This window comes from Phyllopteryx taeniolatus, chromosome 1 (genome assembly GCF_024500385.1).
Source record: "Phyllopteryx taeniolatus isolate TA_2022b chromosome 1, UOR_Ptae_1.2, whole genome shotgun sequence".
NCBI lineage: Eukaryota > Metazoa > Chordata > Actinopteri > Syngnathiformes > Syngnathidae > Phyllopteryx > Phyllopteryx taeniolatus.
Genome location: NC_084502.1, coordinates 33,791,855 through 33,913,750, shown reverse-complemented (window position 1 = coordinate 33,913,750; position 121,896 = coordinate 33,791,855). Strand labels below are relative to the sequence as shown.

General features: G+C 40.7%; 3 protein-coding genes and 1 long non-coding RNA gene across 17 annotated transcripts; 2 read left to right on the top strand and 2 right to left on the bottom strand.

Moving 5' to 3' along the window:
• Window positions 1-257: 257 nt before the first annotated feature.
• On the bottom strand, window positions 258-8,894 carry pfdn4 (prefoldin subunit 4). The gene is made up of 4 exons (XM_061790585.1): window positions 8,752-8,894; window positions 4,042-4,149; window positions 2,112-2,252; window positions 258-555 (listed from the first exon to the last, which is right to left on the bottom strand). Exons 1-4 carry the CDS (start codon window positions 8,776-8,778, stop codon window positions 424-426), a joined length of 408 nt encoding a protein of 135 aa, XP_061646569.1. The 5' UTR covers window positions 8,779-8,894; the 3' UTR covers window positions 258-423.
• Window positions 8,895-17,014: 8,120 nt separating this feature from the next.
• Window positions 17,015-40,512, top strand: bcas1 (brain enriched myelin associated protein 1). Of its 9 annotated transcripts, none has more exons than XM_061790548.1 (15): window positions 17,015-17,261; window positions 17,370-17,417; window positions 17,562-17,637; window positions 19,585-19,892; window positions 27,238-27,363; window positions 28,092-28,145; window positions 29,881-29,916; window positions 30,294-30,515; window positions 31,540-31,602; window positions 31,715-31,756; window positions 31,875-31,931; window positions 33,362-33,400; window positions 34,930-35,052; window positions 38,711-38,929; window positions 40,275-40,512. In XM_061790548.1, the coding sequence occupies exons 2-15, from the start codon at window positions 17,379-17,381 to the stop codon at window positions 40,344-40,346; spliced, it is 1,476 nt and encodes a 491-aa protein (XP_061646532.1). In that variant the 5' UTR covers window positions 17,015-17,261; window positions 17,370-17,378; the 3' UTR covers window positions 40,347-40,512. The 9 variants fall into 9 exon arrangements, with proteins under 9 accessions (XP_061646532.1, XP_061646524.1, XP_061646506.1 ...); XM_061790540.1 differs by having other exon boundaries at window positions 28,056-28,145; window positions 31,715-31,750; window positions 33,362-33,388; XM_061790522.1 differs by having other exon boundaries at window positions 28,056-28,145; window positions 31,715-31,750.
• Window positions 40,513-42,074: 1,562 nt separating this feature from the next.
• LOC133486021 (uncharacterized) lies at window positions 42,075-46,124 on the bottom strand. The gene is made up of 3 exons (XR_009790887.1): window positions 45,259-46,124; window positions 44,519-44,626; window positions 42,075-43,575 (listed from the first exon to the last, which is right to left on the bottom strand). It is a non-coding gene; the product is annotated as an uncharacterized LOC133486021 (long non-coding RNA).
• Window positions 46,125-46,996: 872 nt separating this feature from the next.
• znf217 (zinc finger protein 217) lies at window positions 46,997-64,388 on the top strand. 6 transcript variants are annotated; one of them, XM_061790475.1, is made up of 6 exons: window positions 46,997-47,147; window positions 47,371-47,541; window positions 51,851-53,196; window positions 54,669-54,779; window positions 61,502-62,815; window positions 63,398-64,388. In XM_061790475.1, exons 3-6 carry the CDS (start codon window positions 51,891-51,893, stop codon window positions 63,508-63,510), a joined length of 2,844 nt encoding a protein of 947 aa, XP_061646459.1. In that variant the 5' UTR covers window positions 46,997-47,147; window positions 47,371-47,541; window positions 51,851-51,890; the 3' UTR covers window positions 63,511-64,388. The 6 variants fall into 6 exon arrangements, with proteins under 6 accessions (XP_061646459.1, XP_061646450.1, XP_061646435.1 ...); XM_061790451.1 differs by lacking the exon at window positions 47,371-47,541 and having other exon boundaries at window positions 47,004-47,147; XM_061790483.1 differs by lacking the exons at window positions 46,997-47,147; window positions 47,371-47,541 and adding an exon at window positions 47,648-48,240.
• The last annotated feature ends 57,508 nt before the right edge of the window (window positions 64,389-121,896 follow it).

Below are 121,896 nucleotides of genomic sequence, written 5' to 3'. Positions count from 1 at the left end.
TACGCTTCAATTAACACAATATGCATGTCTTTGGAATTTGGGAGGAAGCCAGACTATCTGGAGTAAACCCTTGAGAGCACGGGGAGAACATGCAAAATCCACACAGGAAGGCCGAAGCCAAGATTCAAACACCAAAACTCAGAATTGTGACATGTACCGGTACATGCTGTCCCTAACCATTCAGAACCATTCAAGTTAAAATGCAATAAATCATGATTACCACAAATAAGCATTGAAAAATAAGAGACAACATAAAATACACTTGAAGGGAATTTATTTATTCAGTTTTGGGTTTTTTTCCCCCCATTGTTGTCCCTGCGGTTCTTTGCGATAACATCGCAGGTCAGGTCCAACTGGACCTCCTGTTTGTCTGTCAAATGTTCTGTCAAAGTCCTTACTGGGTCAACTGACAAAAGTCCCGCCTCAGCTTTCGTCCGCCTCCAAGTTGATGTTGTTACCAAACTTGGCGTAGAGCTGCACCTTCAGATCCGACAACAGCTGTTGGATGGCCGACACTCGCTCGTCAAGCCCTTTGACCTCCTGCTCCAGTGCTTCCTGCTCACAGAACCACGGCATTTGGAATTACCCACGGCGGCTTTCAAACGTGTGTTCCAAGGTATAACTCAAGAGCTTTCAAGATACATTTTTCATGTTTTCCAGTACTGTAGAGCTACAGTAAATTAAATTGCTGCCAAATTGTAAAGCAAGAATATATTGTATCTGCCAAAATTTATGGAAAGAACTGAAACTCAAGGTCCATAAAAGAAGCCCACAGAGACTTCAAGACTTGGAAGACTGCTTGTGTGGAGGAATGGGCTAAAATCACACCAGAGCAATGCATGAGACTAGTTTCTCCATACAGGAGGCATCTTGAAACTGTCATTGCAAACAAAGGCTTTTGTACAAAGTATTAAATAAATACCAGTTGGCGTGTTCAATACTTTTTCTCTGTGTCATTTCACATTATTACACACAACTTAACTTCTGGGTTTATTTGTTCTACTGTCTTTGTATGTATGGATTGGCTGCTTTTGTTTACTGGCGCTGTGGCGCAATGCAGGCAGAGACTGGAAGACGTGTTTCCGGATCATAGATAGCCAATTTAACTACATCCAACTGAGAGATGTGCCTACATGGTGGCCATGTTGAATATGGCAACATTTCCACATGGCTGCCATGATGGCAGGAGTTCATTTATTATAGTAGCATATCTGCCATAGTACTCTGCGCCACAGAGAGAGCTCACACAGCTAGCTACGGTGTTAACACAAAAAGGAATACAACACAAAATTCTCTGGAGTCTGGAACATGCTATTTTTGCTACAGTAACAGTTTTTATTTTGTCAAGCTGTTCATCTGTGGCAAGGAGTTGGAACTCGGAAGCACCTGTTCTTCGCGGCTCATGAAAGCAATTTGGCTATGACGAGTACGTCAATAATGTCTACATAAAGCACACCAGCTAAGTAAGTTTTGATACATTTTGAAACTTTTAAAACTTTTTTTTATATTTATTTACAATAACTTTGTACTGTACTGGGTGTTTTAGGCCATGATAAAAGTACAACATTTTGTACTCTAAAGCAATACGTGTGCATATGGACTCAAAAAAAAAAGTTCTTCAATGCCACGGACAATCAGCTATATCGGACAACCCCCCCGCCCCTATTTGTCCGTTTTATCAAGGTTCCACTGTACAACCAAAGTTTTACATGTGTTGTTAAATGAATACCTCTCTGTGAAGTCAATGAAAACTGATCATGATCTTTGTAAAGGATGACTATTTGACAGCTCTTGTATTGGATGTCATTAGATTATGCAAGTGGTCACAATGTTAGGCCGGTCTGTGTATTTCAATACATATACTTTTATTTAATTATATTTATTCCTTAAAAAATATATATAAATAAAAACAAATAAAAAAAATCTTCAGCAATTGGCTGGGAAAAATCAAATGGTTACTAAATGTCATTTCTTACATAAAAAGAAATACATAAAACTAAATGCATTAAACAGCAATCACAGCTAAATCCCATCAATTGTACTGTTTTTAAATGTGCTGCATCAACTTGGTATGTGTTAATGATGTCTATAGTAGATTGCAGTAAACTTACCTTGGCAGCCTCCAGCATCTCTTGCGTCTCTTCTTGCGTGTGACTGATGAAGACGTCACCGATCTGATAAGGGACCAACAGTGAGTCGTCGTCAAACATCATTAGGTCGTCGCTGGCGTCCTGCAAGTTCTGCAGTGACTTCTGCAAGGCAGGAGAGCACATCGGTGGTAGGAATCAAAGAGTAACAGACAATTATATCACAATGTGTTGCCATCAGAGGTGGAAGTAACGAATTACTTATACTTTGTTCCTGGACTTTAAGTAGAGTTTTCATGTATCTGTACTTGAGTATTTATTTTTGTGGCGACTTTTTACTCCTTACTTTTTAAACAAGTAACCGTACTTTCTACTTATTAGGACAACTTCTAAAGAACTGCAGGCCTCCTTAGCCTCAGTAAAGGTCAGTGTTCATGACACAACAATAAAGAAGAGAGTGCGCAAAAATGGCATCCATGGCCGAGTTCCAAGGCGAAATGACCAAAAAGGACATAAAGGCTCGTCTTACTTTTGCCAAAAAAAAAATAAAAAAAAAACATCTCAAAGATCCCCAAGACTTTAGGGAGAATATTATATGGAATGACGAGATGAAAGTTGAGCTTTTTGGAATTTTTGTGTCTCGTCACATCTGGCATAAATGTAGCACAGCATTTCAGAAATAGAACATCATGTGATGGTCTTGGGCTGCTTTGTTCCATCAGGACCTGGAAAACTAGCTGTGATTGATGGAACCATGTATTCGGCTCTTTAACAGAAAATCTTGAAGGAGAATGTTTAGCCATCATTTTGTGACTTCAAGATGAAGCGCAGCTGACATCAGCAAGTCAACTTCTGAATGGCTTAAAAATAAAAAATAAAAATAAACATCGCATGACCTTAAAAGGGCCATTTATGCTCGAAAACCCTAAATCTTTTCTGAATTCAAACAATTCCGCAGGGAAGAGTGAGCCAAAATATCTCCACAAAGATGTGAAGACTCATTGCCAGTTATAGAAAAGGTTTGATTTCAGTTGTTGCTGCTGAGGATGGCCCAACCAGTTATTGTGTTTAGGGGGCCATTACTTTTTCACACAGGGCCAGGTAACTTTGAATAGTTTGTTTTTCCTTTATAAATTAAATCATTTAAAAACTGCATTTTAAGTTCCCTTGGGATATATTTGTCTGTTTTTACATTTGCTTGATCTTAAACATTAAAGTGGGGAAACTAGGCAAAATTATAATAATTCAAGACTTTTTCACGGCCCTGTATTCTTCGAGTTAATTGTTCCTAAAAAAGATGTACTGTACTTGCATTATCTTGCTCAAATATACTATATCAGTGGCAGAAAAACATCAACGATAATATCGTTTGTCATGATAGTTTTTGGGAAAGTATATCATCCTAATTAAAATTAAAAAACTAGAAATATATTGAGAGCGAGAGCAATGGATAACACAAACATATTGTACAAACAGTATAAAAAATAGATTAACAACTGTAATAAAAATTTGCTGTATAGCGGGACAGCCAATGAAGCACCGTGATACAGCGTAGGATTACTGTATTTGTATTCCATTATGATAAATTGCAGGGACTCATTGTTCCAGGGCTGTTTCCAGACATGTGCATCCTGGGATTCACATAGTTTCAAGTGCAAAATGTTCGATGTAACACATTTATTTGCCCACACAGCCATAAAAATCCCAAACAGAAAATAGCCATAATGAAAAATAAATTGGATAAATTGTTCAGGATAATCTTTCAAAGAAATCAGAGAATCAGGCCTTTGCTGGTTTTGATTGCAACGGATGGAAAATGCTAGATTGTGGGGATGTGTGTACCCCGCCTAAGCTGTTCCACTGTAAGCCTTACAAGCTCAACAGTGGACAAACCCTTGCAAAACGTGACGGCTGTAAACAATAACATGATGAAGCTTATTCGCACGCTGTTCACCTTCTTTGACTCAATTTCTTTTTTTAGCTCTGTCATTCGATTCGTGCTCCTGGCAAACTTGTTGATCTTTTGCTGGTCCTCAAAAGTGACATTGACGTCTTCGACCCCCTGCAAGCGAGAGATGAGTTTGGTCAAGTCAGAACAATACACACAGAAATGTTGAACTAGCAAAATAAAACTGGGTTTCCTTTATTAGGAAACGCCTTTTTGAAGACTCCTCCATTTTGGTAATCATGCGTATCGTCGCAAAAACGCATTTATCTTAGGGGTCTGCAACGCGACACCTCAAAGCCCATTTAATAGCGCCCCCTGGGGAAAAAAAAGCCCCAATACCAGTTTTATTGATTGACACAATATTGGTGGACTGTCATAACAGGACATAAAAAAAAGTGTCAAGGCATCATGCATGGAATTGAACGGGAAGTCGACGAGTTTGGTTCGCACTTTGACAAACTTTTACTCGGGAATTTGCCCAAATGAACCCCAGTGAGAATCAGGTATATGTGACAGACAGGGGCCGAAATTAAGTTTTTTACTAACCGCCCAATTGAAAGAAAAAAAAATCCACTGGTCAAGCATATTTTTTTACTGGCCAAAATACTATATAATTTCACATAGGGCTGCACAATTCATCGAAAAAATACCGTCATCGCAATGCTGGCGCGTGCAATGTGTGTGCTGCCCTAATTTTACACATATAATACTAGATTACGTTGCATGCAAACTGAGACAATAATTCACAGAAACAAATGACAGCAATAAGAAAAAAATAGTTTTATTTAACATCCATAAAGTCTGGCCTCACACAGTCCCCCTGCAACAGCACTAGAGCCTCCATGGGATCATACGCCCAGGCACGTGTGCGTCTGTTTAATTTTTCATTATTGAACACTTTTAAAGGACTTTTAAGCAGCTTGGAGGCTGAAACATTAGGCTGTCAATGTTTCATTTGTTTTCGTTTTAAAGAGTTTGGATTTTGCTTAGTAAAACTGCTGATTGTTCTTTTATGACTATGTTAATGTTTTTAGCTTGTACTGTCAAACCTGTTTTGTGTGTTTGTTATAGGGCTGTTCGTTCTGGCAAAAAAAAAAAAAAAAAAAAGATCACGATTAATTTTTTTTCATATCGTCCCATCTCGATTATTATCACAATGTTTTTATATCGTTTTAAACTTTTTTTTTTTTTTTTAAACAGACAGTTTTCAAGCATCTGTACTTAAAACTAAGCTAGAGGGTATAGTTCAACATTTTAAGACCTTTTAACTCCTCATAGTCAATAATTAAAACAGTAATCCCAACACGATATTAGTCAACTTACTACGCAAATGAAGTACATGTAGAAAAATATAAGAAAACTTATCACTTAACAGAGCAGCGAATGTGGAAAAATAACACTAGTTTGAATTCCTAACTATTTTTGGAGGTACAAGATGCAAAATAAACAAACTGCCCTCCTCTGGGATAATGAAGATACCTTGAATTGTAAACATTATAATTCTCCAGTCATGATGTTACATATCCTGTTAACATTATTTGCTACTTTCTATTGATGCTATTGTGCATCATCTTTTATAACAATACGGATTAACTAGTGTTGCCAATTATAAACAACCTGAAAAATAATGACACGATTTATTGTTGCTGGTGGCCTCACCGCTAGCAGTGGCTAACGGCTAATGCTACCTGTGCTAGCAACAGAGAGTGACTGTCTTGCTTTGCTTTCCACATAATCACTTGGGTCGTACTTCAAAGGAATAAACAGTGTTGTTCACTTTTGAGGGTGCCGACATACCTTACACAACGGCTAGTTATAACATCATTTCTCTATGACGCTCTAGAGACGCCGCCTCACAACCGACGTTGGCTTCTGTTTACTCCCGCTACTTTCATACGGAAGTGGACCACGGAAAGGACGTCTCCGATGGGCTGTGGTCGCGTACCTCCCGTCATGTTAGATCGAGGAATTACACACAGCCACGCCCTGGTCCAGTATGATTGGCTCCGGGACACACCGCTGCACAATGATTTGCACGTGTATGTTTGTGTACATGGGTATAAACTTTCACTTGCCACCTGGCATAGCGCTCTGGGATTCACTCGCCAAACGGATAATTGAGTCACATTTGGCGACTGGCGAGGGTTAATTTTGGACCCTGATGACAGATGGGCAACACCCATTTTTTTTTTTGCCTATGCCATCTAATGTGGGCGGAGCATGGCGTCAAAGTCTGATGAACAAAAGGGGATGTGAGGGCATGTTCATTGCTGCTTCCAGCTTTATGTATAGGGATATATCAATACCGGTTTTTCCAGACCGAGCGTCACAATATACAGTGGGTACGGAAAGTATTCAGACCCCCTTAAATTTTTATAACTTTGTTATATTGCTAAAATAATGTTTCGCATAGCACCCCATATTGACAGAAAAAAACGGAATTGTTGAAATTTTTGCAGATTTATTAAAAAAGAAAAACTGAAATATCACACAGCCATAAGTATTTAGACCCTTTGCTCAGTATTAAGTAGAAACACCCTTTTGAGCTAATACAGCCATGAGTCTTTTGGGGAATGATGTAACAAGTTTTTCACACCCGGATTTGGGGATCCTCTGCCATTCCTCCTTGCAGATCCTCTCCAGTTCTGTCAGGTTGGATGGTGAACGTTGGTGGACAGCCATTTTCAGGTCTCTCCAGAGATGCTCAATTGGGTTTAAGTCAGGGGTCTGGCTGGGCCATTCAAGAACAGTCACGGAGTTGTTCTGAAGCCACTCCTTTGTTATTTTAGCTGTGTGCTGAAGGTCATTGTCTTGTTGGAAGGTGAATCTTCGGCCCAGTCTGAGGTCCTGAACTCTCTGGAGAAGGTTTTCATCCAGGACATCCCTGTACTTGACCGCATTCATCTTTCCTTCGATTGCAACCAGTCTCCCTGTCCCTGACCAGCTGAAAAACACCCCCACAGCATGATGCTGCCACCACCATGCTTCACTGTTGGGACTGTATTGGACGACATGTGATGAGCAGTGCCTGGTTTTCTCCACACATAGCGGTTAGAATTAAGGCCAAAAAGTTATATCTTGGTCTCATCAGACCAGAGCTTTCATGTGTCTTTCACTGAGGAGAGGCTTCTGTCGGCCACTCTGCCATAAAGCCCAGACTGATGGAGGGCTGCAGTGAGGGTTGACTTTCTCGAAGTTTCTCCCATCTCAATTTAAGGGGGTCTGAATCCTTTCCGTACCTACTGTATATATCGCAGGTTTAAAAAATATTGAAGTTATTTTTTTCCAATATCGTGCAGCCCTAGTACAAATACATTATTATTATATATTTCACTACTTGCCAATAAAGAGGAGTCTACTGATACTTGATAATTCCATAATTCCATCAAAATCAGGAAAAGCCTCTTAAATATGGCATGTTTCTCAAAAATCCAACACTTTTTAGAGTAACAACTTGTCATTGCTGACATTTTAGACGTATTATTTACTTTATTTATTTTGTTGTATGTTTTTGTTGTTTGGTCTTTATTATGTACAGCACATTGTTATAGCTCCAGTTGTTCTTTAAAGTGCTCTATAAATAAAGTTGAGTTATGTGGTGTCTTTGTCAAAACACTAAGCGGCACTCTGTAAAAAGAGTACATACAGCAGATAAGGCTCAAAGAAAAACAGAGACCACAGGACGCAATAGTGGTACACAAAAAAAATGAGTAAAAATAAATACAAGACTGCTTCTACAGAATACCAAAAGTTATAAAATAAACTGTCACAGAATAACTGTAGTGATACTTTATCATACCATCGCTTACTTCTCTTTACAGCCGCAGCGCGTTCCCTATCGCCCGGGTGCCCCCGTCACTGCTGCGCGAAAAGAGCGGCCGACGAGGCTCGCAAAACTCGGTGGTTGCCACTCGAGCGGAGCTAATCATTAATTATGCAGGGCATAATTTGCAGTGGTCATCCTGACACGACTCTTACCTGGAAAGTCTATGTCAGGCTTGTCATGTGGCATCGGTGTGTAGTATTGGAGTATTTACATAAGTACAGAGTACTGTACAGAGGTACAGTATCATCACAGATACAGGGATAGGTGCATCCCTATTTATGTACAGTAATATAAATTGTTCATCTATTTGGTATGGCTTCACACAATTTATTGCCCACAAGACATTTTCTCACTCACTCAGACGAATTCCTTGGTAAGTTAAACTGCTCTCAATTTATTCTATCATCCATGAACGCAAACACAATATTACGCAAACTTTCCCCAAAGCTTACAGACACGTAAATGAAAACTTTAACCAGCCTGAATGGAGAATGACGCCAAACTGAACACAGCAATTGATAGAAAGGGGAAAGCGACGAAAAGCATTGGAGTGAAACTCGGGCGTAACGCTTTCTGTCTTTCTGTTCATTCGTCTAACTGTAAAAAAAATGGCAGGTCGGTTGAGCAATAACATTACCACCGAACTATTTAAGCGTAAGATCTCAAAAAGAGCAAATCGCTGAATAATATCACTGATATGAATGGTGATGTAGCTAGCTGACGATTAGCACATGATACTGTGATTGACGTGAAGGTGTGAACGCGACTTAAAAACATCAGAAGCTCGCTCTTGCGCACCAGTAGTTTCATGCACAAAACACGTAACACATATACCAAAGCGGCTCTAAATTTTAAACAAGACAACTAATAGTAATTTTAAATCAACTTACGACAGGCCCCTTTATGGTCGCAGCCATCTTCACTTGCTCGTCGACAATTAGCGTAAGGGTGGAGCAAACACCGCCCCTTGCGCCGCGGTGGATCAACACCCTATTTCTTTTTTTTTTTTAACCAACAGAAGAGGGCTTGCAACATTTAACACAATCTGACGAGAAAACGTTCTTTATTCTATGAATTTAAAAGGTGGCATATTAGCAGTTTCCCAACCCACAGTTTAAAACAGTTTTAAGTTGTCTTAACATGTCTGTGGAATGCTCTCGTTAAAATACCTCAAGGATCAAGAATTACAGACATATTTTTGCAGCAAATTTATCACCATCTTTTATTGTATTATATCGTTTAGGGGTGCATGACGTCACAACACAAATACATCCCACCCTCGCGTAGACAATTTAAATGAACATTGTTACATTATTACGAGGTTCTAATACTGGTAACACTGTTAGCTAACACTGCAGCTCTGCTTATCTTTTGGCTTTGAGCTGCTAGTAGTGCTTTGACCCCTGGGATTTTGGTGGCCCTAAATGTGATGTGATATGTGGTACCCCGCAAAACAAAGCACAGCCGCCAAATCACACAGACTGCTCATAACTACTTAAGTAATGTCCCTGAAAAGATTACACATTAGATTATTATATCCGAAATATAGGCTGGAAAAAATACATATACCAGGTCTACATTAACTGCACAACAAATCTTTTTTTTCCCAAACATTTTCAAATTGTCAAATAATATTAATAGATTCCGATATGTTCTAAAAAGATGCAACTGGAGGAATTTGGGGCGGTTTGGACATTTGACAGGTGTGTTATAATAGTAAAGTAAAACACCACTTTATGATGCAATATACCTTGGGTACTAGTTTACAAAAAAAGCTATTATTAACTTTAAATATGCAGTTCTACTTAAGCTTTCAAGAAAAAGCAAGAAAATCTTGAAAAACATTTCAGCTCAATTTAATAATACACTTATTTCTTTCTAGCCACTGTTTGCCATATTCGAATTACAGTGGCTATATACAATGTAACTTTGTTCACAAAAACATTTTTAAGTAGTTAACAGAAGCTATCGATACAAAGGAGAGAAAGAGGAATTGGTCATAAATTATGTTTACAATTCCTTTTAGACTGTTTAACAAGCTAACAAAAAACAACCATGTTCGAATAAAAATCTGAGCTTCAAACTCATCATTGAAATCTTATAATGTTTTTATTATGTCTAGCCGTCAGGTCAGCATAAAATTAACTGTGGATTTCGATTAAATTTGTACAAAAACCCAACTTTAAATGCTGTAGGAAACTCACCTCTCTAATTTATTCAGAGTCACTAAATAATACATAGTTTTATTAGCTCTAATTTTATCTCCAACTTTCTCTTCCTGTCCTTAACCACCACTCCTAAATGTACTTTTCGTTGCAACCATGTATGTAACAATTGGGTTATCAAAATAATCGTAGCCAATTCACCTGTGGCGTTGTTCCGAATCTTTCCCAAGCATCACAAACATGGCGTCTACGTCAGTGTTTCCCAGCCTTGGTCAGGTGATCCAAGACAAAGGTGTCATTGGCTGCTCACTTTGCAGAAATAGATCCCAAAGTGCGATCACGGTACATCTGATCATCTTTCACGCCACACTGTGTCACGGAACACCAGTTGGGAATCGTTTGTTTACAACCATACTTACACACTGCAACCAGTCCAGAGCACCTGCAGCACAGCCAATGAAAAATGGAGAATCCTTTGGTTGGAGCATCATGTAACCCCCGACAAATAACTCGCTCCACTGCCACTTTCATTCATCTGTCGTATCATAACATATGGACAGTATAGAAGAGCCACATAATTAAATGACTGTTTAATTTAGCACACGGCAAAATAAATGACATTCTACAGCAGAGTCTACATAGTTTTCACCATTAACACGTAATCTTCTTCTACCTTGTTTATACAGGTATGTAAACATCCTACAAAACAGTGTGTGGAACCATATGTGACATATGTATATAATTCATATGGTGTGGAGCAAGCAACACAGAAATGAATACGCCCCCCACCCTAAACAACGGCATATACTCTTTATGCCACGGCTGGCCCTTCCTTTGTCAAAGTGATTATTTTGCTTTGGAAGCCTAGATGCCAAGTCATTGGCTGAGAAAGATCATGTGGGGGTTGTTATTTTGTAAATTAGCACCACTGTTTTGTAACAGTGGGGTGGAACTGTGGAACAATTCGCTCACAGACACATTTTTAGTGAAAGGCAGACAACCGAAGATTTATTTGGTTGTTTAACTACACACGTGATTGGAGGGCAGCCACTCTGGAGAGCCAACACCAAAATGTCAACTTTCCATAAACTATAACAGTGGGGCAAAAAAGTCTTTAGTCAGCCACCAATTGTGCAGGTTCTCACACTTAAAAAGATGAGAGAGGCCTGTAATTTTCATCATAGCTATACCTGACCTATGAGAGACAAAATGAGGAAAAACAAATCCAGAAAATCACATTGTCTGATTTTTAAAGAATGTATTAGCAAATCATTTGGTCAATAACAAAAGTTCATCTCAATACTTAGTTATATAAACTTTGTTGGCAATGACAGAGGTCAAACATTTTCTGTAAGTCTTCACAAGGTTTTCACACACTGTTGCTGGTATTTTGGCCCATTCCTCCATGCAGCTCTCCTCTAGAGCAGTGCTGTTTTGGGGCTGTTGCTGGGCAACACAGACTTTCAACTCAGTCCAAATATTTTCTATGGGGTTGAGATCTGGAGACTGGCTAGGGCTCCCCAGGACCTGGAAATGCTTCTTACGATGCTCCAAAGTGTGCTTTTGTTCAGCAGTTTTTTTTTGGTTATATTTAAATGTGTGAAGCTGTTCATATATGCTACTGACAAGTTGTTTCTGAATGAGTGAAGGTGTTACTGAATGAGTGCACTGTCAATATTTCTCGAGCAAACAATACTGCACCCTAGCTCAAATATTTACCGAACACATCTGTAAAGCAAGAGCACCATTAATCCTTTGTAGAATATGTAGATGCCATCAAGGGAATATGCAGTAGAACACCCAAAGTCGAACACAAACCTTTCCATGTCATTTGGTTGTGTGAGTCTTGTAGCATTCTTAGTGTGTAAGCTAAATTATCGAAATCAAATCTATTTGTTCAAGGCTCAAACTGTCGCTCACATTAAACCTTTGTAAAGGTTGAAATTTACTACCCATTTTCTACAGCATTTGTCCTTATCAGGGTCACAGGTGTGCTGGAGCCTATCCCAGCTGACTCTGAGCGAGAGGCGGGCTAAACCTTGGACTGATTGCCAGTCACTCACAGGGCACAACTTGACAAATAACTACTAATATTCAAATTCACACCTATGGATGATTTAGGGTCTTAAATGAAACTAATATGTATCTTTATGGAATGTGGGAGGAAGCCAAAGAGCCCGGAGAAAACCCACGCAAGAACAGGAAGAACATTGAAACTCCACAAAGAGACGCTCCAATTGAGATTCAAACCCAGCTTTCTAGATGTACTAACCACCAGCCGACGGTGCTACAGTGAAGTGGCCATTGGAAAGCAATCTAAATTTAACTGTACCAAGATTGCAAGTAGTTGGAAATCTGGACTCTGGCCACCCTGTGTGGAGTTCTCTTTGTGCTTGCATGGGGTTTCTGCAGTATTCTGGCTTCCTCATGGGTTTTCCCCAGGTACTCTGGTTTCCTCCCACATTCAAAAGACATGTCCAGTTCATTGAAGCCTCTAAATTGTGTGCATGTGAGTGTGAGTGGTTGTTTGTCTATTTGTGCCCTGCATTTAAATGGTGACCATTCAAGGGTGTACCCCACCTCTCACCCAAAGTCAGCTGGGACAGACTCCAACACGCCCATGACCCTAATGAGGCTAAGCGGTACAGAAAATGGATGCATGAAAACCAAGATTTCTATAGCCAAACAACCATTCACACATATGGACAATATAGAAGCGGTGAGATACTTTCTTTTAGGATTATCGTAACTATAATGCAACGTAGCCATGAGGTCTTGTATAAAGAGTGCACAATCCAAACGGGGGAATCCAACTCCCACCTTCATGTGCACACCACATACCACAATTGGAGCATTGTGCTCAAGCATTCCAACATTTACCATCAATACAGCACATTTTGAGTTTATTCGTTAAAAAAACATGTCCTTTTTCTACAGAGTATATGATATGGATGTTTGCTGAGAAGAACAAAACAAACGTTAAGGAACGTTTGTCCCCCAAAATCATGACACATTTCCACATGCAAAAACAAAATAAAAATGAAAGACTGATAAAAGGAGCAAATCAGATGATGAACTGTTATCTTTCTTTGATGGTTGCAAGGTTTGCAGTATTGCTGTATTGATGCCCCCTCTCCCCTCAGATAAGCATTGTGCAATCTTTAACAAGACAATGTGGCAGATGATCTCATCACAGAGCTCTCCCTGTCTTTTCTGATGAGCTCTGATCAAAAGGAGCCGTTAGTTGCTCTTGACAAACCACAAACATCCATCCATCCGTCCATTTTCTGAACCGCATATCCACAAACAACTTTGTTTTAAAATGGAATGATGTCGTATTAGATATTTTAATCCACATGCCAGTTTTGATTAAATGGAATTGGAATCATAATAAAACAACAACATGAACGAGAATGTCAATCAGCCAAGCGCAGCACCACCAGCTGAACGGTTCATAAAACTGAAAATAATAATAATCATAATAATAAACCACAGGTCATCTTAATTTAGTTCACAGCTAAATCCTGATAAAAACAACAGAACTGTACCAGTTTTGACACTGTTTTAGGGAGAAGGGCTTTGTAGAACAAACAAACAAACAAAAAAAAACATCCCCAAAAAAGTGAAAAGAAAAAAACAAATCACAGAGCACTGCATTTTTATATGTTTCTCCTTTGTTTTCTTAACTAGCAGGCTACTTTCTGGTGTAATGGCAAATATATAAATGATGTAACTGTAACCTTTTCCTATTCTTGGCCATGGAAAAATAAAAGACAAAAAAAAGACACTAACAAAAGTGAATTAAAAAAAAGGAAAAAAGCATGGAACTCAGTTTTTGCATTTATTTGTTTGGCTGCATTTTAGCAGCCTACAACCTGAATGATGGAAGATGACATAAGAGGCCTGTAGCATTTTTTAACATCTTGGGGTGATGGGATGGCAAAAAACACAAAAGCAATGTCTCAAATTGTAGCGCACTATATTTGTGGTTATTTGTACTCTATTTGTACTCAGACCACCTCCTGGTTCAATGAGGAAGACATAAAACAATAGGACTATTTATTATTCTGGGGCAGGGGAACACTTCCATTCTGAGTTATCAACCATCAATCCATACATTTTCTATATTTTCGCTTGTCATCATTAAGGTCACAGGTGAGGTGGAGCCTATCGCAGCTGACAGTGGGTAAAATGCGGAGTACACCCTAGACTGGTCGCCAGTCTATCGCAGAGCACATATAGATAAACAGGCATTCACACGCAGATTAACACCTATAGATAATTTACAGTCTTCAATGAACCAAGTATACAATACGTTTTTGGAATGTGGGACGAAAAGAAAACCCACGTAAACATGGGAAGAACATGCAAACGCCACATAGGAAGATAATCGAACCCAGAACCTCAGAACTGTGAGGCAGACTGGCTAAAAATTAGTCCACTGTTGGCTCAAACATTTTACAGAGAAATTAGATTACGTCAAAAAAAATCATGGAGGACCTTATTTATGTTTATCGATGTGTTTGAATGTTAGCAGGCTACTTCCTGGTTCATGGCAGATGATGTAAAAGAACAGGACTGCACCATTTTGTATTCTGGCGAAGTGGGAGCACTTCCATTGTGAGTTAAACAGCAATAATAATATCCTCTAATGGGAGTGAATGACATTCGCAGATTGCCAAATTTGTGTTTGGGTTTCTCAAAGATGACAGGGTACAATTCCACCTTGATTGGATAAAAAGATAAATAACATTCCTCTGACTGCATTTTTATCTGGATGAGCACCAACATTTACTGACATCTTGCCCAACATGTACCACCCCTTCTTATAGTTTCACAGAAAGTGCTTAAGCTGTTTTTGCATAACTGACATTCAACAAACGAACAGTGATCAAAACAATACATTTTCTGTCCACCCCCTCCCCCCCCCCCCCCCCTCCCCCAACCCTCATTGAATTTTAAATAACCTGCCCCTTTTGTGTCAAATTATAGTTGTTCTGAGACAAAATGTAACTCGAGCTGTGGAAAAAGTGATTCCTAAATATTAAAAAAACAAAAAAAACAAACATAGTTCTTGAGCAACCTCTAAAAAGGCTTTTGTCTCTTGTCTCTCTTAACAACCAACTTACGTATCAAATATAACAGTGCTCTGAAGTTGTTTCTCTCAACATACACGCAACCCCGTTACTTAAACCTTTTTCATCATCTAGAGAGAGAGAAAAAAGGAGCCACTTGATTCAACAAACTTGACATCTTCAAGTTAAGTGTTCATACCATTGGTAGACCTAATGTTAAGTCCTCTCTCCTATATATCATATTTGTTCAATAATGGAGTGTGTCACTCAAACCGAGGCAAACCCTGTTTCTCACAATATCTCCAAAAGACATCTTAATATCAGTCTTCCTTTTTTTATTATTACATACTATTATTACATACTGTGTTAGCATAGTAGCTAACACAGCTAGCATGAACTTGGGCAAAAACCTTAACGTTAGCATTGATTTTCAACCCTCTTACTTGCAACCCTGCCACTGTAATTCGAGTAATAGTACTGTAAAATTAAATCAGAATTTAAAAATGATTGAAATGTCTTTATTTTAAGTTAAGGATTTAGTCAGCAATATTTTTTTTAAATATATGGGTCGTTTTCATTTAAATGTGATCAATGACAGTAAATACGTACCCCACTGAATTTCATTTTGAAAATGTTATTAATAAGTAATTAAAATATATATGTATTTGAGGTATTTGCAGGCGATATCATTCGAAACGGAATATTTTTTTATGTAAAAAAAAATTGTTAAGCGATATTTTTCCAAATTGTCATGCCAAAATGTCTAAATAACGTGTCCCCAAAGAAATTTCATGATTTACAAAACATTTTCTCAAGGAGCTAATCACATTTTTGTGTATATAGGATTTTTTCTCCTATTGCTTAATATTCCTTCTTCATGTAAACCAACACCAATGCATCTTATTGTCTTAGTTCTTTTAAAAATGGTCCTTCTATTTCACTCGAGCTGTCTTTACCGTTAATGCCACTGGAGGGAGCCTCATTATGTTGTTGCAGTGTACCAGAGGGTGCATTTAAGAGACAGGTTGTGGCAGCCATTTTGCATTCAGAAAATAGCAGAAAGCAAAATAGATGGTGTTATTTCTGAGGTATGTATGAAATGAAGAAAGGGTCAGAACAGTTGCATGTCTTTATTGTTATTACAATTGTATAAAGACAAGTGTGTAATGGGTATAATGAGTAGTTAGGATCATTTATGCACTCGTATCTGCAGAGTTTGAAATGCAACACGTAAATTGTGCAACTCACGTGGTTGCTATGAAGCTGTTTATGTCGTTACCGTTTATGACTTTTTTTCCCCATACAAGTTTCAGAACTCTTATTGTTCAGATTACATATGCATTGGACTGCCAAAAATGAGTGTATTTATCTCTTTATTGTCTTTACTATTCTGGCCTTAAATCTTTAAATAATCAATAACTTCATGAAAATGCAGCCAAATTCAGCATGGGAGACATTTACACATAAAACCAAGGCGCTCAAGCTAAATTAGCAGAAACTTGTTTTTTTTTTACAAGTTTCTTTATCATTATCATCGAATTATATGAAAATAACCCATATGATTTTCAGGTGTCTGAGTATAAGTAACAGGGTTGCACCAAATATAGCAAAATATATGATATGACAAAGAAAAAGCCCACCATTAATGGTTGAGCTGGACTAATTACATGTTGGTTTATCACCTGTTATTCTAGAAAGATGTCAAAACATTTTTAAATAATGGTCCATTTTTCAAAAATGTTGTTACCTAAAATGTCAGCCAGAATTGGAATGACCTATTTATTTTTCACACTTGGTGAATGTAATAATATAGAAAAGGCTCCAAATGATCGTGCTCAAACTGGTAAACATCCTGTGTGGTATGGCGTGCCCTGTAAACATCCTCAATACACATCCCGTTGGTTTCATTACAGTGCTCTTGATGGTGATGAAGAGGGCTCACTGAGGGATCAGCTTGAACTAATCATGTGCCGTTGCCCATCTTTTGGGCTTTACTTGGGGAAGAAATCCTACTGATTACTTAAACAACAGTCCCACCCATCTGCAAGCACACATATAATGGCCTGTCAACAATAGTTGTAAGCACAGTTGGGCAGGAGCAGCGAGTCCACCCTTTCGAGAGAGGAGAATCTTACTTACTTGACTTGAAGTGCAGCTTGGGTAAGAAAGTTGATTAATATTACATATGATCAAATGCTAGGGTCTACCATTACAAATACTTATATACTGTACTATATTTCATTGACTTCAGTAACCCTGCATCTTTAGGTCTCAAGTATGGGTAATGAGCATTCCAAGAACAAAGATCCAAGTAAGGTAAATGACAGAAACAGTCAATTCCACTTGTAGACTAGACTAGACTCTTTTTTGTATTTAACTTTTTGTATTTAACTTTCACTAAATTTTTGTGTTGGCATATTTGTTTTTAGCTTTTCATTGTTCAGTACCATTTGTTCATAGCTCAATCAGTGTGATAAAAATGGAGGACTGAATGCCCTGACAGGAAACAACACATCCAATGGATTAGAGATTGATGGTGAGTTCTTGTTATTAAGCTTGCAGTTGAACCTCAAAGATCCGTATCACTGTTTTATTGGGATTTGGGAAACTATTTTTCCAATAGGAAATAATGGAAAATAGAAACTTCTATTAAATGGTCAAACTTTTATCATTAAACCTTAATTAAGTGTACAGTGGTTTAAGTAACAGTTTACTATTTTACTTGCCGTGTTAGTGTAAAAATAAGTTTAACACTAACATATTAAAACATTATTAAAGAAGGTTTAGTGCAAAGGTGACTATCACTCATATCTACTTTATTAAACATTCTTAAATGTCAAATGTGTGACATGAAACATTCTTAATAGTAAATAGAAGATGTGAGTCTTCTTACCTCATGGTAAATTCCTGTTACGTACTGTATATTCTTCTTCACAGTCTCCTTCACACCTCTTGTTGAGGCCGATTTTTTCTTTTTGATAAAAGTGTTGTAAAAAGCCTAAAAAAAGTCAAACGAAAATGCAAACCAAGATTTTTTTGATGTTGTGCATGACTTTAGAAACATTATTTTTCCCAAAACCTTTGACTGAATTTTGAATTGTCAAGGGTTTTTAACTTTAGAGGTTCTACTGTATTTGTAATGGTAATATGGGGGAAACTGTAGTTGCCGAGTTAGATTGTATATACTGTAAACAGATTTCTCTCCTTTTCTTACCCCTTAAAACATCAAAACACATTATACTGTATATTATTTAGTGGTAGACAAAATCAGCCGTCCATTTCCAGGATGAATTGGTCCTTTGGACGTTTTGATGCAGTGTAAACACACTGACTGTTTCTTGTGCCCTCTATTGTGAACTATAGGCGTAGTCTCTAAAACAGACTATTTAATCTGTCATGGTGCAGTGAGTGTCCCTGCAGAGAGAATCATCCTGTGAGATGATATTGACATACTGGTGATCAAACTAATCTCATGTTCTTGGGTAGACCAGCCCATGTTTACTTCATGTCGCACTATCCACGTTGATCCTTTCAAAGGAACAGTACAGTATTTGTTAAGTCATAATTGATTCAATAATCTGTAAAAATCAATTTTGGACAACCCTTTTAAAAATATATACTGCCACAGTTGTCTGTTTAAAAAAAAATCAGCCCAGTTTACAATCCACAACATTTGGAGAAAGATAAAAACAGAATGAGCCTGATTAACTAAAATTCCAAATAGCGAGTGCTAAATCGCATGTTCACTCCCAAAGATTGCACGCGCTGTTGGTGGTTGTGTTGTGGGTCATCAGCTAAGATTCCAATCATTTACTAAGATCCAAAATAATTGCGTGTTCAGTCACTCGAACTAAGATTGTATGCGCTGTTGGCAACAGGTGTAAAAGTGGTGGATGATACCATGTTTAAAAGAGGGATTTGCACTTTAGATGCTTTTCCTAAGAAATATATGGAACAGCCATGCAAATGCAAAATAACGTTTGAAGTAATGGAATTGGAAGTGTTAGTCCAAGAGGCAAACATCACAGAAAGTAAATCTATTGCTCTGATAATATTAATTACATTAAGGTGGTTGTTGGCTTCCCCAAAATCATTAGAGCGAAATAGATTTTTCTCTAACTTGGTAATATGTTTGTTTGCCTCTGCCAACAACTGTTAAAGTGTCATTTCTTCAAACTTACTTTGCGCTTGCGATGCACTCCCAAATTTTCCGTGGTGAACCATCAAAGCTACCGAAAGTGCAAAACCCCTCATTTAAGTAGGCTGATCTCCACTACTTTTAAACCTGTTGCCAATTGCGATACAGTCTTAGTAAATCAGATGCAACATACCCCCAACAACGCATGCAATCTGTTACATGCAATTTAGCACCCAGTGTTTGAGATCTTAGCAAATCAGGCCCTAAGGGTCTTGTGGGATGGATTATGGGTGTTGATCAGTCATGATTTAGATGTTTTCATTTACCATTCCTTCTTATTTTTAGTTAACAGTTTGACCCAAAACCAACAAAACGGCAAGGCTGCAGCATTAAATCCTGCCACAGAATCTGAATATGTGGTGGTGCAATCGGACAGTCAGGATGCTGAATCCGAAGATGTTCCCGAAAAGCTGGCTGCCACCCCCCAGAGAGAAGAAGCTGAGAAACATGAAGGAAAGGTGCAACTTTTCGACAAAATATTCAAAAAGAAAGGAGAAACAGATGCACCGGTTGACGCAGAGAGTATCACTGAAGAAGAGACCCATAAGAATATTGCAAGAGATGCAAATCTTCCTTGCACTGACACACTTTTGGTGAGTATTTTCACTTTTAGGGCTGGTGAAGGGGGTCTGGTTTATGGAGATTTGGGTTAGTCTTTAATGTGTTGGGATTAGTTTTGGGTTAGAGTTAAGGCCAGGTTTTAGGGTTCGTTTTGAACTGGGTTGAGAAAACACTTCTGAGGGAAAGTTTTGGGCCAGTGTTATAGGTCAGGTGATCCAGTTTCTTGTGAGTTCAGACAAGGGCTCCCATAAGTTTTTATTTTTTTACTTACAAATAAGAGACTTTAATTAGTCACTGGGTGGGGTTATTTAGAAAACCTCATTCCATGGACATTTATTGTCTTAAATGTACATACAGTAAATGTAAGTAAAACAGCCAACGTTTTACCTGGTATGAGTTTTCTTCATCAACAACATGCCCACAAAATGTAAATAGGTAAATAGCAGCTAAATCTATTTCCAGTTGTGCATGTACTAATGCCAAAGTACTACAATTAAGATGTGACAGTTGTATTAAGAGAGGGTGCCAAGTTAATGACAAAATAGTCATTTGAATGTCTTTAGATTTTGAATGTCTTTAGATTTTGAATGTCTTTAGATTTTATTTATTTTAATATTGCATATAGGAAAAGAAAACATGGTGGACGTCCTCACAATTCTGAGGAAGCCCGGCCTCGCCTGTGTGGAATTTGCATGTTTTCCCAGCCTTTTTGTGGGGTTTCTCTGGGTACTCCGGCTTTATCTCACATTTCAAAAACATGCATGCTAGGTTTATTGAAGACCTCTAAATTATCGATAGATGTGACCAGTTGTTTGTCTATATGAGCACTGTGATTTACTGGTGACCAAGTTGGACCCCACCTCTCACCCAAAGTCAGCTGGAAAAGGCAGCAGTTCACCCTGAACCTAATGAGGACGCGATATAGAAAAGGATGGACGTATATCCGAAAAGACTCATCATTTATGCTTTAGCTGTAATGTCTTCTCAAATCTGCCTCCAAAATCACATACATAAAGTGTATGTAAGTCTGTGGGACCATGTTTTTGAGGTTGCAATTTATGTGTCAATATACAGTATATATTCTGCTCATACTGTACACATGGTCACTGTCTGTCCCAGAATAAAACACCAAAGTGTGAATCTAAATATTAATCTTGATTTTCATGATAAAGGCATCCAGTTCAAGCAGAGAAGACACGGTCGCCACATCTGAACTCAAAGAGGACCCGGATTATCTGCATCGGCAAACTGAATCTTACACTCAGACAGACAGAATAATTGAAGCAGATATTTCGACACAAACAGGAGATGGCGTGGAGGGGCCATTCACCACCAAGGTCCTCGTGGAAGAGATGGTTGGAAAAGAATCTGACAAAGAACTAAGTGAATCTGATCTCATCATTGCAGAGGAGGCAGTTGAAGAGAGTATAAAAGAAGAATCATCCGACAACCAGGCAGCAGGGATCATCAATGGAGAAATCACTGTGGACGTCATTATTGAGGATATTATGTTCAGAGCCAAGAGGGTGGAGGTGACTGGTGAAGGTGAAATTCAAAATCCTGAAAAAAGGAGCTTTAATGACTCTCACGAAATGTATCCAGAAATCCCAGTACAATATAATCCATCAGAAAACGTCATGGGAATAGTTGAAGAGGTCAAAGTGTCTCGACTTCAGGATGGAGAAGGACGTTCAACAGATGAAACACTTCTAAATGAAACTGCTGAGCCTGAGATTGTTATGCATGGTGTCAGGGAAATAAATGACATACCATCAGTCTATGATGAGCCACTGATCACAATGATGGAAACAATATCAGAGGAGGAAGAACATTTAATTCTTCAGAGAACAAAGCCAGTTGATGAAAAAGGTGTCAATATTGATCAATGTGATGTGCTTGAAGATTTTTTGGAAAGGTACGCTGCTTGGCACAAAGAACTGTCAACCATTGATGAAGTTCCTGAAAATCATTTTGATGAATGTTCACCCGACGCAGAAGGTGGCACAGATGAACAGATTGATGGAGCATCTGAAACAAATGCAAAATCTGGCATTCCTACAGATGGTAACAAAGCTGCAAATGAGATAAAAGAGGAAACAGTTGCTGCCCTCTCTCAGTACCCTGAATTCAGGATTACCACACCTCTGGACCCCAGCAGTGCAGTCAGGTTTGTGTCCTGCTCGTCACAGCAAGAAAAAGTACCTGCTGATTCAGAACCACCCTTTGTGGAAACCATTATCCCAACTAATGATGAGATCACCTCTGGAGAATCCACCCAGAAGGAAATCGAGGCAGTTCTTGTAAGTGTTGTTGAAGATACACCTGTCCAAGAATCATTTTCCCAATGTGAAGTCACTGAAGCATCTGTGGAAGCTCTGGCATACCGCTCGGAACTACACATGAAAATCCCAGCAGTCCCAAAACAAACTGCAGAGGAGACCATCATCCCTACTAAAGATGACATGCACTTTGAGGAATCTACACTGAAGAAAACTGAAGTACTGCGAGTAAGTGTAGATGAAGATACATTTATTCAAGAATTGCATTCTGAATGCAATCTGACGAAAGCATTTGTGGAAGCTGTGTTCTGTTCCCAACTCGTCAATGAAATTTCGGCACCAACAAAGGAGGAGACCTTTATACCTGCTCAAGATTATGCTGAGAAATCTACACAAATAAAATCAGAGGTCCTAGAAAGTGAAAATATACCTATCCATGAATTATCTTGTGAAGCAGCTTTGGAAACTTTGGCAGAAGCCAAATGTTCCCAAACACTGAACCAAATATCAGCAATTTGTAAACCAATTGTAAAGGAGTCCATCACCCTTGCTCAAGATGAGATTCACTCTGAGGACTTAACTCAGATAAAAAATGAGGTAGTCCTGTGGAATGTGGAGGAAATAATGAAATATCAAGCACAATTAGCATCTGTAGATTCTTCAGTAGAAGATGAATGTTTCAAAACCCTCACTGAAATCCTAGACAACTGCGAGCCAATGGCAGAAGAGATTATCAATCCTGCCAAAGATGATAACCTCTTTGACGGAACATCTTCTGAAGGTGTAGTCTCTGAATCATCTGAACATGCTTTAGCTAGAGATAAAAGTTATGCAGAAAACCCCGCCATATCTGATGTGCCCAAAGAGGAAAATGAAAGTCCTCACGAGGATCAAGGAGTGACCATAATAGAGCCTTTTGATGAAAGTATGTTGGAGAACCTTAATGTTTGCAAAATCAGAGATGCAAAATGGTGTTATTTGCAAGCAGAACCATTACCAGAAGAGGCGCTGGATTCATATAGCTCGGTCCAAGAGAAACCAGTAGAAGAGAACAGTGTCCAAAATGAGGAAACCCTGGAACATGATGTTGAAGCGTGTCTGTCCTGGATTGATATGGAAATGTTACAAGTTCCTCTCTTTTCTGTTGGTCACTCAGAGGAGAATGTAAGCTCTCCTGAGAACCAACCCACAAACCTCAGGACAAATAGAGTCATAAAAGAAGCAATTTTTGAAGTAGACAAATGTGATGCTTGTTTAGCAGCTTCAAAATGCCTTAAGAGAGTCATTGAGGCTGTTGTCGGGGAAATATCAGAGGATGCAGCTGAAGCTGAACCTAGCCTTGGGACGTCAGAGGATAAAGCAACAGAGATGACCTCAGGGGCTGAATCAAGTGACGACACAACAGAAATTATGCCTACTGAAGGTAGGTCAGAACAAAAGCCAGAATACCAGGACCACATGAAAGCTTTACTTGAGAGGCTGGAGTCTTCATCTACATCTGTTGTTGAAGAATCACCCTACAGACTTGAAGGTTTGAACATATCTTCATCAGGTTACAAGATCACAGTTGTCATCCAATTAGATCCATTAGAAGAGTAACAGTCAAATACTAAAGCACATTTTTTTGCTATAATAATTTTGTTTGGCTCATCATGGTTTTTGTTTACACTTATACTAAATGTACATGGAAGTGAATGCCACTTTATTTTGACAATGTCAAGGCACCTGTATTGGTAAATATTGAATTCACATCGCAATGTAGTTGTGTTGAAAATCCAATTTAAAAAAAGTGATTTTGCAGGCTATATGATTATTGTTTGGAACTGTATGTGACCGCAGCTGTTAATTTTTAAACAGTGATGCATCACAGCAAGAAGGCTCCAATTGGTATACTGGTTGCAATTGCAGGTTTGACTCTTGAGCCAGAGTTTCTGTGTGGATTTCTTCCCGTGGAAGTGTTGTCTGTCGTCTACCTCCTCCCATAGTCAAAACAAAACTATAAAAATTTAAAACGTGTTCGGGTCAACGGCACGGTGGATGACTGGTTAGCACATCTGCCTCACAGTTCTGAGGACCGGGCTTCAAAGCCCAGCCTCGCCTGTGTGGAGTTTGCATGTTTTCCTCGTGCCCGCGTGGGTTTTCTCAGGGATCTCCGGTGTCCTCCCACATCCCAAAAACATGCATTGTAGGTTAATTGAAGACTCTAAATTGCCCGTAGGTGTGATTGTGAGTGCGACTGGTTGTTTGTGTATATGTGCCCTGCGATTGGCTGGCAAACAGTTCAGGGTGTACTATCTATCTCGCCCGAAGATAGCTGGGATGTGCTCCAGCACGCCCACGACAAGTTGATTAGTTTGAACATTAAATATATTGTCTTTGTAGTCTATTCAATTTAATATAGGTTGAACATGGTTTGCAAATTATTGTATTCTGTTTTTATGTTTAGCACAATGTCCCAACTTCATTGGAATTGGGGTTGTAAAAGGCAACACCTGAGCAACTACAAACACCTGTCACGTTCCAATACTTTTGCTCACTTGAAAAGTGGGTGGCTTCAAACAAAGAGTGCTCTGTCCTGAGTTGTTTAACACATCTAGATCTAAATACCATGAAATAAAAGCTGGAATTCTGAAATTTTGTCTCATATTAATTTTTTTATCTGAAGCCCAAATGTCTTCAGTATACAACAAAAACAAAGGAATTGACCATGCCGTTCCAGTACTTTTGGAGGGGACTGTATGTTTGGTTTTACAAAAATATTTAACTATATTCATAATTTATGCTGTAACAGTGGATGAAATAATAAAGCTTGCGGACATTTTCGCCAGTGATGATCATCGTGGCAGGTTCAGTTCCAATGAATGGGAGCAGATGACGAGCATAACCTCAAAATATTCCCCTCTCTCTCTTTTAATTTTCACCCACGACTCCTTTCAGCGCACATTCTCTATTAGTGGGCCAACAATCTTATCCAACGCTTCGTTAATTGTGCCTCACAATGCCAATAACGGGGATGGGTGTCCCTCTGGTTGCCGTGGCCACTCGTCACCAGCCGCGAGGGTCACGAGGCGGAGGGGCTGGCATGGGAAGTGGAACTGTGAATTTAAAAAATGAAATCAAAGGAACCAGCTGGGGTGACCTGTTGCGCTAGCCGTGGCCGCTTACAGCACACTTTTGCCGGACGCGAGTGCACCGACGACCCATTTAAGAGGACTAAGGTGGGAGGAGCATATCAATGTTCCGCAAATGAAGCGAATGCGCATTCGGTGTGTATATGTAACCCTGCGATCAAACTCATGCAAGGAATGCGAGTCTGAATATTGCATTGAAGGATGCAATGTCTCCATGAATGCTTGGCCGCCCCAGGCTTCTACACTAGCAGACGCCATAATATGGACCAATCAGAGCCCAGCTGTTGTCCATGTTTAAATCGGGGAAGATGAGCGATCCAATCTGAGCAAAGCTCATTTACATGTCGCATAGTAACAAGAAATCCTACCGACTTAAATGCCAGACAATAAAGCTCAACCAGAATAGCTTAAAAGGGACATTTGGGCATTGCCAAACAAAATTATCATGCAAACCTGATAGGACATCAAAGATGATCAAAATTAAATTTAAACGAGTAATGGAAGGAGACCTTTAAAGACATCACATATAGATCGTTTTTGATGACGTGATCAGTATTTGTTTGTAAGCCATGATGGACATCCAGATCGCGGTAGATAGGCTTGGAACAGAAAGATTACTAGACTGCCTCATATTCATTTTCATTTGTTAGGTTTTTCTGTATTACCCTAATCAGTTAGTAACAGTTATGGTGACAGAGTACTGCATTAGCTTCTAGGCGAGATAGTGGTTAGAAAGGAGAAAGTTAGTTTAATATAACTGCAACAATCTCCTGATATCCAATGTAAGATTTTATAACTCTGTTACTTAAGAGTACTGCACTAAAATGTAAAGATTTAAAATTAAGCTATACTGTGTACTGTACTGATGTACTGTATATACAGTAAGTAGACTAACATGTTTTCGAACGTTGCTGGGCATTAAAGCTTACTTTCAGCGAAGTGTTCAGAACAAACATGGATGCATGGCAAGGTATCTGGCCAGAGAAAGATCCGCTCTGCTGATTTGTGAAAGCCACAATGTCTTTTCCTTGACGAATGTTCAGTTTTCTCGCCCTGCTTTAAAATTTAAAAAAAGTAAGCGTTGTCCTTCCCACCTGTATAGCTGCAGCCAAACACCGCAAAGTAATTCACATTTTTATGAGGTTGGCTATACAGTGTATCTATTCGAACACACCAACGGAACAAAACAATACGTAAACCTCCAGTATGGCGGTCGCAGGCATGTCCAGAGTTGCGTGATGTCATGGGAAAACTTTTCTATAAATCTATTGCAGTTTCTAATGATGCACGCCATTTACTCAGACATCCTAGTTGTTCAGTGGAATGATATTGAACCCACAAATGAGTACGGTATTTTGTGTGCACGTTGTACCTATTTTATTTTCCACGTTGTTTGGGGCTATGAGGAATTGACTATGATGTTTATAGAATATGTAGGGTCCTAGAAAAAGAGTCATTCATCGGTAACAGAAAAATGTTACCAGAGGATTAAATTATTAGATTTTTGTTGTTGTTGTTCAGCATGTAAATTCAGTTCGTGGAAGACTTTAAATTGCCTTCAATGTTCATTAAATTAGGTTAAATCAAGACTAAATTATCTTTGATGTTTGCGAAAGTGACATTTTATTTTTTGTTTATTTTTATTGACAAATTACATTTTATTTTCATTTGACTCATCTAATTGAAATCAAGGTTAGCTACTTCAAAGATTATAACCATTGGGACACAGCAATGTATCTGGATTTTCTGACAATTCTTGAGGCATGACTGTCCAACATAGTTGAATATCAATGAGTAATGGGGGTGGGACATGCACGTTTATAAAAGAGTTATTGTTTACAGTGTGCAGAGTAGGCAGAGGCATGGTTGGAATTGTGCGCCCATCTCAATGCTGTGATTAAGACGCTGCTGCACTGCTCTGCTACTGCATAACCCTCAAAAGGCTAAGTCTGTGTGATGGTGCTTAGGAGACAGCTAACCAAAAGCCAGAGGCACTGACGGAACCAGAACAAACTGACAACGCTAACAGTCCACCCACAGAAGAGGAGACTAACCTAGAAGAGAGTCCAGTTATGAACTTCTTCAAAAATTTAGTAAGTGACACATTTTAAATGTAAATAAGAAATGATATGATATTTGGGTTGTTTTCTCTTCTATAACCAGACCAAATTAATTGAAAATGTTCATAAAACTTTGGTTCAATTTGATCTTTATCTCTCAGCTCGACCAAATAATCATTGTTTAAAGCCTTCCTGCTGCTAATATTATATTTTACAGTAAATCATAACAATTACCTTGTGAGTAGCAGCAAAGATATACATAATAAATTATGCTCTGACGTGCAACAGGCAACCATTGTGTTTCCTCTTCATCATGCGGTCGTTTGGAACGTGTGGCATTTTAAAGAGTTACAGTGCCCTTGCGCCATGCTTGGAACATGTGGAAATGTGGCGGCCCATTGTTGGAACCATCGTCTGAGCTCACAAGGGAGGCCTGTGCGGCTGGAAGTTCAGATTGGTAAAGATACACTAGAGCGAGAGCAGGCCTACGCCATCTCCAGAGCACAATGGTGGCCACTCTGTCAGCGCATGCACTGTGTGTAGACATGGCCACAAACAGCAGTGGACACTTATTGTATTCTAAAGGCCTATTCTTACTTATATGAACAGCCTACTTCCTTCTGTGCCTTAGGTTCAGTTTAAGCATTTCTAATAGCTCTGCAATCTTTAGTAATGTGATGCTTGGGCATCCTGTTATTCTATTTTGTGTTTTTATTTTTTGGCAGAATTTAACGGTGACTGTCCCTTCCCTTGTTCGGCAGATGTCATCCACTAAAACGTCCAAAAAGGAAACTCCTGAAGTCCCAAAGGATCAGGTGACCATTGACGCAGCAAAACTAGAAATGCATGGTCAAAGACGACCACAATAAATCCAACAGGACATCCCATCCTCCAGTTGTTTATGATACTGCATCGTCACTGTCAAAAGGAAATCTCCTCTGCCCAAATTTGGTCAATGTCATATTTTGTTTCACAAATCTATACTATTGGTTGTTCGACACGTGGGTCTGTTATTCTTACAAATTATTGACCTAAAGCTTTGAAAATGACTTGGTTTCTTTGACGATGCAATGTCAATGACTTAAAAAATATCCTGTTTTTTTTTTTATTTCCTGAAAGCTGATGATTTTGGAGATTCGAGGTTTCCGTTTGACGCTGGAAATATCTTGATGATATGATATCTAATGTCGCTGTCTAACGTCAACTTCGTTAGTCCATTTCCTCATGATTATTATTTTAATGTAGTTTTTTTTAACAGCTTCTGTAGTTCAAAGCATGTTCCTGCTACACTGCTTGTACTAACAACATGGGTGCGAACAGAGAGGAACTTGTTTTACAAAGCACAGTCAGAGTTGCTAACTTAACAACTTTTCTGACCCTTCTAGCTGCTTTTATTTATACAAAAACACACAACTTTAATTTCCACTAAGAAACAGACATGAGTGTAATCCTTAGACCATTGTTTTGTGTATGACCAGAGAAAGGCAATCACAGATCCAATCTCGGACATAGTGCCCATTAAAACATTGCAAAAGCAGTGATTTATTGACATGTTGAAAACTTGACTTGAGGTATGTGCTTCCAAGCTGTAAACATTTTGCCAACGTTGCCTTGCCTCACCTGTGCAACTGCAGACATATAAATTACCTGTAGACAAATGGACCAGCTGAGCCATGTTGTTTGATGGCTCATTTCATTTGTTTATTTTTATTTTTTTTTACATTCTATGGTAACATTTTAAATGTCAATATATTATAGGGGATTGCGTTCACATTTAAACAAAAGGGACATTTTTCTTGTTTCAAGGCCATATCGCCAGCCCAAAAATGAATGTAATGTTTTAAATAGATGATTAGCAATACAGTAAAAATACTTTCCACTGAACAGTCTGATTGATGCATGCAGGTAAAAAAAATCTGTTTGCCTTAAGAAGCTGTTCTTCTCTTTCCAAATATATCCTCGTTCAGACACTAACATTCTGAACAAGTCTGCTTCAACATGTCAAATCATTCAACATACTATATGCTGTATATGTACAGTACAGTGATGGCTGTGAAAAAATATCTTGTGGCGCTTAAGCCATCTAATAGGAGTGAGTTATTGTGTTTTACGAAATATTTTGCTCTAAAATGTGAGAGATGCAGTTGTCATCAGACAGTCACTATGTAACATACAACTTACTCAACAAAACAATCAGGTTCCAATAATTGAGATCACATTAAAATAACATTGAAACACAACACGACAAATAACTAAAGAAAGAGAAAACATGTTTTACTGTTACAACCAAAAAAAAATGTCATTTTTTAGAATGACATTTCATTGTTTTTCGGATTAAAAAACTGAAAACTTGCTTTTCATAGGACAGCGACAATAAAATGGAAAAATGGGTTGTACTGATGATACTGTTTATCTAATTCAACAACTCGTTCAAACTTTGGTTTAGGCAGACAAGCCTTCTTTTTGTTGCCACTGAACGGGACTTTCTTATGACTACTCACATTTTTCGCTGATCTATTCTAAACTGCTGCCTCTTTTGTTGTCAAACAGCGGCAGAGGGAGAACCAGTCCGCGCCAACCACCACTGTAAGCACATTGTCTGTTTCCTTATAAAGCCAAAGCGTTACTTTCTGTGTTTGTTTTTGGTTAACCTACTGAAAATTTCTCGTGTTTCAAGCTTAGTGATAGTCAAGAAATCTTGGTTTTTAGTACTGTTACAGCCATTACTTTGCAATGGCCCCTTTATTGCAGCACGATAGAAAAGTAGTTAGTGGGTCTGGGTCCTCCTCCCACATCTTAAAGAAAAAAAACCAAAAACAAACAAAATACAGCATCTCGCCCAAAGTCAGCTGAGATAGCCTCCAACTCACCCGTGATGCTAATGAGGGCATGTGCTATAGAAAATGGAGCAGTGGTCAGTTTACCTTGCAGATAAGCATTCTAATTCTGTTTTCACTCCCAAGGTTGTACAAGTGTCTGATCCTCCTGCAGCCTCCAAGGGAATGGTGATCCCACCACCTCCTCCTCCTCCAGAGCTTCCAAAACTGGAAGTCAAAGCAGAGCCAAGTGGCAAACCAGCCAAACCCACCACCTCAAAAGAAAAAACAAAAGCTGCGCCAAAGAGTGTGGAATCTTCGAAAGGGAAGTCAACCAAAGATGTTCTGAGCAAATTCTTCCGTCCAAAGGTAAATAAACACAACACCAAATTCGGTTCATTACAGCGGAACCCCGCTATAGGCGAGGAATAGGGACTGGTCTGGACCCCGAATAGCGAAAATCTGTGGATAATTCACGCCCATTATAATTGCAATGAAAATGGTGTGTGTTGAGCTTTTTTTGTTGTTCTTGAATAAGTGGGGATAAACTTCCAGAGTTTTCAGGGTTGGTTCCCCCCTCACCCTCCAAAAAAAAAAGAAATAAAATGGAATTAAATTGAAAAAATCTGCAAATAGGTGAATCCACGGGTACCAAATCGGGAGTATGCGGGGGTCCACTTTATTACTATTACAGAATACGTAATATACATGGAGTAAATTGTATTTGTTTTACGAAGAACCACCAACCTATAAAAATATGCCATCAACTTGTTGACGTACGCCTATAGAAACCAAGCCTAGGAAGTGATCCACTTATCATCATTCAAGCGCAGTATTCAAGACTGTTACAGCCATTACTGCTAAAAGTAAGATAAAAAAGGTAGCCTAAGAGCGTCATTTGGACTGTGTGTTTAGTGCTTGTACTTGAAAGTGAACAAAAGTTCATGTGCATTGTCAAGATAATCCTTCACTAGTCTCATCGCTTAGATTTTGAAATTATTTATCTTGGTCCCATTTTTTTGTATCACAATACCATGTCATTGAAATGGGGGGAGGGGGGGGTACAGACTTTTTATATACATTGTATGTTTCGTGGAATTCTTCTCTAAAGATGCATTTTCATTCATTTTGACTAAATATATTTTAAAGACAATATTAATTATGTTATTGTGTGATTTAGTGAGAGGCTGCAGAAGTTCAACTGGAGATAATGTTATTTTTATTGTGTTGTTTTGGCATTGATGTCTTTTAATTTATTACAGTAAATGTCATGCATGTAACGCATGGATTTGCATGCAATGATGGCAGACAATTGAGGTTTGCCATTATCAATGTTAATGCTTTATAGTTACTTACTGTATCTCTCGATAAGAACTGTTTCAATGTACTGCAGACTAACAAGGAGACACAACTGCAAGCAATAGAAGCTGAAGTCTATCCAATTGTAGAAAAAGAGGTAAACTATCCAGCTGCATTCAGGAAGCATCTAAATCTATTTGAAGATGTTCATGCTGCGCCCCAACTACGTATTTTCAACAACAACAACAACAAAACAATTTACCCTGCAGGACACTCCAGTGGATGTGCCAGAAGCAGTTGTAGAGGTGAAGGTAATTCACTTAAATATTAGTTATTATTATTAGTAGTAGTAAATATTTGATTTGTGTTATTTATGAGAAGTAATCCTCATAAGCTATTTAAATGTTTTCATTTGTATTTGCTAATGAGGCCGAAGAACCTCAGCAGACACCAGAGGAGGCAACACAGATGGTTGTAGACGAGAAGGTAAAGCAGCACAAAAGTGAAAACATACCGTAAATCCTTTCTTTCTTTGGTAGCAGCTGACATGACGTTTAATACACAGGAACCTCTAAAGTGGAACGTCGCGTAGGTCCTACCTTCGGAATTTGGTCCAAATTTTCTGAAAACATTAGCCTCTAAAGTTGCATAAAATTTCTGTATGCAAACTCAAATTGCTATCATGTAAGAGATTATACAAAACATCAGTGTATACCTCCCAAGACCTAATTTCAGCAAGCATCAAACTACTTATTCTTGTGCCTCGTGGAATTTGATAGGTTTACAGTAGTGAAATATGTGTCCTCACACTATCAAAGTTAAAGGGGACATTTAATGGAAATTTTACTTTTTTATTGCTTAAGTGCTTGTATGTGTTGATAGACTGCGACCTGACTTTCAACAGTCATATCAAATCGATCACTAAAACAACCTTTTACCAGCTGAAGAACATATCCAGAGCGAAGGCCAAGCAGACCAGGAGACGCGTATCCATGCTTTTATTTGAAGTAGGCTTGACTATTGTAATGGTCTTCTGACTGGACTCCCCCAGAAGAGCATTAAACAGCTGCAGCTCATTCAGAATGCTGCAGCTTGGGTTCTGACCAGAACAAAGAGGTCAGAACATATTACTCCAATTCTGAAGTTTCTACACTGGCTCCTAGTCAGCTTTAGACTTCGAAGTTCTGCTACTGGGCAATAAATCACTAAATGGTTTAGGTCCTAAATAATTTAAAGACATGCTAATGGGATATAAGCCCAGTAGGGCTCTGAGATCTGCTGACTCAGATCAAATAACGAAACACAGAGTCCAAAGCAAACATGGTGAAGCAGCTTTTAGCAGCTATGCTGCACGCACAAAAAGAGACGCTAAAGGGGTTTGAATACTCACTAAATGCTGTATAGTGACAGAGTCGCTCAGTTGACAACACTGTGGACCTCACTTGCCCTTAGGACTCGGTGCTTGAGCACGAGACAGTTCCGTCGCGTCAAAAGCGACTGACTTCAGCGAAAATGACACCATGGAACTGTTTTAAATAGCAAAAAAAATATATTAAAAAATGACATCTTGTTTTTTTTGGCGCTTTACTTTTAATAGTGGTCAGCATATTTTTTACACTTATATGACAGTTTAAAATGTTAATATACAGAAAAAAAATTAATAAAGATTTTATGATGGCAACAGTATGACCGGATAATTAATTATTTCTGTCAGGGAAAAATTGTTCTCGAATGCGAACATTCAACCTGCTTCCCAGAACGGATTGGGTTTTCTCTTAAGGTTGCACAGTAATACACTGGCACAAATTATTTGGAGTCAACCTAAAACTACAAAGATAATACTGGTGTTTAAATGTTGTTAGTCTATTTTAGGGTTAGCATCTTTGATGGAAAAAAAATCTTTTTCCTTTCTGCAGTTCACTGTAGAGGGACCGCAACCAGAGGTAGGAAACAAGGTAACATATATATATATATATATATATATATATATATAACTGTGTTATTTTGACGAGGTGGCTCTACCTGCTCTTTAATCAAGACAATCTTTAAGGGATTTCAGATAGTTTTACATTTTAATTCTCGCGGGACTTGGTTACATCTTACATCAGTTCATGATCCTACAGCTTTACCTTCTTTACCTCCTCTTTGACTTGCAGGTGTCCACTCTAGACATTCCTTTAACGCAGGGGTGTTCAAACTACGGCCAAGAGGGCATTGTTAGCGGCCTGTGGGATATACTAAAAGTAACATTTGACATGACCCGCGGTCAAGGATTGTACTTCTTACAGGGCGACACCTCTGACAACTTCTCCGACTACCACTTATAATTAGGAATTAGAATGAATTGTTTTTTAAGAGCTTTATTAGCTATGCAAAGAAACTATTCACAACTAAAATATTACAAATACTATTTCTATTCATAAAGCCTCGATAAATATAGATAATTTTGTTTCAGAAACAAATTGCAAGATTTGCAAATTGCTCCAGTTTCTGCTCCGTGTCAAGGTCTGATTTGTGTACATATCATAATTATAATCCTCAATAATTGTTTTAAAAATTGGCAGCGTACGACGGATTGCTCTTGCTTTGGTACTGAAAGTGGAGATGTGTTTCGGCTGCTGCTCAATGCAGTGGTGGATCTATTCTTGTGGGAAAGGTAAAGGTCTGCGGGCCAAACCATAATCCTGAAAAATCCCAAAGTACAGTATTTGCCTTATCACCTTTAATAGAAAACTTTGACGTGGCAGTTTCTTCAAAATAACTATAATATATAATCAATATATTATTGCTTGATGGATTGATTTTTTTAGCATGTTTAAAAATTAAAGATGAAGAATTTCAAAGTAACAAGTTCAAATCCAGGCTCTGCCCTATCTGGGTGGAATTTGCTTTCGTAGGGTTTTTCCGGGTAGTCCCGGATTCCAAAAACTTGCATGTTAGGGTAAAAAGACTATAACCTAAACCCCATGTACAGTACGTAATTGGCTGGCGATCAAGCCAGGGTTGTACAATCCCGCTCAACCTAAGTCAGCTGGAATAGGCTCCAGCACAAATGAGGATAAGCAGTATAGAATATGGATGGATACAATTATTTAACCGATTTGCACAAAATCTTGTTGAGTCATGAGGCACAGACTAAGGCAGATCACATTCCAGTTTGGTGGGGCTCCACATACACTAATCAGGAATTTGTTCCCATTTTTGTTAAAATTGCGGGGTTACATTTTCTTTCCCTTCTTGGTGAATAATGCACGAGTTCTATGCATGTTGCATGAGTTAACTGACAATTCTAGTTAGACTATTATCAAGACAATCTTCAGCAGAGAGGGATCAGGGTCTGCTTTTTTTCTATTCTTACTGGGATTTGCTTCTGGTCGTCTTTTAACATCATCCTTCACTCTTAGGTGTCCACTTGGACTTCCTTGTCATCATCCTCATAAAATAGCTGGTGATATTTATGATTCTTCTTTGTCTTTCACAAAAGAAGGTGGATCCTTGTAAAGGTGGGACTCTCGAGGCCCCTGCCAAGCCAGAACCGCCAGCTCTGGTTCACGAGGAGAAGAAAACACCATCAAAATCACCCTTCTTCTCTTTGTTCAAGCCTAAAGTAAGAACATTGATAGAGCCTCTGTTCATTTTCCATGTCACCTTTTTTTTGTTTAAGATGGAGACTTTCCCAGTTCAGGGTGTAATATGGGGTACACCCTGGACTCAGCACCTGTCGATAATGCAAATTATTGTCCTTGGCATTTTTATTGTGGTGAAAACGTGCGATACATGTTATTCAAGCACTCAACAAACACAATTTGTGAAGTCCAGCAATGTCATGAGTTTCAGGTCACTTCCATATTTGCTATCTTTGCATTTCACGTCACAATCAATCACGTCAGTGGCTCGGCCCGCTTCAGTATTAACTATACACATAAGGATTTGCAAACGGAAATAATGAACAAGTTTAACCCGAATGTTTTCTGAGCAGATTGGGGAGGATGAGCCAGTCTTAACACACCACACAACACAGGTTCACTCTCACGCTCAGGATAATCTTTCAGAGACATTGGACAATCTTGAGTTTGCTGACTTTGATCAAAGGGGGATCTCAGGATGAAATTAGGTGGGATTATTGGTATGTGTATATCCGGCTTTGTACTGTATGTTTTTTTTTAGTGCAGTGATTCCCAACCACTGTGCCATGGCACGTTAGTGTGTCGTGAGCGATGGTCAGGTGTGCCACAGGAAATTATTCATTTGGTCAGAGAATTATATCTATTTATTACAAATAGTGGATCTTTGTTCATCTACCTACGCCACCGACGTACAGGCAGAACAATTAAATGCTTTACCACTAGACAAGTAGTTCTCAAACTTTTTACACCAAGTACCACCTCAAAAAATACTTGGCTCTCCAAGAACCACCAAAATAACTAAAATTAAACTACAGTAACTAGTAGGCCAAAGTTTTCTCAACTCAGCAAAAACGAGCCAGTAGTAAAGGATCTTATATTATATATTGTATTTAATATTTTTTTATATTTATATTTTTGTAAGCCACTTTATCATTATGCACATTCTGAACGTTAATAGTGTGCTTTTATTTGTGTATACATACACACACACATGCACATTATCAGGTTGCGGGGGCAGGGGCTTAAGCAAGGAAGCCCATACTGCCTACTCCCCAGCCACTTCATCCAGCTGTTCCGGGGGAATCACAAGGCGTTCCCAGGCCGGCCGAGAAACATAGTCTCTCCAGCATGTCCTGGGTCGTCCCTGTGGCCTCCTCCCAGTGGGACGTGCACCTCACCAGGGAGGCTTCCAGGGGGAATCCTAATCAGATGCCCGAGCCACCTCATCTAGCTCCTCTCGGAACAGAAGAGCAGGGACTCGCCCCACCCGGATGACTGAGCTTCTCACTCTATCTCTAAGGAAAGAAAGGAAACTCATTTTGGCTGCTTGTACACGCGATCTTGTTCTTTCGGTCCTGACCCACAGTCCGTGACCGTAGGAAAGGGTAGAAACATAGCTCGATCGGTAAATTGAGAGCTAGGCCGTTCAACCCAGCACCCCTGTATAGACCTTACCAGGAAGGCTGAGGAGTGTGATCCCGCTATAGTTGGAACACACCCTCCGGACCACCACCCCGGTCTGCCAATCAAGAGGCACTGTCCCCGATGTCCATGCGATGTTGCAGAGGCGTGTCAACCTCTACAACATCCAGAGTCTTTAGGAACTCTGGGCTGATTTCTTAAAGTCTCTGCGCCAATTGCACAATGGTCACTGCACCAGACTATTGTTCTATTAGTCTTTTCAAACTAATCTAAATTGCCAGAGGAGTCTGCATCATTTGCACAATTGTCAAAAAAAAAAAAAGGTATCGGCATTACCACATTACTGATAACCTTTTGTCGGTCAGTGACTATGTTTTTATGTTTTATGTCTCAAAAGTATTCACTGTGTCTGTTGTCGTACTAGAGCGGCTCCAACTACCGGAGACAAATTCCTTGTGTTTTTGACATACTTGGCAAATAAAGATGATTCTGATTCTAATCTCATATACCCCTGGAGCCCTGTCACTGAGGAGCTTTTTAACGACCTCAGTGACCTCAACCCCAGAGATAAGAGAGCCCACCGCAGAGTCTCCAGACTCTGCTTCTTCATAGGAAGGCATGTTGGTAGAATAGAGGAGGTCTTCTAAGTATTCTGCCCACCGACTCACAACGTCCCTAGTTGAGGTCAGCAGATAATACAATAATACACAATACACAGTGTTGATGGTGCACTGCTTCCCCCTCCTGAGATGGTGGACCAGAATTTCCTCAAACCCGTCCGGAAGTCGTTCTTCGTGGCCTCACTGAACTCCTCCCACGGTCGTGTTTTCATCAAAGCTGCATTCTGCTTGTCTTAGACAGCACCCATCAGCTGCCTCCTGAGTCTCAGAAGCCAAAAAGGCCCGAGACGACTCCTTCTTCAGCTTGGCGGCATTCCTTACTGCTTGTGTTCACCAACTGGTTCAGGGATTGCCGCCACGACAGGCACCGACCACCTTACAGCCACAGCGCCGGTCAGCTGCTTGCACAGAAGTCCAATAACAGAACGCCGGTCGGGTTCTTGTCGGGGGGGCATTCCTCCCAATTACGCCCTTCCAGGTCTCACTGTCATTTCCAGCGTGAGCGTTGAAATCCTCACATCGCACCCGACCCCTTTGGCCCCTCCCACAGGTGGTGAGTCCCAGGGAAGGGGGACCCACACTACCTTTTCAGGGTGTGTGTGTGTTAATCAATTATCGTCACTAGTATTGTACATGAGAGTTACACAAAATGTGTACTTCAATGTTGAAAAGAAAACTGATTACAAGATTCCGTACAAATGTATTGTACTGTACTTAAATACAACTGAACTGTATTTGGAAAATGAACAGGCCGTATGCATAGCTACAACCTTTATTGTGATACAATATGTTTGGTTGTATTTCATATTTTAAATATAAATTGTATTTGTACCTGTTTCAGTAATTATTTCGCATACAACTAGAGAGGCGGCACGGTGGACGACTGGTTTGAGCGTCTGCCTCACAGTTCTGTGGACCGGGGTTCAATCCCCGGCCCCGCCTGTGTGGAGTTTGCATGTTCTCCCCGTGCCTGCGTGGGTTTTCTCCAGGCACTCCGGTTTCCTCCCACATCCCCAAAACATGCATGGTAGGTTAATTGAAGACTCTAAATTGCCCGTAGGTGTGAATGTGAGTGCGAATGGTTGTTTGTTTGTATGTGCCCTGCGATTGGCTGGCAACCAGTTCAGGGTGTACCCCGCCTCCTGCCCGATGATAGCTGGGATGGGCTCCAGTACTCCCGCGACCCGAGTGAGGATAAGTGGCTCAGAAAATGGATGGATGGATGGATACCACTAGAGAGTGCCAGCATACCACTAGGATACTGATACAACACTTTGAGAATCACTGCACTGGATTACAGAAGGTACATAATTAACCTGTGTAGGCCTTTCCACCTTTTAAGATAATTTTGTTTGGTAATGTGTCATAAGATTTTTCTGATGTAAAATATTTGGTTTGGCTCAGTAGACTAAAGAAATACTGTTTTAGTGAACAATGAGATAATGTATAGTTTTTACATACGTGTGTGTACTGTGGGAGGAAACAAAATAAGCACAGGGAGATCATGCTGACAGAATGGCTTTAGTTGACGAACACAACAAAATAGTTTAGTACTCATCTTTCTCTTGGTGTGCTGATTGTGCTCTACTGCTTTCAGGCTAGTGACCCCAAGAAGGCAAGCCCTGCCCCTGCCAAAGCAGCAGACGCACTTCCCACAGTAAAGGTCAAAGAGGAATCCAAAGCAGCGGTCAAGTCTTGCGAGGTGATCATAGACGACAAAGTGGCCTCGGTGGCCCCCAAAGCTGTCGACAGTGCTGCCAATGCGGCCCGGAAGTCAGAGAAGAGGAACTCCATCCAGCTCTTCTTGAAACATCTGGTAAAATACACCACCAATATTTAGCTATAGCTCCCACACCATCGCTATTTATTTACAGCTCCCGGGAGTTTATTTTGAAAGGCCCTGACATGTTGCAATATGCTGTGGCATTGTCTCCACTAGATGGTAGCAGCAGCTCACCAGATAACTAAGCTCAACTTTTAAAACTGATCAGTTATATCCAAAGGGGACATTGTTTTCATCAGAGTAGGTTTGCTTCTTCATTTTTTTGTGTGCAACTCGTCTACCTACTGAATCTGGTTCTTATTATATTTATTTTAATGTAGATTGTATTAATCCAATGTTGGTAAGACTAAATTGCCCAGAGGTGTGAATGTGAGTGCGAATTGTTGTTTGTTTATATATGCCCTGCGTTTGGCTGGCGACCAGTTCAGGGTGTACCCCGCCTCTCGCCCGAAGATAGCTGGAATAGGCTCCAGCACGCCCGTGACCCTAGTGCGGATAAGCGGTATAGAAAATGGATGGATGGATGTGAAAACCGCTATACAGTTTATAATTGGACAACACATTAAAAACTAATCTGAGCTCATCAACTATCAGATTTGAATGACGTGCATGTGTATGCTGGGTGACAAGCAAATATCAAACCAATTTGGATCTGGACTAGATGGCAAATCCACCGTGTTCACGGCATGCTTGTCTCACTCTCATCACACCAAGTTGCAATCTGTTTTGCCCAGTTTATTTTATTTCATACATCTCTGAGGGGAAATCCATATTACACTGTTGTATATTTTAGGCATGGCAAAATTTTAAGAACTAATAATACAATATTATTAGTAGTAGAATTAGTAATGATAATAATTTGACAGTGTCAGAATTTCTGAGTCCATTGGGCATCTTGACTCCATGTACCCTTTGCTTCCCCAATTTGTTACATGATTAACTATATTATATATATTATAGCGTATTTGTCTGTCAACTATGAAGTCTGAGATTCCAGACTGAAGTATTGTTTTTTTCCCTTCTCAGACAGACATTTACAATCTATATGCATGTAAATGGACAGAGTGATGCACACTGCAACAAATAAAATGTGGAAGAGTTGTTTTGTCTCACATACTAAATATTGGACAGGTTGAAGAGACCCAAGGATAAGCAGGTTGCAAATATTTGACTCTCTCTAGGTGTTGGTGATCAACACTGTGCCAGTGCGTAGAGATGACATTGTCAAAATGATCCCTATTCACATGAACCTACAAAAACGAAAACACCGCAATACGGATGCAAGGCCTGCTAGGCCAGTAGTTGGCAATGTCACATAGTAAGGAAACACTACAAACATCGAGAGAATTCTGATCCTTGTTCTAATATTCTTCTGCAGGGCCAGAAACGTCACTCGACAGACGCCGGGGTCCAGACCGAGCCAGTGACCGTGGCTCCAGCAGCCAAATGAAATCAGAATCAACACTGAAGTTCTGCTGTATATACTCCCCTCTGTCTTTATTTTTCTCTTTGGCTCATGCCTCCATTTTGCAGAACCATCATATTAATAATTGCTTGTTTTTGTCCATTTAGCAGGTTAAAGGTTAATACAACTTGGGGGGGGGGGGGGGGGGGGGGGGGAACGAAAGTGACTATGAACAGAGTGCAGGTAGTTGAAGAGATAGAGATTTTAAAATCTTCTGCTTAGTGACAATGTGGAGGTCGACGTTTGGTCAAATTACGGAGTTAACACATGAAATGGAATTACATTAGCTTTATTTGCACTAACAAAAACCTTTTACAGGATCCACTAGCACACTTTGCTTCTTGTTGGTTGGTGGCAAACCTTCCTTTGTTGTTATTGTGTCAACGTAAATTTGTATGCGCTTGACAAACTAGACTGCACTTAAAGATGATATGTTATGTTTATGTAAGCTGTTCATAGATATTGACACCATATATTGGACCCTTGAAATAAATCACAATCGTTACTATGTCTGGAAATAATTGTAAGCTTAAAAAATAACAAATTCACGTGGGAATGAAATACAAATTGCAACTGATCCCATACTCAATGTGCTGTTGCTTCTTTGTGAACTTTCAATTAATGACTGTCTTGTGGCATTTTCTTGTGCAAGTAATGGTGTGCTTTTGTCTGCTTGACTCGTAACTTCCTGAGGACAATAAACAACTTTGTCGTTTCTTGCTGATTGTGAAATGTTATAACTTCAAAACAGAGCAGCCGCTTTTTAAAACAACTGCAATGAGTCATTGGGTTTGGTCGATGTTAAGAACATGACACCAGCCATCATGCGCACATACTTGGCGAACTTGTGAGAAACTGTGACGCATCAATCACTTGCTGAAAATTCATAGTCATTGTTGGATTCATTTGGATTGCTGATTGACAGCTGTAAGAAAACCCCATGAAATCCACTAAGGGCGGATTTAATTTACTTGAGTGAGTAAGTCACTTCCAGCACGGTGAATGAGTGGTTAACATACGCCTCACAGTTCTGAGATTTGAGGCTCAAATCCCGGCTATGGACTTTAAGTGGAATTTGCATGTTCTTCCAGTGCCTGCGTGGGTTATTTCCAGGTGCTCCGGTTTCCTCCGGCTTTTGAAAAACATGCTTCTTAGGTTAATTGAAGACTCTTAAAGGGTGTGAATGTGAGTGTGAATAGTTGTTTGTCTATATGTGCCATGCTATTGGCTGGTGACTGGTCCAGGGTGTACCCGGCCTCTCACCCGAAGTTAGCTGGAGAGGCTTACAGTATGTGATTAGCTAAACAGGGTACACATATACTGTGCCAAATTTTAACATTGTACCCTTTTTTTTGTTTAATGGGAGAGACCTCACACTGCTTTTATGGTGTGTTGTGTAGCCTACTTAAGATGACTAACACCGCACACCACACATTGCCAATATTTCCACTGACAATCACTAGTCTCCTCCTCCAACCAGATGTCTGTCGTATATACCAAGACTGACCTGTGAGAGTTAGTATGGTGGCAAGGCACCTAGACTGCTGGAAAATGAAAAGAAGAAAGAGTAGTACAACCCCAATTCCAATGAAGTTGGGACATTGTGTTAAACATAAATAAAAAGAGAATACAATGATTTGGAAATCATGTTCAACCTATATTTAATTGAATACACTACAAAGACAATATATTTAATGTTCAAACTGATAAACTGATATTGTTTTTAGCAAATAATCATTAACCTGTGGCGTCACGTGGCTGGGGCGTATACTTTCTAATGCGAGTTCCTTCCCTCCTATATAAGTACAAAGTTACGTTGACGTGTGCTTATTTTTATGATTATAGTCCACAATAACCATTCAATTTTTAAGTTGAGCCTGCTAGTGTGATTTTACATTGTATAAGCTATCTAACCCCACACCATTTGAGAGCTGAGAGGTGGCCCTTACTATTCAAGTTTTGAAACCTACTTTTATATACTTAGCTATTTTTTGTTTGTTTGTTTATTTTTTAATTCATTCAAATTTGGTAGGCTTGTTACCATTACTCTTCTCTGTGGTGTGTCGAATTTACATGACATTTTTCGGGCCTGCTTAGTGCCACTTTAAATACAACTGAACTGTACTTAGGCAGTGATTCTTTTTTCAAAAGGGAGTCAATGTACCACACGGAGAATGACTGGTCCACACTTTAGTTTGTCACATCAGGATTGTCACAGTTGAGATGTACTGCAAGAAAAAAGGTGTGAAACTAGGCTCTATGCAATTGTATAACTTGACTAAAAGAATAGCCGCAAATCCTTTTCAACCATTTATGTTGTCAATCCTGTGATTAACAGCCTGGTGTGCAGTCTTTGTAAGGATGTGTTTTAGATGGCATCCTCCAAGTACCAAGCGTTCAGCCACCATTAAGCTCCAAGTACCAAGCGTTCAGCCACCATTAAGTGATGAGTCACGGCCCTTGTGGCCATAACTCACACCGCTCCTTTGTTATCAAGAAGACTCCTCTTGCGTTACTCTCCGTAATAGGTGGACTATTTTCAATTGTGCATCAGTGGAATTGCAGAGGCAATGACAGAAAGAAAGTGACGACATCGCCTGAGCAGTTTAACATACTCCCAGCTTTATGATGGACCAAGGGGAAGGGAGCTTGAGTCGAACAAGTTAGTACGTTGCCACAAAACAATACTGATTCTTCATGTAATAAAATGCCACCAAACGTCCTTTTTCTGACAGCACGTCCGTTTTTTTCTGATCCCGAAAAAGCATCCAACTGGAATTTAACGTCCATCCATCCCATTAAGGTCTAGAACAACAACCCTGTGTTCGCCATTCATAAATGAACGCAACAATGTGCTCAGTTGTAGAACAGATTTGTATTTTAGTGTTTACATAAGATTGACAACAGCTCTCCAAAATGTCATTTTTATGCGTTCAGTCTCATGTAAGCGGCCCTAAAGATGTTTTCATAAGTTGAGCAGGTTAAGTGAACTATGGCCACTGACCCAAATGTCTTACATACTGCACGTCTCACAAAACATTATCCATTCACCATGCATTCTTTCACATTCCTTCATGCTCACCATCATTGCCGGCTTTTCAGTCACTGTTCATGCAATCATTAGATCTTTATGTCAATCATGACAGCAGTACACCATGCACTAAAGTTCACCCATTCTGCGGCATCACAAAAGCCAGGCAACAGGTTGAAGGCCCTGTAAAGTGAAAATAAAAATGTGTTATACATTTCACACACCACAGAGAAGATTGTTGTTAACAAGCCTGCCAAATTTGAGTGAATAAACCCCCCCAAAAAATGCCAAATATAGAAAATGAGGTTTCAAAATCATGAAAAATTGAGTTGTTGGACGCAGAGGCCGTGTCCAATGAATGCGATGAAAACACGCCTCGCTCGACTCTTACCTGTTACTAAAATACGTTCTTACAGTCTGCGTTTAAATGTCTGTATTGTGAGCCACAGGCTGAATAACGTGTTCCTCTGTGTTTAATAAACAGTTAACCTCACCTGAAGTGTCTCTGTCATGTGGACCCGCACATGACACAAAACCGAGTAAGGCAGTGACTTGGAGGGCTGCCTTGCTGTGTGTGTGTGGGTTCACATAACATAGCAACCTAGTGGGCTAGTGAGCTAGCAGGCTAGCGAGCAGACTGGGTCGTCTGGAATAACGGCACTCAGTAGGCTATTTTCAGTATATAGTGGGGAGGGCTGGAAGTCAAAGTGCATACCTGGGATTGGTTTTAGCCACGCTCAAAAAATCCAGACCACTGGAATGGTGGAAAAAAACTTGAACGCTATTTATCCACATATCTGTACTAAATTGTTCTCTGTTTTAAAATCTTTTCTGTACTTCAAAGATATTAAATGTATTTAGAAACAAAGTACTGGAGTCACTTTACAGGGTCTTTAACAATGGCATATTTTTCCAAGTTTTTCCTGAACTTTTTTGCATTCACTAGCAAACAAGTGGAAATCTTCTCATGCACATTTCAATGTGAAACCATGTTCCTTCGACGAACTACGACATTTGAGTGGAGCTGTGCAGGCCCTTCTGGGAACGGTTGTTTGTATGGAATTAATCATCCAAAGGATTAGATCAGCTCCACGGACCACCGTACCACCAAGGTTCATCCCAGTACCTGAGACTCAATGGGCGGCAGGCCTGGGTAGAGGCCTCCTGTCGCACTCAATGTGCGTCATGCTGCTGCTCGCAGCTAATAATCCCGCCTGCTGCTGTAGAGAAGATTCTAGGGGAAAATGTGAGGAGCCAGAGACGAAAGATGGTTACAAATTAGCGACTGAGATCTTCTGCAGGCCAGGCCCAAAACAACAGTGGCTGCAGGCTGAATTTTGGGAGGCATTGTCATGGAGATGCTCTTTGAATGTGACAACAAAAGGCATCTGAAGTTGATACCAGCAGAAACCTTGTGAAAGCCCAGAGATGATCCTGAAAATAACATTTAATGGAGACTGTCTTTAAATAACGTTATGCAATTTTATATGTCCTCTTCTAAAAGATTAGTCATTGAAGAGGAGTATTTCAATACTTAATGCAATTCAATTGCTTATTTCAAACCAAAGTCCAAAATAATTTAATAACTTAAGACATAAAAGGCCAAATCACACAAAATGACATAGTATTAAATTATATTTGATATATATTTTAAATTATTATAATTATGTCCTAAACTTAATTACAATTAAAATATAATTATATACTGTGATTGGCTAGTGACCAGTCCGGGGTGTAGCACGCCTCTCGCAAAAGTCAGCTGGGATAGGCATCAACTCACTGGTGGTAACCCTAACAAGAACAAGCCCTTTAGAAAACTGATGGCTAGATAACATGATACTATTAGTATTGATCAAATTAACTTACCTTCCTATTGAAAGAAGCCAATTGTCTTGATGACTGAATGAAGCATTTACATGATTTGAAGCACGTCACTACTGTACCATCACTGAAAGCAACAAACAGATCGAAAGCAAAGTAGAAAATTAATCATTCAAATAAATGCATCATACTTGTAAGTGACATTGATGTCATCAAGGAATAAGCTTTGCTTTGCATTTATTAAATATTGTTTGATTTGTATTCTTACCTCACCCAGGGAGGTTGTGTTTTTATCCAGAGTAGTTTGTCTATGTGAACATATACAGTATTTACAGCTTGTGATTTATTATTTGATTGATTTGATTCTTTCTTCCATTTGCGATGTGTATGTAGGATCGGATCAATGTCAAACCAAGTTTAAACCGGATGCGATTGCATGTTCACACATTTATATTTCATTAGGTTGGGTTGTCATTTATTGTTGTTTAGCAAGTGCTTTGCTCAAATATGATAATGATATCCAGAAAGCCTTCTCAATTCAAAAAAATGTTCATTCCAAAGACAAAGCAGTTTGCAATTGCAGATTTTGAAGGTGACAACATTTGAAGCCATTGTGGAAGCCCTCCCTTGTCAATTTCTCTCGAGAAAATAAAGACAAATATGCCACATGTGCATGTAAAAGCCAGAAAAGTCAGATTTTAGAATGTTTACAGTGATGGGCAACTCAACAGCTGGTTGCAGCTCGAAGACAATGGAAGCTACAAGGGTGTGGAAGGAGATCTCATACTATCACTTTTTTTTTTTTGAGGAGCCATTATGAAAGAAGGGGGTTGGGGGTCATGAAACTGGAGGAGAACAAAGAAGTCAGCTGCTCCTGACAAGTCAGGACAAAAAACACATTGCCCTTTACGTACAACGATTTCTTATTACTGTGCATAACTCTTAACTTGTTTTCCTCTTGAAGATATTTCACTGGAAGTATATATTTTTTTACTTGTTAGAAGAAAGTCAAAGAGAATAACAATCTACTCAGATACAAGTACACATTGTATCTGTTTCCATTTACACTACTGAATACTAATTAGTAGAGGTACTTAAGGCAATATTTGTTTTGTGTAAAACGTAAAGTGCATAAGAAAGGCCAGAGACTGCTGTACAATTTTGGTTTTGTGTAATAGTGTTTGTTTGGATGTTTTTAATTTCTAAACATTAAACATACAGTAAAATAAATAACAAACTGAAACAAATAAATAACAGACAATTGTGAATCTATACAACGTATGGGCATTTGTTCTATCCCGATGTTTTTATTTATTATTCATGATTTGAAATAAGTGAATAAAGTTGAATACATAACAAGCAATACAAACTTTAAAAGCCTTTTATGCCCATTTTCTACCTTGTAGCACATTGAGATTTGAATCTCATTATTATTGTTTTGGAAAGACACATTTGCCGACCGCAAAATTATTGTATACCGTACTGTACTACAACATTGTAGTACTTTTCCTTTGTGTGCTTAGTTAGTGCAAGGTCACTGAGATGTTTAAATATAAAAGCTTGTATCATGTAGATTTTTTTTTTTAAATTATTATTTATATATTTGGGTGAGACCTTCTGGCTGACAATTCCACTGCACCTTGTGAAGATGAAATATGGTAGCTAACAAAAGGTGGACTGGAGAAGTCGAACTTGTGTACTTTGGCCTCACAAATGCTCTTTGTTATACTGTTCCTCAGCTGGGCGTGCTTACACATAATGCTTGTCTTTTGGCTCAGGCATCCAGGCTGTGAGTAGTGTGTTCAGCTGAATATACTCATTGATTGGATCATTGTATGTATGTGGCTTTTAAACTGCTATCAATGCCTGCTGTCTGGCTGCTTTGCGGAGTGGAGGAGGGGCTGCTTCTCTTCACACTGCTCCTTTACTGTACAGTAAGTATCTCATTATATATTAAAAAAAAAAAAAAAAAAAGTCAGTGAATTGTTACTGATTTTATTCACGTGACAAAGCTGTAACACATTTGTGTGCACCCTCCACTTTAAGCCATCTTTATTCATTCAAATCCTTCCATACAAATCTGATTCACCATTATCATTCGATGTATCAACTGCTTATTTTTTTTTTGGGGGGGGGGGGGGGGTGTCATTATTGAAGCTCAGTGTCGTGAAATAGGAGGAAGCTGACTCACTCAACCAACCTGCTTCTGCAAAAAAAAAAAAAAAAACTCATGTAACTGTGAAAAAGTTGGAGGTTGCCCCTCCCCCACCCCCACATGGTGCCTTAAGAAGAAGAAGAGGAGGAAGAGGAGCAACAGCGCTTCAAAAGGTACCTTACACCTCCCTACATCAAATTATTAACGCACACTTTGTGACAAGGCACTTCAACGTGTCGTTTCGAATGACTGAAAATACGCCAAATTTGACTGTATGGAGCCGTGGAGGGGGCACTCAAACTGATACGAACGTGATTAAGTCGCTCGGTCGCAGCTGATGAGTATGGTGACGTCGACCTGGCAACGAGCAATGCATTACATTGCAAGTTCCTTAACACAAAGCGATCATTACAATAAACTGCACGTTCCAAATGGGTTGCACTTATCTTTTTACTTTAATCTCATCTGTTGTCGCGAACACGTGACATCACTTTTCTTCAGAGGGAGAACGCGCGTGCGCGCGAGGTTGGGAAAGGAAGGAGTGGGGGGGGGGGGTTGTCGTGCACGCGCCTCATCTTCTTCTCCAACGGCTGACTAAAATGATTGAAACAATTTGTCGGGGGCGGTAGGTGAGCCGAACAGGGACACACGGCATCAAAGTCAACTTTGAAAAGATGACCCCTCGAAAAGGAACAAAGATGAAAAAATAAATATGACTCAAGAAGTCGTCGTTATTAAACCGGAAACGGGAGAGGAGAGTGGTTCGCTTATTGTCTCTTTCCTCATAAAAAAAAAAAAAAAAAAAAACCACAACAACTTGTTGACGGTTAAGTCGTTGTTTGGACCCTGAACGCACCACAGATACGCCCAAAGTAAGTACACGTACTGCAAAAAAAGTTTGTCTTTCTAATGCGTGTGCGATGCATTTGACTTGGAAAACATCTCAACATGTTTGACACAGCAGGCAGATAATAGAAACGTAATAGGACGTTTCTTAACAGACGTCTCTGATCGGGGCGCGAGTGCTGGGTAAAACGTTGCAAAGAATAATTTTGTGCAGCTTCCTGGATAAGAAGTTGGCTACGGCGTGCACGCGAAAATGTGCGTGACAGTCACATTGTTGTTCACCTTGAACGTGCATATAACAATAAGCATTGTTTGCCCCTACTTGACGATTTCATGTGTTTAGTGTAGAGCACATGATGTGAACGAGTACTGCAACAAGTGTATAATGTGAGCATGACCAACTCTTGTCGTCGTTTGTGAAAGTTTATTGACTAATTTATTGCCACCGGTTGATGACGTCATGTATTAATTGAAACATCACTTTGGGTAAGTCCCAGTGGGTATAATCCTTTGAAGCCATTCAGAGCTAAGAAGCATTCAGTGCTGTGCAAAATGCCATTGCTTTGTAAGCTTTTGATGTTTTAAAGACTTTATATTTTAGATAGAAGTACAGATATTTAGGTTAAAAAAAAAACTGGTAAAAATGTAGAAGAAGAAAAAAATACACTCTAAAATGTATTAACGTATGTGTAAAGTAAAGTGTTTTACTGTCAATTATATACAATACTCATTTTGATAACTCTGCATGACAAAAAAAACCTTGCACATGAAATAGTTTCCCTCCTATATAAACGTACATAGGGCTGCAAATATTTTAATGTTAACTGAAAAAATACACAGAAGCCCTGTCGTTTCAGTCTCATAAGTCTCCAATCAACCAGTCAATCTATCAATCAATCAAGCTCTCAAATGCAGTTCTGTCGTCATTTGTGAAAGGTTAAAAAAAGGAACACGACAAAGTAAGCGTATAAAATACTGATATCAGTTTGCAAACGTCGAGCGTAAGAGAAAAGTAAAAAGTCAGAAAAAGAAATACAGTACTCTAGTAAAGTATGGAGACCAGAAAAATCTAATTAAGTTAAAAATAACAATTTGTTCTTTACTTCCCACCACTGGCAGTCATGTTAAATCACTGAATAAATAGTAAGTCACGCACAGCTAGTAGCATTACACAAAAAAAATACAAAACTGATTCCCACAAAACTGTGTAGCAGGGTGGTTCATAGCCCAAGCAAAAAGCGTTTAATATCTACCCCTTAGAATAGTAGTGAACTAGGAAGTAGTCTGCTATCGAACAAACAGATGGTGTATGATGATCCACGGAACAGTGAATCTCTTTAATGGAGTAAACAACAATGTCAATCATGCACTAACACTCACAGTACTGTATGTTGTATGTTATTTCTTATAAAAGTAAAACCTAATTTTAGGAATTTATAGAAATTTGAGCAAACAATGAAAATGGAACTGCATGTTCTGTAAAATGACATCAGATTGTGCCAACATTGTGTGGTTCAATTATTACTAAAGTCAAGTTTATTTGTAAGCCCTGAATCACAGAAGAGTCTAAAGGGCTTCACAGGCTTGAGGTTGACTAAGATTGATGACATCCCCTGATCTAAACCTCCCAATAATCAGGCAAAGAAAAACTTAAAACCACATTTGGGGTGAAGAAAAGAAGGGAGGACAAGGAGTGTGTAGGAAAAGATGGAAAAGCATGATGCTAATTGCTAAGCTATCGTTATGCAGTTGCAAGACATCGAAATAAGTGATTTGGTTAATCAATACACTTGTCACACAGGTCTGGCAGGAACTGCGTTTTCGCGGCGCGTAACCAACTTCGAACAACAAAATAGCAGGCCAATTAATACGTGTTTAGTGATATGAATAGAAAACACACATTCACACAGGACACTGTGTCTGGAACGGAAATCAATTAAGTACGTCACTGCAAAGGTCACTTCAGAACCTGGGCAGGTTAAAAGTATATTATTATTTTTATTAATATTTGTAATAAGATAACCTTCATTAGTCCCACAATGGGCAAATTTGCATTGTTTCAGCAGCAATTGTGTATAAGGATATAGGAAGTACTGTATATATGTAATACAAATCGCATGCAAGAGAAGACGTAATTACATTTCTTCTTACATGTACGTGTACATTGCACAAAATAGAAACCAAAACCATTGTCCATACATAAAGTATCCAATTCAGTCTATCATTAATGTCATTTGTTTGTTTGCAAAATACAATGCTGAGTTTTAATTTTGATGTTTGAGATCTGCTTACTCTGCTTGAATAGAAATCTCATATACTGGTACTTTGATTCAGGCTGCAGCCACATAAAAATATTAAAATGACAAGTATTGAATCCATAATTTATTAACGATTATGATAACGAATGTCGCACAGAAATATTGTGGACAAAATTTTGAAAATATGGAAATTCACACAAATTTGGACAATTTTTATAGCTTACAGCAAACGAAGACCCAAAATTCACCATCTCGGGGATCTTGTCGCCATCCTGCTAACATCAACGAGCTGTATGTCAAACTTTTATGAAGTCGTGACAACACAACTTAAAACCTCAGTGACAAAATCCATTTTAAACATAACCATCCCACCCAATTTGTTCACCTGGGAACAAAAAACGCAGTGGGATATCTCCCGTTTCCTGTCGGCTTGCAATTATGAAACCCTTGCCCAACAATGCAAATACAAACGTGAAAATGGGGCACATATGCTCACATTATATACAGTTTAGCGTTACTATTGTAAGAGATGTAGCTATTGAACATGTTGACAAAACAGCGTTTAATGAAAGGCTGCAGACTTTTAAAAAGTAGTACAAATCTTGAATCAAAACAGGTTTCTGTGATGTACTTGTGTTGTCAATAATGTTGCTACCTGTCACTTTTTCTTAACCAACTGGAAACTTGATTGGCAGTATATTGCCTGTTAAGGTATTAATGACCGTTTATACCACTGTGCCAAATTTTAATATTTGTGACCTGAGTTTTATTTATATTTTTTATCCATATTTATTTATTGTTCTACATTACAAAGTCAGTGTTCATTATTCTTAGAATTAGAATGAAAAGGATGCACTTGAATTATTATGCTCTAATATCATTATATCATGAATTTATATAATATCCACCCATCCATCAGTTTTCCATATTGCTCATCCTCACTAGTGTCGTGGGCGTGCTGGAGCCTTTTCCAGCTAACTCATGTACACCCTGAACTGGTTGCCAGCCAATCGCAGAATTTACATAATAAGGAATATATGCGATTGGCTGGCAACCAGTTCAGGGTGTACCCCGCCCCCTGCCCAATGATGGCTGGGATAGGCTCCAGCACTCCCGCGACCCTTGTGAGGATAAGCGGCTCAGAAAATGGATGGATGGATGGATAGTACATGTATAATAAAAAAAAAACATGTTTTCCCAAGTAGTCTCAAATTAGTTATTCAGTTCTGTAAATACTTGGTTGCTCCAAAAAAAAAAAAAATTCAATTTCTTGTTTCACTACATCAGACGGTGATTTTCCTCGTGACAGGAATAACTGATACAATATTTTGTCATCGCTGACCAAGGCCTGAGGAGACTCTGTTCTGTTTGCTTGCAGGTTGCCAGTAATCTCCACTGCACTGTTGCTCCATCCCACTATGCCAACTCAGTCTATGCTGCCGTTTGTGGAGAGCCCGGAGGCACTCACCCAAGACAGTTTGATTAGCAACAGCGCCAGCATCCCAGGGTCTGGCTCGAGCATGACACCTCACGCCACCTACCCCTCAAAGACTGTGGCACAATATGGAGCAAATGAGTCGCCGTCTTGCATGTTTTGTGACCAGACGTTCAATCACCAGGATGAAGTGGGGCACCACGTTCTGACACAGCACCCCACAACTTTTTTCGAGCCAGCCGTGCTCAGAATCGAAGCAGAATTTAGGATCCCGGGGCAGAGACCCTGCCCCAAACCAGGCAGCTTTACGCTGGACAAAGAGGAGGTTCACACCTGTATAGTGTGTGGCTTGGTGTCGCAGGACGCTGGCGAGCTGGAGACCCACCTGAGGAAGCACAAGGACTACTTCACCTATTGCTGTAATGTGTGTGGACGGCGGTTCAGAGAGCCCTGGTTTCTCAAGAACCACATGAAGATGCACGGGAAATCAGGAGCCAAGAGCAAGGCCCTGCAAGACCAGGAGGTCCCTGTCACAGTCAATGGTGTCGTCCAAGAGCCTGTGTTAGAGCCTGTAGTCACCGCCTACAAAATGTGCATGGTTTGTGGGTTTTTCTTCCCAGACCACAGCAGCTTGGTCAAGCACAGTAAAGTACACAATCGAGAGGCGGGGCCTGGAAAAGATGAAGACGCTGAATCTAAGGGCACAACTACTGAATCGCTGACCCAAAAGAGTTTTTTTCACAGTCTAAATCTCAAGCCTTCTCCTGGAGGCAAGTCTCTGAAACCTGAAAGAATATCAAATTGGATTCCGCAACTGGATCCCTATAATACATTTCAGGCCTGGCAATTGGCCACCAGGGGCAAGATTGCAGTTGGTCCCGTTACTACAAAAGAGATGGGCCCGGAGGCCAGTACAGACAATGAGGACTGCAGCTCTGATAAGGAGCAGATGAGCACTACCTGTTATGATGGTCAACGAGACAAAAATATAAAAGAGGTTCTCAGCAGAGAGCTCAAATCTCAGCAGCGGGCTGTGGCAGCAATCCTGGAACCACAACTACCACAGCGGAGGTCCCTGATGCAAAAGAGCAAAGAGAATGAGAGGCCCACCACTTGTGAGGAATGTCAGCGGACCTTTAAGACCTACCACCAGTTAGTGCTTCACTCCAGGGTACACAAGCGTGAGGGAGGCGGAGAGGAGAGCCCCACCTCATTCACTGATGGAACGTTGCCCAGAGCAGGGTCAGCAGCCCATAGCGAGGACGGGAATGAGGAAAGCTTCGACACAGGTATTCATCAGTCTGTTTACTTATTTGCTTGTTTCTCAGGGCATTGAATCGATCGCAACTGGGCTGGTTGTCTTAGAAGACGTTTCAACTCTCATCCGAGCAGGCTTTATCACTTCATGCAACAAGGCTTAGTTGGTTAGGAAAGAACTAGCCAGAATTGGTGTGGAGAAACTCAACTATTTATGCTCCAAGTTGGAGGCACACCCCAAAATCACAGATAGTATCACTCTTTTGGGATGCAAAAAAGGATAGTCATTAGGATGCCTGGCAGAAAGGCCACTGTCTGTCCACTGGAGTTGTTGGGTGGAAACTCCCTCATTAAAGGGGACATATTTTGCCAAACCAACGTTCTCTAGTATTTGGGATGTAATATTGTCTCTATGGTCCCTCAGTAAACGTGAAATATGAATTAAAATTGTCCATACATTCCTGAGTTCCAGATGTTTTTCTGCCAAGAGGCCTGAAATTAGGTCATTCAAATTTCTCGTGCTTGTCTACGTCACTAGCGAAGATCTCTGCCTTCGTCTCCGCTCCCGAGCCAGCCAAATGTGAACAAAAGAGGATACTAAACTGGGTCAAACAGAAGTAACTTTCAGAGGAGCCTTTTCTGGACGCTCGTATGACAAAACCACCAAGGTGTTTTTATTTTTTAATTTTGTAATTTTTTTTAATGAAATTGAGACTTTTATACTGTTAGAGAGACACTATGGAGGTCTAAATAGCCAAAATACAAGACATTTATTATTCCATTCCGTTGTAAAGTGATATTTGAGCTGCCTAACAGCCAATGAGCCTTTGTTTTTGTTTTGTTTGTGTGCAAGATTTAAAGATTTTCACAGATGTAGATTTTTGATGCAGATCAAGGAATTTACATATATCATTGTGAAAACTCGGACACCAGACATTACTTGTAAACCAACAATTAAAGTGCAATATCCATCGATCCACTTTCCGTACCGCTTATCCTCACTCGGGTCACGGGCGAGCTGGAGCCTATCCCTCTGGGCCAGAGGTGGGGTACAACTGAACTGGTCGCCAGCCAATCGCAGGGCACATATAAACACACAACCATTCGCACTCCCATTCAAACCTACGAGCAATTTAGAGTTTTCCATTAACCTACCATGCATGTTTTTGGGATGTGGGAGGAAATTGGAATACCCGCACACAGGCACAGGGAGAACATGCAAAGTCCACACTGGCAAGGCTGGATTCCTCAGAACTGTGAGGCAGATGTGCTAACGACATGCCGCTTGAAGTGGAACATGATCGTCCCAAACTTTTTGTTCATCAAACTTTTTTTTAAAGATCAGAACTGTAAAAATGTCACTGCCATATTTTCCTGCTGTTTCTCTTTCGCTAAGATCGGAAGCAGGAACCCACTCATATCTGGCTTTTTTGTTGTCGACGGGTATATGGAGGTCTGATCTCTTATTAACACGCATTTTTGTTCCTGTGGTCTCTTGTCTAAGGTGAGGATGGCTTCTACCAATCTAAAGACCGAAGACTGAAACACTGCAGCTACTGTGGCAAATCATTTCGCTCAAGATATTACCTCACAGTACATTTGAGAACTCACACAGGTAAATTCAGCCCACTTAGATTATTACAGTGGAACCTCTGAGGTCAAACACAGTACATTCGGGGACACTAGTCGAGCTCCGAATTATTGGAAATTACAAAATATTTTCAAATCGGAAATAATCTGTTTCAGGAACAAACTGCCAACATCATTGAACCTTTAACTGTACATGACATATTTTGAGGACTTTTAATATTCTCAATTTAAAACTTAAACAAGTTTAAAAATATGAGTAAACTTTGAATAGTAACACATAAAAATAGCGTAAACTTTAATATTGAGTAAGGGACACAGAAATGAAAGTGGAGAGGGAGGACTACTGCTTGAAAGGCAAGTGGACGATTACTCGAGTACTCGACGAAATATCTATAGGATAAACGATGCTAAAACGATTTGATAGTGAAAGTCCTGCTATTTTCTTATGTCAAAATAAGTTCCATTTCTGGTTTTGTGGTCATCATCTCAATTTTCCTCTTTGTGGTCAGTCGTCACGAAAGGTCCAAAGAATTATTAAACGCACATAACATGCTCGCAGGATTTACCAAAGTTTCACGTAGGGCTGGGCTATTAATTGAAATTTAATCTTTCTTTCGACTTGGTCATCTCAAGATCATAAAAACATGATAACTGAGGAAAAACGAATGTTCCGGACGGCGCAGTGTGTGTATGCAAGTTCCTGTGTTGTAAAAGCACACGGAATGCACCTATGTTGCTTGCAGCAAGCGCGTGACATGTTAGTCTGCTTTCCCTGAGCATGCTTTAAACTGTTTGACAGCCCAATTGGAGTTTACTGTAAAACTAAACGCAGAACAAAAAGAATGAAAAGAATTGCACAAATTTGTATATTTCAATTTACGTGACAAGATTTCCCAAAAATGAGAATCTATCAAAATGCAACGTCTGGTTGCAATTGACACTTCAACCTGAGTACAATGCAGCAAGAATTTTGATGGTTTCTGGAGAAAATGGAAAAGATGCACTTTTTGGGGAACACTTGGAGTGTGATATCGCCTACATAAAATCTGGTAAAAAAACGCCTTCAAATTAAACTTCATTTAGGGCTGCACAGTTAATCGAATTTTAATCGTGATCGTGATTTTAGCAGGCAAGATTAAATAGGCCTGATCGTCGACGATTTTTTTACATTTAAAATGCGGGCACTGCTGCATATGAGCTTCATTTGTTCCAGTGCCCGCAAACGTAGATAGCTAACCACCAGGGGGCGAGCACATGGTTAAGGCTTCATTAAGGGCCGGTTCCACGCTCCTTGGTCGACTTAAAAATAAAAGCTTAAAATGGCATTAAAGTCCAATGTAGTAATATATGAAACTTTCATTTTGAAGTTGGCCCTCTCAGCACGTTGGTGGAGAGGCGGCCTGTCACGGTTAGACATTATCACCAATCGTTGTAGCTGCTGCCTTGACGTTTAATTTAATTAAGCTAAGCTATAAAAGTTTGGAGATTAATATATGAACCCATAATGTACTTTTACAAATATTTACAATTTTAAAAGGTCATCTTGGTTGCCATGGTAACAGGAACTTTGTAATAGAATTATGCTATGCGATTTAACTAGTAAATACTTTTCTCAGGAACTACTGGATGGCTTTGGCTGGAACTTGTGCACCTACTTAAAAAGCTATTGTGTGCAACCATAAAGTTTGGTGGGACAGTTAATTCTACTTGATTCTATAGAACCCTGAAGTTGTAAGACACCCACCCCCACCCACAAAGGTAGTCTATTGTAACCTTGACAGCAATATCTTGGAAAATAGACATTATAAATGGTCAAAATATTGCATTAAGGAAAGTATCATACTAAAGGTGGTGAATATTTAACTGTACTACTCTACTGTATATAAAAGTTCGTTGTGATTATGCCACGGGCTTCCAGTTTTAGAGGATTAAGCTGCGTCTCATTGGGTCTGTTTATCTCCATGGAAAATTAGTGCATTCTTCAAAAAAATACTCAGAACATACCAAATATTTCGCTGAACGATGTGAGTAGTAGTATTCAAGCAAATTCATCCATAATGCACAAATTCAATGTGGACCGATCGCCTCGTAGTTTAGCTAGTTACAGTGGGGCAGAAAAGTATTTAGTAGCCACCAATTGTGCAAGTTCTCAAGATGAGAGAGGCCTGTAATTTTCATCACAGGTATATCTCACCTACGAGAGACAACGAGTGGAAAAAAATCCAGAGAATCACATTGTCTGATTTTTAAAGAATTTTAGTATTTGGTCAATAACAAAAGTTCCTCTCAATACTTTGTCATATACCCTTTGTTGGCGATAACAGAGGTCAAACGTTTTCTAGAAATCTTGACAAGGTTTTCACACACTGTTGCTGGTAGAGCAAGGGTGTTTTGGGGCTGTCGCTGGGCAGCACAACTTTCAACCCCCTCCAAAGATTTTCGATGGTGTTGAGATCTGGAGACTGGGTAAGGCACTCCCGGACCTAGAAATGCATCTTACGAAGCCACTCCTTCGTTGCCCAGCCGGTGTGTTTGGGATCATTGTCATGCTGAAAGACCCAGCCACGTTTCATCTTCAATACCCTTGCTGATGGAAGGAGGTTTTCACTCAAGATCTCACGATACATGGCCCCATTCATTCTTTCCTTTACAGGGATCAGTCGTCCTGGTCCCTTTGCAGAAAAACAGCCCCAAACCATGATGTTTCCACCCCCATGCTTCACAGTAGGTATGGTGTTCTTTGGATGCAACTCAGCATTCTTTCTCCTCCAAACACAAGTTGAGTTTTAACCAAAAAGTTCTATTTTGGTTTCATCTGACCATATGACATTCTCACAATCCTCTTCTGGATAATCCAAATGCTCTCTAGCAAACTTCAGACGGCCTGGGCATGTACTGGTTTAAGCAGGGGGACATGTCTGGCACTACAGGATTTGAGTTCCTGGCTGCGTAGTGTGTTACAGTTGGTAGCCTTTGTTACTCTGGTCCCAGCTGTCTGCAGGTCATTCATTAGGTCCCCCCGTGTGGTTGTGGGATTTTTGCTCACCGTTCTTGGGATCATTTTGACCCCACGGGGTGAGATCTTGTGTGGAGCCCCAGATTGAGGGGGATTATCAGTGGTTTTGTATGTGTTCCATTTCTAATAATTGCTCCCACAATGGATTTCTTCACACCAAGCTGCTTACCTATTGCAGATTCAGTTTTCCCAGCCTGGTGCAGGTCCACAATTTTGTTTCTGGTGTCCTTTGACAGCTCTTTGGTCTTGGCCATAGTGGAGTTTGGAGTGTGACTGTTTGAGGTTGTGGACAGGTGTCTTTTATACTGATAAAGAGTATAAAAGGTGCGATTAATACAGGTAACGAGTGGAGGACAGAGGAGCCTCTTAAAGAAGAAGTTACAGTCTGTGAGAGCCAGAAATTTTGCTTGTTTGTAGGTGACCACACTTATTTTCCACCATAATTTGCTAATAAATGTAAAAAAAAAAAATCTCCCTCATTTTGTCTCTCATAGGTGAGGTATATTTATGATGAAAATTACAGGCCTCTCTCATCTTTTCTTGCACAATTAGTGGCTGACTAAATACTTTTTTGCCCCACTGTAGTTCATGCTCATTCTTTGGTCAAAACTACAAGACTACACACACTTTGACATTTTACCAACAACCACAAGCAAAGCAAACAACATCAGCACAAGATTGTTTTTTTCCCCCTTCTTTCATGGTGACTTACTGTTTGTGGGTAAATTGGCCACTTCATTAGGAAGAGCTAGGAGGAGGTGAAAGCTACCTCGTATGTTATTTTCTGGATTTAAAAAGAGGGGTTTTGAGCTTTTTTTTAGTGGGAGAGGCAAACAAACATACAGCGGCTGAAATAAGTATTTAACACGTCACTACTTTATTCATTAAATATATTTCCAAAGATGCTATTGACATGAAAATTTCACCAGAGTATTCCATACATACAAAGAAAGTAGAACAAATAAGATCAGAAATTAAGTTGTGTGTAATAATGTGAAATGACACAGGGAAAAAGTATTCAACGCACCAATTGGTATTTAATAGTTTGTACAGAGGCCTTTGTTTGCAATGGTAGCTTCAAGACGCCTGCTGTATGGAGAAATTAGTTGCATATATCGCTCTGGTGTGATTTTGGCCCGCTCCTCCACACAAGCAGTCTTCAAATCTTGAAGATTCTTTGGGCTTCTTTTATGGCTCTTGAGTTTCAGTTCTTTCCATAGATTTTCGATTGGATTCAAGTCAGGTGATTGGCTGGGCCATTCTACCAGTTTTTTTTTTTTTTCTTTGAAACCAATGGAGAATTTCCTTGGCAGTATGTTTTGGATCATTATCCTGTTGAAATGTCTACCCTAATTTCATTTTCATCATCCTTGTAGATGGCAGCAGATTTTTGTCAAGAATGTCTCTGTACTTTTGCCCATTCATCCTTCATCCTTCATCATCAATAATGTGAAGTTTACCAGTACCAAATTGCTGAAAAGCAGCCCCACACCATCATGTTCCCACCTCCGAACCTCACTGTTGGTATGGTATTTTTAGGGTGAAGTGCAGGGTCATTTCCCCTCCCAACATGGTGTGCGTTATGGGATCCAAATTTGCTCTTATCCTACCAGAGTATATTCTCCCAGTATTTAACTGGCTTGTCCAAATCTTGTTCAGCAAACCTTAAACGAGCTTTGATATGCGTTTTTTGTTCTTTCTTTCTTTCTTCTTTTTCTCAGTAATGGGGTCTTGTGTGGTGAGCGTACATACAGGCCATGGCCGCAGAGTGCATTACTCACTATTTTCCTTGTGACAACAGTGCCTGCTAATTCCAGGTCTTTTTGAAGCTCTCCACAGGTGGTCCTTGGCTCTTGGACAACTCTTCTGATTATTCTTTGCACTCCTCTGTCAGAAATCGTGCGAGGAGCATCTGAGCGAGACAAATTTATGGTGGAATGACTCGCGTTCCACTTACGTATTATGGCCCCAACCGTGCTCACTGAAACGTTCAGAAACTTAAATATGCGCCTGTAACCTTTGCCATCGTTATGTTTTGCAACTATTGATTTACGTTGGTCTTGAGACAGCTCTCTCCTCTTACCCATCATGAGATGTCTTGACTCACTCCTTGGCAATGAGACCTTTTTGTAGGCCATCAATTAGGACTGAAACAGCTAATATTCATTTGCACTGACAAGGGGCTGGATTGCTGTTTGATTATTGATAGATTTTAGGTGTTGTCTTTCCATGCCTTTTTGCACCTCCCTTTCTTCATGTGTTCAATACTTTTTACCTGTGTCATTTCACATTTTTACACTGAACTTAAGTTTTGATTTTATTTGTTCTACTTTCTTTATATGTATTGATTACTTGGGCTGTTCCCAACATCTGGTGAAAATTTCAGGTCAATAGCACCTTTGGAATTACATTTCGTGAGAAATATGGTGACGTGTTAAATACTTACTTTCATAAATACTTTCAGCCGCTGTTTTGCTGACATACAGAAACTAAATTGATGACAAGTTGTGATATAATGTTAATAAGCTCGGGGGGGGGGGGTCAATAAACATCTTAAAGCACGCTCAGGGAGGGCAGCCTAACATTCTACAGGCTGCAAAGTACGAGGTGCTGTATTTGGCTAAGGGCGTTAGCTTCGGCTATAGTCTTGAGGCTAACTGAAAATCCGTGTCAGTTTATCCAGTATGGCGGTGCAGGTTGCAGTTTCTCCCTACATCACAGTACCGTGTCTTGGACGGGATGTTTCGGTGATTAAAGAATTTCAGACTGACACTAAAAATGCAGTTTGGGGCCATTTTTTTCAATTTATACTGGCATAAGCGAGCCGGTGTCTATATGTAGGTCGTGGCCCTACACTTCGGGGTAGTGGCCCCGGGCTACCGTTAATGTCGGGCCCTGATTACTTTACTTGCTACTCATTTATTTTCTGGTTGCTCTTTTAAGTTCGTTAAAGTTTAGTTTTGGTAGTTGAATAATACTACATTTTGAAATTAATGAATAATCATGTTTATTAATTTAGATTTCAATATCAATCAAAAATAATCCTGATTTATTTATTTATTTTTTGCCATAATCACCAAGCCCTAGTTTCATATGACATCATGCACAATACTGTTTCAAATTCAGGATATATTTTGACTTAGTTTAAAGGTCCGTATTTTTCCAAACCAACTTTTTCTAGTATTTGGGATGTAATATTGTCTCTATGGTGCCTCAGTGAACATGTGAAATATTAAATAGAAATCGTCCTCACATTCCTGAGGTCCACACGTTTTTCTGCCGAGAGGCCTGAAATCAGGACATGTGAATTTCTTGAGCTTATCTACGTCACAGGTGAAGAGCTCCGTCTTCCTCTCCGCTCCGAGACGGCTCTGTCATTATAAACGCGTGTGCTCTCACAAGTGGGTCTTCTACACAAAGGCAACCAATCAGAGGAAATGGGGGCGGTCTTAGCCAAATATAAACGAAAGCGGATACAAAACTGGCTCAAACTGAACTGTCAGAGGGGCCTTTTCTTGACACAAGTATGACAAAACCAAGGTTTTATGAAATGAAATTAACACTTTTATACTGAGTCCATGTTAGAGAGTCACTCTATGGAGGTCTAAATAGCCAAAATATTGGCCCTTTAAGTTTGCTTTAGAATCGCACGACTTTAGAATTTTCTCTGTATAACATGAACATATGTGATATTTTGCTCAATGTTCATGCCTGTAACTTTTCCATGTCAGGTGAAAAACCCTACAAGTGTGTTTATTGTGACTATGCTGGCGCCCAGAGGACATCCCTGAAATATCACCTGGAACGGCGTCACAAGGACAATCTTTCCGTGGAGACCTTGAGCAAACCAGTGACTCCTTTGCTTTCCCGGAGCGACAGGAAAGGAAATTCAGCACTGAAAAGATCCAAACTCTGGCTTCCTGTGGTCAAGGGAGAGCTGCAGGATAAGTTGCAAAGTCCAGATGGTGAGCTTGACAAAGCGGCTATACAGAACGATGATGAGCATGAGAAAGTAATTGCTGATCAAGCTTTCAACCCAACTGAGAATGTGACCATAAAGTTCCCTGAGGCTGTTAATCTGAAGGTGGAAAAGGAGGAGATAAAAGACGAGAACTGCGAGGACCCATTAAATCTGTCCTTAAAAGTATGTCTCTCCGTCCCTGCCAGCACACAACCCAGAAATGCATTAATTCCATCTGTGTGTTCATTTTGCACATATAAAACCATCCACCCGGAGGTTCTGATTATGCACAAAAGGCTGACTCACAAAGATAAGTGCGATGGTGTAAGAAAGAATACTTATGCCAAACAGAGACGCCTTACAGGCTGCCCACCTGCGCTCCAAGGAAAAGACGTCAGCCCACTTGCTATGATTGACAGGCGCCACCCTCGCCGAACCAAGTCCCCACCATGTCAACTGACAAAACCCAAAGAAATTACGCCTGCCCACCTACTTCGTACTCCGAAGCTAAGCCACGCACCTTTTTACGCTGGTCGCCATGAGAGAAAGCGTTTCGGGCTCAATGATGAGTCACACTCTGGCCATGAGTCTGCTCACTTAACGGAGCAGGTGAGGAAGTCTAGCCGGGCCGGGATGTACCAGACCGAGCGACTGCCAACCTTCACCAAAATTGCAGCTGCGGAGAGGAGTTTCCCCAGGAGAAGCCCAGCCATGTGGCAATCGGACGCCGCCCACCGGTTCCTGTCTAGCCAGTTCGGGACCCTGCCTCAGATTGGCGAGCCATCCAGCAAGAGGCTAAAGCAAGCTTTACCTGCAGGGGACGCCAGCTACAGAGGACCACCACCAGGGGATGGACCAATCAGGCTGCGTCTCCAAGGGAGCAGTGTAAAGGGTATTTCACAAGGGGTGCGTCCTCCTGCGGACATCTTGACTCCAATAAAGAGCGTGGCCATTGGAGGAGGTCTGGATGCTGACTGGAACATGATGAACCTACTGCGTGCCTGCACCCCCAACAACTTGGCATCACTTTACCATGGTGTCCCGGCAAACCAAAACATCATGGGACTGACTAACCCAAGAGCAGGTATGTAGTTCATGCAGGTATGTCGTTCATCTGCTACAGGCTGCGGTTAGGGGCTTATCTCGGGTGCTTTCACACCTTTCTGTAGTCCGAATCAGTTGAGGATGTGTAAACTTGGCCTGTTTCACCCCGCTTTTGTTTCTTTTCACACAGTAAAATACATCGCAACAAACCATGTGATTTCCGTTCTCTTACTGGTAAACAGGAAGGTTTGGTTGGAGGATTAGTGAGTGAATTTATCTAACAAACACCAAATGGAGCAAACTGTAATTTCTGAACTTTAATAATGATATGGACAATCTAGCACTAGCATCATGATGTGCCGATTCATTCATTTGCCAGATGGATCAGATTGTTTTATTAAATGTTTTATTTAGCAGAGTTTGTTAGATACCATGGCTTGATTCTCGCTCACACACACACACGCTTCAGTACTGTGTTCACACCTGACCGATTGAACCACACCATGGGTGGAATCAAATTGCGTGATATTCAATTGAACCACAAAGTGCCTGTGTGAAAGCACCCTTAGCGCCCACTGTACGGTCACATGTTGTTGTTTAACATGGCATATGCCTTCCTCAGGGGGCAGGAGTGTGCTGTTCCAACACTTACCCACTCTACCCAGCCTGCCGAGGAGAGAGCTCTCAGCGCCCATCTCTAATCAACACTATGTGACCTCTGATAATACAACATAAAAAGGTTAAAGCACACTGAAGGACTTAAGATATTTCTTCACCTGCTGCCTGACACAAATGAGTCTTTGAAAATGTGAAATTATTTTCATATGCTGCTACCTTATTTTAGAGACTTAAGTGTCGAGCTTTTTTTTTTTTTTTTTTTTTTTTTTTTCCCGGGACTGAAAAACATGCACTCCTACTTGCGGGCCCAGAAGCTTCCATTCCTGTTTGACCTACACTACTGTTCATCGGTGTTTACCATGTAACATTTGTGTTTTTTCAGCACATAGAGATATCATATAACCTTTGCTGTTTGAAATGTTGCTCCTATGTTCATTAATGGAGCCCCTCTCACAAAACACTGACCAGTGAGTTCCTAATGTCAAACCTTTGATGCACAAAGTGGAACTTTTGAGTTGGAGTAAATTATAATGATACGTCAAGAGTTTTTTTTTTTCAGAAGCCCAATGTGCTACTTGGTTGTCTGGTTGACTGAGAATGTTCGCACAGTTTGGGTGTTACCGTTCTTCAAATGGTCCTTTAAATTTACGTTGGTGTTGTATGGCACATTTTCAGTCACTTTTCAGGTGTCGCAGACTCTTGAAAGTCGTATTTAGTTTCATACAGCAGTTGTCCTTACCAGCCTATTATCTCAAAAGTCGAATGGGTTGTCAGTGCTAAACAAAAGAACAATCAGACATGACAAAGACTAGCGGAATTAATTTGTGAATGTGAATAAAATATCTCAGGCAAAGTCAGATTTACAACCTATTGGTGCTACCTTGAAGAGCTGAGATTAAGTTATTTGTTCTTTTGTTTCACAATTTGCCAAATGAAAAGTATTGTTTGAGATCTGTATTACACAAAATAAAATGAGGCGAAGAGGTGCATGATAATTATTGGTTACTTGTGCGTTATTGGTTATAGCGACCGTACTTTCGTCAGGACAACCGTAGGCAGCCTTGTGTGATATCTTCCCAAAATGAAAGTGTAATCCCATTTAATTTATACCATTTATATCTTTAATACTAAGCACTTTTGTCTGATAAAGTGAATAAAAAAATCAAATCCTCAAAGTCAACAACACAGTGCAATTATTACATCATATACATTAGTCATCATTTAGGCTTGTGCTGTACTAAACCCACGACGCGAGTGAGGATAAACTGTTCAGAAGATGGATGGATGGGTGTAGTGTATTTTGTAGGACTCTACAGTGGCTTCAGAAATCTGCCACGAGAGGGCAATATTTACAAGGTACAGTACTGTATAAAGCTCCATCGGACAAGCAGGCCAACTGCATGTACGGACTCCGTTGTCTAGTAAATACGGTACATTTATTCATTCACATAGTCTATTGATTTCATTTTGTCAGCATTAATACAAAACAATTGTCCCTTTTTTATTCTCGGCCTATAAGTGTGACACAGACTTCTCTGGTGGACCCTAATTGGTAGTGTCATCAGGTATCAAATACTATTTCACCATGACGTCACGCATTGTACCTGGTGGAAAAATGCGAGGCGTTCTGATGGCGTCACCGGTGAACAAAGCCAACAGTCATTTGACCAAGGCAGAGCGAGTGACAAAACAGGCTAAATGGTTCGAATTAGTGAAGACTGTTTGACACTGAAACTAAAATACATAAACACATGCTTCAAACCCTGAACTCCCAATTCCATACAATTAAAGCTAAAAAAAATAAATAAATTGACATTTCAAAAATAAAAATTCCGTAGAATCACTGCTTCGAAGCTTGCTTCAAATAACGACGTGACGTGAGAAGAACGAACCACCTGACTGGTTCGCGGTCTAATCGAGTGGTAAGGTTAAACGGGTCCTGTAGTTACCGAGTCTCCACCACATTATTACATAGAACATCATTTCCTAATCCTGGCAAGCGAAGTCTATAGAATTTTGGGCTTGTAAGAGGGTCTTAGGTTCGATTCCCATAACACTGTACCCTGACTTTTTATGTTACCGCTACGCATATCAATTACTCGGTTACGATAACCCCTTTCCCCACATCTGTTCCAAGTAGCAAAACATTTTTTATGCACCCAGCATCATCTTTCCCTTGTAAACTACTATTTTCCAAATGTGGCCAAGTTGTGAGCAAAAAAAAAAAAAAAAAAAAGAGGAAACTGCTCAAAAAGTCTCAACAAAAATAATGTGGCAGATTTGAGTGTTCCCCATCCCACATAATGGGATAACGTAGTTACACAAGCACACCCAAATTATGCCATTCCCTCCTTTCCCCCAGAACTCTCAATAACAACACACTACAAACATTCATCAATATTTGTAAATAGTGTGTGTGTTTGTCTACGATTTTTTCCAAAGGTTTTCAATCCACTGCAGACTTGGTTTTCGCCAGGAGAGGTCACTGTAACTGTAGATTCAAGAAATGAACCCATTTTCGAAACTTTGTCCAAGTGGTTCAACGATTCACAAAAGCTTCACCTGCCCATCACTAGCATGAATGATGATTCCAGCCTTCTTCTCTACTACCATACTTTGACTTTGTGAAGTGTCAGTTTGTAGAAATGATGTTATGGGAGGTATGGTGTAAACTGATTCAAAAAAATAAACATGGTGGAAATTAAGATGTAGTCATCATGATCGTTGAGGGACTGGCTAACTCATTCAGGAGCTAAATAGCTAAATAAATGAAAGTCCTTAACCTGAGTCATGGTAGACATAGCCTAAGAGCTAGCATACCACCAATATTTGTAAATGAGCCTAGCCTACGTTGAATGGTTCTCTTTGTGATTGATGCCTTTTGAATTTCAGCCTGTGAGGCTACATGGTAGATGGTCTACGTGCATTTCCTAAGCAGGAAGATGTGCTCTTTTGACGGAGAAATGGATAGTAACCTAATAGAAGCAGCAGCTACTAGCAGATAAGCCTGCTAGTAGCTGATGCTTCCAGCCTAGCCTATTTTTTTGCTAAATTCCTCAGACAACCCAACAAACATTTTAGTTTTTATACACACCTTTAAGAAGACATTTTCCACAAACCGGATGATTGAGGCTTGGTTCCCCGTCTGTCATTTATTGTTGGCAGTCTTGCAATCTTCTCTGTCCAATTTATGTGTGACACCCACTCAAATTATCATCCTCACTACCAAAGTAGAGGATGAATAAATTAGGTTTTAATTTTTTTTATTTATATATATATTTTTTGTAATGAAATCAGAAAGGGGGAATAAAAAAAAAACTAAACCGATATGTTTTGCGGGGCACCCCACGTTTTTGTCATTGTTCCAGGTCACGTCAGCGGTCGTCATCACTTTTCTGTCACCCAGAAGTATCCTTGTGCTTATTTTACAAACATTCATTCATCCATTATTCGTCTTCCGTACCGCTTATCCTCACTAGGCTCGGGTCGTACTGGAGCCTATCCCAGCTGAATCTGGGCGAGAGGCGGGGTACACCATGAACTGGTTGCCAGGCAATCACATGGCACATATGAACAAACAACCATTCACACTCACGTTTACACCAATAGGCAGTTTAGAGTCTTCAATGAACCTATCATGCATATTTTTTGGATGGGGTTGGAAACTGGAGTACCTGCAGAAAGTTTGCATGTTCTCCCCGCACCTGCGTGGGTTTTCTCCGGGCACTCCGGTTTCCTCCCACATCCCAAAAACATGCATTAATTGGTGACTCTAAATTGCCCGTAGGTGTGACTGTGAGTGCGAATGGTTGTTTGTTTGTATGTGCCCTGCGATTGGCTGGCAACCATTTCAGGGTGTACCCCGCCTCCTGCCCGATGACAGCTGAGATAGGCTCCAGCACGCCCGCGACCCTAGTGAGGAGAAGCGGATCTGAAAATGGATGGATGGATGGATGGATGGATTATAAAACTATCTATACTGTACCTCAAAATGGCCATGATAAGATACAATTTGTTTTGTTTGTGTAGAAATAGTTTCCCTCTAAGCAGTTGTGACAACCCTCTTCTTTTTTGACAGTCTTGAATCTAGAGCGCTGCCCTGGTAGAATGCACTTTTAAGAAATGCTCAATAGTCTTGATCATTTCTTAAAAGTGCATTCTACCCGGGCAGCATAGTGTGTTAGCGGTTAGCATGGCTGCCTCACAGTTCTGAGGTTTTAGGTTAGAATTTCTGCTTTGGCCTTCCGTGTGGTGTTTGCATGTTCTCCCTATGCTTGTGTGGGTTTCCTCCAGTTTCAGCCCACATTTCAAAATTAGCAAAGCAAAATAAATTTATTGATATAGCGCATTTCATACACAATTTGCTTTACATTATATTAAAATTTTAAACCAAAATAAAAGACGGCTTCAAAACAATTAGAAACAGAGGGAAAAACAGGTATAAAGGTGTTAAAAAAATAAACAAATAAACTGCAAGAAATGTTCGGTTTATTGCTTATTGCAACTCTATATAAAACTACAGCTTCTCCAGAATTCTACCATCCGTATTATCACAAGGAGCCCCTCTACTCACCACAGCACTCCAGCCATGCAACAACTCCACTGGCTCCCTGTCCAATACCACATCCAATTTACACACTGATCTGCACCTTGAAGACCATCAAAAACCTCTCTTCACCATGTTTTGCTGCCCTCCATCACATTGCCATACCCTGCCGCTCTCTCAGATATTGGTCCTCCATCCATCTCGCGTCCTTTCTGCCCATCTGTCGACTGTGGGGGACAGAGCCTTAAGCCGCTCTGACCCCCGTCTTTGGAACTCAATACCACCTGACCTCCGAAACACAGACTCATTAACCCTTTTCAAATCCAAATTCAAGACACTTCTATTTCAGACTATTCACTTTTACATTTCCCATGTCAGTTGCCATTTTAATTGATGTTTTATGTTCGGTCATTTTTATTGTATTATTGTTGTTATTTCTCTGAATTGTCCATAAGCATTAATGTGTGTATCATTTTAGCCAATAAGAAGTGTTTTCATGTCATGACCATGGAACTGTGACCAGGAGTTATTTCTGGTGTCACATTTCACTACAAAACACAATAAAACATTTTCATTTCATAATTAGCAACATGCAGGCAAACAAAAGTGGGGGAAAACGAGGACATTTTGCTTGTATGTATTTGTGTTTCTGTGTCAGTAGGCTAGTTCCTGGTTTGTGGTTGTGTATGTGTGAGTGCCATTTTGACTTGTGGGTTGGTGGTAGAATTTGGAGTGGGGGGTGGTTTGGTGCTTACTAATTAACTGAATGACAAATAAATAAACAAATTAAATGAATGAATAACACATGATGTGAACATATTGAAAACTAAACTAAAATGCAGTTAGAGTAGAAAATATAAATAATCCGTTAAATACCCAAAAATAATTTAAAATTTTAAATAATTATTAATTCATTCATTCATCTTCCGTTCCGCTTACCCTCACTAGGGTCGCAGGCGTGCTGGAGCCCATCCCAGCTATCTTCAGGCGAGAGGCGGGGTACACCCTGAACTGGTCGCCATTCAATCCCAGGAAATAATTATCCAATTGAATTAAAGCAAAACCAGTATTAGGCAGCGCACAGGAAAACAAGTGGAATTAATCAATATTTGTGTAAATAGCAATATTCCCGTAAAGGGACAGTTTGCAATTTTAAACTGCTAGCAAGATTTTAATGTAGTGGCTACAACAACTTGATTGACTCTTGCGTGGCAGGAAGGGCAGGTTATGCAGATTTAACGAGATGAACATTCCAAATATGAATTACTTTTGTATGAAATAAGAACAATGACATTTGTTATGGTTAGGTTTAGGGCTAGGGTTTGGGTTATGGCGGTTTAGAATGGGTTAATGTTAGGATTAGGTTGGGTTTGGTTTAGTGGGATTCCTTAACAGCGCCACACTTAGTCATACACTTCTTTTCCCATCTGGAAGCAGTAGGGCGTGTTCTACCTGGATACAGTAGCCAATCATAGTACAGCGGCGTGTGTCATGCAGTCAGTAATATTGGAGCGGGGCATGTTCTGCCTGGAACATGAGTGGGATTCCTAGTAATACCTCACATACACGAGATATGCACTGTATGTAATGTGCACGGACAGCAATCTGACGTTAGCCATGGCTGCTACATTGGTAACATGACTTATTTGTAATAGAGTGCTACTACGAACACTAAATGTGACCGGTTTAAGGTCTTATTTTTTGGAATTTCCAATCAATAAAAATCAAAAAGAGGTGGTAAACTTAGCTGTCGAGCAGAAATGCTAAGTCCGCGTCGCCTCTGAATCCTTTCGGCTCCCTGTGGTCCCTCCACCCTTGAAAAGAAGCCTCGATGTTCACACTGTGCGGTGGTTTCTTTTGAACTAAATTAGAGTTAAAAGATGGTGCCAGAGAGTGATGTATTTTTTCTTCACAGATCATTTTACTAAAGCTAAAACTGTCAGGTGTATACTGACAGTTTTTACAAATACAACAAAGTGTGGATTTTTTTTGTTTTGTTATTTTTTGTTTTTGTTTTTAGAAGATTTCTATTTCCCCTTTGTATTAATAAAAATATAGTGTATCATATATCATACTTACCGGTAGATGTGTGTGCTGCTAGCATCTACACCGAGAGCACACTCCTTAAAAAAAGGGATTGGCTGTTTTTGCGCACAAAATGACAGATTCCATCAAGACTGAGCATTGTGTAAACAACAAATGACTGTGGACAATCTTCACCACATTGAACACTTGCAACTTTGGGCTTTTCTGTCCAACCGCCCCCCCTTTGAGTAGACCACATCTGTTTGCTGTCTGCTCCCCTGGGCCAGCACCGTGTAATCTATTGCATTAGCTCACATTAGTGCATGTTGCCCATGGGCCTCGGTAATCACGAAGGCAAAATGAGCATTTCACTTAGCATCACCCTCATATTCCTTCACACTGCGCAAACATGCGGCGGGCGTCGCACGTTGACAACAGCTTATGACATGCATCCGCCGACTGTCCGTCTCTGGGTATGTTTTTTGTAATTTTTTTAATGACAGATCAGACTCTAAAGAGGTGAAGATACTCTGAATTTTGCCCAAGTTTATTCGGAGGAGTACTGCAACATGAGGAAACAACAGATTGTGCCAGATGTTTGCCTCCATCTTAAGACCCGACATAAAGACAACATGACAGGGCCTCCTTTCACAATCATTACAATCATAAACCTTAATTACTGTATTTCTGCAAAAACTGGTTATTTACTGAACTGCAGAAGGGAAGGGGCTATATTTGTTCAAATGCCTGTTTGGAATATATTATTTTTCTTATCTATATTATATATATATATATATATATATATATATATATATATATATATATATACACACACACACACACACACACAACGTGTCAAGATTCCACTCTAATTCATCTGAGAGTCTGCTTTTGTGCTTTGGGTGGGTGCTGTTGTTTTGGATAGCTACAGAGTTCAAATGGGCTCAGTATTTAACATTTTAACCTCTGTGTGAGAATGGTAGTCTCTATGAATTTAAATAATCACACTTGTTTTTCTGACACAAACAAAAGCATCAATTTGAGGGAGAGTGCATTTGTCTGAAGTGAATGGCTCAACCAGGAATTGGGGCATAGCATCAACTAGAGAGACGATCACAATTTAAAAAAAAAAAGAAAGTCCATAAACTGCGATGACATATTGGAGCATTTGTGTTTTCATGGTAAAAACAATTCCATCACTTGGGAATGAAGCACCTGAGGTCTTCACAGCTTCTTCTCCAGTCTCTTTGGTCACGTTGGAGTTTAGACTTATCGGAGTGCATCATTCCAAAGACAAATGGCGTTTCATGCTCGCGTTAGCATCCACTCGCCCATTCCGCGTGTGAGGCCTCAGCGGAGGTGCTTACATGTTTTGAAGGCTGAGGAAGTGTTCTATCTTCTTCCTCTCAACTCCTGTGATCGTCAAACCACTGCTTTCGTCACTCCTAATTGTTGCCTCCAGATTGTCAACTTGCATGAATTAGCAATTGGGCCAACAAAAGCCAGTCGAGTCGATTGTTGCGCATCCTGTCAGTATATCGAGGCGGAATCTGGGCTCTGGCTGTGATAGCTCATCATCGTCAGCCAGCGCCGCTCCTCTGAGGAAGAGGAGCGATGTAGTGGTTCCCACAAAAACAGCCCCTGGCCTCAGGAAAGGGATTTGGGTGTCTAGAGACAACAGAAGCCATATGGAGCGAGCTGAGATAGCAGGGCACATGTACAGAATAATGGATGATGTGTCATGTTTCATGATGCCCAGAAGCCATCAAGAGACTCGGTTTGGGGAATTCAAAAGACTCATATACTGCAAAAGTGACTGTTGGACCATTAAGCTTTTCGGCCGCTTATTTTTATGTTGTCAGAGTGCTGATCTTATAGCCCTGCACCATGTCTTATTCCTTTAGATTAATTTGGAAGGGAATTAACAGAAGACTTTCAACTTTTTGAACCCTTTTGATTTGGCACCACCATCCATCCATTTCTAGCATAATTTCAGTTAGCTTACCCACTCAGACTGCATCATCGGTCACATTTGTGCCAAAGCAGTATGCTTACAGTCCAACATTGTTTTGGGCATTTCCACTGTTGTAAAGGGGGTCAAAATATATTCACTGAACATGCATGTTAGCAATTTAGCACACCGGTATAACTTTGAATAAAAGTATTAAAATAATAATCATCATAAAAGGACTAATGCCTCAAAAGGCAAACAAAAACTTGGTTTGAACAGCCATTGTACATGACATCAGAAATAGACCTGTTCACTCAGACATTTCGACATTTGCCTTGGTATTCAGAAATGCTCTGCACAAACACATTGTCATCATCCAGAAAATGGGGCTACTTTTGTTGTGTATTATCTGTTGTGGCACATTTCACTTGTGTTACTTTATACTGTTACCACTTATTTCCTTCTAAATAGGGTTGGCAGCTTTTGTTTTCTCTTGTACTTGTATATATTCTGCTCTCCCTGAACGTGCAGTGTTCAGTTAGGCAGATCTACGGTGGCCTGGAAGTGCAAAACAATATAACAAATTGTGAAACACTTTAACATTTCAGAAAACACAAAAAAAAAACACTTTAATATTTCAGAAAACAAATTAACAAAACACGAAGCACTAACATTTCAGAAAACAAATGTACAAAACATGAAAAACCTTAACATTTCAGGAACCACAAAAACAAAACCCAAAACACTTTAACATTTCATAAAACAACAAAAACCAAACCCAAAACACTTTAACATTTCAGGAAACACAAAATCAAAACACGAAACACTATAACATTTCAGAAAACACAAAAACAAAAGCCGAAACACTTTAACATTTCAGGAACCACAAAAACAAAACCCAAAACCCTTTAACATTTCAGGAAACACAAAATCAAAATACGAAACACTTTAACATTTAAGAAAACACAAAAGCAAAAGATGAAACACTTTCACATTTCAGGAACCACAAAAACAAAAGAAGAAACACTTTTAAAAATAGATGAAACAAATTACAATTGCGGAAACTCGGAAAGGGAGGGGCCCATTGCACAGACATTCTTGGAAATCCCACGGCCTTTCTCGGCAAGACCCGCCCCGCTTCAACATGATTGGCTCCTGCATCGCGGGAAGGGAAGGCTACGCAGATGGAACGAGATGTCCATCCCAAATAGCGATTGTATATACGGACGCCTTGAACAGCGAGCCTGTATAGGCGTTTGATGCTGTGTATACAATATCTTGTACTTGATCACATTTCTTAAACCATAAAAAGATAGATTAAGAGTTAAGGAAGAAGCAGGTTACTAAAGAGAGAGGATGCTGGCGAGAATTAAAAGGAACGTGATATATACGATATTAGCAAGGAAGCTGCCAGCTCCATTCATTTTTGAACATACCGAGCGAAGGATCTACCTTGCATACATTCTGGTCACAAGCTATGCTTATTTTATCGACAGGCACATTATACATTATGAATATTGTTTAGCATTGATGTTAAACAACATTTGATGCTTTACGTATTATTTATATGGCTTGAGCCTGTAATTTGGTTTGTCTTTTTGCAAAAGTGTTTCTGCTTTTGTTATAGTGTTTCCTGAACTGTTAAAGTGTTTTGTGTTTTGTTTTTGTGGTTTCTGAAATGTTAAAGTGTTTCGTGTTTTGTTAATTTGTTTTCTGAAATGTTAAAGTGTTTAGTCTTTTGTTAATTGGTTTTCTGAAATATTAAAGTGTTTCACAATTTGTTATATTTTTTTGAACTTCCAGGCCACCGTACGGATCAGTTCTCCATATGAACGGCTGTTCTAGCTTCAAGCGGTTTGTCATAAATGTTTGTTTAAAGCACTTTCAAAATAACATCACTGTGATTATCATCACCCTAACATAAACACACTAGCTTAATGCTGTTGACAAACGAACTGAAATTAGCACTGTCATTGTGGTCATTACAAATACAAATCGAACATCCAATAATACTGGCAGGCACATTTTTTTTCTCTGCTCTGTGGAAACTGACAACTTCTGGAGTTTAGCTTGGGTTGAGCTTGACAACTGCTTCTTTAAATCATCAATGAACGCTACCTGTGTAACACTACTCCCCCCCATCCGGTGTAGACCCACCGTGCATGCAGCTACGAGGCCAAATGTGAATGAATTGTCACGCTGTCCGCAAGGTTGTGCAACTAGTTTTCCTGAGAGGCCAACTTTTGGCTACTTGTTTTGCTGCAGTTTGAATTTGAATTGCAGGTGAATGGTGTCACAACATCCCTGGTGTAACCACCAATTAAAAATGTAATATTGTATAACATGATCTTTCACAACACAAATGATGTATCTGGCTACTGTATGGAACAATATGTAGCCGGCAATGTGTGTGTGTGTGTGTGTGTGTGTCAAAGATGGGAGTAAGTCACATATGTGCAATTCTCAAGTCATAACCTTCAAGTTTTAAGCAAGTCCCAACTCATTGTGGGAAAAAAATCAAGCAAGTCAAGTCGAGTCGCCACTCAATTTCATTTGTCAAGTCATTACTTGGTTTAAGCAAGTTGCAAGTCAAGTCATACAATCTTGCTCCAGTTGCAACATATTCAGTATTGGAGTGGTAATAAAATGTTGTTGTTGTTTTTTCCCTCACAAATCACAACACTAAAAAAATAATTCACATCTTATAAAACTTAAATGAACAACAACTGAGATTATGATTGATTGAATTTATTGCACTGAATTGTTTTAAAGTTGCATTCCAAACTCAATTTAGCTTTATTTCTGAACAAACTATGCTATATACTTTGTGGTGACAGCCGTGTAACTCTTAAGAGAGCACCATTAAACAAAAGCCATACATATTGAGTAATTTCTGAATTTTTTTCACCTTTAATGTGACACATAACCTGTATAACTTATTTGAAAAAAGTGGAAATCTTTTCGTGAGAAGTAAGAATAAACAACAGAGATATTGTGGTTGCTTATGGGTGCACATGCTCTAATAACTAGGGATGTGGCTGTGTTCAGAATGAAACAATTCTTTAATTATTATTTCGAAGCACTGACTCTAGACAATTGACAATTGTCATTAGATTAAAGGTTATGTTTCACATGCTATGGTCTCAACTTTAAAAACAGTGCAAACAGCTTTATCACAGAGCTGACACAACAGATGACATTTTAATGGTGACACTTCAATAAACACATTATATTCACACATAGCTGCTCACAATTTGTACTGTACTAATGGTGGAACGCACTTTTGTCGACGACTTTTATATCGCCGTGATCGTAATGCAAAGTGATCCGATACAGCAAACCTATAATGCACCTGGGATTTTCTGGCGCAGACTCTTTCATGCCCGCAAATGTCTCTGCACCTTCTTTTTTAAAAATCTCTACGATAGCAAAGCCACGGCTTCTGCATTCAGTGGTTGGCATTACATTTCAGACGATACTTTCTGTTGGGCGGCAGAGTGGTGACCTGGTTAGCACATCTGCCTCACAGAGTGAAGCTTCAGTCAACTGGGTGACTGAAACAATAAAATGTGTCTATGCAAGCATTGAGACAGCTAACAAGGTAAATGGTTGCTTGCACTTTGGCACTGATGTTTTTTAGCACTTATTTTTGTCTTCAAACCAACGTCAGAGCCGATGAAAAAAAAAAAAGCTTAACATTGGGCTAAAACTTCATCGTAGCAACTTTACATCACAATGAATTGGGAAAAAATTCACGGAAACGTTGTCTTGCGCTATCACAAACATTAACGTTGTGCCTCATCTATGGGTAGGGAATCAGCGTTTTATAGCATTTGGTTCCATCCATTAAAAAAATAATAAAAAAAAAATATCACCTGTGCCGTGTGAAGTTACTTTTTGTACCAAAATGCTGCGTACCGTTCAAAATAAAAGGCTACAAGCTTAAAACAGGAAGTCAAGTTAAAACTTGCACATATAAACCATTTGACGTGATGAAACAGTCCCAAATATCTATTTTAACAATGCTCTATTTAACCTTTAGCTGAAACATTAATTAATGAATATTAAGTCAATTGGGATAGTTCCACACACATTGCCTTTTAGTTCATAGGTTTGATATTGATACTGGTTATAAAGAATCTTGAGTTAAATGTTCACTTTAGTCTATGCTGTGGGCTGCTAAGAAAATGGATGTTCATAATTTGGACACTCTTTATTTAAACAATGCAAACTTTTTTTACCCAGCCCCCTAAAAGTATCTGAATTGAGAATCGTTTTCAACCGGAATCGCTCAAATTTAAACGATGCCCAACACTACTCATAACCTTAGTGAGGATAAACACTACGGAAAATGGATGGATGGACTTTCTGCTCTAGAGTGAGCAAATGAGAGAGAGAGAGAGAGAGAGAGAGAGAGAGAGAAAATAAAGTGTTTTGCCTGCCCATGAACTGAAAAGAAAGTTTCATACAATAATCATAAAGCATTAAAACTAGTTACGTTACTTAGTTGTACTAAAACGTTCACAATCACATAATTTTTATTTTTAATCGACCAGTTAGCTAAACTGCTATATTAGCTTACATGTCTTTGTGAGTTTTACAGTGACGGATGAAGTTTGTCATTGGTGTTTATGCTTTTTAATGCGAGAGTTGCAAACCATGGTTGCCATCCTCTTTTTGCAGACTTAATCGACAAACCTTGAATCCAAATTCTATTATGTTTGGAGTTCCTTCCATCGTTCCTGCGTAGGTGGCTTTTTCACACTGGCAAGTGCACGACAATGCAGATTGTGTTGCCAGGTTGGTACGAATGACCACCCCCCTCCCCCACAAACGTTTCTTTCTTTTAAAAAGAAAAAAGGCAAAGTGTCCTAATTAAAATGCAGATTTTCAAGTCTAAACGAGATGACTTCAAGTCATGTAGTTCAAGTCAAAGTCAAGTCTTTCTTAAGTATTTGGCAAGCAAGTCAGCATAAATCTGGCAACTCGAGTCGACTCAATTGGCTTGAGTTCACGTATTGATTTGTTCGACGTTAGACGTTCTATCAATTGAACCCGTGAAGCTGTCCCACCTGTATTTAGTGCTCTCATGTCAGGGGTTCCAGTATACAGTACTTAGTACAATTCTCTGTGCTCCATCTACCTTCATGTAGAATAAGCCCGACAGCTCACCTTTGTTTCCCGTCTGATGTCAGAACCACACTTAAGTGCTGTTTCCGATACCCATGAGTAAGCCCCATAAAGGCCGGCCCACCACCGCTGCAGCGTTATTGTTTCTCGCGGATGATTGATTGATGGATGAGGGTTGACACTTCAATGAAGCCATTTCCACCGGCATCTCTATCTGATGATGTGCAGCGTATATTTTCCATCCACGCCTCATTGCTCGCCTGTGTCATTCCTGGGACTTCATTTACACCACATTCCCTGAAGGACCTTTTTTAGCCCCATCTCCCTTTTACGCTCCCTGGCTGCTCTCTTTATCTCCTCCTTTTTTTCTGTGCCATAAAGTAATGCTATTTCTCATCGACTCTGGAGGGGCCCAGGATAATTTTGTCAGGGAATGATAAAACCAAAGGCATGGAGGGGTTATTTACAAGAGTCCAAAGTCTTCCAGTTTAGATGCCAAGTGAGAGGGAAGGTGGCGGGACAGTGATGTACACTTTACATGTGCTCACATTCTCGCACAATCGTTCACTCCTTATCTGTGGCAGCCAAATAGCACCATTGCATATTCTACCAAGATGTGGTCCAAAGGCGGGGAACATGTTTGCTGTGATAGTTCAATGACAGTATGATTGAGGGGCCTTTTTGGCATATGGGGAGCAGATGGTAAGCAAGCGTCAATGCGGCAGGCTTTCTGGGATGACAGCCATGTGATTCCCCCTCAGGTGACATCGGAGCCTCCTTTAGAAGCAACCGTTGTGTTTCCTGACTTGCTCTGCTTTACACTTTGTACTGGGATGCAAGAACACAAACATTTTCATCCACACAGTTTAAGATGTTTGCCCAGCATGGTGATGATCAATTAAAAACAAATAATCTGGGGAACATCTCAGTCGAGTCTATTCCAATTCATATTTAGATAAAAATGTTGTGCCATGTATTTTTATGCTTAAGCCTGGTGGCATTATTCTTTGTGATTGTTTGGAGATTTATAAAAACTGGAGAATTGGTGCTAATATTAATAATAGCCAGTGCATCCCATCCATCCCTCCATTTTCTGAGCCGCTTCTCCTCACTAGGGTCGCGGGCGTGCTGGCACCTATTTCAGCTATCATCGGGCAGGAGGCGAGGTACACCCTGAACTGGTTGCCAGCCAATCGCAGGGCACATACAAACAAACAACCATTCGCACTCACATTCACATCTACGGGCAATTTAGAGTTGTCAATTAACCTACCATGCGTGTTTTTGCCCGGAGAAAACCCACGCAGGCACGGGGAGAACATGCAAACTCCACACAGGCGGGACCGGCGATTGAACCCCGGTCCTCAGAACTGTGAGGCTGACGCTCTAACCAGTCGTTCACCGTGCCGCCTCATTGCATCCCATTCATATTCATTCTCACTCACTGACTGGGATAATTAAGGGCATGAAGCTATTTTTAATGTTAGTCCTGACACATTACACACATGACACATTTTTTTTAATCCAAAATTGAAATATATGGTTTTTGCACAACTAAATGATATGATATGATATGATATCAATGACCGATGATACGATATTTTTGGAATATTTTGACAACAATAATGATACCGTACTACCACGATACAACGATCGTGTGATAATTGATAATCTGAATAGAAGAAAATCACAATGTTTGTGTAAGTGAAGAAGACTATATGAAATGATATTAAAGTACAGTTCTCATAATATTTTCATAAATTAATAGTAAAGTAGTTAAGAGCTTTTTCTCAGATTTTGACAACAAAGAATTGTTTTCATCATAATTTTGGGAAATCAATTATTTAGTATTGTACATCAAAATCAGCAGAATTCTTAACTCAACTTATTTATAGAGCACTTAAAAAACAACCACTTAAAGACCCTGTAAAATGAATTCAGATATTTATTTCTAAGTACATTATACATGTTTGAAGATATTAATTTAGGCAATTTAGAGTCTTCAATCAACCTACCATGCATGCTTTTGGGGGGATGTGGGAGGAAACCGCAGTACGTGGAGAAAACCCACACAGGCATGGGGGAGAACATGCAAACTCCACACAGGTGGGGCCGGGATTTGAATCCCAGTCCTCAGAACTGTGAAGCAGATGTCCTAACCAGTCGGTCACTGTGCCGCCTTCGCTTGTTTCAACCCGTAAAATGATTTATTCACACTTCCCCAGTAGCACGTTAAGAACTACTAGCTAGCTAACAGTCAGCTAACTAGCTCTGAGGAGGAAAGAAAGGAGCATGGATTTAATGATCTATAAAAAAATATGTTTTTGTTCATGATATTATATAAATAGGCACTGTGGATGACTCGTTAGCACATCTGTCTCACAGTTCTGAGGACCGGGGTTCAAATCCCGGCCCCTCTTATGTGGAGTTTGCACGTTCTCTCCGTGCCTGTGTGGGTTTTCTCCGGGTACCCCGGTTTCCTCCCACATCCCAAAAACATGCGTGGTAGGTTGATTGAAGACTATAATTGCCCGTGAATGTGAGTACGAATGGTTGTTTGTTTATATGTGCCCTGCGATTGCCTGGCGACCAGTTCAGGGTGTACCCTGCCTCTCTCCCGAAGATAGCTGGGATAGGCTCCAGAACAACCGCGACCCTAGTGAGGATAAAAGCGGTACAGAAAATGATGGATATTAGATAAATATTGATTATGAACTGCTCCAAATGATATTGTTGTGTAGAAGTTTGGAGTTCTTTGGAGGACGATTAAGTGTTAACTATGTTTCTTGCTTTTGTAATGATGGTATTGCAAATCCATTGGGGTTTCCCCACACAGGTACAGTAAGTACCTCTCTCTCTCTCTCTCTTTCTCTCTCTCTCACTCTCGCTCTCTCTCTCTCTCTGCAATGCCATGCATTGTTATATTGCGTTTTTGTTTATTATTTTGTAAAACTGAAGCATGTTGTGATGAAATCACTGCATAGGGCAGTCTATATGTTGCCTGAAGTTGTAATTAAATGAGAACGAGGAACAAGATTGAAGTCTTGGCCGACCATTATGAGGGCGCCGGGATGCTGAAGTTGTAATCTCATGGTCACAGTGTGCATGACATCTTTCGAGTTGACTGGAGTAGCTGATGGTTAAATGTAAACAAACAACTGTATTTTTTTGGACACCCCTGCTGTAACTGTTCATGGCTCATTGTTGTTTTATGGCCAAACTTTATGCCCTTATCAATTGAAACCCATTAATTGGACCTTCTTTTGAATTGTTTGTAATTTACATTTCCTTGACAATCTATTTAATAAGAATTTTGCAATAGTAATAACCGTGACAGTATTATTTACTTTTTTTTTTTTTTTCACTGATGCTTAATTGGTCATTAACTGATTTCTTATTATGTTAATGTATAATGTGCATATGCAGTGAAAAAAACATTTGATGCAGGTTCTGTCGGAGTTTACAGCTGGCTAACATGTGCCATTAAAACATGCTGTGCTGCGTTATGAAATGTGCATTATGTCTTTATATGAATATTACAAATGCTGTTGGAATGACTTACTGATTTTAAAAGACCTCCACAAACATCCTTAAAAATGGGTTTTACAGCAGGTTCTACAGCATGTAGTGAGCAGATAGTTGTAAACAAATTATATGAGGGTTCCTAACAGAGTGTTAATATGATGTACTGTATCTACTGTAAGGATGAGACAACATAAAGCAAGTGTTAAGCATATGATGCATTCAGTTTGTGTGAGAGTGATGTTGATCAGGAAATATGATTGGTTGAGATGAGATGAGGACAAACTTGCACGGTCCCCCGGATCCCTAATGGTTTCCACTCCGTTTCTTTTATGGTCGCTCAATAGGTGAGGGAATTGTGTCCCACCACAGTGTTTGTACATTAAGCAAGGTCTCCCTGTCCACAACCAGAAGGAGAAGCGATTGGACCAGAGGGTGATATCGCTCATGGCTACATTGGTGTGTCCCCCATAAACCACCTTTGGGAGGAGTGTTGCACTTGCTCAAGGGCAATTGGCTTCTGTGCTGATTGTGCTGCATGGATTAGCGAGAGCGGGTGCGATTGTGTGTCATCTGTTACCTCAGCCACACACAACTCTACGGTCTTGTACAGGTTGGCATAGTATTCTTAGCTGCTCTTAAATTGCCTTAAGTATTTGTATGTAATGGTTAATAGACTTATCTAGATGAAGCCAAGTATGAAAATTTCTCCAATTTTGGAGATGCTTCTTTCCCACATTGGACGTGAAATGACTAGGTTTAAAGCTGACCATACACTGTACAATTACAGGGGGTTTACAACAGAGTTCTATTCTGGCCGGGATGTTTGTACATAAGTAAGCAACGTAAGGAACAAGTAGTCTATCACTAACCTACATTATCACAGCAGTAAAGCCATTGTTATAGTAAATATTTGTATGAAAAACACTACGGAAGAATTAGCCTTCTTGAGCCTCTTGACAATGTGTTCTTACACCATTGGCGAGATTATGAACGGTACATGGTTTCCTCCAAACACGATATCTGGCATTCATTCTATCTTTGTCTCATCCTACCAGAGAATTTCGTCCCTCATGGCGTGTAAGTCCTTCAGGTGACTTTGGGCAAGCTACGGGTGGCCTAACATGTGCCTTCTACTGTACATTTGTACTTAGGGGTGGCTTCTGTCTGTCCACTCTATCATACGGGCCTGACTGGTAGATTGCTAAAGAGATGGAATGTTCTCCTCTTTCCACAGAAGAACGTTGGAGCTCTGACAGACTGACTATCGGGTTTTCGGCCACCTCCCTGACTTAGGACAATTCTTGACACCGTATTTAGTTTGTGCTCATACATGTAATGTCGGTTGTGGGACCTTATATAGCCAGGTGTGTGCCTTTCCAAAATGCGTGGACTCCAATTAAGCTGTAGAAACATCTCAAGGATGATCATTGGAAATGGCTGCGAATAAAAAAAAAAATATATATATATATATAATATAATATAAATATAAAATAATCAAAAAAAAAAACGGAGAAATTACTTAAATCAAATTCAATAATTTCTCAGTGTTTTTATGTTTAATAAATTTGCAAAAATGTCAAAAACATTTTTTCACGTTTTCATTGTGTGGTGTTATGTGTCGGATTTTGAGGGGGAAAAAATCTATTTAATAATCCATTTTGAATAAGGTTGCAACATAACAAAATGTGGAACGAGTGAAGCACTGTGAATTATTTTCGAATCCGTTGTAGCTGCATGTATTCAACCATAACAAGCAAAGCTTCATGTATATTTTTGGTCATCGCATGTCAAGCAGAAGCTCAAAGCTAGTGAGATTCTCTTGAGGAGTGTGACATGGAACAATGTTAATATAATTCCATTAAGCAGTACACTTTTTTTCAAAATGAAAGTTATTTGGGGTACCAAATCCCCACCTTAACGCTTGTTGGCAGCCCTACCTCAATGGTATGGTGAAACAAAACGCACTGCAGTCTGTTGATTAGATTACATTGAATCATAAACATCCCAAATGGTGTCATTTGCACGATGGATCCTTTGTGTTTCATGTGTATCGATGTAAATGTCAGCACTAGACCGGACTGAAACATTAAACAATAGCCAGCCCAGTTACGAGGCCTTTAAAGCCACCACATGCCTGCAAAACTACCTTCACAAGTGAAAAATGTAAGCGTTTAAATGTTTTCACACTTGAATCCTCCACTTAAATGCCTTGCTCAAAGCCATTATCTGATTGCAGAGCATTTACATTTGATTGTTTGTTCTATCCTGTGCTGCAAAAAGAAAAAAACAAAAACTAATGAGCTGCTACAACTGGAACAAGGACGTTACATATCCATCCCAGAGAAAGCGATACCTGCTGTCTGCTAATTCATTGTGACACTGAATACTGCACAGCAAGAAACAAGTAACCTGAAATTGGGTTATTCTTCCTACCTGCCAGTAATCCACTTGATAAGCACTATACATGTAGATTTCAGGGAAGTGGAACAATCAGATTACTCCCAGCCAAACTGGGATTTTCCGACTAAATTGGCTGTTGTTCCTTGGGTCCCTCATTCCATCAAGATGAATGAGGGGAAACAAATGATTTGACTTTGCACCAGATAAACCGCCCGAGGCTTTCGAGCAAGCGAACACCGAGAACAGCACGTGTGTAAAAAAGTAACAAATGCGCAAAAAGGTTTGATGTTTCATGTAACGTTGTCTCTGAGGACTCTAATTTAGAGGCACCACTTTAAACGCATTCTACCTGCTGTAGATATAAGCGCAAGTAGGCGGAAAAACAAACTTTGCAATGTTTTTTTTATTGAATAACAAAGACTAACAGTCGGCGAGTGAAGGCGAAGATTAATTCCTTTCCCGAAGCCAACCGGGGCTAATGAGATTCCGGTTCCTTGGTTTAACGGGACCAGTTTATGAGCACTCGGGAGGAAAAGCACTGAGCTGAACACTAGCGTCAGCATTCTCGCACCCAGATATGCCTCGGGGTAGCTGCAAAAGAGGATGTAGCGAGAGTCGCCTAGCGATCGCAGGCTCCGCTCGACCCCTAGCTTCACCTGCAAACAAACAGTTCTTCCTGTGTAGCGGGCCAGCACCTGGTATGGTTGTTTCACTGCTAACCACAAGGTTAAAAGCCTTGCCATCAAGGCTCGAATCTTTAAAGTGAAATTTTTGCCCGTTGTCCATCCGGTGATGGTGTTGTAGGTCATCTGATTGAAAATAGTAAGCTATTTATAAGAGGAGTGAGTACCAGTAACAATGGTGATTTTGCACTGAGGCAAGAATGTCATTTTCCCATCAGACACACTTTTTCTTTCCTTTTGATGTACTGTATATACATAAATGTATCATAATCCTTGTACTTGAAGGTTTTGGAGTTCTTTCTGCAGTGTGACTCTATGACTTTTGTTGCTGCCGTTCTCCCTGTCCTTTCTCTGCTGTTGCGCATTGGACAATGGATAGAGTGTGACTGGCTTATTTGTTTTTTTATTTGTTTTTATATTTGCCAGAAATTCAGTCTAACAAATCAAGTGGCCACTTTAAACATGTGATGTGAGCAGGAAAATAAAATTCTAGCAATTCTTGTAAAACTGTAATGTTGCCTAGCGAGCTAAAATATTACTTTCCTTGATAACTTTTATAATAAATCCCATTAATGATTTACTGTCTGTGCAGTTTAGGAGTACCATAAGTGTACAACCTCTAAGGTTGAACACAAATCAGTTTAGTTCAGTTCATTTTTTTCTGACTAGTTAGAATTTCTTCCCACTGTTACGGTCATAAAACGTTCATTAACTCTACAGGCAAGGTTTCTCCTATCATTTTTATATTGTGGATTGAAGTATAAAATGCAGTTGTTGATAATGATACAGTATAAGTACGTGTATGTTTGGTGCTCGCTTTGAGGCACTTCCATGACTTCGTGACTTCGCATTTTCCATTACACTGCTAACACATCGTCGATGAATGTTAGAGTGGTTCGTATTGTGGCAGATTTTTTATTGTGGGGGATGGGTGCTTCCATTGATGTCAGTGAAAAAAAATTTGTCTGTCTGCACCTTTATCTAGATCCAGATATAATGGCTTATTTAATGGTTCATGCCAATACAGTTTTGTGTTTTTTATGTGTGATGCAGTTATCTATTGTTTCACTATGTCAAGATGACTGTGAAAACTGTAATTAAAAGAACAAAGCTCGTATTGGACTTTTGCAAAATACTGTAACTAATACTGAATACACAGTGTGTTGCGAGTAATAGAACCACACCCTGCAAGTGTTGTTCATGCACCCATGAAAGCCAGACCTGCATGTTACACTGATTTATGTCCTCAGAGCAGCATCGTGTTGCATTGCAAGTAGTAACCAAGCTCCTCTCTGCTGTTTTCCTATTTTCTAACATGGCACCCAAATCCCCTGCAGAGCCAGTTGGAATCAGATGAGCCATGTGCAGTTGTAATATCCTTCCTGTATCCAAACATTTCCTTTAAAAGTAACTGGCACGCCGGGGCCTATAAATTAGGGCCCACCGCCGTTCAAGATGTCTGGCTTCCAATAAGACGGTACCCAGAGCAATAAACTTTGACATTGCCGTTTGAAAAATGCCTGCCCTTTTTCATTGTCAAGTGTTACAAATTGATGAAATGAGTTCATCGATGTTCCCCGGTCATTATCCCTCCAGTGGCACTTTGTTTTACAGACAGTGGGAAAAGGGAGCGTGCAGATTAGAGGCCTGGGCACAGTTTATCAAACAAAATCTAATATCATCCATAAGAGAGGGAATCTGGAAATCAATACTTCATTACTAAATTGTTAGTGGGGGATGAAGAGTGATTGTGCGAGTTCAGAGATGTGTCTCGGCGGCGGGGGCATCGGAAGTTCAATGTCACCGGGGAAGTGATAAGTAAAGGCACTGATGGGAAGAAACATTTCTATAATGGCGGAGTGCAGGACGAGGCCATTGGCCCGAGCACAGAACACACAATAGACAGCATTTGCCATTGATTGGTACACCTATAAAGGTGGAATGACTTCAAGAGGGAGTGGAAAAAAAAGTCTGAGTGAGCATTGCCGAACTTGGATCGTACCCTTGTCCTGTCACCTGTTTTTGTGCATTGCGTCAGGTCTTCGGACATGAGCCCAATCAATTAGTTGCTCCGTTGAAAGGCAGCCATTGCTGACACAGTGCTGATGTTGGTGTCGTCTGCTTTGTCTTTGGGATGACTTTGTCTGTCGCGTCATATAGACTTTTATCTTGAAAATTACGGGCCATAGTTTTAGAAAAGCAGATTTAACTGGGTAAAAGATAAATATTCCAATTGACCCAATTGACAGCGGTCCGACTACGTAAAAAAATGCATAGTCAATTTCCTCGAACTTTATACAGTGGTGCTTTGTAATATGAGTGACCTGACTGACGTTGTTTGACCGATTTCATTTATTTTTTGCTTTGACTTGTGAGCAAAAAATATGTGTGTAGGCACTGTATGTGTCATGGTCTGTGTTTTGGTTTGGGTTGTGTTTAGTTTTGTTCAATGTTTTCCTGTGTTCCATGTTTGTCGTGTGCTCATTAGGTTGTTGTGTCCACCTGTTCTCGTCTACTTTGTCGACCAATCAGCTCTCTCTAGCCACTCGTCTTGTCCAGGTGTTCCTCGTTGTCTCGTCAATTTGTTTGTATTTAGTTCCCTGGTTTCTTTCAGTTCTCGTCGGTTCATTGTCGTTGTCACATGTCTTGCCATGTCATTGTCGCTCAGGTATTTCACCAGTCATGTCTTGTTTCTTGTTTTGGGTTCACTCAAGTGTTTCTTTGTTACTTTGTGTTTAGATTTTGGACTTTGTTAATTTAGCATTTAGACTTTTTCATGATCTTTGTTTTCCTTTGTTTTTGGAATTAAATATTATTATTTTGAGATTCCCGCACTCCTGCCTTGCCTCCCTGCTTCCCTGCAATTGAGTCCACCATGTTCTTGCCTTGCATTCCTCGCCGTCGCCCTAACCATGTTCATGACAGAATGAACCGACCAGAACAGGACCCAGCGGGAAGAACATGGCGTCACCCTGGACGCCACCAAACTGCCCCCTCGTTTTTTCCCCCCTGTTCACAAATCACTTGATTTTTCACCTGTTCCCACACGTTGTTCCAAGGCTCCAATTAAGTCACGTCTAGTCAAACCTGCCCCCAAGCCATGTTCAGTACCAGCCATTTTTCCTAGTTCACCTTCCCGAGACCTTGTGCACTCTTCCACTCCCGTACCCTCTACTCCCACACCTCAATGGCGGCAGGCTGAGGAAGCGACTGCAGCTCCCGTTCCGGCTCCTCGGCAGCTGCGCCAGGCTCCCGCACCGGCGGCGCTCGTCCAGCGGCCGCCACCCGTCCTTGCTCCGGCGGCGCTCGTCCAGCGGCCGCCACCCATCCTTGCTCCGGCGGCGCTCGTCCAGCGGCCGCCACCCGACCATGTTCCGGCGGCACTCGTCCAGCGGCCGCCACCCGTCCTTGCTCCGGCGGCGCTCGTCCAGCGGCCGCCACCCGTCCTTGCTCCGGCGGCGCTCGTCCAGCGGCCGCCACCTGACCCTGCTCCGGCGGCGCTCGTCCAGCGGCCGCCACCCGTCCTTGCTCCGGCGCCGCTCGTCCAGCGGCCGCCACCCGTCCTTGCTCTGGCGCCGCTCGTCCAGCGGCCGCCACCCGTCCTTGCTCCGGCGGCGCTCGTCCAGCGGCCGCCACCCGACCCTGCTCCGGCGGCGCTCGTCCAGCGGCCGCCATCCGACCACGTTCCGGCGGCGCTCGTCCAGCGGCCGCCATCCGACCATGCGCCCGCGGCGCTCGTCCAGCGGCCGCCACCCGACCACGCGCCCGCGGCGCTCGTCCAGCGGCCGCCACCCGACCACGCTCCGGCGGCGCTCGTCCAGCGGCCGCCACCCAACCCTATTGCCTGGCCCCTGCATTACCATTGGGTTCGGCACCGTGGCCGTCCGCCTGAATGGCCCTGTAAAGACCCTGGTGCTTGGCGTCCTGGACGACCTCCTGAACCGCTCAGCCAAGCACCTCACCTCGGGTGGCCTGGATGGCCACCAGACTGACCTGAGGGGTGGACTCTGTACCCTCCTCCAGGCCCCCTTCCGTTTGTTTGTTTGTTTACATTGCTTAATGCGAACACATAATGAGAACTGCCATAGATGGGCTAACAAATAGCATCTAGGTGTTGTTAATATTTGAACACAAATGGTGGTGTGACACTTGTTGACAGACAATATAACAATACTCACAGGCATATATTCTCTATCCTCTGCGGAAAACAACTAATATTACTGCAATTACAAAATTGCTTACAATAGTTGTGAAAGTTTTCTTTGTGTCTGTGTCTGCACTACTGCATACTACCCCCTGGTGGCCAAGTAGCACACTCCAGAAGGAGATGACAATCATGATGCACAAATTGTTTAATTATTTACATTCTATTTAAATAGGTCCTCACTATATAAGTATACAATACTGTACAATACTGTAGGACTATTTTCCTCATTTACATTACAAAAACTTTTGGCTGTTTTTTTTCTTTCGGGGGGGTGGGGGGGGGGTTGATAATTAATAGATTAATGGCATTAATGGCAGTCTACACAACCAATTGCTCTCTTCAGGTCACTTCCTTATTGGCTATCGTTACGTTTTACATCAAACGTCACAATCACCGAGTCCATGGCTTGGCCACACACTTTAGAATTTGCAATCCTAAATAGTGAAAATGTACGGTTGTCGGCCCAACCGTTTTCAGAGCAGGGGGAGGAGGGGAGGATGGAGGAAAATCATTCTTAAAGGTACAGTATGCACTTTACAAACTGCTAGCAAAATTTGAATGTAGCCTCTCTTCACTGCTCCGTTCCCCCACCCTTGTGACTAAAGCCACACCCCTCACTAACGTGAACTGCACTTTACATATGTTTACCCTTGTTTTGTCTCTGCATCTGTCCTATTCCTTCTTTTTAACTTTTGTTTAAAAAGTCTACGTGATCCTGCTGGGTGTACAGACAACGAGGCTGGCATGTCACACGCTCCACGTGTGCCCGCGTGTGTGCGCACGCAAATAATTGACATCTATTTCATCATGCCTTCTGTCTCTGCAGTCTCTGATTGGCTGTTCCTGTCACGGTGGGATAAGTTTTTAAATATTAAATTAAAATTAAATTTGCGGCATAAAATGGGGTCAGAGAGGGATGATTTTTAAAAAAAATATTCTTCTGTCAGGCCATACAGACAGTTTGAACATAAAGTATATTACAAAAACTTGTATTTTTTTAAAACTGCAAACTCTACCTTTACTGCACCGCGTACAACGGGAAAATGATTTAGTATAATCTTTTGAAGAGATCATAGAATCGTGCATTTGCTAAGTTTGATCGTAAGGAGGGGAAAATGCTCACATTTGGCACCATTATCATTATATGTATGCACCCCGTTTAAGAAAAAAAGGGTGCCAAAAACTGACAGATTCAGTATAGTATAGCTTCAATGTTGGAACCCTCACAACATTTGACAATATAAATTCAGAAAAAAAGAAACATACGGAACTGTACTGTTTGACGGCAACATGTCTGTAAAATCTGGACGCTCTTGTTTGACTGTTCAGCAACTTCTTGTGCTCCGTTTAAGGAGCGCTCTTCCTTCCGCTGCCGGAGATAAACATTCTTTATCGCACGCCTTTGACGTGGGTGAAGCGAACCTGACAGGCAAGTAACGGGGGCCGCTTGCTAATGATTTTTGAGCAGCCCCCGACTGAGCCCTAAATGTCTGTGATATCCATAAACAACTCCATACTGTCCAATTAGGCAGACAGAGATGTACTGGGCTGTCAGACAGATTTGCATGGCTAAGCACCTGAGATCCAGAGGATAATGTGAGGGGTGGTGGAGGTGGTGGTGGTGGGGGGGTGGTTCACCGGCCAGGGAGGGAGAGTACACGCACAATGGATTACTATCATTATAATATTACCTTTTTATGTACACACTCGTCCAATTAGCGGCTGGATTAATTGATCAACCTACCTTATTTTCCCAGCCCTGACTGATACTCTTTTTTCCCTCTTCCTGTACTGCTTCTTCATAAAATAGTCCAAGGAGACATTTTGAGAAGGAGGGTTGAGTTTGTTAGAGAAAGGCATCATGGGCCACCACTGTGACGACCGCCATTTGCAGCATGGCATGCATTGGGAATAATTGGAATTTATGTGTGCTCGTCAATTCCGCCTTCATCGTCTCGGCCCCCATCTTCAGACCTCTGGGTTGGTCTGGTGGGGGGTGCAAGAGGGAGGGGGGCTCACCGGTGCATGACTCATCCCAGAGCGCGCTTGATCTGAATGAATTATGCCTTTTAGATTCATTATGGCACCTTATTTCTCCTCTATGTCCTCCCCCCTTGTCTGCTCAGCTTGCAGCAATGAAATGTACAAGACAGGCTACATATTTTATAGTATGCACACTGTCATGCACACGCAACCTGGAAGCCAGTGCTCGTGCTTATGGCGCAAAGCACAAATTTCTACTTTTTTCTTTTGAGAGACACGTCTAAAGTTGTGCAAAAAAAAAAAAAAAAACTGGAGATCACATCAAAAATTCAGTGAGAACCCAAAGGTTGACTCCAATAGGGTAGTGATTTTTCTTTGTTTTTTTAGGGGTGATGCAATTGTGAAGATGACCTTCTGCATGGAGAAAAACGATACAAATGTCTTTGTCATGGCTGCTCAGTGCAAAATGGCTGACAATAAGTTCAAAATACTATTAGAAGGCCTTCTGAAGCAGAAAACATTTGTGACTACAAAAAAATATGAAAAATAAGTACTTGAACTGCAGTATAAAAATTAAGTCTGAATCTGAATTAAGTGAAAATATGATATCATTTGTATACATGATAGTTGTGTATAATTTTTGGAAATATGCAGTATTTATAATGTGAGAAAAAGTGATAATTCCAGGAGAATAGAGTCATAATAGTAAGACCAAAAATGCATACATTTTGTTTGGATGGAGGACCGTCACACTTCAATATACGTTTAATAAACAACGAGATATACTAGTCAATGTTCTCAGGATGTACAGTTTAACGGGATTCTTTGTGTCTGTTTACAAAAGCTACACAAACTGTGGGTTTAATAAATATTTATTATACTCTGTATCCATCCAAATAACATCACTGATGGTATAGTGGTGCATTCGCCTGCCTTGAGTGCAGACAACAAGGGTTCAGTTCCCACTCAGTGATCTTGTGACTGTGAGAGTGAATGGTTGTCTGTCTCTATATTTGCTTTGCGACTGACTGGCGGCCAGTCCAGGGTGTAGCCCGCCTGTCGTCGTAAATCAGCTGGAATAGGCTCCACCTCCCCGCGACCCTGAACAGGAGAAGTGCTTTCAAAATTGGATGGCTATGTCCATATAACAATATGGCTGGTCTCTAGAGAGAGACAGTTGCTGATTGTTTCATTTACACTGAAGTGGGAATTTAAATTTTAAAACCTGACCTGACTTTGATCTTAAATTCAGACTCTGACTTTTCATTGTCATGTTACCATTTTTTATTTTATTTTTTATTTTTGTAATCTGGCCCGAATCCTCATTAGTTGGGCACCACGTCCATTGCGTCTCATCAAATGATGAAAACACAATCGCTTGTTAACAATTGAGTTTTACACTAAAAAAATAAAATCATAAATGAAAAAAGTTACTGAAAAATGCTAAAGATTTTGTCATGGTGGCAATTTGCCTCTAGAACTGTCCCTCCGCCCATCCATTTTTTGTACCGCTTTATCCTCACTAGGGTCGCGGGCGTGCTGGAGCCTATCCCAGCTATCTTCGGGCGAGTGGTGGGGTACACCCTGAACTGGTCGCCAGCCAATCGCAGGGCACATAGAAACAAACAACCATTCGCGCACACATTCACACCTAAGGGCAATTTAGAGTCTTCAATCAACCTATCATGCATGTTTTGGGGATTCGAGAGGAAACCGGAGTGCCCGGAGAAAACCCACACAGGGACGGGGAGAACATGCAAACTCCACACAGGCGGGGCCGGGATTCGAACCCCGGTCCTCAGAACTGTGAGGCAGATGTGCTAACCAGTCGGTCACTGTGCCGCCCCTCTAGAACTGATTTAACAAAATGTCAATGATGTCCTGTAGGAAAAAGATGATTCAAACAAAATTCAAACAAATTGGACATCAACGTCTACTGTTATCTCTTGATTTAGCTCAGGTCCGGTCCGGCATGGAGGAGGCCCACTGGAAAACTCACAAATAAGGCGTCATGAAACCACTTTAATTTGACAAAAATATAATTGCTCTCACGCTGTTTGGTGTATGCGACTATGACAAGTGCTAATGGGATCGTTTAAGATGATTTAAAACACAAACGACTCCTGACTTTGTGCTCATTAATTACTGCTAATTATACAAAACAGCTACAGCCTTGGCGGGGGGAAGTGCATTTGGCTGTCTCTGAGTCGTGAACATCAGGTTTGAACTAGCGGATGTGCACATTTCCCTCCCGGATGACTGACTACCAATACAGTATGTGGGATGGGAAGAGCATCAGCCCGCTGAGTGAATGTGTCCAATTGATAATGACAATTGTTCTTCATTGGATTTTCAATTGTTATCTTCGCAAAGGATGTTTTGCAAACATTTAATTGTTTTGTTTGTTGTACAGTTAGAGTATAGAGCGCGTAACCTGCTTTTTTTATGATGGGTGGGTAGTTCCTGTTAAATTCTCATGGCAATTCTTATATTGATGATATTATAAAACTCACAAAATTGTTTTGATATGTAAATCCTTAATGGTAGTGATTTACTCTTTTTCAGTCTTGGTGGCAGTTTAGGCTCTTGATTTTATTTTATTTTTTTATTAGCTGGTTTCAACTCAAAGCAGTTTTAAAATAAATGACGACCATGACGTATTCTACTTGGCATCCTCTATTTGTTTATGCTATTGTATATACTCCAATTAAAAGGTTTGGGGTCACTTAGAAATGTCCTTAATTTGGAATACAGTATGCACATTTGCACTCTTTCTTTTTTTGCAATGAATCTACAAAACAAGAACAATGTTAATACCTCAAGACAACTATTATTACAAATAGTAGTTATTTATTGAACGTGGCCATCTATTGGAAGTTTGCAAAAGATGAAGTAATTTATAACAGGGGTTGAATAAATCTGCAATTGGCTGTCCAGGGTGTACCCCACCTCGGTAGCATACATACATACATACAGCATGTCACATACTGACAATCATAATAAATGAAAATAAAAAATAAAAAACATCCTCCAAAAACATCCTCCAAACGTCCTTTGGTGAGAACGTGAGTGCGTTCTCACCTAAGGACAATTTCGAGTCTTTAATAAAGCTAACATGCGTGAATGTGGGAGGAAACCATAGTATGCAGGGAAAACCATGCAAGCAAGCCAGTTTTCTTAACAGCTTGTTTTATATTGCGAGCTGATTACATTTACTCATTTTTATATCTTTAGTGGTTTATTTTCTTCCTTTTGCTTTTCTTGCCCAGCGTGACAGAAAGGTTACGAGCTCTGACGCAAGCAAGCTGCTCGATTTCAGCTCAGCATTGAGTCTTTTCTCTCTCAGCAGTGCGCTTAATAGTGTAGTTACCTTTCGCTCTTCATTTATGTGAGCTAACATTACCTATCCGAGTGAGGGTACAAAAAAAGGCAGTGATCTGCAATATAATTGCACCAGCAAGTGGTCAATCTTTACGCTTGTTTTCAGCCTCCATCAGTAATCAAGGGTTAATTTCACACATCAGTGGAGCGCCTGCCTTAATCTCTATTCAGTGTAATTAAATCTGTCCAATAAAGGGAGCTCTTTTCCTTTTTGTCCTCGCCCATCTCCTAATCTTCTCTCTTTTTTTTTTTTTATTGTTTTACACCCATCACATCTCCTGGCTGAACTAAGGCCCATCCAGCTCCTCTTGAGAGGTGAAATCCAAGTCGTAAAATTAAAAGAGTCCTGAGTGAGACTGGTGGGCGGGAGCGTTACAGGGGCAGAGGAAATGCAAGCTGACACATCAAGTGTCCATTTGACTTCTTTCTTTTTCCCCCATCCCCCTCCTCATTTCAGAAGAGATTTGACCCTGTCAATCAAGCCTCTTGACAAGTTTAATCACGGTGCGCCTGCTGCAGAATTGCTGCTAAATGGGAATGCAAATAATACGGAGCACCGGCATCTTTTAAGAATGCTAATCAAGGTCACTCACGCAGTCCATTTTGTGTTTTATTTCTTAAACCCGTGTCACGCAACGAACCATATTTGGTAACCTTAGTGCGAGCTTACACTGAACTCCCACAGAACCAGATACAGATTATAATCATAAAACTGTCTACTCTCCAAAAAATGAAGCATTATTTCCATATAAACTTTATTTGAAAGCGATTAAACAATGTTTTTATATATATATATATAAGAATAATTTAATGTTATGTACTGAAATGGGAATCTTGCATTAGACTTACCTAATGAAATTAAATGCAAAAACTTTAATTAAAACACTTATTGTCATTTTTGTTGGTGGTGGGCGGGGGTAAGTTTATTTCTTTGAGTGTATGTGCCATCCGATGGGCTGGCGACCAGATCCTATCCAAACCCTTTTGCCCAAAGTCAGCTGGGATAGGATCCAGCGCACCTGTGACCCTGGCATACTAAGCGGTATAGGAAACGGATGGATGGATATTATGAAATAACCTCGGATAAGCGGTAGAAAATGGATGGATGGATGGATTGTTATACTGATGTATCATTCAAAAAAAATTATGAAATAGTATATACAAGATATGATATTACTTAATATTTTTGTGTCAAACTGATACAATGCAACCATATTAAGTCAATCAACATGACCTTTTCTTTTGTGTGTTTAAGCAATAAACAACAATTGCATGGAACAGGAAGAAATAAATATTAAGTAATATTGAACATTTGTTCCCTGAATATTTTCAACATAGGTTTGACATTTTGAATTTCCAAATTTTTAACAGGGTGTTCAGTAGATGGTTGAAATCAACAGGGTTCTTGCCTAGACAAAAACAGAAAAATGAACTGTAAAAAAAAAAAAAGAAAGAAAAAACCCAATTTAATTTATTTAGCAGTTCTGCACAGCTGTATTTTTCACATACTGTTTTTCTGAGGTGACTAGGATGCGTCATAGCAATCATGAAATATGGCATTTCCAAATATTTATGTTGTCTCTACGGGACTAAAATTAATATAGTGAATATTTAACATGGAACATTGTAATGTTTCAAGAATGGGACACATTGTAAATTGGGTTTAGGACAGCAATTGCTTTCAAATTACTTCATATTGTAGCAAATTAACATTTCCATTCAAGTATATTCATTTTACGGGTAAATATAATCTATAAACTGTTTTTTTATATCTTCCATTTTAAGCAATTATCATAAAATATTGATTCGGTGTCCATGTTTTTGTTTCACTCTTATTCGGTCCTTTAGCCTGGCAACAGAATGTGGAAATATGTCTATATATTATATTTATTTGAGCCCAATTTAGATTTTTTTCCCCATATGAATACTCACATATAATATTGAATTTTAAGTAATTTTATTCAGTTCTAATCTACTCCATTTTACATGAATGACAGGTTTCAAATAAACCAAATATTTTTCCTTCATTTCGCCCGAAGTCAGCTGGGATAGGTTCCAGCGCCCCGCGACCCTAACCAGGATAAGCGGTGTTGAAAATGGACGGATGGATGGGTTTCTCCTTCAAGTTTCTGCAAATGTTCCAACAATGTAAATGAGTCTTTGCCGTGATGTGCTACACAAAGTCAAGGGCTCCAGGAAGACTTTGAAATGTTGATTCAGTGGTGAGCTGCAACACTCCCTTTACACTGAAAAAAAAAAATACAACTGATCTAAGTTTTATGCGCTCTTGAAAGTTGTGAAGGTTGCCTCTCGTCCCAATTGTCAAATGTGTCAAGGCTACAGAGGAAATTCCATCTTAGCGTGGAAAAAAAGAAGTCTGGGCATGGTTTTAAAGTCCATAAATCCCGCAAGTCTGCTTGATTGGATCCACCCCATCTAAAAATCATCCTGCTAAATGAAGGAATCACTTTGAGTTTAATCTTTTTTTTTTTTTTTTTTTTTTTTTTTAATCATTCTGAAGTGGAACCTAAATTCCATGTCAAATACACTGTTTACTTTATGATCTTGAGTCTATTATTAAGTCTTTTAGAGACAGAATGAAGTGGACTTACTTTGCTCTAAGTACACATGATTTTAGATGGCTTGGTTTGTCACTGTGAATAAAAAGGAAACGGATATACAGCACATCAGTTAGATCTAACACTTTAAAGAGTTTGAATTCCCTGCTTGCTAATGTTGATTTACAGGTCAGTTGTTAAGGGGTAATGTTTCAAGTAGGAAGGACAGTTTACCTACATTTCCTTGACATTTCCTTCACTGATTAATAGAAAAGTCAGAGTTATTATAAATCTAGATTTTGTTTATTTCATCAAAAATAAAAAAAATGTTAACGAATCGATTCAATATTATTGCCTATCAAACCATACATTCTGTCCAGTGTCACAGGTGAGCTGGAGCGGACCCAGCTGACCTTTAGGTGAGAGCCAGCATGCCCCCTGGACTGGTTGTCAGTCAGTCACAGGGCACATACTGTATAGACAAACACGCAGTCACACTCACATTCACATGGATGAGTCTTCACTGACCATAACATGCGTGTTTTTGGAATGCAAGCAAGGATTGCGGTCCAATTTGAATTTATCTCGTCAAGGCGAGGCTGACTGGTTACACGCTCGACAACAATCTTTAAATTCAAAATCACATTTTCTTTCAAGACAATCAGTAGAACCTGGGAAGGTCGTGTGTAAGTCTTCAAACAAAGCATACAGTACATGTAGCAAAATGTTCTTCACAGCACAATACTAAACTCGATGGCCCAACTGTAAATCAACATTCCATCTCGTATCCATGTTTATCCACTGTAACACGCATTGGGAGACATCCTATTGCTGATAACTCGGCGGTAACAGCTCAAACCTTATAGAACCTGCAGAGGAAGATCAAATGTCCAAACAGTGGAGCAGCCCGGACCAGAGATCATTAGGCTCCTTAGTGCCTCACAACAGCCAAGCAGACTGACATGCAGCCAATTTAGCCGTGCACCAGTATGGCTACCCGGGGTCTACAAACTCCCTGTGGAGTAATGATGCTCTAAACATGTCTTGGCCCTTTAAAGACACTGAACAAATCCACTCTGAAGTCAGGATAAATGTATACTATCTTAAAGCATGTTTACCTATTTGAGCTCCATTGCAGAAAAAAAAAGTGATGCTTGACAATGAGGTTGCCTGTCAGGCTGGCCAAAGTTAGGCAAACAAATATGTCATCAACAAATATGATGATAAACCAAACGGAGAACTCATCAAGCTGTAGGATGGATGCAAACATGAGGAGGAATGATGCCTTGTATTTATAGCTGACCTGGAAATTGGCAGGACCATCTAATGATGCACCACAAAGTGGGTGAGGATGTTGACCAAGCGGGCCTTTTCCCAACGGGGGCCGATTCCTGTTGACGAGAGGGCCGAATAGCCCAGCAATGAGCCCGTTGTTTGCACACCTCCACACTGTGGCGTTTGATGTTCTTCCGGAGGACAAATGATGGTCACTCTGCCAGGGAATGTCAGTCATCAACTCACTATCACTTTGTTCACATAAAGAGGTAAGGATGTATACTTGACAAGTTGATGAATAGTTATAAGATATGAAAAGATAATCCTTTAACGATCCTCAGAGGGTGAATTCACTTCTTACAGCAGCACACTGCAGATTGTTTAAAAAAATAAATAGAGTGAAAACGGTCTAAAAACAAGTTACTTTTTACGTGTTGAGTTTTATTTTAAGTGTAATTAGATTAGTTTGGACTTGAAATATAACAAATATTCTTAGTATAATAATATATAGTAATATTCTAGTTTTTACAGCGCTATGATTTATATACCAGAGGTGGGACCAAGTCATTGCTTTGCAAGTCACAAGTAAGTCTCAAGTCTTTGCCCTCAAGTCCCGAGTCAAGTCCCGAGTCAAGTCCCAAGTCGAGACGTGCAAGTCCCCTACACTTTGAGTTTCGAGTCATTGTAACAATAAGCTACAAGCTGAAGAAGGAGTCCTATTGGGCATTTTTTGGCCTGTGGGACTCCTGAGGCAGCGGATGGGTACCGGCTGGCCAAGCGGAGGGCAGCTTTTGTGGTCCCTGAGGCAAAACCTTAAGCATGGGAGGTGTTTAGTGAGGGTATGGAGAATGACTTCCAGACGGCTTCGAGGAAATTCTGGTCCACCATCCAGTGTCTCAGAAGGAGGAATCAGTGCAGCACCAACACTGTGTTTGTTGGGGATGGGGCGCTGCTGACCTCGACTCGGGACGCTGTGATGTTGGGCAGAATACTTCGAAGACCTCCTCAATTCCACCGACACGCCTTCCCATGAGGACGCAGAGTCTGGGATCTCTGAGGCGGGCTCTCCTATCTCTGGGGTTGAGGTCACCTCGGTGGCGAGGCCCCGGGGTGGATGAGATTCGCCCGGAGTTCCTAAAGGCTCTGGATATTGTGGGGCTGTCCTGGTTGACACGCCTCTCCAACATCACATGGACATCGGGGAGAGTGCTTCTGGATTGGCAGACTGGGGTGGAGGTCCCCCTTTTAAAGAAGGGAGACCGGGAGACCGGTGGGTGTGTTCCACTTTTCACACTTTTCAGCCTCCCTGGTGAGGTCTATTCCAGGGTGCTGGAGAGGAGGGTCTCAGATTCAGGAGGAGCAGTGTGGTTTTCGTCCTGGCCGTGGAACAGTGGACCAGGTCTACACCCTCGGCAAGAACACAGGACTGATTCAATGACCGCTGTGTAGAACTGTCTCAGCAGCTCCGGTGGCAGGCCATGTTTCCTCAGAAGCCGCAGGAAGTACATCCTCTGCTGGGCCTTTTTGAGGACGGAGTTGATGTTGGTCGCCCACTTCAGGTCCTGGGAGATTGTAATTCCCAGGAACTTGAAGGTCTCGACGGTTGACACAAGGCAGCTGGACAATGTGAGGGGCAGCTGTGGCGAAGGATGCCTCCTGAAGTCCACGATCATCTCTACAGTCTTGAGCATGTTCAGCTCCAGGTTGTGTCGGCCGCACCACAGCTCCAACCGCTCCGCTTCCTGTCGATATGCAGACTCGTCACCGTCCTTGATGAGGCCGATGACAGTGGTGTCATCTGCAAACTTCAGGAGTTTGACAGTCGGGTTCGCTGAGGTGCAGTCGTTCGTGTAGAGAGAGAAGAGCAGCGGAGAGAGGACACAACCTTGGGGCGCCCCGGTGCTGATGCTGCGTGTGGATGAGGTGGCCTGACCTGCTGTGTCCTGCCCGTCAGAAAGCTGTAAATCCACTGGCAGATGGCAGGTGAGACGCTGAGCTGGAGAAGCTTGGATGAAAGGAGTTCAGGGATGATGGTGTTGAACGCTGAGCTGAAGTCCACGAACAGGATCCTCGCGTAGGTCCCTGCACTGTCGAGGTGTTCTAGGATGAAGTGCAGTCCCATGTTGACTGCATCATCCGCAGATCTGTTCGCTTGGTAGGCAAACTGCAGGGGGTCCAGCAGGGGACCTGTGACACTCTTGAGGTGGTCCAGCACAAGACGTTCAAAGGACTTCATGACCACAGATGTCAAAGCGACAGGCCTGTAGTCATTCATCAAGAGGGGGCTTAGTTTATCGCCACTTCAAAACCAATTGGTAGTTGGTTTTCACTTATTCTACGAAAATGCTCTGCTGCGACTTCCTTTTTCTCATTTTATTTCTGAAGTGACATTAAACAGACCTGTCACAAATAAATATTTGCATCCAGTAGTGCTGCAATTAGTAATCGAGTATTCTACTGATAAGTATAAGGATTGAGAGCATAGACTATATATAAATATAGATGTTTGAGAGTGAGCCGCTATTATTTAAACTGTAATAATAAGCTCTTTTTGTATCTTGCTGACAGATGAGGAAAGTGATTTCTTTATATTTTTACTTACTAATAACGGGGCTGCTGGTTGTCCACCTTGTTCACCCAGGGTCAATTTATTGAGAATTTCCGCAGGGTCGGACCATAGACTGTTGGATTGGACTGTTGTAAAAATGACTTGCAGTCAAGTCATCAACGGAGACAGCAACATTGCCGCCTAGCATATGGAGGGAGGGGCTTCCTACATGCGTGAATGTAATCTGCGTTATGTTTGTCTCAAAAAGAAATGCACGTGCTCGTTGATCCACAAACGCACCTTCAACAAAATTCACAAGCAAAATTAAATACTTACAAAATATAAGGCATGATAAATGCACACAAAACATAAAACAAAAACACCTATAAGTCGCGGATACATTCGTGGATTTGAAAAACACGTGTGAATCACGGATATATTTGTGGATTTGAAAAACGTGTGCAAATAATTTTAAGAGATATCTCTCCCCATATTACAGCAGCATTACTGATTGGTCGTGTGTGTACATGTCAGTCATTACTGTTCTAATGTGATCTGCAGGTTTTCCTCGCTCTGCAACTACATTGTTACTCAAGACACTGAAGAAATAAAGTAGAAGAAAAAAAAGGCAAAGTTCATGGTTCAAGGTATACCACATCATCATCACACTTAAGAGGACCTGGACAACCATTCAGCCCAATTCCATCAGGAGAGAGGACATTGAGATGGTGCAGCAGTACAAGTACTGCATGGGATTACCAACATGGACGCTGTGTATGTTCTGGGAATGAGCAGACTTTATTTCCTGAGGAAGCTCAGACCCTTCAATGTGTGGTGCAGCAAGAGGCTGGAGATTCTCTACCAGTCTGTGGTAAGACGTGCCATTTAGAGATTTTGCAATAAATTTCATGCATATCATATACGCACAATTGATTATTATGCATATTATTATATATACCATATGTTTGCTCTATTGTACTGTACACTCATTGCTCAAATGTGATGTACTGTACATAAGTAAACATCCATCCATTTTCTGTACCGCTTAATCCTCACAAGGGTCGCGGCCGTGCTTGAGCCTTTCCCAGCTATCTTCGGCGAGAGGCGGGCCACACCCCGAACTGGTCGCCAGCCAATCGCAGGGCACATATAAACAAACAACCATTCGCACACACATTCACACATACGGGCAATTTCGAGTCTTCAATCAACCTACCATGCATGTTTTTGGGATGTGGGAGGAAACCGGAGTACCCGGAGAAAACCCACCTAGGCACAGGGAGATCATGCAAACTCCACACAGGCGGGGCCGGGATTTGAACTCCCGCTCCTCGGAACTGTGAGACAGATGTGCTAGCCAGTCGTCCACCGTTCCGCCTCCATCCATTATTTGGCACACAAACGATTGGGGGTGGGGATAGATATGACCTTAGGTCTGCGGACATATTTAAGTCGCCAGGGGTTATCAGTAGCTCATTCTGTATTTAATAAGGGAAAATGCTCCAGCCATGTACGGATCGCTCTCCCACTCAGAGACGTCTCAATGCAAGATTCATTACGTCGCATTCACAGGGAATGAGAGGACCCGCTTTGATTGGGAGCAAATGAAGTCGGCTGTGTTTCCTCCCACAGCGGCGGAGACCGCCATTTTTTAAATATGTCGGCTTGCGTGCGTCTGCGAAATTACGAAACCCTGGCGGAACCCGTCTCCGCGCAGACTGACGCCAGCCGCTGCACTGGATTTATGCAAGTCACGAAAATAGAGCCCTCAATGTACAATACAAAATATGAGCATGTGAGTGAAATAAAACATTCTTCACCTGTTCATTGCAAGATATTAAGAATTTCAAATAGGAACAATTCAATAATTACCTTTAGTAACAGATGAATGTCATCACTTTCACCCTTGTTCCATTCACAAATGCAGGAGTTTCCTATTCTGGCAGCAGCCAATCGCTCATCCTGTGGAGTGAAATTGTCCTCCTCCGGTTTTTTTCTTTTATCTCTGGTCCGATACCCTTTTGTTTGCCTCCACCTTAATATCAAACTACTTTTTTTTTCACCTGACTCATGGTGCGGACCTCAGGTAATGCTGCATTTATAGCCTCTGTGATAGAGACCCAGGTAGCTTTTTTGTTCGTCATGGACACTTCAGTGGAAACGCTTCGAAAAAGTGTTCTTTTTCTTGCCTCCACCTTTCACACGATAACCTCAATTTCGACTGTTGTGAAATTTCTTTTTTTTATTTTGTAGGCCATCTCTCGCAACCCGGTTTCCTCCCACATCCCAAAAACATGCCTTAATTGAAGACTCTAAATTGCCCCTAGGTGTGAATGTGTGTGCAAATGGTTGTTTGCTTATATGTGCCCTGCGACTGGCTGGCGACCAGTTCAGGGTGTGCCCCACCTCCTGCCCGATGATAGCTGGGATGGGCTCCGGCACTTCCGCGACCCTTGTGAGGATAAGCGGCTCAAAAAATGGATGGATCGATGTTGTTTCTGTCTGAAAATTGATGTATTCTGAATGGAAATGGCCGCAATTTCTGAATACTAAATGCCATATTTGTGTGAAACCTCTTCAATTAAAACTGTCTACTGTGTTTCAAATCCATCGTGGTAGTGCATTATGGCAAAACTATGTCCCTGTGGCCCTAAGTGTATGTCTTTATCTATCTATGGAGTTGTGTAGTGAAAGCATGTAAAGAAAATAAGCACTCTTAACAGTCAGTCATGATGAAGCCACCCACAGCTGCCACTGGGACCTCCATTAAGCGTAGTGTTCCTGAGATGCTCTGGTCTTATCTGATCCATCAACAAGACGTTGGCTGGCATGATTTATCTATGCCACTTACTTGTTTTCATTTTGCCCGGGGGCTGCTGCCAGCGTCAGGGGCTTCTTTTTTTTCCTTCTTTTTTTTTAACAACGTGACAGCTCCATCTCAGGAGAAAAGATTCCCTGTGCAAAAACAGTGCATCATAACAAATAAGGCCCTGGCCACTTAAGTGAAGTGGTTGCGTTCAGGACCCATTTTCACCACGTCAAGCAAATGAGGCAGCAGCACGCACAAATCTGCATTGCTTCTGTGCTCATCTTGCGTTTGTCTGCAACTTTTATGTCGGGGAATTGAAAACAAGGGGTATGTTGTCGAATTTTTTACTTAGCAACATTTACAATATACCTTCTTTTCTCTATTTTTCTATCGATCCATCCTTTTATCCGTATCTGTGGCTCCAATTTGTAACTTTATTCACTCATGTAAGATCTTATTTACATTCAGTTCTGTGCAAAAAAATTCTGAATGTAAAACTTGGACATCCTTTTAGGTATTAAAGGGGATTTTTGGGAGTTTTTAAACTGCCATTAAGATTTTGAATATAGCCTCCCTTCAATAATCCCTGACACCCCTTGAGTCTCCGAACAAAGCCACGCCCACCACTGACGTGCACTGTAAACAAGCCCACGTAAGGCACGGCAAAGTGCTATTGGATTGAAATTACAGTACAGTCAGTGGAATGGTGAGCGACTGGTTAGCACATCTGCCTCACAGTTCTGGGGACCCTGGTTCAAATCCGGCCTCGCCTGTATGGAGTTTGCATGTTCTCCCAGTGCCCGCGTGGGTTTTCTCCGGGTACTCCAGTTTCCTCCCACATCCCAGAAAAACATGCATGCATACACCGCAATAGTTTTAGCAAAGATCCTCATGACCTCTGTGAGTGTGACACCTTGTCAGTTATGACTGCTGTCTTTGATTGGCTGTTTTTCCTCTGGTGGATTGGTTTCTTACAAATCCAATTAGAGGTAATCATTAAATGAATTGAAATTCCATTTATCCACTCCAGCCTCCCAAAAAACATGAATAAATAAATGTAGAATTATTATTGTAAAATCTAAATCTAACATCATAATAAAACATAATAAAAGGGAATGTCAAGAAATAAACTGGTATATAAAGTGTAAATACACTACGCCGAAAGTCACACACACATTGTGTTGATGATTTCCGACACGGTGAGTTCAGCGTTAGCGTCTCCTCCATGCCCCTTGTGAGTGTTTTCATTTTGTATTTGTGTGTTTGACAGTTGGTCAAGTTCAATAAAAGTCAGAAAGTGCAAGACAGCTTGCTCTTACTTCAAATATTGGTTCACGGAACACAGCAAAAAATCAAAACTCGTAAGTCGAAAAACTCGTAATACAGGTTTTTAAAATCTGACCTTAATATGACCAATATACCTAGTATTTCAATCTAATTATATATGATAAAAATAGGGTTCAAAACTGACAGCAAAATGCATTCTATTAGTTTCCTTAATGAGCTCTCTGTTTTTTACACTTCCGCCCACCCCTTCCCTTGTTCCGCAGCCTAAATCTACAGGCAACGGGATGCTTTGTGGTACATTAAATAAGAACTGTCACCCTGGGCGAGTTGCAGCGACGAAGCGTTTATTCTGCCTCACATTTCCTGGCACTTGGAATTATTTCCTTCATGCCTGATAACCAAATTACAATATGGCAGGTCTCCCTGGAGCCACAGGATTGTTAGTGCCAGCTCACGACATACTTTCAACCGATGTGGCATTTCATGTACAGCTGCCAATCAAAGGCGTCGGAAGGGAGAGATGTAAATGAGGGCGGGATCGACGGTGTTCAATTATGCCTCTGAGCTCGGCATAATCCCCCTTCCTGCTGACGGAATGACTGACAGCTCGGTGTTCCTCCTCGACGCCGACTTTTCCCCCTAATTTCCCCACTTGGTTGTTGCCTCATAGATAGAACAGGGAATGAGGAGATTTATGTCATTTGTATTTGTATTTATCTATTGTCCACCAAGAAATAGCTAAAAGGTTTATGTGGATTCAGGTAAATCCTGTTCAAGACCTATTCTCAACACAAACCAAAATATTTGCCAAAAAACACACAATGTTCTCCAGAAAACTATGTTCTCCTTTTAAAAGAAGTCGACAGCTCTCTTTGCTGCCTACGTGGAATCAAACTTTTGTAAATATGCAGAGGATCCATTAAGAGTCCTAATGTCTTTTGCTTTTTGTACTATGAAGATGCCTCCTAATCCTTACATGACAGAAAAATGACTTAAGTGATTCTCTGCTGGTGGTTTACACTACAATTACTTTGTATTACAATGACTAGTCTATTGTGTTGGGTTTTCTCTAGGTACTCCGGTTTCCTCCCACATCCCAAAAACATGTATGGTAGGTTAATTGAAGACTCTAAATGGCCCTTAGGTGTGAATCCGAGTACGGATGGTTGTTTGTTTATATGTGCCCTGCGATTGGCTGGCGACCGGTTCAGGGTGTCGTAACCATAGTTTTATTTAGCTTTTTATATTGATGGTATTCTTTTCCCTTGAGCATCGTAATTTCAATCCTCTGTATGTATTACGCATATTGAAGAATTGACAATAAAAGCACCTTGACCTTGACCTTGAAAATGGTCCTGCACCAAAATTCTTCAGCAGCAGTTGGTTGTCGCCAAACATAACATCATTCACACAATGGTTTGATAAATTCCATACAATTCATAACATTTGTTCCTATCACAAATCAATCTTTAGATTTATATTGCCTATTGCTATTGACAATGCAGTGCTTTAACATCACATTGCAGTATAGAGCATACTGTATCTTGCTCTGTTTAATGGTATATGAAAATAGCAGGTTGTTTTCCTCCATGGTCGTCTGATATCTGTCTGTCTAAAAGTGGCACTTTTGTCGCCTTGCGAGGGGTTGATAAATCAATCCATCAAAAAATTCTTGGCGGTGAAACTCAATCAAGAAAGGTCATGTCGGCGGGAAAAGAACAGATTAAATTAGCATTGAATTAGACATGGAAAGTGAGCTCTGTCAAAACCATCACTGTGCTCAGCACAATTAGAATATGTTAATTATGCATTTCATTAAGGGGCCTCGGCGCTCTTTGAATGTGAGATGAAATGTCACTGGTGTAGGCAGCCGAAAAATGGAAGATTGCCAGGCACAACTTTCTTTGTGCAATGTGTGACACCTTCATTAACATCAGGGATTGCTAGTCTGATTAGACTTTTTGTATTAAGCCTTCGGGCTTTCAAATGGGAAGCGTTTCTTTCTCCGTTCTGATGCGTTTCCTCAGTCCCATCTCCATTTCCGAGCTGATCTTGTCTATTATTTCATTCTTTGTTTAAATTCTCCCAACATTTCATCGTCTTTGTGTAGATGACGGCATTTACCGCGTCTTTGTTTCACATAATCTCGGGTCACTTTCAGCCATGCAGGATTTAACTGGACAAATTCCCTCACTTGAACTTCATATGTGAGATTTTGATGTGGCCCTTTGCCTGGATATTAACTACAGACTTGAAGAGGTTTCTTTCCAGTGTTTCAGCATGGGATATTATATTACTAAATTCATATACTGAAGAGTGATCGAAGTTTGTGAGGGTTAGATTTGGTTTTCCCCCTCCTGTGACCCAAAATGAGTGGGTTACCTTGGCGAAGAGCTCTCTGATTCATTTTTCTGGTAAACCAAAGTATTTGGGCAGAGCAAGTGGGTAACACGTGTGACTCACAGTCCTGAAGTTCTGGGTTTGAATCTTGGCTCCAGCCTCGCGTGTTCTCAAACCGTTTTATGTGGGTTTTCTCTGGGAACTCCAGCTGCCTCCCACTTTACAAAAAAATGTATGTTATGTTCATTGAAGACACTAAACTGCCCGTAGGTGTGAATGTGAGTCTCAATGGTAGTTCGTAAAGAGAATAATACATGACTGCAAGGCAGACGTGGTAACCACTAGACCAAGCTGCCCTCATTACAATGATATAAGATTAAATATGGCTTTCTAGGTAAATAAATAAAATGATCAAATTATATGGTTGGATGAATAGAAAAATAGATTGCGAGTGTATTATATTGCATTGAGTGCCATTCATACATAAGCAATCCACCAACTTTAAAAAACTTCATTAAAACAGAATGAGAACACTTGACGGCAGACTCCTATTAAATCCAAACGCTCCGGGACGACATGATGAAAGCTCGAGGTGGGAGCTGTCTGACAATTTCACACACTTTGATGACACGAGATGATTCTTTTGTGGCGAATGTGAATGGTAGCAATGATTGTCTCTTGGAGAGCTCATCTCACAGATGTAATATAGATGTCGTCAATGACTGACTACCTGCTGCTCGCTTTGTCTTTGCACCGCCCACCTCGATAGCTGCGCCGCAAGATTGTCTTTTTATGCTAACCGGATAGGACGAGGCCTTCACTATCATCATGAGCCTGCAGCAAGGGATCAATTACTTTATGTTTTTACGCTTTGCAGTATAACTGTCATTCTTGTAAAATCAATCTTGACTTGGCTATTATAATTTGATAACAAGATTTCTTTTCAGTGATGTACTGGTAACGCACACGGCATCCACTTTGCCCAAAATGATACATCAGCGCAGAAGGGTTTCTTTTTTATTTATTTTTATTATTTCCTTTGTGGGCACTTTTCATGTAGTCCTTTTATAAGGTAAGGAGCCATATTTGGTTGCTTAAGCGTGCTTTAAAAATGAACCCTGCCAGTAGTCAGACTTCAAAAGTAATCATATAACAAAAATTTTAAAATTAAATACAGGATTTTACCATTTTATAGTATCAATATTTTATTATATTGGGAAAGCATTAATTGGAGACTCTAAATTGCCCGTAGGCATGACTGTGAGTGCGAATGGTTGTTTGTTTGTATGTGCCCTGCGATTGGCTGGCAACCAGTCCAGGGTGTACCCCGCCTCCTGCCCGATGACAGCTGGGATAGGCTCCAGCACGCCCGCGACCCTAGTGAGGAGAAGCGGCTCAGAAAATGGATGGATGGATGGATGGATGGAAAGAAATGTAGGCTAATTATACGGTGAATTGAAGACTAAATCGTCCATGGTGTTTACAAAAAACATATGTTCGGTATATCAAAGACTTGATTGGTTATGTTCTTGAAAGACTCAAAATTGTCTACGATGTTTACAAACACATATAGGCTAGTTTTGTTGAATAAAGTCTCCAATGTTAACAAAAATATCTAAGATAGGTTGCGTCCCAGGAAAGGTACTATATAAATCTAGACTTTTATTGACAATATTATTGTTTAGCAAAGAATTATCTTTGATGCTAACAAATATGAAAAATATGTTCTTCAAATAGTCAAAACTATTGTAGCGTGACTCGGTTATTCAATAAATGGACTTAATTTGTTGTTAGATCACAAAAGGGAATGCCAGATAACATGAAACTAATGCCTACATCAAATTACAGGATTTTAGCCCCGATATTGGCCCGATTAGCTATAGCAGCCGATTTCCCAGAGCAACAAAACTTGTAGTGTGACAAATTCCACGATCAACTATTTGGCCCTACGATAGCCCTATGACGCCAAAATGAAAAGTCTAGCATGTTTGATTTTTTTGGATATCTTCTGTGTAATGTGACATATCAACGGCAACTCTCCGACAGCGCACCTCGACGTCGACCAATTGGATTGCGTATTGTGACCGGTGCATCGCCTCCTGTGCTTGCCATGATCAACATACTTGCACGCCGTTGTCAACATTTATTCATGCGAACAAATCCGTTTACCGAAGCTTTTGAGCCTGATTCGACAGAACGCTGGCAAGTTTACGTACAACCGTTAGTGCTAGCACTAGCTTACTTGGCTACATAACGTTTTGTTGTCTGTTTGTGAGCCGTATCTCAAGCAATCCTTGAATGAACGTCCTCTCCTGAGCACCAGTGACGACCACTCTTTTTCCTCATATGATGATTTGATTTGACAAGATAAAGTCCAGTGATCGTAAAAGACCGGCTGTAGTGGTATCGGAATACATGTCGTGTTGTGTTGCCACTGTTTGCCCGAGATACGGCAAGATTTGATGGCAGTCGTCTGATATAGTGCAATCGTGAAAGACCTAATTTGTCTCGTAGTCTGATCCAGGCATAAGTGTTGTTACCTACTATATGATCTTTATCGTTAAAATGGGGACCACGTTGCTTTGTTTGTTATGAAAAGGTCCTGGCAACGACAAAACCTCGATAAATCAGTTATTTCTGAAGGGTGGCTACACATGTGATTTGGGTGGTTCTCCGACTTTAGAGGTTAAAATCTTTGATTCAAGAAACACAAAGAGCGCAGTCCACAAATTTTGTCAGGTTTAATTTCTAACTCTACAAGTACAGAATAAAATTAAATCAAAGGGAAAAGGGAGGAAAATCTATATTCTGCTAAAGAAAGGTGAGGCAAATAGCGAGAGATTACACAGGGTGAATATACAGGTACCTGCCTAACTTGAACCATTACTAAGTACTTTCATGGGCCAAGGGTGAGATTCGTGAGACTTTTCCACTCGGAATATTAATCCCAATATGTGATACACCAATTTGTACTTAATTTGGTAAATAGCAAAGTTTGACTCACGGTTTGGGCCAAGGATGCTGCGAGCCAGAGGAGGAAGTTTGCCATGAGCGCCAACTTGAAGAAAGAATAAAGTTCAGCTTTGCCAAAAATAGATTTTCTGGGGCGAGTTGTGCGGAGGTCTGGCTGGCTGGGCGGGTCACACTGCCGTGGCTCTGTTTGGGAGCAAGCAGCTGCTTTGCTGAAGAAAAATCTCTTCACGTGGCTAGCCAGTTGTTTGGCCTTACGGTTTCACTTTGGTCTTTACTGCCAAGAATCGTTCTGTGACGTTACGGCACGTAGCGCCGGCCAGCGGAACGGACCCAAAATACGGCGGGGAAAAATAAAAGACACACGCAGACCGCGAGCTGAACATCAACACCACCAGCCGACTCCACAGTGCACATTTTACGACGGATAGTTTTGTAAACTTTCACCAGAGACAGCATGGCTTCGTGGGTAACTTGATACTAGTGAATGGGCAGTCCTGACTGTCTAACTACCTGGACTTCCTCCTACCATCCCGCTGTCGTCACGGGCCTTTTTCGGCTGTGACATTATGCCACCAACAAGGAGGGTAAGTTGACGTGTGCTTATTCTTATGATTATAGTCCACAATAACCATTCAGTTTTAAAGTTGAGCCTCCTAATGTGATCGTATAAGCTAGCACCCCCTCAGTGTGTTTGATTCCTTTTGGCATATCCATTTGACACGCCCACAGCGTTTGAGAGGTGGTCTTTATTATTGAAGTTTTGAAACCTGATTTTATATACCGTATTTTCCACACTATAAGGCGCAATTAAAAGCCTTTAATTTTCTCAAAAATCGATGGTGCGCCTTTCAACCCGGTGCGCCTTATGTGTGCACTGAGTTCCAAAATCTGTAAAAATGTTTTTGGTAATGATTTTGGTAAGCGCTCCGCTTGATTGACTGTCGGACCATTTCCTGCCGACATAGGGACATAATACGTACATTACGTATGCTGGCAGCGATAGACCAATTAGAGAACAATACGTAAAGCTACGTACAGTACGTACGCTTGCCTCCGCCACGCCTCCGGTAGGTATACTGTACTACCTGTATTCTGCTAAACAACATTTGTTTGGCTAAGGACCCCCAAAAATGGCATCAGCGAAGAGACATGCTTACGAGGCACAATTCAAACTACAGGCTATCAGTTACGCGGTTGTAAATGGTTATAGAGCAGCCGCGAGAGAATTCAAAATCAAGCACAAGAACAGCCGGGAGAAGCGTCTCTACAGTCACCATTCGACTGTTCGACTATTTTCTCACGCACTTGTTCACAAAGAGGTGCACCTCGCGCCATCTTTACTTGTGAATGACTGAGCAATTTAGGGAAGCTCCTTTTATACCCAACCATGGCACCCACCTGTTCACCTGTAGGATGTTCCAAAGAGGTGTTTGATGAGCATTCCTCAACTTTCTCAGTCTTTTTTGCGACCTACCCCAGCTTTTTGGAACGTGTTGAAGCCATAAAATTCTAAGTTAATGATTATTTGCTAAAAACAATCAAGTTTATGAGTTTGAACATTAAATATCTTGTCTTTATAGTGTATTCAATTAAATATAGGTTGAACATGATTTGCAAATCATTGTATTCTCTTTTTATTTATGTTTAACACAACGTCCCAACTTCATTGGAATTGGGGTTGTAAAAACACATGATTCATGACCATCTGTTCACGGAAAAATGGATTTTTGAACAATATTTTCAGACAAATAGCTTCAGTCACAGCGCCCTCGCAGATGGCTCAGTTGTGCTTTCTTTCACACAGTGTTAACATCGTTCACACCGTGCATCATGCATTTCACATATAAATATATAATCTAGTAATAGTATTGTAATATAGCGGCTCCAGCTGACGGGGATGCGTGCGCGCCGCAGCTAGGGAAGCAGCCGGTTCACCCCTCCCTGCTACCACAACTGTGGTATGGGTGGGTGATCCAGGCTTGGGGGAGGTGCTTTCCCATGCCCGTACGCCTGGGGCACCACCCTCTGCTCCTTGCTGAAGGTGAGGCCAGAATGCGGAAGACAAAGAAAATAAAGACATTACAAACATTTTTGTGGGGCACGGACACATCGCCAAACAAAAACACTCCCCAACGGCGCCAACAACTTACAGAACAATCAAGTAGGTGTCGTTTATTAAAATATACAGTAACACTGTCATAACACGAATCTGTGACCCCTAGAAAACTCAATGCAACTCTGTTCACTGCGCGTCACCACCAGAAAATAAGTTAACCCTGCCAACCCCCCCAACACACACGCATATACTTGCAGTAATTGGGCACCCATAGAGATTCCATTGCATTATTGTTACAGCATTTCATCACCAAGTCACCAAATCAATTAGCGTAGCGGTGTGGCGTATGACATCACAAACTATGTACCATTCACCCGCTGATAACTTTGCTGAACATTATTATGGCATTATTATCAGAAGCGACTGCTGATCTGCTCACCAACTGACACGCACTTCCAGTGTGCTGGAGCCCATATAAAATCTTCTGGATTAATTGCATCTCATTTTCATGACCGTTATGCCGAACACATCAGTACAGAAAGGACAATTCTTTTGCTTTGTCAGGCATTATGCAACAAATATTTTTGGGGGAGTTTTATTTTTTAATAACGAGTAACGAACATGGTTAGTCCATCCATCCATTCATCTATCCATCCATCTATCCATCTATTTTCTGTGGCGCTTGTCCTCACTAGGGTTGTGGGTTAGCTGAAGCCTATCCCATCTGATTTTGGGTTAGGGGCAGGCTTCAACCTGGACTGGTCGCCAGCCAATCTACAATATGCAGACATACACCCACTCACACAGACTTTGACACCTACAGACAATTTAGACTCTTCAATTAACTATCTGTATTAAGTATCTGGAGAAAGCCCATACAATGACAGGGAGAACACGCAAACTCCAAACAAAACAACTGATTCGAACCCCCAACTTCAGAACTGTGAGGCCTCTGTGAAAGTTGCCAGAAATTTGAATAAAGAATTAGAGTTGGGCTGCAACAAATACTCGAATGTTCAGAGTACTTCGAATACAAAAAATGCCTAAGGGATCCGCTTATTTAATATATTCACTGTCAGCCCTCCTAGTTAAATTCAGTTTGATAATCTGTAATTATGTGTGTACGCCTTTAAAAGGGTGAGCGGGAGTCAGTAGTGTGACGTAAATTTAAGAAAAAGTCAGTCTGGGATTGTGGCCGACAGAACATCGTAAATTTGTGATGTTCTTGTGTTGCCGCAAGTTCAAGTAAAGCGACTGAAAGTGCATTGCGACTCCCTTCCTCCTTGAACACATCGGAGGGAATTACAATACGTTTGCTATATACAGTAGCTGCCTGTTAATTGCAGGAAAGACTTAATTGTCAAGATGAGACACATCTCACAGTTAACACACAAGTGGCTACATTTTGAGTCAAGTACTGTAGGTGAAAAGCACGAAACAAGACATTGCGAGTGACAAAGTTTGTGAAAACTTTATTAATGTAGTTTTTGTGTTTCTTATCAAGGTGTCTTCATTTTCTTCTCCATTTTAGTTTAGTTAGTTTAGTTTACGCTAATAAACGCACAGCCACGAACCTACTGTATTATTGTTGTCACATTCTAAAATGCTAGCTGCTCAAGTGAAGTTGCCGAACAGGCTCATTATGCCTTTTTTAATTAATGCCTTATGTGTTTTTTATACTTACAAGAAATGTTAAGAACAAAAAATGCTACGTTAAACTGACATTTATTTGTGTTTACTTCTCTCACTGAAAATATTTCTAGACAAGAAAATAGGTTGCTGCTCAATGTGAATTTAAGAAATAAAAGTTGATTATTTAAAAATAAAACGTGAAATGGCTTTTTTTGTTTTTTTTTATGTATTCATAATTGAGCCACTGATGATGTAGTGGTGCATGTGCCCGACTTCGGTGCAGGCCGTGTGGGTTAATTTTCCACTCGGTGGCGGTTTGAATGCGAGTGCGAGTGGTTGTCTGTGTCTAAATGTTTCCCTGCGCCTGACTGGCGACCAGTTCAGGGTGTAGTCCCCCTTTTCCCTGAAGTCAGCTGGGATAGGCTCCAGCACCCTGTCACCCTGAACAGGATCAGCGGTATTGAGAATGGATGGATGTATTCATAATTGGTCTTTAACCAAGCAAAAATATAATTTATCTGAATACTTGATTATTCGATAAAGTTTTTAGTAGGATTCTCAAATACTAAAATATTTGATAGCTGCAGCCCTTTTTAAATACAGTAACAAAGTATTTGTACTCCATTGCATTATAAGACAGCACGTATGTTATGTTCATTGAAGACTCAATTGTCTACAATGTTTACAAAAATACACTAGGTTAATCATCGCATATACATTTTTTTTATGTTGATAAAAACATGCACAGTATGTTTTGGAAGCCTGAATAGTTCGAAGTTGTAAATGTGAGAGTCAGTGGTTCTTGGTGTCTGCGTGTCAGTCCTGTGACTGACAGGTGATTTGTTCAGAATGTACCCCGCCTCGCAAGATGAAACTGTCCATTTTAGATTTGGGCCACTGATAGTTTCAGGACTGAGTGCTCAATCGGGAGAAATGAGTCCCTGCTAAAGTTTACCACAGGTGTTGTCATTCCCTTCTCTCGTCTCACTGTCGAGCGTTTGTCACATTAAAACCTCGGGAGCCGTGACAGCTGCGCTCCTGCGAGAAGTGGGCTAATTAAAATGTATCAATCACTTGTTTGAGAACATGATTTTTCCTCCCCGCTTGATCCGTCCGACGTGGACCGCAGTAACAAAACGAAAAACGAAAAGCTACATGTCGCAAAATAATCCACTTGCAGGTGTATAACTGCAGGGAGCAACTCCATCAAAAGAGAAAAATGGAAGTGGGTGTCCAAGGCCTAAATGTATTCCATGGCCAGAGAATGAACCTGCCGCCCATGTGACACATGATTTACACAGGAAGAGGCCTCTGACTTTCTACAATGATAGATCTCCGTCCGAGTCTGCCTGGGCTCACTCTATGACACATCATCCTTCTCTTTTAGCTCGTAAAATAGAGATGGATAACAAAATGCTGTATTGATTTCCCTGTCCAATATGCGGCTGCCTTTTTAAGACTGCACGTCTGAATTTTGACCACAGTGACAAGTGCCTCGCCCGTCACCGTCGCCGTTGCTTACATTTGCATCATTAGATCCATTTGGTTTCTTGACATTCGCTGCGCGCTCTGCATTCTAATCTGCTACTCGAGGAAAAACACAACTTTAAGTATTGGGAGATATTTCTTACTGTTGCTCAAGCTTCAAGGCAATTGATGAGTCTGCAGGAAAACCTCCTACCCACTTGTGACTGCTGGTTGGACAGCGGATTGTCTAGGTTCACCTTTCTGCTTTAGGCTAGATTTATACTGCATGGTACAAGTGAGCTGGAGCCTATCCCAGCTGACTTTGGGAAAGGGGTGAGGTACACCCTGGACTGGTCGCCAGCTATTGCAGTGCGCATACAGTATAGGCAAACAACAATCCGCACTCACATTTTCACCTATGGACAATTTCGCCTTCAATGAACGTACCACAAATGTTTTAGGAACGTGGAAGAAACCCCACGTAAACGCAGGGAGAACATGCAAATTCTACACAGCAGGGCCAGAGATTCAAACCCGGGACCTCTCGACTGTGAGGCAGCAGTGCTAACCACTATTCTGCCAAAACAAAACCTACCTTATGCAGGATATTGCTGTAGTTGTGTGTGCTTTTTCACTACAACAGACATTTAGTTGTGTGACGACCTCAGCACCAGTGTCTCCATTGAGGTTACCCAAAAGGATCCTTAGCGTGATAAACGGTTACAAATAATACATTCCCATATTTGAACACAAAATCTGACTATTTAAAATAGTCTACCCTCTAGGAAATGAAACACAATTAGCTAAGTGATCAACAAAGTTTGTGTTCTCACATGGTCGTCAAAACATGCGGTGTCACTTTGATGGGAGGCTGAATACGAGCGTAGCAGCTGCACATGATGTCACATTAGCTGCCTGTCATTTCACATTATAACCTAGCTGTTTCGCAAAAAAAACCTGTAACAACCTACTTTGGCTCTTCTAGTAGTTTTGGCCTGGGTGGGGCACCATGAGCTGGGTCCTTTTTATTTGTGTCTGCTGGAGGCCGGCGGACCTGTGTGTGTGTTTACATGGTTTTAAACGTGGCGGCGTCAATGCTGATTCATGTCACATTGAGTGACAGCTGACCTGAGAGCCGGCAGCCAGACACGCAGACGGATTACAAGGCAGCTAAATGCACACAACCTCTGGCCTGCTGAGAGGCAGCATGATGACAGCGTGGGAGGGGGCAGGCGGGGGTTGGGGCCAAGAGGTGGCGACCCCCCCTCACTTCCATTCATCGCCCATCCCCCTCTTGGGCACTATCCACGCTGGCTGCGTGGTAGAAGAGGAAAACTTGTGCTAAACATTGAATCGACTCACTTGTAAAGGTTAAAGCGAATTTAAAAAATTGTCATTTTGTTCACATGACAACGGCATGCCAGAGCCTCAAAACGGAGCTCAAAGTAGAAGTTGATTAAAACTGCACCATTATGTTCTCATCAAAACTGAAAACTGTTCTCTGAGAACATGTACAAGTGTATTGAATGTTCAGTCTTGACATGTACGAGTATGTTGCAACCAAAACAACAACAAACAATGCTGATGTTGAGTATGTTTAAAACTTCACAGTTTACATCGCATGTGTCATATTTTACACTCCCATATACAAGTGTTATTCAAAAGATACTTTTTGATAGGCACAAGCAGTTAGTGTGCATGTGTGTTGTATTTCTGGCATACATATTACAGTATTTTCAGTAGTAGTTTTTGGAGGACTGCTTGAAGGATTGCTTTGACATTTGCTCATGAAATATTGTTGTTTTCGTGTAAACGTATCCTTTGTCATGCTAACGTACTAAAAATCTAAACGACTAAACCAGAACACAAAGTGAGAAAATCTTAACCTGAAACACGCAATACTAATCCATGTGGGCTGTTAGGAAATCAGCAGTCTCAAACTAAAGCTTGAATAAGAATCATCTTTATTGGTCAAGTATGTTAAAACACAAAAGGAATTTGTCGTTGATTGTCGGTGCCACTCCGGCCAATCGCAGGGCACGAGTAGACAACCATTCACACCTAGGGACAATTTTGAGTCTTCAATTAACCTACCATCCGTGTTTTGCACCGTGCACTCACGCAGACACAGGGAGAACGTGCAAACTCCACACAGAGTGGCTGGAGCCGGGATTCAAACCCAAGACCTCTGAACTGTGAGGCGGATGTGACCGTGCCTCGCCTCCAATTCCGCTCGTTAGTTCACAGCAACGACAACCTTGAACAGCTCTGGCAGTCTTTCCTGAAAACTTCACGCTGTTTTTAAAATGTTTCCAGAATCCGATGTTTAAGAAAAATGGCCTATTTAAAATGTTTATTTCAAAACAACCCCCCCCCCCCCCTCCCGCACACACACAGAATGTCCCCCATCTTGGCCATTTTAAATCAGATGTCTCACTTTATTTTGAAATCAAATTTCCCTATGGAGCAATACATGTAATTTGGAATGTCAGAGAGCACTAATGACATGCAGCGCCATCCAAGTTCTGTTCAAGCTAACACTCTTTTTTGATCAGCTGTCTGATGTTGCTGTCCTCTTTAGACTCATTAGTGTAAGGTGGATTTTTTCTGAAGTTCTTAGGGTAGCCGAGTTTACTGATCAAATCAGTTTTTCTTCCTTGTCATCGCTCTCCCATCACCTTTTTCAAAATGCCAAATTATTGTGCTAAAAGCCCGATTGATTTTCAGACCTGAGCCAAATGTTCAACTCAGTTTTTGCGCCCTGTGAACATGTTTCTTCAGGGTGAGTGTTCCTCAGTCTTTCTGGACTTATTTTTGTCAAAGCAAGGGCCCCACTGATTTTGGAATTGGACCACAGATGCTTGAGGGAGTGTCAGTATGTGCACCCTGCGGCTGGCACTGCATGGTTCAAGCGACACAATTCCAATTTTTTTTGCGTTCAAGTGGCACAACTTGGATATGCGTCATGACAGCCTAAATAGGAAAAAAAAAAAAAAAAACGCATGGAATCGGGTATCTTCAGATGGAAATCAGGCCTTTCCCAAATGTGATAGGTATCGAATAGCTGACAATGCCAGTGCAGCGTAAATGCGCAGATAGGATATACAGTACAAACTTGACATTGTGGAAATCCATCCTACATATACTTTTTCAAACTTTGATTTATTATTATTGTGCTTTGTTGGACTGTTGATGTTGAAATTTGAGCAGAGATGCTTGAGGTAGATGAGGATAACGGTTGTCTCAGTACATGTTTTTGACAGCGTTCCACTAGTCAGACTTTTTGGGGTGTTCATGTTGTATGTCAGCGAAAGATCCTATTGGATTTTTGATTCTGGAGATATCAAGGGTCATATTCATACATGTTTTGGTTACCGCTCACCCAGTCACTCTTTTCCAACTAATCTTTGCCACACTATCATATTCTATTAGTCTACTGTATATGAGACACAGAGCAGCACTATTACCAAGATTTCAAGGTAACTGAGGTCACAGGGGAAACAAGCTCTCAAGTTCCTTTCACCTCTGCCATATTTTTTAATCTGATGGCTATCATGCGATAGTGTGCTATGCCAGCAATAACATCCTATTGGTTTTGATTCTTCAGCAAATATTCTGGACAAATTTGTGGTCAATGGTCATCACTAACCCCCAAGTCACATTTTAACAGATCATTGAAGCAATGTTGCTCTATGTCAGAGCAAGAAAGTGAATGATTTCAATGCCTGAGACGAGACGGGGGTTAAATGTCATATCAATATGACATTTGTATGTTTCAACCAGTCCCTTAACAATTCTTCTTCAAACACACCAAGCCTTGGCAGCGCATCACTATCACACTCATCCATCTCCACTCACTCCTGGTCAAGTCCCGCATCACAGACAAAGTCCTGCTCTTTACCTACAAATCCCTCCATGCACTTGCCCCCCAATACCTGTCAGACCTCCTCAATCCATACTCCCCATCCTGGATCTTGAGGTCTTCCAACTCTAGTCTCCTCTTCATCCCCCGCAACCTGCCTGTGAACCTTTGGGGTCAGAGACTTCAGCGAGGCAGTCTCCACCCTCTGGAACTCGCTCCCCTCTGACATCCGCAACGCGCCAGTGCTGGACATTTTCAAACAAAAAAAAAAACCCACCTATTTCCCACAGCTTTTGATATTTACTGTCCTTTGTTCTGTACTTTTGTCTGTCCCACTTGTGTAAAGTGGCCTTGGGTAGCATGAAAGCCGCTATATAAGCTAGCTTATTATTATCCATGCATCCATTTTCTGTACCGCTTATCCTCACTAAACCTATTCCAGCTGACTCTGTGCGAGAGGCGGGGTACACCCTGAACAAGTCACCAGCCAATCACAGGGCACATATAAACAATCTCACGCACAGTCACACGTACGAACAATTTAGAGTCTTCAATTAACCTACCATGCATGTTTTTGGGATGTGGGAGGAAACCGCAGTGCCCGGAGAAAACCCACGCAGGCACGGGGAGAACATGCAAACTTTTCACAGGCGAAGCCGGGATTTGAACCCGGGTGCTCAGCACTGTGAGGCGGATGTGCTACCTATTCGTCCACCGTTCCAATTCTTCTTTTTCATATTATTATTATTATTATTATTGAACTTTCAGATGTCATTTGTCATTGAAGCAAAACCCTATTGACTAAGTTCTTCTTCTTCTTGTTTAATGGCAGCCTTATTGATTTCGACGTTTCAGCTAAGTTACTTGCGGTTGTCTGGGTTACAGGTCGTATGGCTTAACATGGTTTCCTCATATTCTTCATTAATCTATGGTCACCGTTTGGTTCAATTCTACACTTTATTTTATCCTTACTACTAACGTCCTTAAAAGCAATAGAAAATCCAAGCAGTCAAAGTGTAACATTTGCATTACCACAAGATGTGATTGGAGTTAACATGTTTTCACATACGGTTTCCTGTATTCTCAATCTGCAGCTCATCTGCAGATTGGAGAAGGTAAAATGTTATTCTGGTATGCCGTACATCATGGTAAAAGTCTGCTAATAGGCACTTGTCTATTTTGGCGGTTGTTGCAGAGCATCCGGTCAGTAAAAAAAATAAAAAAATAAAAAAATCAGCGCGCCATCTGTGATTGTGCTGACGTCTGCAAAGGGGGAGGGCACGGCTGCAAGATGGAGCCCAAGAATTAAAAAAAAAAAAAAAAAAAAAAAGTGTGATTTTTTTTTTTTTTGCTTTCATATTTGGGGGATGTCAGCTCCTATTTGAGCAAGCACACTGCCTTGAGGGACAAACATGAAGGATGAACTCCTGAAGTGCTGGCAATCAATTCTTAGCTCTCTCTATGCACCAAGCTAATGCTATCAGTCCAATTAGATTGCCACTTTTCAGCTAAAAATAAAAAGGGAAACATTGGATTCCGCTTCTCTACTCCATTTTTTTGTGAGGGCCAGAGCACTATTGGTTTTAAAGGGGACATATTATAGAAAATGTGCTTTTATTGTTTGAATACAAATAGTTGTGTGTCAAGAGTGTCTGCCCACCTATCAAAAGTCAAATATAACAACCAAGTAAATCTTTTACCTGCCTAATTCTGAAAGTGTGTCTGTGAGTGAGCAACATTCCACCCCACCGTCATGTAACAGTGGGGCTAATTAACATAATAACTACCGCCACACAAGTTTCTCAGCCAATGACTTGTCACCAAGGCTGGCTGAACCTCTTTTTTACGCAGCGGCATTATCATGTCAAAGCCAAAAGGTAAGCAGAGCTGCAGTGTTAGCTAACAGTATTAAACGTTTTTGTTACAAAAAGCATTCAGCTAAGTTTTAGATATCAGGTGGGAAGTATTTGTGTTGTCATGCACCACACAGAGTGAACTGTTGCATCCGTGAGTTAAAATGCTTAAATTGTCTTGAAGCTAAGGGAACTCTTTTTCCCGAAGTCTGGGCTCTGCTTACGCTAGTAGAAGGAAGAAGCCACAAACATTTAGCGCCAAGCAAGGCAGGAGAGAAGGTGGCCAAACACCGGTAGGAATACACCAGCCCAGTGGTTGTCACTCTAACTAAAGATGGACTCGCCACTGGCCTCGCCACATATAGGACGGGATGAGGGTCGGCAAAGATCCACCCCTAAAATGAGCTAATTTCTTCATGGCAGGAAATGTGTTCAATAAGTTTGTCTACAATTCTTGCAGTATTTTGACAAAAGCATTCCACAAACTGTTTGAAATTTGAAAAATAAAATGTACAATATGTTTCCATTACTATTTCCATTAGTGTTAAAAACTTGATTTTTTTCATTTTTCGTACCACTTATCCTCACTAGGGTCGCGGGCATGCTGGAGCCTATCCCTGCTGTCTTCAGGCGAGAGGCGGGGTTCACCCTGAATTGGTCGCCAGTCAATCGCAGGGCTCATAGAAACAAATGTTGCATGTTGGAGGAAAGCGGAGTACCCGGAGAAAACCCACGCTGGCACGGGGAGAACATGGAAACGCCACACAGGCGGGGCCGCGATTTGAACCCGGGTTCTCAGAACTGTGTGGCAGATGTGCTAACCAGTTGTCCACCGTGCCGACTAATAATTTACACAAACAAGTAAAATCAAAAGTACCCGATAATCCAACTGCTATGTGCAAATGTTGCATGAAACATTACACAGATTTCTGTGGATTTAATCCATCTTCCAAGCGGTCCATCAACCTTCAGCAATTTTTCCCCCCCAGACAAGACAGTAGTTTCAGTGTGTATGATTAATAAGATACAAATGCGCAACGGATACTTGATAAATGACTGGGCTTTCATATTCATGATGCTCAATGAATATGCAGCACTGGCGGCTTGGGCCTATACTTGATTGATCAAATGTATTCCATTCATCACACATTTTGTGCTTAATTAGCATATTTGAGGCAACACTATTAAGAGTGCAGCACTATAGGCTATTTGGGAGATATGATGTATGTATGCAGATGAGCACACATCCCTCTTTGTCTCGTACGGCTCTCCATCGTCATGAGGAAGAAATCACTCCTGCCACGCAGAGGAGAAACGTAGAAATGAAAAAAAAAAAAACAGTTATTTGCTTTATGAATGATTTCATAAGAATATTGTCACCCCAGTCTCCGAATATTGTTTGAATTATTATTTGTTGGTTTGTTTCTTTGGTAATTAGAAGGTTTACACAAAAGCTACAGGACATTTTGGTGCAAAATGAATTTTCTGTATGTGGTGTGCGTTACGATAAAACTCTTCCCTCCTTCCTAGAATTCAGAAGGTAGACTTCGGTCAATCTAATGCTAACATTTTTAGTCAGTCGCCATGAATCAAACAATTGGCCTATGAGTGAATAAACAGAGAGGTGATGATTTCCTCCCTTTTATTATAGAAATTCGTTTTACATTTGATGCGGTTTCGAGTCACTATGTTTTTAGGTTTTATTATCAACAATAGCCGTATTCACACAGAGATCCCGTAAACTAGATACATCAGAGATGTGCCAGAAGATCCACAAAACCCGGGCTACTGCCACAATTGTGTTAGGAAGGTTTTAGACTGGCTAACTCAACCCCCAGACTTAAAACCTATAGAGCATACAATTTACCAGCTAAAGAGAAGACTGAAGGGAGTAAACCCCCCAAACAAACAACTGAAAAGGGGCTGTCGTGAAAGCCCCACAAAATAAGAATGCAAAGGTTCTGTGATTTGTAAGCAAATGTTAAAGAACACCTTCTGCATTTGATTTCAAT

What these genes read in the sequence shown, in the direction of transcription:
- bcas1 (XM_061790505.1), top strand. Translation starts at nt 17,379, where the DNA reads ATGGGTAATGAGCATTCCAAGAACAAAGATCCAAGTAAG. An exon ending in ATCCAATTGTAGAAAAAGAG is followed by an intron (nt 31,603 to 31,714) that starts GTAAACTATCCA and finishes TTTACCCTGCAG; the next exon opens with GACACTCCAGTGGATGTGCC. An exon ending in AACCAGAGGTAGGAAACAAG is followed by an intron (nt 33,401 to 34,929) that starts GTAACATATATA and finishes CTTTCACAAAAG; the next exon opens with AAGGTGGATCCTTGTAAAGG.
- pfdn4 (XM_061790585.1), bottom strand. Translation starts at nt 8,778, where the DNA reads ATGGCTGCGACCATAAAGGGGCCTGTC. An exon ending in CGACCATAAAGGGGCCTGTC is followed by an intron (nt 4,150 to 8,751) that starts GTAAGTTGATTT and finishes TCTCGCTTGCAG; the next exon opens with GGGGTCGAAGACGTCAATGT. An exon ending in AGATGCTGGAGGCTGCCAAG is followed by an intron (nt 556 to 2,111) that starts GTAAGTTTACTG and finishes TTCTGTGAGCAG; the next exon opens with GAAGCACTGGAGCAGGAGGT.
- znf217 (XM_061790451.1), top strand. Translation starts at nt 47,053, where the DNA reads ATGTGGCTTTTAAACTGCTATCAATGCCTGCTGTCTGGCTGCTTTGCG. An exon ending in TGAGGAAAGCTTCGACACAG is followed by an intron (nt 53,197 to 54,668) that starts GTATTCATCAGT and finishes CTCTTGTCTAAG; the next exon opens with GTGAGGATGGCTTCTACCAA. An exon ending in ACTGACTAACCCAAGAGCAG is followed by an intron (nt 62,816 to 63,397) that starts GTATGTAGTTCA and finishes TGCCTTCCTCAG; the next exon opens with GGGGCAGGAGTGTGCTGTTC.